General features: G+C 40.8%; 1 protein-coding gene and 3 long non-coding RNA genes across 7 annotated transcripts; 2 read left to right on the forward strand and 2 right to left on the reverse strand.

Moving 5' to 3' along the window:
- The first annotated feature begins 7,073 nt into the window (after window positions 1-7,073).
- Window positions 7,074-15,374, forward strand: LOC124878765. Its single transcript, XR_007040853.1, has 3 exons — window positions 7,074-7,294; window positions 15,109-15,185; window positions 15,270-15,374. It is a non-coding gene; the product is annotated as an uncharacterized LOC124878765 (long non-coding RNA).
- Window positions 15,375-59,946: 44,572 nt separating this feature from the next.
- On the reverse strand, window positions 59,947-72,683 carry LOC124879451. The gene is made up of 3 exons (XR_007041036.1): window positions 71,738-72,683; window positions 62,452-62,530; window positions 59,947-60,761 (listed from the first exon to the last, which is right to left on the reverse strand). It is a non-coding gene; the product is annotated as an uncharacterized LOC124879451 (long non-coding RNA).
- On the forward strand, window positions 71,522-98,501 carry ska1 (spindle and kinetochore associated complex subunit 1). 4 transcript variants are annotated; one of them, XM_047384014.1, is made up of 7 exons: window positions 71,522-71,613; window positions 89,562-89,655; window positions 89,752-89,867; window positions 89,999-90,093; window positions 92,246-92,383; window positions 97,637-97,806; window positions 98,069-98,501. In XM_047384014.1, the coding sequence occupies exons 2-7, from the start codon at window positions 89,574-89,576 to the stop codon at window positions 98,215-98,217; spliced, it is 750 nt and encodes a 249-aa protein (XP_047239970.1). In that variant the 5' UTR covers window positions 71,522-71,613; window positions 89,562-89,573; the 3' UTR covers window positions 98,218-98,501. The 4 variants fall into 4 exon arrangements, with proteins under 4 accessions (XP_047239970.1, XP_047239979.1, XP_047239999.1 ...); XM_047384023.1 differs by having other exon boundaries at window positions 71,595-71,641; XM_047384043.1 differs by having other exon boundaries at window positions 71,595-71,613; window positions 89,570-89,655.
- Window positions 98,502-107,199: 8,698 nt separating this feature from the next.
- Window positions 107,200-108,316, reverse strand: LOC124860906. The gene is made up of 3 exons (XR_007036492.1): window positions 108,205-108,316; window positions 108,060-108,129; window positions 107,200-107,501 (listed from the first exon to the last, which is right to left on the reverse strand). It is a non-coding gene; the product is annotated as an uncharacterized LOC124860906 (long non-coding RNA).
- Window positions 108,317-144,179: the final 35,863 nt, after the last annotated feature.

Consider the following 144,179-nt stretch of genomic DNA (forward strand, 5'->3'; position numbering starts at 1 on the left):
AAACATGGACCACACTAAGTGAAACATTACACTTCCTGTTCTCAGGGGGCGGGGCTTCGAAGATGTCAGCATTTGACCATTGAATATTGATCACGGTGTCATATGGATCAATCCCAGCATGTTTCATGTCTCTGTGACTTTCCTTGTACAAACTATAATAATTGTATGTTTCATGGCGAAAAGTCAGATTTTGAGGCTTAGCCATGTCCACATACTTTCATTTAGCAAAAAGCTTTTGATAACTTTTAATCCCCAATGCCTTAAAACTATACTCATTGATTTCGAAGTCTGTATGTTAAAAGCTGTAGGAGGAGTTCGCTCAGATATGCAGGCTAGAAAGGGCAAATCCGGGGTCAAAATAACAAATTCAATCCAAAATGGCTGACTTTCTGTGGGGTTTCGACCAATGCTCCAAGAGACTTTTTTGTAGGTCCTGAGAAGTTATATATGTGTCCCAAATTTCAGATTCCTCGGTCAAAGAATGGCTTAGGGCTGATTTTTAAAAATATTCTAGGGGGCGCTGTGGACGAGTTAGCCCATGCGCACCAAATATGTCATGAGGTCTCTGTTGGGGACTGGACAAGGATCAATTACATTGAATTTGGTGCAGATCAGATGATGTATGTGGAAATTAAAGCCAAACGTATGGCCATGGCGTGATGTCACACTTCGCCGCGCCACCACAGCCACGCCCTTTTATGAAAAGTTACTGTGCTTTAAATGACGTTAGACCCACTAGTTATCTGTCTTCTGACACAATTTCAAGTTGTTTGGGTCAAGAGGGTCAGAGAGGCACCTTTCTAAGTGAAAAAAGGGACTTCCTGTTGTCAGGGGGCGTGGCTTCGATGATGTCATCATTTGCCCAGATAGGATTGTTGGTGACCTAAGAGGGAACAATAATACCAGGTTTGTTGTATTTCAGCCAATTTATGTGAAAGTTATTGCTGTTCGAAATTTGCGGTGAGAAGGCTAACGTTGAGGCCTGGACCCGCCCCTTCAACAAGTTAAAAAACTCACAATTTTCTTAACTTTTAATCCCCAATGCCTTAACTACATACTGACCAAATATGAAGAGGGTAGCTCAAAATCCCTAGGAGTATGAAAAGTGAAAAACGTCCAAAATTGACCCTTTGACCCAAAATGGCTGACTTCCTGTTGGTTTTAGGGCATACCCCCAAGAGACTTTTTTTCATGATTTGGAGAGATCTAGCTATGTACCAAATTTCAACTCCCTAACTCTCAACTGGATTCACCAGTTGGCCTATCTCACTTTAGGGGGCGCTGTAGAGCAGTTTGGCCACGCCCATTTTCAATCCCATTAAAAACCTTAAATTTCACTAGGGGGACAATTTTGGGTAAAGTTTGGTGAGTTTTTGAATATGTTTAGGCACCCAAAAAGGCAATTCATTTGCTTAGCTAATCAGGCCTAAGTAAAGCTGCAAGCAGCATTGGTCACAGCTCAGTGCCGCTCGGCCTCTGTTGTGACCGCTGGAGCATGGCTTTGCCTACCCATGCCACTGACGATCCTGCCGCTAACTTCCGCATTTCACCACCAGGCGACAGGCTTACATACAATCTTCAGTCAAGGCAAATACTGCTCTGGTGAGAAGCATTAAAAATTTGGCCGAAATCTGAACTTTGAGATGAAGGCTGCACTCACCTGTTTGTCAGTAGGCGGGGCTAAAGTGTTGTCATCCGACGAAAATGTTCAGCATTGATCCACAATCATGCATCCTAAATTCAATTCAATTAAGTTTATTTATATAGTGCCAATTCGCAACACATGTTTTCTCAAGGCACTTCGCAAAAGTCAGGTACATACCTTCCAATTAATCCTAACCATTGAACAGTGCAGTCAGATTCAGTTATTTATTCACATTGGATAAAAAGTTTTTATATCTAAGGAAACCCAGCAGATTGCATCCAGTCACTCCTCCTGGATGAGCATGTAGAGACAGTGGACAGTCACTGGCGTTGACTTTGCAGCAATCCCTCATACTGAGCATGCATGTAGCAACAGTGGAGAGGAAAAACTCCCTTTTAACAGGAAGAAACCTCCAGCAGAACCAGGCTCAGTGTGAGTGGCCATCTGCCACGACCGACTGGGGGTTTTCGAGAACAGAGCAGAGACACACAAAGAATACAGAAGCACTGATCCAGGAGTACTTTCTATGGGAAGGAAAAGTAAATGTTAGTGGATGTAGCTCCTTTAGTCGTTTCATCTAGAAAGAAAGAACAGATAAACTTTGTGCCAGTTTTCAAGGATAGAGTCTGAAAGAGAGCACATATAATTAGTTACAGTAAAAGGTCAATCAATTGCTATAACTAAGAGAGAGAAAGGGTCAGACACTGAAAGACAGGGCCAAGTGGATCATCTGTAGTAGGTGAGCATTAAGTTGTTGCCAGAGGAAGCTTTGACAATGCCCCTCTCCAGAAAGGTGTCACAGGTAGACACAGAGTCAGGCCAGGTGTAGCTTCTAGGAAGAGAATAGAGAGAGAACATAAAGTTAAAAGCTGAAATAACAGCAAATAATGCAAAATTGGAGAGTCGTGTGAGAATGTAGCAAAGAGGGTGAAAGTGGTCATTATGTCCTCCAGCAGCCTAAGCCTATAGCAGCATAACTACAGAAATAGTTTCAGTTTCAGTTTATTTATTTATAAAGCACTTATTTACAACAATGTCGTCTCTAGGCACCCCACAAAGGGTCCGGAATGGCGAGGGGCCACCGGGGAGGCCAGACCAAACCACCGAGTGCCAGAGCCCAGCCATCCCACAACGGGCCACGTGTAGGGGCACAAAGTAAAATAATAAACTTATAAAGTTTGTCCATCTAGAGCCCACTGATGGCCATTGTTATACTAAAAACCACAAGGATCGGGATGCCTCTCTCTGTCAGACTGATTACAACCATTGGAAAAGAGAATGGGTCATACAGGTAGCAGAAATGGAGTGTGTGTTTGCACCTCAACCATAACTGAGCCGGTTTAGGCTAAACCTGACTCCCCCTTACTCCATCCAACAGGGAGCGAGAAAGGGGGAGGTAAAAAATAAGGAAGATAGCTCAGGATAACCTAAGCCACTCTAACTATAAGCTTTATCAAAAAGGAAAGTTTTAAGCCTAGCCTTCAAAGTAGATAGGTTGTCTGCCTCACGGATTAAAACATGGAGCTGGTTCCACAGGAGAGGAGCCTGATAACTAAAGGATCTGCCTCCCATTCTACTTCTAGAGACTCTAGGAACCACCAGTAAACCTGCAGTCTGAGAACGAAGTGCTCTGTTAGGAACATATGGATCAATCAGATCTCTGATGTATGATGGAGCTAGATCATTAAGGGCTTTATATGTGAGGAGGAGAATTTTAAATTCTATTCTGGATTTAACAGGGAGCCAATGAAAGGAAGCTAAAATAGGACAACTATGATATGATATTTTAATTTTCATCAGAACTCTTGCTGCAGCATTTTGAAACAGGTGGATCCAAAGATGTATGAGGGAGATAGAGCACTTGAAGTGTCCTAGGGGGCGCTGTTGACTTTCGGTGTTCAGACTGCCTCTGCTGGACAGGTGTGGTAAAGCGTATTCATCACTTGCACTCGGTGGATTGTTTGGTGTGTGAAGGCTCTCTCATTTGATCTGATTTATCTTACCTGTGATACCTCTTACTTGTTCTAATACATAAGCACGTTAAAACACATACTTTCTGTTGCTGCTTTTAACGTTTGGGGACTCTCCGTGTTTTACACGGTTTTTTCTTGTAGTGGTAAGGGGTCGCTAGCTTAGCGTTACCTTTAACTTCACCATGACTACCCGTTCTGCTGTTTCTCTCTGTGAGTCACCTCCTCTCTCCTGCTCTCTGTGTCAGATGTTCAGTTACTCCTCTGCCTCCTTTAGTGATAATGGTACATGTAAAAATGTAGCATTTTTGTATCTTTGGAGGCAAGGGTGTCGGAATTGGAGGCCCAGCTCTGCACTGTTGAAAAACCAGCAGATAGCCGAGGCCCCTTAGCCAGCGCAGAGCCACCGAGGGTAGCTCCCCGTAGCAGTCCTTCAGCAGAGCCCACACAGCCGGGGCCTCAAACTGGTTGGGTGACGTTACGTAGAAAGCATAGTCCTAGATCCCAGCCTACAGGTCACCACCAACCCGTCTGCATTTCTAATAGATTTTCCCCGCTCAGCGACACACCCGCTGAGAAGCCAGCTCTGGTAATTGGCAGCTCCATAGTCAGAAACGTGGCACTAGAGACTCCAGCGACCATAATCAAATGTCTGCCAGGGTGTAGAACGGGTGACTTCAGATCCTACCCGAAACTGCTGGCTAAGGATAAGCGTAAATACAGTAAGATTGTAATTCACGCTGGCGGTAATGACACCCGGTTATGTCAATCGGAGGTCACCAAAGTTAGTGTTGCTTCGGTGTGTAAGTTTGCCAAAACAATGTCAGACTCCGTAATTTTCTCTGGTCCCCTCCCCGATCTGACCAGTGACGACATGTTTAGCCGCATGCTGTCATTCAACCGCTGGCTGTCTAGGTGGTGTCCAGAAAACAATGTGGGCTACATCGATAATTGCCGGACCAGAGTGCACAACCAGGGGAGCAGGCGGAGAACGGCGACGAAGAGGACCTGTCCCCGGAACTGGAATCGCCAACCTGGATCCATCATAAGCCGACTGCGGCACTGACAGCCCCGCAGAACAGCGCAACGACTTCTCCGCCTCCCGAGACAGGAATGTAAAGAGGTCAATGGAGCTAGCCTGATGCTCCTCCGTGAGGTCCGTTGTTGGCGGAGACATTCTGTCAGAGTTTACTTGATATAGGACCCCAGAATGCAGATGAGCAGGCAGCGTGATGGTAAGTAAAAAAAAAAAAGGTTTAATAACAAAAACTCACACTCAGCAGGAGGCAGGAACAAAACAAATGGGCAGGCAAGACAGGCATGGCATGATCAAAAAAACAAGACTTGGTTAGAGAACAAGACATGAGCATGAGAAATGTCTCCGCGATGACTAACAGAACAGTTGTGAATATATGGCGTGAAAACCAGGTGGAGAAAGGAGACAGATTAACTTGAAGCAGGTGAACTGAATAAACGTAATTAACAGAACAAAACGTGACTGGAGCAAAACAGAGACTCTTGAACACAAACTAGAAAAAAATGAAGCAAAAGCATAACCAGATCCGAAAACCAAACTTGACAAAACATGAACAAGACGACAAAACAAAAGCATGACCAGGAAAATAAACAGAAACATGATTCAAAACTTGAACAGTGAAAAACATAAGGAAAAAAACCAAAACCAAACAACCCCAAATCATGGCACCAGTGGTAACTATCAGAAATGAGCATGTCCAGAAAAAACCTGGGCCCCTAATAGGAGATAGTTGTAAAATCTCTGTACTTATACGTGACAGAAAGAACAAAGCCAAAAGGATAAGAGACAATAATAAACAATCAACAAAAGCCACAAACTGTCAGGTACAACCAGACACAGAGTTAATATCAGCAACTAAGTCATATAAACTGGCTTTATTGAACATTAGATCTCTGTCAGGAAAATAATTTTTAATCAATGACTTCATTACTGACCATGATCTTGATGTTAAGTTTTTAACAGAAACATGGTTACATGAATTTAATGAAGCTCACATTCTGATAGAGTCGACACCTCCGAACTACAATTTTCTTTGTGAGAGCACACAGCAAAGAAAAGGTGGAGGGGTGGCCACTTTGTTTAAAGATTTACTAAAGTGTAAAAATGTATTTCTGGGCAAATTTTACTCTTTTGAATATTTGGCTCTCCAGATAAAGAGCCCAGTCCGAACCATGTTCTTGAATATTTACAGGCCTCCTAAGTCCAAAACAAACTTTATCAGTGATTTTAATGAGCTTTTATCTGTGATATGTGTTGATTATGACTGTTTAATTATTGTGGGAGACTTCAACATTCACATGGACAATCCTGAAGACAGAAGTGCAATAGATCTATGTGACACTCTTAGAAATTTGGTTTGACTCAACATGTTAAACAGCAAACGCACAAACAGGGACATATTTTGGACTTGATCATCACTAAGGGTCTAAACATTTCCAAGGTGTCTGTAACTGATGTTGTCCTATCTGACCACTTTTCTGTTATTTTTGAAAGCATCATCTGCAATAACTCAGTTTGCCAAAGAGACATGATAAGAAAACGCATATTTAAGGACAGTGCTGCTGAAACCTTTAACCAGATTTACTCTTCTACCTCAACTTTGCCCTGTAACACTGTAGATGAGCTGGTAGATAACTTTCATTCTAAAATCTCAGACATCATTGATTCAATTGCTCCAATTAAAGTGAAAGTCGTTTCTGGGAAGAAAATGTCTCCATGGAGAAGTGCTCCACCAATTAGAAGTGAAAAAAAGGAGTGTCGAAAAGCTGAACGTAGGTGGCGAAAGACTGGACTCCAAGTTCACTATATTATCTATAAAGAGAGACTTTACAGATATAACCTACAACTGAAAAATGCAAGGGAATCTTTCTTTTCTGAGATCATCAGCAAAAACATTAACAATGCTCGTGCATTATTTGCCATGGTCGACAGGTTAACAAACCCTCCTGTAACTTTAGTATCTGAACTTGTTGAGGCTTAAAGCTTAAAGTGTTATTATTGTTTTTATCATCACAAGATGTGAAGAATTGTTCACTCTGAGTAAACATACAAACTGATTACATTAGGGAAACGTCTTGGCGAGAGGAAAAGACTAATGGGCTTGTTAGTGCAGTTCAGCCAGGAAATCTCATGACTACAGCCAGGTCATTGTGACATTGGAATTCAGCATCCAGATAAGTCATGAGAATGTTATTATAAAATGTCACGTAGCCCAATCTGATGTTTTCCAGATGTTTGGCTGAATGTGTATTCCAGGAAAAGTAGAGAAAGCAATGTTGTGGATGCCAGAAGTATTACATAAATGAATGATTTCAATTGGTCAAGAGGGCCCAAATACACACTAATGCTTTGTATCTATAAAAACCACCTCGTAAAGACTGAAAGGGAGGGAGACTTCTGGAATTTTTGATGAAGATGATTCTGTGCGCTCTTTGAAGAATAAAAGTTCCCTCCCGTGAGGGCTGTTAGATGAGAGATGTCTCTGAGTTATGTTTTCATTATATTAGCTCAGTGATCAGACCGCCCGCTCCTAAATATTGGTGGCCCGTACGGGAAGTTCAATCTACTGGGAGAGGGTTTCGGTCACACCCTCTCAAGAGCCGGGCCTGGCGGGCTGTGGTTCGGGGCCCACAACGGGAGAGGGTGAGTTCTTGTCTCCTTTCTTGTTGAAAGAATTTCAGTTGGTTGGGCCCTTCAACTGGAGGGGTGTAGATAGAGAATTTGATCTCTCTCTTTTTCTCTCTTCTCACAGTCTTCACGGATTCCTGCATGCAGGAAGACTGTCAAAAAACATAAAGTTGGAATTGGCTAAGGCAGTCTTAAAAAGAGTAGTGCGCACCCCCGGCTGGGTCGTGGTTACCAGGGCAGGCATAAGTCTATTATTTAGAATCTGGCGTTAATACTGATTTTCTCTGAGAATTAATCCTTCTTGTTTAAGAGACAGCTAATTCATATATATAAAAAACTTGTTAGAAAAGATACGTAGGAGAGTTGAAGTAAGATAATTGTGCCTCCGTGTGATGTCCGGAGGGCAAAAAAGCTCTGGAAAAGGCCACAGCTGTTGAAATTTTACATGTACATGATTCGGAGGTTGCAGTGTTTTCTTTTTTGTTTGAGATCTCTATGGTGAGCAGTGGTGATCTGTGTTCTGTAGAAGTAGTAATGTGATCTTGTTAAAAAGACCAAAGTGAGTTAAGCAAACAATTAACTCGTGAGCTTACATAAAGTAAGAGAATTGATAAATTGGGACATCAATAATACTATAAATTAGGTTAAAACTCCCCGGGGAAGAACATCAGGTGTGAGTATTAGAGTGTGAAGAACGTATGAAGTTGGAGTGGGTTATGAATGGCTTTGACCAGCGCTGATTGAGTGAAAGGTAGTGTGTCGACTGGTATTTTGTGTGTAATACATGTAAAGCGTATGAAAATGTGCATGTGTTGGCCATACTGAGTGTGTATTGCTTTCGGGGTTCCATTGTTCTGCTCAGAATGATAACTTTGAGTATCTAAATTAAATCTGTTTTCCTCTTCTCTTCGCTCTGCTTGGTGATTTCTAGATGTTTCAGTTGCACTTTTGAATCCAGGCGTTACAACTTGGTTTGATCACAAGTTTTGCCAAAGTGTTATTGAATACAAAAATAAAAGACAGAAGGAAAGGAGATTTTCCTGCCTGGAAAGCACACACACACACACACACACACACACACACACACACACACACACAGTCCCAATCCTCCTCCCCCCCCCTCCCTCTCTCTCTTTCCTCCTCTTTCTCCTCCCCATCTGCCCCTCCCGTGGAGTACCACACGAACACGATCTGCGATTGTGCCGTTTTCTTTTTTTCAGCCTTCCTGTGTGGTTCAATTTAACGTATTTGTCTTAGGCTAAAGTTGCAATTTCCAAAGTCAACTTAAAAAAGTGTGTCATTTAACAACTTTTACAGTTGCCTTCGTCAGTGGACTGGTCTCTGGAGTTGGATTGTTTAAGCTTAAAAGATACTGAGCTAAGGCCTTTACAATTACTTCATAGAAGGCAGATGAGATTTTGTACAGGTCCTTCTCAAAAAATTAGCATATTGTGATAAAGTTCATTATTTTCCATAATGTAATGATGAAAATTTAACATTCATATATTTTAGATTCATTGCACACTAACGGAAATATTTCAGGTCTTTTATTGTCTTAATACGGATGATTTTGGCATACAGCTCATAAAAACCCAAAATTCCTATCTCACAAAATTAGCATATCATTAAAACGGTCTCTAAACGAGCTATGAACCTAATCATCTGAATCAACAAGTTAACTCTAAACACCTGCAAAAGATTCCTGAGGCATTTAAAACTCCCAGCCTGGTTCATCACTCAAAACCCCAATCATGGGTAAGACTGCCGACCTGACTGCTGTCCAGAAGGCCACTATTGACACCCTCAAGCAAGAGGGTAAGACACAGAAAGAAATTTCTGAACAAATAGGCTGTTCCCAGAGTGCTGTATCAAGGCACCTCAGTGGGAAGTCTGTGGGAAGGAAAAAGTGTGACAGAAAACGCTGCACAACGATAAGAGGTGACCGGACCCTGAGGAAGATTGTGGAGAAGGGCCGATTCCAGACCTTGGGGGACCTGCAGAAGCAGTGGACTGAGTCTGGAGTAGAAACATCCAGAGCCACCGTGCACAGGCATGTGCAGGAAATGGGCTACAGGTGCCGCATTCCCCAGGTCAAGCCACTTTTGAACCAGAAACAGCGGCAGAAGCGCCTGACCTGGGCTACAGAGAAGCAGCACTGGACTGTTGCTCAGTGGTCCAAAGTACTTTTTTCGGATGAAAGCAAATTCTGCATGTCATTCGGAAATCAAGGTGCCAGAGTCTGGAGGAAGACTGGGGAGAAGGAAATGCCAAAATGCCAGAAGTCCAGTGTCAAGTACCCACAGTTAGCGATGGTCTGGGGTGCCGTGTCAGCTGCTGGTGTTGGTCCACTGTGTTTTATCAAGGGCAGGGTCAATGCAGCTAGCTATCAGGAGATTTTGGAGCACTTCATGCTTCCATCTGCTGAAAAGCTTTATGGAGATGAAGATTTCATTTTTCAGCACGACCTGGCACCTGCTCACAGTGCCAAAACCACTGGTAAATGGTTTACTGACCATGGTATCACTGTGCTCAATTGGCCTGCCAACTCTCCTGACCTGAACCCCATAGAGAATCTGTGGGATATTGTGAAGAGAACGTTGAGAGACTCAAGACCCAACACTCTGGATGAGCTAAAGGCCGCTATCGAAGCATCCTGGGCCTCCATAAGACCTCAGCAGTGCCACAGGCTGATTGCCTCCATGCCACGCCACATTGAAGCAGTCATTTCTGCAAAAGGATTCCCAACCAAGTATTGAGTGGATAACTGTACATGATTATTTGAAGGTTGACGTTTTTTGTATTAAAAACACTTTTCTTTTATTGGTCGGATGAAATATGCAAATTTTGTGAGATAGGAATTTTGGGTTTTCATGATCTGTATGCCACAATCATCCGTATTAAGACAATAAAAGACTTGAAATATTTCAGTTAGTGTGCAATGAATCTAAAATATATGAATGTTAAATTTTCATCATGACATTATGGAAAATAATGAACTTTATCACAATATGCTAATATTTTGAGAAGGACCAGTACATATCTTTGTTGATAGGGCGAGGTAGAATGGAACTAAGCATGCTTCCAGGGGAAAGGTGCTTGCTTGAACTATCCGTGCTAACTTCTGTTTCTTTCTTTTGCATGAAAACCCTGAGCGAATATAATTGATTATGACTGCTAAAAAGAGCAGTTCAAATCTTTCTATCAATAGCCTTTTACAGGTGATGAGAGGGAACCAAATTGACCTACAGAATGTTACCCTTCGTTGTTGTGGAGGCTGGACCTGGGTTGTCGTTTAGAGAGCTTGTAGAAGAAAGTTCTTTCTGAATGGAAAATGGTTTGACCATTTATTTTAGAACTTTATGTATTTTATATTTGCTGCAGCACAATTTTACTCTAAAAAGTTTAACTTGGTTTCAATTTTAATTTGGTTTCAAAGTTTCATTTCTGCTCATAATTATTTTGCTTTCTATGTACTCGGGGGCTGGAGTTGAGCACTGCTGTGAAAGTCATCACACCCCTGTTCATGTCATCATCGCATTGGACTATGATAAAGGAGGACGTTGAGGAAATACAGGAAAAAGGACACTAAGGAAATACAGAAAAGGTTATGCTACTGTAGTGGAATTTCCTTATCAAAGTGTGAGAAAAGTTGACTCACAACAAGAGAAAATCCAGACTTTGTCTTTATAAGTTTTATTCAAAGGCATTTCAGCGTTTGAAGACCCTGTCACCGAGGTTAGTCAGTGGAACAGAGCCCCGATCAACATTTACACACAGTATTTAAAGAGTATGTGGGTGTTACCTCAACTTCAAAGAGTCTGTGCTTTATGGCCCTAGACCCTCCTCAGATCAGAGGTAACAAAGTTATCTATGAGCAGACCCATCTGTTCTTCCTGAGACACAACCCTAAAGCATGGGTTTTAATCATTAAACCTCTGATAATGGTTTTACAGCTTCCTCCTCTAACACAGATGTTCTGAGGAGTGAGGTAACCTAAAGGTCATACACTTTGGAACATTTAATAAAAGAATTTCCATTACAACTCCTTTATTCTGATTACAAGATAATCACAACTAAAGGAAAATTCGTCAAAACCATCACCCCTCTCAGCTAACAGATAATCCAAAGCCATTCTACTTTGCAAACTCATCGTTCTAAGAGGTTGCTGCTCCTTGGTCAGAACAGTGAAACCTTCCTCTCTAATAATGGGCTGATTGAATTATAAGTTGTGACTGTAGGTAGTAAGTGAGCTAGATAACATACTCCAAACCAATTAGCAGGCAGATACAGATATGATCTATTTCCACACATCCAAACCATGTTCTTAGGACATGAGTACCCATCTCTACTAGGAAAAGTAACAAGAACCCTGGTTAATTTACCTGTCTGGCCATACAACTTACTTCCATTCGGTACGGCTATAAGATTAAGAGTTAACACAAAGGGATCTGGGACCAAAGATCCTGAAATAGTAGAAGGATCAGTTCTGATAGGACATGACTCAAATTTATGTCTGTTGATTAAAGCACATGAAACAGATATAAAAGTTTTGCAACCTTCCGTCTTTCCAAGGAAATAAGGTGTGGGTCACTGCTCCTTCTCCACCATGTATTTCAGACCTGCACTTGCTGACTTACTAAAGACATTCAATGCAGGCCCCACCTTCATTTTGTCAAAATGACTGGGCTGAAGAGTTTTTTGTGAAAGATTTGGAGCAATTTTCAAAAGCATTTGTTCCTGAAAATCTACCAAATCTTTCAAAGGACCCAGTGAAACCTCATTGTGTGGCAGACTCTCTTTTTGTACAATTTCTGGTGGAATTGTGAAGGTCTGACCACTAACCGGGGCACTCTTCAAATTCTTCACCAGATGAGGGACATCTGGCATGAAGTACAGCCTTTTGTCTGGTCTTACTGGGTGTTGGACAAATGTTTTCTTGTGGCCCACTCCAAAAGCCCGCCACATCGCTCAGTTAGCACTGCCCATGTCAGTCGTGATGTTTACCACAACAAGACCTATGGAAGCTGCTCTCTCAATGATGTCTAGGATGACTGGCTTGTAACTAGCTCCATTAGTGGAATTGCCACTAAAATGGTAACCCACTACTTGCTTCCATCTTGTTGTACTTCCTGCCAACATAAAAACACATGCATGTGTTGCAGCTCCTGTGTGACCAGGCAGTGTCACATCCCCAAACAGCTTCCCTGTTCCTAGGTGCAGCTCCACACTAGGGGTGATTGCCATTTCTCAAAATATTAGCATATTGTGATAATGTTCATTATTTTCCATAATGTCATGATGAAAATTTAACATTCATATATTTTAGATTCATTGCACACTAACTGAAATATTTCAGGTCTTTCATTGTCTTAATACGGATGATTTTGGCATACAGCTCATGAAAACCCAAAATTTCTATCTCACAAAATTAGCATATCATTAAAAGGGTCTCTAAATGAGCTATGAATCTAATCATCTGAATCAACAAGTTAACTCTAAACACCTGCAAAAGATTCCTGAGGCCTTTAAAACTCCCAGCCTGGTTCATCACTCAAAACCCCAATCATGGGTAAGACTGCCGACCTGACCGCTGTCCAGAAGGCCACCATTGACACCCTCAAGCAAGAGGGTAAGACACAGAAATAAATTTCTGAACGAATAGGCTGTTCCCAGAGTGCTGTATCAAGGCACCTCAGTGGGAAGTCTGTGGGAAGGAAAAAGTGTGGCAGAAAACGCTGCACAACGAGAAGAGGTGACCGGACCCTGAGGAAGATTGTGGAGAAGGGCCGATTCCAGACCTTGGGGGACCTGCGGAAGCAGTGGACTGAGTCTGGAGTAGAAACATCCAGAGCCACCGTGCACAGGCGTGTGCAGGAAATGGGCTACAGGTGCCGCATTCCCCAGACCTGGGCTACAGAGAAGCAGCACTGGACAGTTGCTCAGTGGTCCAAAGTACTTTTTTCGGATGAAAGCAAATTCTGCATGTCATTCGGAAATCAAGGTGCCAGAGTCTGGAGGAAGACTGGGGAGAAGGAAATGCCAAAATGCCAGAAGTCCAGTGTCAAGTACCCACAGTCAGTGATGGTCCGGGGTGCCGTGTCAGCTGCTGGTGCTGGTCCACTGTGTTTTATGAAGGGCAGGGTCAATGCAGCTAGCTATCAGGAGATTTTGGAGCACGTCATGCTTCCATCTGCTGAAAAGCTTTATGCAGATGAAGATTTCATTTTTCAGCACGACCTGGCACCTGCTCACAGTGCCAAAACCACTGGTAAATGGTTTACTGACCATGGTATCACTGTGCTCAATTGGCCTGCCAACTCTCCTGACCTGGACCCCATAGATAATCTGTGGGATATTGTGAAGAGAACGTTGAGAGACTCAAGACCCAACACTCTGGATGAGCTAAAGGCCGCTTTCGAAGCATCCTGGGCCTCCATAAGACCTCAGCAGTGCCACAGGCTGATTGCCTCCATGCCACGCCGCATTGAAGCAGTCATTACTGCCAAAAGGATTCCCGACCAAGTATTGAGTGCATAACTGTACATGATTATTTGAAGGTTGACGTTTTTTGTATTCAAAACACTTTTCTTTTATTGGTCGGATGAAATATGCTAATTTTGTGAGATAGGAATTTTGGGTTTTCATGAGCTGTATGCCAAAATCATCCATATTAAGACATTAAAAGACCTGAAATATTTCAGTGAGTGTGCAATGAATCTAAAATATATGAATGTTAAATTTTCATCATGACATTATGGAAAATAATTAACTTTATCACAATATGCTAATATTTTGAGAATGACCTGTACATTCTCTTTCCATCTCTGTTAAACTGTCAACATTTAGTTGGAGCATGTTGAAAACTTCTCCTAGCACACCTGGTTCCAGCTTAATGTGTTGCAATCTTCTTTGCTGGGTTCTGATGTCAGGGAGAGGGAGACTCATGTCCTGAAGAAGCCTGTAGCCTGCTGAGCCCACAGAAAAGTGAAGTTGTATGGCTTTTTTTAATGTGTTTTTGCTCCATCTAATGCCTCTCTTACTCTTCACACCAATAGCTTTCATTTGATCTTTTGTGAAAATGCTGCCAAAGTTCTTTTCCATTGTTAATTTTTTCTTTCGTAGGACTGCATTAATTTTCTTCTGTCTGTGAAGTTCTCCTTCTATTGTTCTTATGTGAATTTTTTGGTTTTCTAATTCCTCCCTCAGCTTTTTCACCTCGGTTTCCTGATTGTATTCCCTGTTGATGCATACTTCTTGCCCTGTTGACCCTGGCGCATCAGTTCCTGGCATGTCCCTGTCCTCTGAGGCTACAATTTCATCTTCTTTTTCCCGTTCACTTTCCCTCATCTCACTTGCTTCATTTCTGTTTCTTCCTTCCTTCATCTCTGAAATTATAATGGCACTGTTAGCATAAAGATTAGGTAAAACATTTTAAATGTATTATTTAACATGGTTCGTACCAAAGTTTACTTTAGAACAATATGTGTGATCACTAGTCAGTGGATCAACATGCAGTGGAAGTTCTGCTGGACTTCTCATTGCAGGATCCTTCCTCCTCTTTGGTTCTGGGCAATGAAGAAAAAGGGTTGGAACAGCATCAGCCCTCAGTCTCACTTGGCCTGACTGTGCCCTCACAAACTGTCCTTTTTCAAAGTGTGCCTGTAAAGTGATTTATTTATTTATTTTCTTGCACATTTCATTAGGCCCTTGTGCATTTTCCAGTGCAGTGTGCAGATTGAACTTACTCACATAGTTTCCTGTTGTTGTGACTTCTGGTGATGGTGAGGTTGCTTCTACTGACTTGAACCAACCATTTTTTCCTTTTTCAGGATCTTTTGGGAAGCCATACATATGGATTCCTTTCTCTGACCGATTGGTGCATCCAAATGCAGCACACCCAACCATGGTAACCTGCTGAACCTACAGAGGAACACATTTACTTTTGTTTGCCTTCTAGCTATGATATTGATTGTTTCTGTATTGTTTTCAGGGAGGTCAGCAGATGTGATGACTGACTTCAAAAGGAGCTGCTGCCAATGATGCCAAGGAGGATGAACCCTCATTCGGACTTGGGCACATTTCTACCTTGTCCAGATTTGATCAGATACAGTTTATTGGTGCAGATGTAATTAATAAACTGTATAAATGGTAGTGCAAGTACTTATTTATTAAAGATAGTTTTGCATTTTACATATCTTACAATAAATTGTTTGGTCATTTATTTTTGCATAATTCAGTTGTTTTGTCATCTAATACGATTTTAACTACATTTTGAATTAAATGAACATTTTAGTCAATTAATTACAATTTTACAACAGTTGTCAGACTAAGGTCACAATCAAGTCTGTTATAGATACAAGTACTCAGTTCACATGACAGCAAAAAATAGTATAATTATGTTTTCTACAAAAATTAAGAATTCATCCCAGGTCTTCAGTCATATTTTCATACAGCTACATATTTTCCTCATTCATTTAAAAATTATAATATTTTTAAATAAAATTTTAATTCTGCTCATTTTCCATCTGTAATATTTGGATTTTTTTTTTAAATACATAGGCAATAGATCTTTCCACGTAGTATAGGATGTAGATCCGAAGGTAAGTTTGATCAGAGCTCTTAACCGCTGGCACAGAATACAGTTATAGCATCCCTGCTAGCATGTGCTAGCATGCGGAGGAGATCAGAAAGAGCATTTATATTAGGTATTGTTACTTCTGTTTGGATTTTCAAATTATGATTTAGTAGCCAGTAATCAGTTCATTATTATTTAATTACCAAAAGTCACAGGAAAGAGTGAAAAAATTTGCTTTTTGCGTTATGTCGCGCCTGAAGCCGTTCAACCTGACTGACACAGCTGAGATGTTTGGAACTATTGAGAGCTACATGAAACACGTGACCGCCTATCGGCGAGTTCAAAGAGTGTCGTAACTCTCTCTTTCTACGGCGCTGAACCGGATATCATCATTAACCAGATATCATCATTAACCGGATGTCGTCATTAACCGGATATTGTCATTAGCCGGATATCGTCATTAACCGGATGTTGTCATTAGCCAGACGTTGTCATTACAAGGAAGCGAATCTTTCTAATTGTATGTTTTTAGATGTTTTTTACATCTAAAAATAAAACATGTAGTTTATCCAGTTTAAAAGGTCACTCAGGTTAATGCAGGCACATCACACAAAATTCTGATAAAAAGAGAGAACCTGACAGAATTGTAAATTCATTTTGTTTTAACGCAGGGGTTATTTAGATGCTATTTAGAAAAGAAGGATGAATTGGCTTCTGTTGTAGAGATGAACTGAAAAAAAAAAAAAACATGTAGTTTATCCACTTTAAAAGGTCACTCAGGTTAATGCAGGCACATCACACGAAATTCTGATAAAAAGAGAGAACCTGACAGAATTGTAAATTCATTTTGTTTTAACACAGGGGTTATTTAGATGGATGTTTTTACATCTAAAAAACAAGGAGACAAAAAGTAGATACAGAACCTTTCTTCCTCTGTTCAAATGTTTGAGCAATCTAATCTGCACCAGTAACTTGTAGAGATGATCTAAAACAGAGAAATAAATGAACTAAAAAAATAAAAAAATAAAGGTTATAAAATCCTCAGTCACTGTTTATTGAATTAAGGCATCCACAGCTGTTTCTTGTGTATTGTCTCAGTCAATACACATCCACTGTTTAATGAATAGGTGACCAGACCTCAGACATCCGCAGCTGTTTCTTGCGTATTGTCTCAGACAGTCTTCACACCAACTGTAGTCAAAGTAATTAAGACGACCGTGCTCCTTCCTGGCCCAAAGTGTTGAGCATTGTCTGACAATTCCCATTCCCTGTTTATTGAATTAACACGTCTGTGCTGTTGCTGAGATGTCTCGGGGGGGTGTGGCCAAGGGGCGTAACTATGTGCGCTGAAGGTAGCATAGTCAGTCATCCTGGTTCTATCGAGAGATATAACGCAATCTTTACTGGGAGATCGGCTTCAAATCTGGTAGCTAAAAGTTTATTTTTAACCGATTACACTGAAATATTTTTTAGAACACTTGTAAGGAGAAGCAGAAAAAAAATGTCGGAAAATATTTCAGGAAACTAAGAAGGTGGTGAACATTCTGCTTCTATCGAAAGATACAACGCAATCTTCAGTAGTAAGTATTCATCTTTAAGAATTCTTTAAGTGCTTGTGAATGCTCGTTGGATAATAATAATATTTAACTTATATTCTTTAGAACCCACGAGTGACGAGCTGGATGGTATCGTTTTTACACAGTCTGACTATGGTAATTATTAACTGCAACAACATCTGGTTTAACAACTGGTGAATGCTATTTTGTGATTTAAAAAATAGATGAAATAAATTCTACTTACAGACGTATTCCTGAACGTTGGAGAGGTCAGCGTTTGTAACCGTCTGCCTCCGAAAAAATCAAAGTTGAGACGGAAACTTGTCTTTAAAAAAGACAATCCGATCCCAGCTAAACATGAAATAGAGCGCGAAGCCATTCATGCGCCACAGTCCCCTGACCGTGCGCCGGAAAAATTAACAGCTCCGGAAGAGGAGAGTAAGTAAAAAAAAAAAAAATAATAAAAAATATATATATATATATATATATATATATATTTCTAAGCATATGTTTTCACAGGTCTATGCGATATTGCAGGCTTGTTTTAACCCCTGATAAAATATTTTACAGATATATCGAATGATTTAATCCAGAGCCCAAGCCTGCATAACATTCAGCAGAACTGTACCAGTTCAGTGCAGGAAGAGTTGGAACCGCCCGGAACCGTTCAAATACCCCGTGTACGGAGTAAGTTATAGTTATATTCAAATTCTGTTCTATCCAAATCTTCACAGAAGCAAGATTTTTTTTTTTCAAAAAGACCTGCATTGTAAGGTAACTTTATTTTGTTTCAGAGAATATCTTAAATTGAGGAAAAGACGGCGACTCTGTGCTCTGTATAACAGGGCGAGGCTTGTTAGAGGTTTATTGAATGGTAAGTTTAATTCTTCTTATACTCATTTACCTATTGAATTAATTCGCATATTTCATTAATTTATTTTTTTCTTTATCTTTCCAGAGGCAACGTTGATGGTGGAGCAGATTTCATCGAGACCTGGACAGCAACAGCGCAGACAGAGAGTTCCCCTATCCTTACGTGACCGTTGTAATAAAGCATCAAGTTTAACGCTTCTGGCTGCACGTCAGACATTGTTACTGAAACATTGCGCTGATATCAAGGTAATTTAAACTGATCCCTGGGTCTTCTTCTTCTTCTGATACTCATGTTAATATGGATAGCCAGATCACACATGCGCTGAATGAGATAAGGAATGTTGCTCAACTTAATGAAATTGCTGTTAATGCTGATGTAGCAGATAACATCGGGTTAAATGCATCTCCTGCTAACAGTGAAAATGTAATAAATCAAAATCTGTACGGTGACTTTTTAAGCTCATTAGAACAGGCTGTTGAAGATTTAAATAGAACACCATCTCCATCCAGCATTCAGCAAAATGAATCGGCTTACTTACAAATTCCTTCAACCTCACACGCCGCTGATCATACTGGGCAGCATGGCGGCAATTTCAATCCAGAGGTTGCACTCAAACCTGATCAGATTGAGGGAGATCATCCTGCGACTGTTGAAGATTTAAATAGAACACCGTCTCCATCCAGCATTCAGCAAAATTAATCAGCTGACTTACAAATTCCTTCAACGTCACACGCCGCTGATCATACTGGGCAGCATGGCGGCAATTTCAATCCAGAGGTTGCACTCAACCCTGATCAAATTGAGGGAGATCATCCTGCGACTGTTGAACGTGAACGTTTTAATAACATTGAAATAAGGAGACCTTTTACCATCCCGCCTCCCTGCCCTGGGAATGTCCCTGATCTCGCTGCAATCTATATAAACATCATGCGTATTCTCAGTGAATTAGCCGATACTGCAAGATCTTTAGCCAGACGTAACGATGTTGTGCAGCTAGAATTAGTCAGGGAAAATCTGAACTATAACGTCACGTTTACCATTAACGATGATGGGAATATGATTCTGCCTGCTTTTGAGGATTTTCTGGATGAGTTAGTACAGTCCAATGCTGAAATGCCTGCAGATAATAACCTGGAATTTGTTCTACAGATAGTTAATGACCCTGCAGGAGGGTCAAAACGTAAGGTTAAAGGAACGTTAGACTGTGAACTGATTAATAAGAAAAAGCATCACCTGTATATAGTAGATAATACCGGTAATCAGTTATGCTTTGCCATAAGTCTTGCACACGTCTCTGACTCTAACCTTACTGATAATCAGGCTTTAGAGCTGGGGAGGGAGTGGCAACACAGGGCTGGTTTAGATGATCAGACAGCAGTAACTTTCAGCGACATTGGTAAATTTGAAACATTCTAAAGAGAAAAATTGTAGTGTTTCACAGAACCGTTACAGGCTCTGCAGCTCTGTGTAAATTTGAGACCAGTTTCCCTGATTGATCAAACCCTCTCTTTCTGCTGTTATTTCAAGGTCACTACTATGGGATAAAAAATCTCAAGGGTTTTATAGGATTGAGATACATCTGTGCATATTGTTACAGGAGCTATGAAAAGCCAGACACACACCATTGTGAAGGCTATTGTCCGGTGTGTCACTCATACCAGTGTATGCGTGAAATTAATTAACCTGTCGCCTGTGGAGGTTGTCACAGAATCTGTCGTAACTCGTCTTGTTTCAGTAGACACAGGGAACCCCGCAAAAGACCTAGTGCTGACAGGCCTATGAGTGACTGTGAGTTGGTAAAACTGTGCAAGGTGTGCAAAAGGATATACGTTATTCCAATCAGCAAGCAGGATAAACCACACGTGTGTAATGTAAAATGCCGTATTTGCGGTGAGAATATACCTCCTGATTTAGATGTGACGTGCGATGGTCATCTGTGTTACATTCAAACCGCCCAAGCCTGTAATCAGTTAGATGATAAACTGTTTTTTTATGATTTTGAATGCTTCATTGACGAGAACGGTGTGCACATCCCCTATCTGGTCTGTGTTAAAACACTGAAAGGTGAGGAATGGCATGCTTATGAATTGAATTGCACCCAAAAATTACTTCTCCATTTCAGGAGACCGATGTACAGAGGCTTTAACATAATAGCTCATAACGCGCGTGGATATGACAGCTACCTGATTCTCACAGCTATGCTGCAGTTAGGCATTAAACCTCATCTCATCATGCAGGGAAGTAAAGTTCTCTGTTTAACCGACCCTGATTACAGGTTAAAATACATTGATAGCCTGTCCTTCATGTGTATAAAGCTTAGTGCGATGCCGAAAGCATTAGGTTTTAGTGATAAGACCAAAGGTTTTTTCCCTCACCTATTCTCGTCTGAGCAACATCTCCAGTATGTGGGTTCTTTTCCTCCTCCATCCTCTTACGCTGTAGAACGCATGAGCCTTCAAGAACAACAGGCGTTTAACAGCTGGTACAGAGAAGCGAGCAAAGGGGTCTTTGACTTTGAGAAGGAAGCTCTTCGTTATTGTAAAAATGATGTGGACATTCTATTTCAAGGTTGTGTTAAATTCAGGGATGAGTTCTTTAAGGAGACAAGTGTGGATCCGCTTAAATGCGTCACGATAGTCTCAGCCTGCATGAAGGTTTTTGTAACCAATTTCCTTCCTCCTAAAACCTTGGCCATCCCCTCACCTCTGGACTACAGGCGTAGTAGTAAGACGTTTTCCGGCATGTCCATTCAATGGCTTGGCTGGATTTCAGACAGCAGAAAAATTGACATCGAACATGCATTAAACATGGGGGAAAAGAAAATTGGTCCATATTCTGTGGATGGGTATGCAGAGATTAATGGTGTCAAAGTTGCGTTTGAATTTTACGGCTGTTTTTTCCATGGCTGTAAAAAGTGTTACATGCCTCATGACAAATGTCCGTTGAGAGGGGTCGCATTTGAACAGTTTTATGCAGTCACTGTTGAGAGAAGCAAGGTACTCCAAACTGTGAACAGCCTTCGTCTCGAGGTCATCTGGGAGCATGAGTGGACTGAAATAAAAAAATCAGACCCAAGGGTGATCAGCTTTCTTGAGAAAGTTAATGCACCCGAACCGCTATCACCCGGAGATGCTCTGTATGGTGGACGCACCTGCCCTATGAGGTTGAGGTACACAGCGGGGCCAGGTGAAACTGTACACTATGTGGATTACACATCTCTGTACCCTTATGTAAATGCTAGCTGCGTCTTTCCCCTCGGGCACCCCACCATCATTTACAAATATTTTGATGACCCGAGCAGCTACTTTGGCCTCGTCAGAGCTGTGGTCTACCCCCCACGAGGTCTCTTTTTCCCTGTTTTGCCTTACAGAACATCCCAAGGTAAACTTGTGTTTACTCTTTGCGGCACATGTGCTGAAATAAATAAGCAGTCAGGTACCTGCAGGCATAATGATGAGGACAGAGCTCTGACAGGTGTGTGGGTGAGTGTAGAGTTTTGTAAAGTGCTGCAGTGTGGTTATCGCCTTGCTAAAATCACTGAAGTTTGGCATTTTGAGAAGACCAGTGACACAATCTTTAAAGGTTACATTCACTGCTTTTTAAAGGGTAAGCAGGAGGCTTCAGGCTACCCTTCTGAAGCGGTGGATGAGGAGAGCAGGTAAAAGTATGTAGCAGACTACAAACTCCACCAGGGTATCCAATTAGAGGCAGACAAAATCGAGGTGAACCCTGCCAAAAGACAGGTAGCGAAACTGTGCTTAAACAGCTTTTGGGGAAAGTTTGCGCAGCGAAGTGATCTGTCTCAGACCACAGTCATCACTAACCCTGATGAGTTTTTCAGCTTCATGTTCTCGAGTAAATACAGGGTTAACTACTTCCATTTCTTCAACCCTGAAATGTGTGTAGTGCAGTGGAACTACAGCAAACGTGTCATCTCTCCCCCAAGCAAGGTAAACAATGTGTTTATTGCTGCATTCACCAGCGCTTATGCGCGTTTAAAACTTCTCAGCAGCATGGAGCAATTACAGGACAGATTGATTTATATTGACACGGACAGTTTGATTTACGTGACAAAAAGTGGTGAAATTCCTCTGGAGTTGGGGAATTATCTGGGTGATCTTACTGACGAGCTCGTGGGAAACAGCCTTTCGGAGTTTGCATCAACAGGACCCAAGAGTTATGCATATCAAACCAAAAACCAGAAAAAGCTAGTGATACGTGCTAAAGGTATCACTCAGACGCATGAATGCAGCGAGAGGATCAATTTTGACAGCATCAAAGGGCTGGTCGAGGGCTACTTACAGGGGTCAGGTGAGAGTGTCATTGAAATCCCTCAGCACACAATCAGGAGGGATAAAAAGAGATTCCTCTTAAGAAATGCTGCATTTGTTAAAAGGTTTCGGTTGGTGTATGACAAGAGATGCCTTTTTTCTGACAACTCTGCCTTTTGGTTATTAGAGCATAAGAAGAAGAAGAAGAAGAAAGATAAAATAAAAAATAAAAATGTTGCAATCTGTCGATTTACAGGAGGTTGATTTTGATCCTAGATTTAGAGCGGCTTTCTCATGTATGATAATAGGACCCAGTGGTTGTGGAAAAACCTTTTTTGTAAAAAGTGTTTTGCAGAACTGTAACCATGTCATGGATGTTGTTCCAGAAAATATTGTGTGGATTTACATCTTTTCAGCCGATGTATGCAGAATTGCAGAAGATGAATAAAAATATAAAATTTGTGGAAGGATTGCCTCATTCTTTTGAAGATGAAAACCTGTTTCCTCCTGATCAGAATCATCTGATCATTCTAGACGATGTTATTGCTCAAGCCTCAGATGATGAAAACGTGATGAAGGTCTTTACCCAGTTTCGTCACCATCGTAATATGAGCGTCATGATGTTGACTCAGAATGTTTTTCACCAGGGAAAGTTCAGTCGCACTATTAGTTTGAACTGTAATTATATGGTGTTGTTTAAAAACCCGAGAGATAAACTGCAGTTGAATATACTAGCGCGCCAAATGTTTCCATCGCAAAAGGGTGTCTTCCTGGAGAGTTTTGAAGACGCAACGAGAGAAGCTCATGGTTATTTAATCATCGATTTCAAGACTACCTGCCCAGAACATTTCAGACTGAGAACAGGCATACTGCCTTACCAGTGGCCTGCTGTGTACGTGCCCAAAACAAAGGAATTCATCATGTCTGCACGTATAAAAAGGAATGTTCCATTATTCAGAGCTTTGTACCAGGCCTGTCCACAGAAACGTAAGGATATTCTCGCACACTGCTCACCCGACTTTCTTCAGGCTCTGTGTGAGATTGCTCTGAATATTTTAAAAGGTAACATTAAATTATCACCCTCTCAACATCGGAAATTGAAGAAGCAAAGAAAAATCATCAGATTGTTGGCTGATAAAAGAACTGGTATCAAGCGGAAACAGCTGGCACTCAAAAGTCAAAGAGGTGGTTTTATTCTCCCCATCTTAACGGCTCTTGCTCCCTTGATCGGTGATCTAGTGGGTGGTATAATCAGGAGATAATGTCTCTCAGAACATCGCAGAAGATGCTTCTCATTTCCCCTCATCAATTCAAGCATCTGACCCAGTCAGACACGTCCATCAGACAGACGGCAGAGGAGAATTTGGATGCTGAAATGAGAGCGATAATAAACAAGCCCGGTTTGACTTCTTATGAAAAAATCAAGAAATACGATGCGCTTTTGCAGAGGTATCTGACTCTACTCAAGCAAGGTGTGAAATAACAACAGCGGGTGAGTTTGACGCTGCAGCGTGACACAGAGGTTCCTGAGCATGAGCAGTCCCAAGAAAAACAAGGCCCGGGGCAGTACGAGGCCCCTAAGGATCAGGTTGTTACGGATGTACTGAAAAGCCTACCGAAGCATAACCGTAAAAATGCTGAGTAAATTTTGATGAAATTATCTGAAAGAAGTGAGAGTTGGACTTCGCGAGGTGAATTTGTATATAAAGGGAATGTTGTAAAGGGGTCCCACATGATTGACTTGTTGAAAAATCTCATAATTCTGTTTAAAAAATCTGGAGCATGGCTACCCCAAGGGTGGTAGCCATGCTACCACCCTTTCTACATACCTTGTCAGAGGTAAACATCATTAACCCTTATGCTCGTGATGAATATAGACGGTTCAAAACAGAGGGTACATCTATTGAAAATGGGGGTACACCACCCAGCGTTAAGCAGAGAAGAACAAGAAGAAGAAGGCAGATAACTCATTCTCCCCATTGGTCGAGATCCGAGCTGGAAGATCCAAAAAATGCTGATGGGAAGTCAAAAAAGTCTCTTCGTAAGACGACATTACCACCCCGATGGATTACATTTTCACTATAAACCGTTATAAGAAAATGAAACATGTAGCCTATTTCTTTTATTCAATACAATATTTATTGATTATATTTTCAAGTCTAGCTTCGTTCTCTACTTCACACACTAACATATGATGTCATTACAGAAATATTAAATCATAAGAAAAAACAAACAATGGAAAGAAAAAAAAAAAAAAGACAATTTAAATTCTATAACAATCCAGAAACATCTCCAAAGAGCATGTTCCGTGAGTATAAAATGTACAACTTTGATTAATGACACATTTCTGATATTTTTTCACAAAGTTAGATACCATTAAATCATTCTTAATCCCATCTCCGGTGTATTTTGACAACACTTGCTGCAGTGATAATCCGCACGCTCTATGACATAGATAAAAAATGCAATGGTGACCGCACACAGTGGACAGAGTGTTTTGAAGCTGATTATTATGATACAATATTTTTGAGGATCTGTCTTCTAAAAATGTTACGATGCTTGACGGGTAGAACTCGAAATCCGGAGAGAATCCATAAGAGTCAAAAAAGCTGGATTGACCGTTCTCATCCAAAGTCAGAGCTAACCAGTGTTCTCCTGGCATGTGTGAAGGATGTGTGTTCACAATAAAGTAGGCCGGCCTTGGGAATTTGTCAGCTAGCACGGCCACACACCACAAAACAAATCTCCCAGCAGATGATGCAGCAGGTTCTCAATTTCATGATTATTCATGTCTGATTAGATTAATAATAATCCACCAGCACACGCCTCTTTGAATCAATCTCTAAAACGAGTCATAACAGGCGTAGATGATCAGCGTGGTGGTATGAGGCAACGGGTTTCTGAAACGCATTTCCAGTCTTAAATTCCCACTGGAAACTGGAGATAGAGCATCTGTGTCCTCACCTGGGTTAAGATTAAATGTGAATAGAGAGTATCCTTGATTAAATTCCTGACGAGTTATACTCAGCGGAAGATCTTTTAGATGTCGTCCTGTAGCCGTAAACAAGTTGTAATACTCTCTCACTGAACTACCTTGGTTAAAATTGGGCTGGAAGGCCTTAGCTGAAATTTGTCTGCCATCCTTACACAAAGCTAAATATTCCATATCAAAATGATTAAAGTCAAACGGATTGAGATCGCATGTTCCTGTAAAAGCGTCATGATCCAGTAATGCAATCACCACATAGATACCTAAGAAAAGATTCTCTTGGTTGCATACCCTTGAATTTTCAGGGATGGAATATGTTTTTACATTCACACGTGAAAGTGGATAGAGAGCATTTGCTTTCATTAAAGCTGTAGTGTGACCCAGTCGTACAGCTGGAAAGACGGTAACTTTTTTGATGAAAAGAGATGCTCCTAATATCCTGAGTTTGAAAGTAGAGTCTCTTGCGGCCATGAGACAAAAAGAATCGTTGGCTCTTGTAAGTTTAATTTTGAGGTCAATAGAGTTTAAAAGAAGTCTCTCGCAGAAAAATATGTCTGCATGCAGGGGGCCTAGGAGATGTACCTCCCTGGAATTTTCCGTAAAGCCTGCTCTGCTGTTAAGACCTTGGTTAGGGCCGTTAGTTGTAACAATAGAGTTCAGAGCCCCTGCAGTGTCTTTATAAAAAAGACCAGAGCTAAACTGGCTTTTTAAAGAATCCTCAGAAAAGTTTAACAATGTCTCAATCATGGCTCTATATGGATGTGTAGCGCTGGATTGTGAAATCAATCGATCTCCGAGAGTGATGTCACACTGACTGAAGATGGTGTTTAACGGGTAGTTGATGAGCTCTACAGGTGCATCATCTGGCAGGTTTGTTCCATCCTCGTTAGTAATTTTCACTCTGAGATGCAACAGCGTATCGTTGAGATCTAGATACTTTTCTCCATCTCCCGGAATGAAAAACTCGATCGGGCCTCCATCGGTGATTGCTGATAAAGGCTGGATCTCGGTGTAAATTTTATCTTCAATCGATAGCTGCGTCATCGGGGCAGAAAATAAGTCCAACTCTGCCAGCGTGCACTTTGATGATTTGTTATGTAAAAGAGCCATTATTTAAATATATCAAAACTTGCAGATGACTTCCTTCCTCTTCGTTTGTCAGCTCCAACTGATCTCCTTTTTCGCGTTTTTGTTGTTTTTTAACCGTCCTTAAACAATCACCAGGGGGTCTTGTTCTGCGTCTTTTGGATAAAACCATAATTCCTGAACCTTCTTGACCTTCGGTGCGTGTAGAACCACTCATTTTACTCACGGCTCTACTGATGACATCCGAAGCAATATTTGATGCAGCCGTTTTAAGATGGGGTTTTGCGATTGCAAATCCTTTTTTAACCAGAGGGGATACGAAGCGGAATAATTTTGAAAATAATGATCCAATTCCGCGTCCGTACATGACCAGGGCCCCATAAAACCCTGGCAGATTACCGCCTGATTGACTTACATAGTAATTTACAAAGCGATTTGGATCACGTCTCAGACTTAGATGTGCCATGTTCTCTCTTGCCTGCTTGATGCAGTGTTGAAGGACCAGGCTAATATGAATGATAATCAATCAGTCTTAGAGGTTATATATATATCTCTGTTTATACAAATAAAATTTATCTCAGGCTACGTTATGATATCACCGGTTTGAAGTGTAGTTTTACGATGGTCTTACCATAAACCAAATTTACAGGAACATTTTGGTCCGATTTAATTTCTATATGGATATTTTCAATATGTCTTCTGGAAATTGGAAGGTAGTGGGCGGGGTTAAACGTCAGAGTAACCATATCACTGAAGTCGCCTTGTACTTTGACGGTCCGCAGTAAAGGCGCAAAAATGTCGCCTACTATTTGCGGGCTGACCACGTTGCTGTAACAGTATAGGTGATAGAAACCAGCCTTTATACCTGCCGGAAAAGGAGCCAGTTTTGGTTCAGATACATGAATCCATTCCCCTGGTTTCACGCCCATCATATAAGCTAGAGTGTTGAAGAAGCGTATTTCATACGGACCGCTTGCTTGAAATGCAAATCTCTTTTGAACTTTGCTGAATTTAATGCGGATACCCGAGTTCATTTTTTTGAAAAACAGTTCCATCTCTGTCTCGAGTTGAATAACGCTGTTATAGTAGCCACTTCTGATCCTTTGCGTATTGATCTCCACATCGCCAACTTTCCTCCATTCAAAGTAGGCATCATGATCCGGTAAATTATGCCATGTATGGGGGTATGAAATCTCTGCTAATGCAACCATCCATTGGCCTTCTAAATCAATATGTTGAGCTAAATTTACACGGAAACTCGAACTAGTATTATTTTTAAACACTTCCATGCTAGTGTTAGAGGGAAAGGTAATGTAAAAACCGTCATCCTCTGCCTTGCTGTCCATGATGCTGTATGAATCGTTAGGTTTTAGTACACACCTATTTTATACGTTTTGTAGTTCATCAAACTTGATCCAACTGTTGAATTTCTCAGGCCAATTTTTCCAGCGTACAAAAACCTGTTTGACACCCTTGACGGTGCGTTGATTTAATATTTTCTCCACTTGACACATCTTGTCCTTAAATATTTTTACTTTTTGAAGTTCCTCAGCGTAAAAAGAACCCTCAATAGGTTCTCCATCCAAATCTTTGAGTTTGTATACAGGAGGAGATTGGGGTATCCGCTCATACACTGTAAACACTTCATCTGTAAAACTCTGTTTGTATTTTTTGTCAAACACTCCACGTACCTTGGATATTCTGACAAGATCCCCCTGTTTAAACATTGTCACTGAGGCCCTGCAATATCTGTTGGAGGTAACATCGTACAGATTCTGAAACACTTGAAAGGCATTTTCTGAGGTCACTTCCATTGGGCTCATCTTAATGCTGGTGTGGTAGGTATGGTTGTAGGTTCTAGTTAAATTTTGCAGGATGTCACTGTACCGCCGGGTGTTGTTAGCAGTAAAATATCTCCACATCCTTGTTTTTAACGTACGGTTAAACCTCTCAACAACAGAGGCTTTTGCTTCACTTGCTGTGGCATAATGTTCAATACCGTGTTTCTCCATTAGAAGCTTAAATTTCTTGTTAAACATTTTTTTCCCTGCATCAGTCTGAAGTTTTTTTGGGACCTGACTTTAGAGAATTTAAGTGCACCCTTTCATCAAACATTTTGACAGGTGGGCGGGACTTCCGGTGAGGGCGGGACTTCCGGTGGGGGCCATGTGGGCGCCATGTGGTTGCCATGTGGGCAGGGGGGTGTGTCCAAGGGGCGTAACAGTGGATGTTGATTGGTTGTCGTCATTAGGGGCGATACCTTAAATGAGTCAATTAAAACACAGGGGTGTGTTTAAGGGTGTTACGGGGAAGGCCTTAAATGAGCCAATTAAAACACACAGGGGTGTGTTTAAGGGTGTTATTAATAATCTGTATGTTTTTTCAGGCGTTAATACATCTAAAAAACAAAACAAACAAAAAAAAGACATGCATCCTTTTATATTTTTAAAGGTATAATCAACTTAATGTTGACCTATCACATGAAATCCTAATAAAGGAACTGTGTAACCTGACAGAATTTTAAGTTAATTTTGCTTTACAGCAGGACCTATTTGTTGAATATATGAGCCAGTCTAAATCCGTTCAAAATAGAAAAGACCTAAAAAAGTAAATAAATAAAAAAAATTGTGCTTCACTACATCGATGGAACGAGAAAAACCTTCAGCTTCTGCGTCAACATACTGGAAAAGCAGCTGAAAATAGGTAAGACGAATATCAGATTAACAGAAAAAAAAAAAGAACATCAGTATACTGTTTCCAAGTTACAAATTGACTAGCAATGATGTGTTTGTTTTTGAATCATGAGAGACTCCATTTTAGGAAAAAGGAATGATAATTTTAGTTACATTTAGCTTTTCTAAAACATTTTACTTTTTCATCTTAGAGTTACAGGGTTACAGTTATTCTATATCCAACTGTTAGGGGCGATGTCAGGAAGGGGCAGTTACGTCTGTTTCTTAGATAACATATCACCTTTGAACTCAAGAAGGGTTTTGGTCTTAAAAACATAGTCTTTGCAGTTGAGATAACACTGTCATGTTCTGGTATAAATACTGTGTGTAAATGTTGGGGCTCTGTTTCATTGGTTAACCTCAGTGTCAGGGTCTTCAAATGCTGAATGTCTTTGAACCATAACACTTGTTACATTGAAAAAATACCAGTACTGACAAGAAAAAATGTCGGTAAATATTTCAGGAAACCCGGAAATTGTGGCTTCTTCTTCTGATAATTCACAAAAGCACAATGACATCTTAAAACGTAAGTAAGTAAGTAAGTATCATTAAATGCATGTGAATGTTCTCAAATTTTGTTTATATATATTGTTTATATATATATATATATATATATATATATATATTTGTTTCTTTGTCATAGAACCCACCGCTGATGACCTTGATGATTTCATCTTGACACAATCAGATTATGGTAAGTAAATGTTAAATGCAATAAAATATATATATATATATATATATATATATATATATATATATTATAGTTAACCCTTGACAATGTTTCAATTTATAGATTTGATGAGAGAGGTAAACCCGAATGATCAAGTTGGAGGGTTCAGCGGCTGGAATCCACACTCCAAATTAAGAAGGCGAATTATTTCCAAACAAGAAAAACTCCCAACTACATCTGAACTTTCTTCTAACACAGAAATTACGACAGATTCTTTGAATACTCCTCCGCCAATTATCATCATTTCCCCTGAAGACACACCGGATAAGTTACCGGCACCTCCAGAAAGTAAGTCCTAAGAACTAACTGTTTTTCTTTGAGAGTGAATGTATTTTATTTATGTGTTATTAGAGACTTTTGTTTTAAACCTCAGATAAAACTGTTTACAGATTCGACTGAGAGCTCTGTGGAAGACATAGTTGTCGAGCAGGAGCAAGGTAAGGAAATAAAAATTAAATAAAAACAATATATATATATATATGTATTTTAAGCATAGTTCAATAAAAATGTCATATAAACCTGTTTACAGATACATCCAAAGATGCCACATTAAATCCGCCCACCAGAAGGTCGCTTTTCAAAGATCAAGACAGCTTTCAGCAGAACGGCACAGTTTCAGTCCAACAAGAAGTGAAATCTGGAGGTTTTACCGCAAAGAATCGGAGTAAGATTTAAAAAAAAACTTGTGTATTTTAAAAACTATTTTCGTTTTATTTATGAACGCTGTGCTGCGCAGCGTAAGATAACTTTTATTGTCTTCTGTTTTTACAGAATATTTAACCCCGGCCAAAAGACAGCGACTCTTTGCGCTACAAACCAGAGCAACGCTAGTGAGTGGTTTAATGAACGGTACGTTTTAATTCATACATACATACTGAATTAATTTTAATTCCCCTTTTTTTTTTTTTTTTTTTTTTTTTTTTCAGCTTTAATGTGATTATTTCAATATATATATATATATATTTATTATCTATTTATTTATTTTTTGTTCATTCTCCTTACAGAGGTAACGTTGATGGTAGGACAGATTGGTCACAGAAACGGACAGCGCAGGAAGACAGTCTCTACAGCCTCACGGAATCTTCGTAATAAGGCCTCATCGTTAACGCTTCTGGCAGCATGTCAGATTCTGTTAAAGAAGCATTTTGGTGACATCAAGGTGATTTTAAACTGAACTGATCACTGTGTTTTTGTTTTTTGTTTTTTCTGTAGGTTAGTTTTATTTTTATTTTTGTTTCTTATGTTCATAGAAAATGGATAACCGAATCAGACTTGCCCTGGATGAAATAAGAAATTTAGTTAATGAACTTAACGAAATTCCCGTTAATGCAGAAGAAAATAGCACACCGTCTCCACACAGCATTGAGCAAAATTATCATAATCCCTCTACGACACACTCCGCAGATCATCACGGGGGTCATTTCAATACGGGAGTAGCGGTTAGTTCTGATCAAGTAATCAGACTTGCCCTGGATGAAATAAGAAATTTAGTAAATGAACTTAACGAAATCCCCGTTAATGCATCTCCTGCTAACAGTGAAAATTTAATAAATGAACATCAGCACGGTGACGTTTTAAACGTAATCAATCAGGCTCTTTCCGATTTGAACAGCGAACCGTCTCCACACAGCAGCATTGAGGAAAATGATCCACCTGACACTCATCAGAATCCTTCTACGTCACACTCCGCAGATCATCACGGGGGTAATTTCAATACGGGAGTAGCGGTTAGTTCTGATCAAATAGAGCGAGATCCTCCAGCTGTGGTTGAACGTGAACATTTTAATAACCATGAAATAAGGAGACCTTTTACCATACCGCCGCCCTGTCCAAGTAACGTTCCAGATTTAGCAGCATTCTATACAGACATCATGCGTATTATAATTGAATTAGCCGACGCTGCGAGATCGTTAACCAGACGTAACGACGTTGTGCAGCTGGAATTAGTGGGTGAAAATCTCAATCGTCACATCACATTTACTGTTACAGATGATGGAAATATGATCCTGCCTGCTTTCGAAAACTTCCTCGACGATTTAGTACAATCGAATGCAAATATACCTGTAGATAATAACATGGAATTTGTTCTTCAGGTTGTTAATGACCCAGCAGGAGGTTCTAAGCGTAAAGCTGCAGGAACGTTAGACTGTGAACTGTTTAATAAGAAAATGCGTCATTTGTATATTATAAACAATACCGGTAATCAGTTATGTTTTGCAATCAGCCTCGCACACGTCTCTGATCCTGAGCTCACGGATCACCGTGCTGTAGAACTGGGGAGGAGATGGCAGCATCAGGCAGGCCTTGACGAGCAAACAGCAGTTACTTTTAGTGATATTGGTACATTTGAAACCATTCTGAAGAGAAAAATTGTAGTGTTTCACAGAACCACGGGCTCTACTGCTCTGTGTAAATTTGAGACCAGTTTCCCCGATCGTTCAAACCCTCTGTTTTTGCTGTTATTTCAAGGTCATTACTATGGGATAAAAAATCTCAAAGGTTTTATGGGGTGCAGATATATTTGTAATTACTGTTACGCCAGCTATCAGAATGCCAATACACACCATTGTGAAGGTTATTGTCCAGTGTGTCGAACATATAAATGTATGCAAGAGATTAGCAATCCTGTAAGCTGTGCAGGCTGTCAAAGAATCTGTCGTAATTCTTCATGTTTCAGCAGACACAGGGAACCGCGCATCAGAAATAGTGCTGAAAGGCCTATGAGTGACTGTGAGTTGGTAAAACTGTGTAAAGTATGCAAACGGATATACGTTATTCCAATCAGTAAACCGAATAAACCACACGTGTGTAATGTAAAATGCAGTATTTGCGGTGAAAATGTACCCCCCAGCCTAGACATTACATGCGATGATCATAAGTGTTACATTCTGCCTTGCAGTGCAATTAATCAGCTTGATGATAAACTGATTTTTTATGATTTCGAATGCCTCGTCAATGAGAGCGGCGTGCATACCCCCTTTCTGGTCTGTGCTAAAACGTTGAAAGGTGATGAATGGTACGCTTATGGACTGAATTGCACCCAAAAATTTCTCCTGCATTTCAGGAGGCCAATGTACAAAGGTTACACCTTAATAGCGCACAATGCGCGGGGGTACGATGGTTACCTGATTCTCACAGCAATGCTGCAGTTAGGCATTAAACCACATATCGTCATGGTAGGGAGTAAAGTTCTCTGTTTAACCGACCCTGATTACAGGTTAAAATACATTGATAGCCTGTCCTTCATGTGCATGAAGCTTAGTGCCATGCCGAAAGCGTTAGGCTTTACCGATCAAAGCAAGGGTTTTTTTCCCCACCTATTTTCCTCTGAACAACATCTCCAGTATGTAGGGGCTTTTCCTCCTCCATCCTGCTACGCTGTAGAACGCATGAGTCTTCAAGAACAACAGGTGTTTAGCAGCTGGTACAGAGAAGCGAGCAAAGAGGTCTTTGACTTTAAGAAAGAAGCAATTCGTTATTGTAAAAATGACGTTGAAATTCTTTTTCAAGGATGCTTAAAATTCAGAGACGAGTTCTTTAAGGAGACAAGTGTGGATCCGTTTAAAAGTATCACAATAGCATCAGCCTGCATGAAGGTTTTTGTAACCAATTTCCTTCCTCCTCAAACCTTAGCCATTCCATCACCTCTGGACTACAGACGTAGCAGTAAAACGTTCTCCAGCGCGTCCATTCAATGGCTCGGCTGGATTGCAGACAGCAGAGCCATATTTATCGAGCATGCATTAAATAGGGGTGAAAAGAAAATCGGGCCATATTCAGTGGATGGGTATGCAGAGATTAACGGTGTCAAAGTTGCGTTTGAATTTTATGGCTGTTTTTTCCACGGCTGTAAAAAGTGTTACATGCCTCATGACAAGTGTCCGTTGAGAGGGGTCGCATTTGAACAGTTTTACGCAGCCACTGTTGAGAGAAGCAAGGTGTTACAAACTGTGTACGGCCTTCGTCTCGAAGTCATATGGGAGCATGAGTGGATTGAAATGAAAAAATCAGACCCAGGGGTGATCAGCTTTCTTGAGAAAGTTAATGCACCCGAACCGCTATCCCCCCGGGATGCGCTGTATGGTGGACGCACCTGTCCTATGAAGTTGAGGTACACAGCGGAACCGGATGAAACTGTACACTATGTGGATTACACATCTCTGTACCCTTATGTAAACGCCAACTGCGTTTTTCCCCTCGGACACCCCACCATCATTTACAAAGATTTTGATGACCCCAGCAGCTACTTCGGTATAATCAAAGCTGTGGTCTACCCACCACGTAACCTGTTGTTCCCTGTTTTACCTTACAGAACATCCCAAGGTAAACTTGTGTTCACTCTCTGCCGCTCATGCGCTGAATTAAATAACCAGTCAGGTCCCTGCATGCATAATGATCAAGAAAGAGCTCTGACGGGAGTTTGGGTGACTGTAGAATTCTGTAAAGCTTTGGAGTGTAGTTATCGTCTTGCTAAAATCACAGAGGTGTGGCATTTTGAAAAGAGAAGTGATACAATCTTTAAAGGTTACATTCATTGCTTTTTAAAGGGTAAGCAGGAGGCTTCAGGCTATCCATCTGAAGCAGTGGATCAGGAGAGTAAGTCAAAGTATATAAGCGACTACAAACTGCATCAGGGCATCCAATTAGACCCTGAGAAAATCGAGATGAATCCTGCCAAAAGGCAGGTTGCAAAATTGTGTTTAAACAGTTTTTGGGGGAAATTTGCGCAAAGAAGTGATCTGTCTCAGACCACAGTCATCACTAATCCTGAAGACTTTTTCAGCTTCATGTTCTCGAGTAAATACAGGGTTAACTATTTTCATTTTTTCAACCCTGAAATGTGTGTAGTGCAGTGGAACTACAGCAAACGTGTCATATATCCACCAAGTAAGACAAATAATGTGTTTATAGCAGCATTCACCACCGCTTATGCACGTTTAAAACTTCTCAGCAGCATGGAGAAGTTACAGGACAGATTGATTTATATTGACACGGACAGTTTGATTTATGTGACAAAAAGTGGTGAAACTCCTCTGGAATTGGGGAATTATCTGGGTGATCTTACTGACGAGTTAGATGGTGACAGCATTTCGGAGTTTGCATCGACAGGACCCAAGAGTTATGCATACCAGACCAAAAACCGTAAAAATGTAATGATACGTGCTAAAGGCATCACTCAGACGCATGAATGCAGCGAGAGGGTCAATTTTGACAGCATCAAAGGGCTGGTCGAGGGCTACTTTCAGGGGTCAAGTGAGGGTGTCATTGAAATCCCTCAGCACACGATCAGGAGGGATAAAAAGAGATTCCGTTTGACAAACGCGACATTTCTTAAAAAGTTTCGACTGGTGTATGATAAGAGACGTCTTTTTTCTGACGGGACAACTCTGCCTTTCGGTTATTAGAGTTGAAGAAGAAATAAAATAAAAAGTCACATGGATTTACAGGAGATTGATTTTGATCCTAGATTTAGAGCCCCTTTCTCATGTATGATAGTTGGACCCAGCGGCTGCGGGAAAACCTTCTTTGTAAAAAGTATTTTACAAAACTGTAATCATGTCATGGATATTGTTCCAGAAAATATTGTATGGATTTACACATCTTTTCAACCCATGTATGCTGAATTGCAGAAGATGAATAAAAATATTACCTTTGTGGAAGGATTGCCTCATTCTTTTGAAGATGAAAACCTGTTTCCTCCTGATCAGAATCATTTGATCATTCTAGACGATGTTATTGCTCAAGCCTCAGATGATGAAAACGTGATGAAAGTCTTTACCCAGTTTCGTCACCATCGTAATATGAGTGTTATGATGTTGACTCAGAATGTATTTCATCAGGGAAAGTTCAGTCGCACTATTAGTTTGAACTGTAATTATATGGTGTTGTTTAAGAACCCGAGAGATAAGCTGCAGCTGAACATATTGGCCCGCCAAATGTTTCCATCTCAAAAGGGTCTCTTCTTGGAGAGTTTTGAAGACGCAACGAGAGAAGCTCATGGATATTTAATCATCGATTTTACGCCTACCTGCCCAGAACATTTCAGACTGAGAACGGGGATACTTCCTCAGCAGTGGCCTGCTGTGTACGTACCCAGAACAAAGTAAGTCATCATGTCAGCGCGTATAAAAAGGAATTTACCATTATTCAGAGCTTTGTACCAGGCCTGTCCACAGAAACGTAAAGATATTCTCGCACACTGCTCTCCCGACTTTATTCAGGCTCTGTGCGAGATTGCACTGAATATCCTAAAAGGTAACATTAAACTATCACCCTCTCAACACCGACAATTGAAGAAACAAAGAAATATCATCAGATTGTTGGGTGATAAAAGAACCGGGATAAAAACTAAACAGTTGGCTCTCAAAAAGCAACGAGGTGGTTTTATTCTGCCCATCTTAACGGCTCTTGCACCCTTGATCGGTGATCTAGTGGGTGGAATCATCAGGAGATAATGTCTCTCAGAACATCGCAGAAGATGTTTCTCATTTCCCCTCATCAATTCAAGCGTCTGACCCAGTCAGACACGTCCATCAGACAGACGGCGGAGGAGAATTTGGATGCTGAAATGAGAGCGATATTAAACGAGCCGGGTTTGACTTCTTATGAAAAAATCAAGAGATACGATGCTCTTCTCCAGAGGTATCTGACTTTACTTAAGCAAGGTGTCAAAGAAGAAAAACAGCGGGTCAGTTTAACGCTGCAGCGTGACACAGAGGTTCCTGAACATGAGCGGTCCCAAGAAAAACAAGGCCCGGGGCAGGACGAGGCCCCTAAGGATCAGGTTCTTACGGAAGTACTGAAAAGCCTTCCTAAACACAATCGTAAAAATGCCGAGTACATTTTGAAGAAATGAGAGTTGGACTTCGCGAGGTGAATTTGTATTTAACGGAAATATTATAAAGGGGTCCCACATGATTGATTTGTTGAAAAATCTCATGCTTCCGTTTAAAAAATCTGGAGCATCACAAACCCGAGGATGGTCTGACTTTCTACACACCTTGTCAGAGGTAAACATACCTATATCTTCAGTCATTAACCCTTATGCTCGTGAAGAATATAGACGTTTCAAAACAGAGGGTACATCGATTGAAAATGGGGGTACACCACCCAGCGTTAAGCAGAGAAGAAAAAGAAGAAGAAGGCAGATAACTCATTCTCCCCACTGGTCGAGATCTGAGCTGGAAGATCCAAAAAATGCTGATGGGAGATCAAAAAAGTCTCTTCGTAAGACGACACTACCACCCCGATGGATTACATTTTCACCATAAACCGTTATAAGAAAATGAAACATGTAGCCTATTTCTTTTATTCAATAAAATATTTATTGATTATATTTTTCAAGTCTAACTTCGTTCTCTACTTCACACACTAACATATGATATCATTACACAAATATTAAATCATAAGAAGAAAAAAAAAACAAACAATGAAAAAAAAAATTTAAAAAAGACATTTTAAATTCCATAACAATCCAGAAACATCTCCAAAGAGCATGTTCCGTGAGTATAAAATGTACAACTTTGATTAATGACACATTTCTGATATTTTTTCACAAAGTTAGATACCATTAAATCATTCTTAATCACATCTCCGGTGTATTTCGACAACACTTGCTGCATTGATAATCCGCACGCTCTATGACATAGATAAAAAATGCAATGGTGACCGCACACAGTGGACAGAGTGTTTTGAAGCTGATTATTATGATACAATATTTTTGAGGATCTGTCTTCTAAAAATGTTACGATGCTTGACGGGTAGAACTCGAAATCCGGAAAGAATCCATAAGAGTCAAAAAAGCTGGATTGACCATTCTCATCCAATGTCAGAGCTAGCCAGTGTTCCCCCGGCATGTGTGAAGGATGTGTATTCACGATAAAGTAGGCCGGCCCTGGGAATTTGTCAGCTAGCAGCGGCAGCTGGTCGCACGGCCACACACCGCAAAACAAATCTCCCAGCAGATGACGCATCAGGCTCTCAATTTCATGATTATTCATGCCTGATTAGATTAATAATAATCCACCAGCACACGCCTCTTTGAATCAATCTCTAAAATAGAATCATAACAAGCGTAGATGATCAGCGTGGTGGTATATGGCAACGGGTTTCTGAAGCGCATTTCCAATCTTAAATTCCCACTGGAAACTGGAGATAGAGCATCTGTGTCCTCACCCGGGTTAAGATTAAATGTGAATAGAGAGTATCCTTGATTAAATTCCTGACGTGATATACTCAGTGGAAGATCTTTTAGATGTCGTCCTGTAGCCGTAAACAAGTTGTAATACTCTCTCACTGAATGACCTTGGTTAAAATTTGGCTGGAAGGCTTTAGCAGGAATTTGTCTGCCATCCTTACACAAAGTTAAATATTCCATATCAAAATGATTAAAGTCAAACGGATTGAGATTGCATGTTCCTGTAAAAGCGTCATGATCCAGTAACGCAATCACCACATACTTGGGAAAGATGCCTAAGAAAAGATTTTCTTGGTTGCATACCCTTGAATTTTCAGGGATGGAATATGTTTTTACATTCACACGTGAAAGTGGATACAGAGCATTTGCTTTCATTAAAGCTGAAGCGTGCCCCAGTCGTACAGCTGGAGAGACAGTAACTTTTTTGATAAAAAGAGATGCTCCTAATATCCTGAGTTTGTAAGTGGAGTCTCTTGCGGCCATGAGACAAAAGGCATCGTTGGCTCTTGTAAGTTTAATTTTAAGGTCAACAGAGTTTAAAAGAAGTCTCTCGCAGAAAAATATGTCGGCATGCAGGGGGCCTAGGAGATGTACCTCCCTGGAATTTGCCGTAAAGCCTGCTCTGCTGTTAAGACCTTGGTTAGGGCCGTTAGTTGTAACAATAGAGTTCAGAGCACCTGCAGTGTCTTTATAAAAAAGACCAGAGCTAAACTGGGTTTTTAAAGAATCCTCAGAAAAGTTTAACAATGTCTCAATCATGGCTCTATATGGATGTGTAGCGCTGGATTGTGAAATCATTCGATCTCCGAGAGTGACGTCACACTGACTGAAGATGGTGTTTAACGGGTAGTTGATGAGCCCTACAGGTGCATCATCTGGCAGGTTTGTTCCATTCTCGTTAGTAATTTTCACTCTGAGATGCAACAGCGTATCGTTGAGATCCAGATACTTTTCTCCGTCTCCCGGAATGAAAAACTCGATCGGCCCTCCATCGGTGATTGCTGATAAAGGCTGGATCTCGGTGTAAATTTTATCTTCGATCGATAGCTGCGTCATCGGGGCAGAAAATAAGTCCAACTCTGCCAGCGTGCACTCTGATGATTTGTTATGTAAAAGAGCCATTATTTAAATATATCAAAACTTGCGGATGACTTCCTTCCTCTTCGTTTGTCAGCTGCGACTGATCTCCTTTTTCGCGTTTGTCGTTGTTTTTTAACCGTCCTTAAACGATCACCAGGGGGTCTTGTTCTGGGTCTTTTGGATAAAACCATAATTCCTGAACCTTCTTGACCGTCGATGTGTGCAGAACCACTCATTTTACTCACGGCTCTACCGATGACATCCGAAGCGATATTTGATGCAGCCGTTTTAAGATGGGGTTTTGCAATTGCAAATCCTTTTTTAACCAGAGGGGATACGAAGCGGAATAATTTTGAAAATAATGATCCAATTCCGCGTCCGTACATGACCGGGGCCCCATAAAACCCTGGCAGATTACCGCCTGATTGACTTACATAGTAATTTACAAAGCGATTTGGATCACGTCTCAGACTTAGATGTGCCATGATCTCTCTTGCCTGCTTGATGCAGTGTTGAATGACCAGCGTAATATGAATGATAACCAATCAATCTTAGAGGTTATATACATATCTCTGGAATAGTTTATACAAATAAAATTTATCTCAGGCTACGTTGTGATATCACCGGTCTGAAGTGTAGTCTTATGACGGTCTTTCATAGACGAAATTTACAGGAACGTTTTGGTCCGATTTAATTTCTATATTGATATTTTCAATATGTCTTCTGGAGACTGGAAGGTAGTGGGCGGGGTTAAACGTCTGAGTAATCATATCACTGAATGTGCCTTGTACTTTGACGGTCCGCAGTAAAGGTGCAAAAGTGTCGTCTACTATTTGTGGGCTGACCACGCCGCTGTAACAGTATAGGTGATAGAAACCAGCCTTTATATCCGCCGGAAAAGGAGCCAGTTTTGGTTCAGAAACATGAATCCATTCCCCTGGTTTCACGCCCATCATATAAGCTAGAGTGCTGAAGAAGCGTATTTCATACGGACTGTTTGCTTGAAATGCAAATCTCTTTTGAACTTTGCTGAATTTAATGCGTAAACCCGATTTCAATTTTTTGAAAAACATTTCCATCTCTGTCTCGAGTTGAACAACGCTGTTATAGTAGCCACTTCTGATCCTTTGCGTATTGATCTCCACATCACCAACCTTCCTCCATTCAAAGTAGGCATCATAATCCGGTAAATTATGCCATGTATGAGGGTATGAAATCTCGGCTAATGCAACCATCCATTGGCCTTCTAAATCAATATGTTGAGCTAAATTTACACGGAAACTTGAACTGGTATTATTTTTAAACACTTCCATGCTAGCATTAGATGGAAGAGTAACGTAAAAGCCATCATCCTCTACCTGACGGTTCATGATGCTGTGTCAACTGTGAGGTTTAGTGCAAACCTTTTTTATACGTTTCGAAGTTCATCAAACTTGATCCAACTGTTGAATTTCTCAGGCCAGTTTTTCCAGCTTACAAAAACCTGTTTGACTCCCTTGACCGTACGTCGTTTTAATATTTTTTCCACTTGATACATCTTGTCGTTAAATATTTTTACTTTTTGAAGTTCCTCAGCGTAAAAGGAACCCTCGATAGGTTCTCCATCCAAATCTTTGAGTTTGTATACAGGAGGAGAACGGGGTATCCGGTCATAGACTGTAAACACTTCATCCGTAAAACTCTGTTCGTATTTTTTGTCAAACACTCCACGGACCTTGGATATTCTGACAAGATCCCCTTGTTTAAACGTTGTCACTGAGTCCTTGCAATATCTGTTGGACTTGACATCATACAGATTCTGAAACACTTGAAAGGCATTTTCTGGGGTCACTTCCATAGGGCTCATTTTAATGCTGGAGTGGTAGGAATGGTTGTAGCTTCTAGCTAGGTTTTGCAGTACATCGACGTACCGCCGGGTATTGTTAGCTGTAAAATATCTCCACATCCTTGTTTTTAATGTGCGGTTAAATCTCTCGACCACTGAAGCTTTTGCTTCACTCGCTGTGGCAAAATGTTCAATACCGTGTTTCTCCATTAAAACTTTAAATTTCTTGTTAAAAAATTCTTTACCGGCATCAGTCTGAAGTTTTTTGGGGATCTGACTTTCTGTAAAAACTGATTCAAATGCCTTTACCACCTCAGCGGCTGTTTTCCTCTTCAAAACTCGTACATACGCCCTTTTTGAAAAGATGTCAATGACTGTTAATAAATAATTATAACCATCATTTTCCATGGCCAGAGCTTGCATGTCACAGAGATCAGCCTGGAACTGCCTCAATGGTCTGGTGACAAAAACTCTGTTTCTCGGGAACTTTATTCTTGCAGGTTTATGTAGAGTATAGGTATCTTCTCCTGATAAAAAATCTTTAACTTTTTCAACCGCAACCTTCTTTCCCGTTTCATCTTGCATAACCCTCCTCAGCCTATCTACACCCCCAAAACTTCCCGGATTTGAAGGGCTATAATATACTTTCTTCATCAGCCGTCTTCCTGCCATCTCTGCCGATTACTTGTTAAATAATGAGAAAAAACACACAGGAGGGTAGATTTATCCTTATTTTTGTTTTATTTTATTTTTTTTTATTTAATATAAACAAAAAACAACCAGAAAACAAAATCAGATAAAATGCAGATGAATTCAAACACTACTAGCTTTTTAAACAACACTTTTTGGGAAAGGTTACTATGTTCCTACTTTAATTGTATTTAATAGTAAAAAAGAAAAAAGAAGAAAAATCATATAATGCAGATTAACTAAAGTACTGGAATACTAAAAAAAAAAAAATGATACAACAACAAGTCATCAAACATGTGAGATCAGTTTGTCAGTCCATAGCACTCTGAAACAGAGTTAAGTTGTTTGAGATGTTTCTCATCGACCATGCGATCATAAACGTGCGCTATTGCACTGTGGATGCCTTGTACCGATTTCAGTTCATATAAAACCGTCTTGGCAATCGTCTTCACTCTGAAGTCATCCGCTTGTATGCTTCGAAGTACCAGAAGATTCTGAATAGCAGGAATGAGTTTGGGGGTTACGAGTCGTCGTACGATGCGTTGAAAGTTGACTTGGTAATAATCCTCCCCCAGTACCTCCAGGCAATGGTGTTGACGCTGGCTTGGGTGGTTCGTTATACATCCATAGCAGGTTTCTCTGAGATAGTTCAAAGAGATTATGTTGAATAAATGAAGTATCGCTGTTTTCACCGTATTGATGAGGGTGGTTGAGAACCAACCGTCAATTTCGTCCTCCTGGTTACTCTCATCCTCTGCTGAAGGCTGAGGGTCCTCCATCGGTTCCAGGGTTTGTGTAGGGGCTTCGGTAGAGGGTGAGTAGCCGGTGGCTACCTCCTCCTCCACGACCACCTTCATGTCTTCAGGCAGGACATTCGCGTCTACAGACTCAGCCATGAATAGCGGTGATGGTGAGCAGAGGTCTGGAGAAAGCGGTAGATATTTCATGTTGTATCCTGTAGGTGATGCAGGACTGTAGTGGTTTTCTGAGAATGAGGATGTTGAGGTGGATGGTGAGAAGAGGTCAGGGGAAGGCGGATGATATGGTCCAATGTTGAAGCTTTCATCGTGCTCAGGAGAGAAGTGGATCTCTGCTCGGTGGTTGTAGAGATCCCTGTATGGTGTCGGTCCACTCATTCTCATGATACGATTCTCAGTGTCTGTGAGCTTGCAGTTATCCCCCCGTATATATATCATAGGAAGGGGCGTGTCCTCAGAAGAGGGTTCGTTCTAAACGTAAAACAGGAAACGTCAGCGTTTTTTTCACTGACATGACATCGATCCAACTTCGTGACTTTTGGAAAAGGTCGGAAAGACGATGTCCAATTTCACTCATCTTCTCTGCCCAAGCTTCAAATGGCAGAGCCAGCATTGTCTTGAATACGCCGCAGTCCTGATTGAAAGCCTCCAACACAAACAGATCTGAGGGACTCGTCCGGTTGTTCCTGCGTCTGCTTGCCCGAAAAGACCAGCGGCCATTTGCTGTGGTTTTTGACCCCCACACTGCGCTAAAGAGAGGTTCTCTCTCAGCTATTTCAACATCGGATGGTATATGAAACATTCTCGCCCGTTTTACAGGTCGAGGAGACAGTTCATTTTCTTCTTCTTCTTCTTTCTCCCTCTCCTGCCTTGAGACTGTTTCAGGGCTATCATTAAGGTGCGGGATTGCAAGCTTTAACACAGCCCAGTCGCTGTGGGTGAGTGTACACAGAGCCAGTGATCCATTAAATACCTCGTCTTGATCCAATTGATACAGGCAAAGCTCTCCTATTTCATACATGAAAATATAACCCCAGCTGCCAACCAGGCCATATGGCTCCAAAGACCATTCTTCCTGCAGAGTCTTGAACGGGGGTCTTGGTACCCTGCAGATGTAGTATGTTGATTTCTTAGGAGCATTCAATTCACGGGATGAATACTGGTAGACGGTCACTGGGGTTTCGCACAGAACTGACATACCTCTTGGCCGAACCGAGGTCTGATTTTCAACCATGGTTGTTGAAGTTGATTTTGGATCCTCATCATCGGTAGAGTATGTCACGACGGGAATTCCGATAGGTATCTCCGTTGAGGAAGTATATGATGCAGTTGCTTGTTCATCATCATCATCTTGGCACGCGTTGCGTTTCTCCTCCGCTTGACGATAAACTCTCTTAACTCTAGCCATTGTTGAACGGGTGTTCTTTTTTTTTCCAACGAATGCTGCATGTAAAGTGCAGAGTTTTATCTCTGTATTTAAAGTAAACACTAAGGCACGCCCTATTGTTTTCATTGGGTTATTCAAGGTTTAACGATGCTTACAAACACACCCCCTCTATTTTTAATTGGTGCTGATGCCAAACAGTTTCCGATAATACCATATTTGTCTTGTTCTATTTATAACAAACACACCCCTGTGTTTTAATTGACTCATTTAAGGTATTGCCCCTAATGACGACAACCAATCAGCATCCACTGTTACGCCCCCCTTGGACACACCACCTGCTTGACCACATGACCTCCTGCCCACGTGGCAACCACATGGCGCCCATATGACCCCCACCGGAAATCCCGCCCTCACCGGAAGTCCCAACCACCTGTCAAAAAGTTTGATGAAAGGGTGTACTTAAATTCTTTGACTTTCTTTAAAAACTGATTCAAAAGCCTTTAGCACCTCTGCAGCAGTTTTCCTCTTCAAAACACGTACATATGCCCTCTTTGAAAAGATGTCAATGACTGTTAATAAATAATTGTAACCGTCATTTTCCTTGGCCAGAGCTTGCATGTCACAGAGATCGGCTTGGAACTGTCTCAATGGTCTGGTGACAAAAACTCTGTTTCTCGGGAACGTTATTCTTGCAGTTTTATGTAGAGTATAGGTATCTTCTCCCGATAAAAAATCTTTAACTTTTTCAACCGCTACCTTCTTCCCCATTTAATCTTGTATAACCCTCCTCAACCTTTCTAAACCCCCTAAACTTCCTGGTTTTGATGGGTTGTAATATACATTTTTCATGATCCTTCTTTCAGACATCCCAGTCTTATGCTCACTCTGACGACTACTTGTTAAATAATGAAAAAAACAAACACCTGAGGGTATATTTATACTTATTTTTTATTTTTTATTTTGTACCCGTATTTAATAGAGAAACAGAAAAAAATAATAACACATTCAGATAATAAAGATCAATTCAAACACTGCAATCTTTAAAAAAACAAAACTGTTATATATATGTGTACCAGTAGAAACCCGAAAGAGAATACAGAAAAGACAAAACAAGTCATCAATCATCTGAGATCGGATCGTAGCACTCTGAAACAGACTTAAGCTGCTTGAGTCATTACCGCTCATCTTCTCGTACATATCAGTGATTGTACTATGGAAGCCTTGTACCGATTTCAGTTCATATAAAACCGTCTCTGCAATCGTTTTCACTCTGAAGTCATCTGCTTGTATGCGTCGAAGTGTCAGAAGTTTCCGAATAGCAGGAAGGAGCTTGGGGTTTACAAGTCGTCGCACGATGCGTTGAAAGTTGACTTGGTAATACTCCTCCTCCAATATCTCCAGACACTGATGCTGTCGTTGGCTCGGGTGGTTCGTTATGCACCCGTAACAGGTTTCTTTGACATAGTTCAAACAGGTTATGTTGAATAAATGAAGTATTGCTGTTTTCACCATATTGATGAGAGTGCTTGAGATCCAGCCGTCAATTTCATCACCCTGATTACTCTCCTTCTCCTCTGGTGAAGGCTGAGGGGCAGGTATCGGGTCTGGAGTTTGTGGGCAGGGTGAGTAGCTGATGGTTGCCTCGTCCTCCACGATCACCCTCTTGTCTTCAGGTTGGATATCTGTGTGTACAGACTCAGCCACGCATAGCGGTGAATAGAGGTCGGGTGAAGGCGGATGATACGACCTGAGGTTGTATCCTGTCCGTGTCCCTGGACTGAATAGGGACTCAAAGAGTTGCGACGATGAGGTGGCTGGTGAGTAGAGGTCTGGAGAAGGTGGATGATACGGCCCGGTGTTGAAGCTTTCATCATCATGATCAGGAGAGAAGACGGTCTCTTCTTGCTGGTTGTAGAGGTCCCAGTATGGTGTTTTCCCGTACGCTCCATACATTCTCAAGGTCTGCCGCCCACCGCTATGAAGAAGAAGAGTCTGTGAGCTCGCAGTTAGACCCTGATATATAGCGCAGGAAGGTGGGAGGGTCCTCAAGAAGGGGAGTGGGTCCTCAAAAGAGGGTGGGTCCTCAAAAGAGGGTGGGCTTTAGATCCACAACAGGGAACGTCAGGATTCTTTTCACTGACATAACATCAATCCAGCAGCGTGAGTTTTCGAATAGGTTGGAAAGACGCTGACCAATTTCATTCATCTTCTCAACCCAAGCATCATACGGTAGAGCCAGCCCAGTCTTGAATACACCGCAGTTCTGATTGAATGCCTCCAACACAAACAGATCTGAGGGGGTCGTCTGGTTATTCTTGCGTTTGCTAGCCCGAAAAGACCAGCGGCCATTTGCTGTGGTTTTTGACCCCCACACTGCACTAAAGAGAGGTTCTCTCGCAGCCATTTCAACATCGGAAGGACACATTCTCATCCTTTTTGCTGGTTGAGGAGAGCTTTCATCTTCATCCTCCCTTTCGTACACTGAGACTGATTCAGGGTTATCGTTAAGGTGTGGGATTGCCAACCGTAACACAGCCCAGTCGTTGTGGGTGAGAGTACACAGAGCCAATGATCCATTAAATACCTCGTCTTGATCCAATTGATACCCAGGCAGAGCTCTCCTATTTCGTACATGAAAATATACCCCCAGCTACCGCTCAGTCCATATGGTTCCAAAGACCACTTTTCCTGCAGAGTGTCGAACGGAGGCCTTTGTACCTTGCATAGGTAATATGTTGATTTCTTCGGGGCATCCAATTCACGGCGCATATGCCTGTAGACGGTTACTGAGGTTTCACACAGAAGAGACGTACGTCTTAGCTGACCTGAGGCCTGTTTTTCATCCATTGTTGTTGGTGAAGTTGAATCATCATCTGCAGAGTATGTTACGATAGGAATTCCGATAGGTATCTCAGACGAGGAAATAGATGATGTAGATGGTTGTTCATCATCTTGGCACACCTATCTTTTCTCCCCGGTTTGATGAAAAACTCTCTTAACTCTAACCATTGTTCAACAAGCGTTCTTTCCCAGCGAATGCTGCAGGTAAATTGTTGCGTTTTCTGCTAGTATTTAAAACAAACACTGAAGAACACCCCTCTGTTTTTTTTAATTCGTTGATTCTAGATTCGCCCCCTAATGACGAAATCCTATCAGCGCACATAGTTACGCCCCTTGGCCACACCCCCCCGAGACACCTCAGCAACAGCACAGACGTGTTGATTCAATAAACAGGGAATGGGAATTGTCAGACAATGCTCGACACTTTGGGCCAGGAAGGAGCACGGTCGTCTTAATTACTTTGACTACAGTTGGTGTGAAGACTGTCTGAGACAATTCGCAAGAAACAGCTGCGGATGTCTGAGGTCTGGTCACCTATTCATTAAACAGTGGATGTGTATTGACTGAAACAATACACAAGAAACAGCTGTGGATGCCTTAATTCAATAAACAGTGACTGAGGATTTTATAACCTTTATTTTTAATTTTTTCAGTTCATTTATTTCTCTGTTTTAGATCATCTCTACAAGTTACTGGTGCAGATTAGATTGCTCAAACATTTGAACAGAGGAAGAAAGGTTCTGTATCTACTTTTTGTCTCCTTGTTTTTTAGATGTAAAAACATCCATCTAAATAACCCCTGTGTTAAAACAAAATGAATTTACAATTCTGTCAGGTTCTCTCTTTTTATCAGAATTTCGTGTGATGTGCCTGCATTAACCTGAGTGACCTTTTAAACTGGATAAACTACATGTTTTGTTTTTAGATGTAAAAAACATCTAAAAACATACACTTAGAAAGATTCGCTTCCTTGTAATGACATCTGGCTAATGACAACATCCGGTTAATGACGATATCCGGCTAATGACGATATCTGGTTAATGACGACATCCGGTTAATGATGATATCCGGTTAATGATGATATCCGGTTAAGTCACAGGAAGGCCCACCACCGGAAGTCCCGCCCTAGGATGTCCCAGCCACCGGAAGTCCCGCTCACCTGTCAAAAGTTTCACACCTCGTACGTTTAGTCTCTCTCCCTTGTAAGAACAGTGTTCTTCAACCACCTCTTCAATCACTCGCCAGTGATCAGCTTATAGTGCTTTGTTTTGTGGTGGTCCGCTGTCCTCACACTTTTCAGGCCGTGGATGATCCAATTGGAAGATGACTTGTGTCCTGGAAGCCAGATGAAGCTGGAGGAGCTGGAGCTTTCCTCCAGCTTTCCTGGGTGTCTAGTAGGATCTGATATGGGCCATTCCAGCGCCTGGACTTCCTGTGTTTTCTCCTAGATTCTCTGACCAGAATCCAGTCGCCAGGAATAAAGGACTGGAGGGTGGAAGTGGCTGTTTCTGGTAATGCAGCCTTCACCCTCTGTGAAACTTGAGAAAACACAGTGGACAGGTTTTGACAGTAAAACAACATCCTATCTTCACACAAAGATGTTGAAGAAAATGATCTTGGCAATATCCCCATGCCCAAATTAGGAGACCTGCCACACAGCACTTCAAAAGGACTGAGATTTGCCTGTGTCCTTTGTCTCAATCTCATATAAGTGAGAACAATAGGCAGAGCCTTCACAACGCTTGGCTAATTTTCAATTCAAAGTCCCATTCTCAAGCCTAGGTGCTTAACTACATAAACTTCATCAAAACATCCAACAAAATCAAAGAGAATTAATCTTCTGACTCCACCTAGTATACTAGCAGTGACCATCAGCTAAATATTCTGAATATCAAAAGGGTGACATGATGTTTGTGGAAGGTCTGATTACAGGTCAATATTTCCATAGTTTCAGAATACCCAAAGATAATTTCAAAAATGGTCTAATCGGTGGAGATGTAAAATTTCACAAAATAATCAACATCATACCTTCAGACAGGTTTTCAGAATGTGGTCTTAGGGAGTTATGCCCCATTTATATAAACAAAGTACAACGTCTCTCTCGCATTGTCACTAAGTCCTCACTGGAGGTATGAGCAACCCTTTTTCCCATGAATGCTAAAACTTTTGGAACCCCATGTTACTTTATTCTGACATTCCCCTCTTCTGGCGCAGGGTCCAACCCATGACATAACTATGTGTCACTATGAATTTAACGAAAGCAACATAAAGAAAATCCAGATGTTTTTAACTGCAATTCAGTTCCATTAACAACAAAACACAAACTTTCGTTATTCAGTTCATCAATGTCTCACTTAGAAATTAGTCACATATAATCCTGATTTGTCTTGTATGAAGATGAGTATTAGATTAATGGACATCTAATGTAATTTGGATGCATAAACCCTACAAATTGAATCTAATAAATAATTCCCACCAAGTATAAAGTCATGACTCAGATTCTTTATCAAAAATATATTCCTTACTTTTGGCATATCTTGAACTGTCAGCTAGCTTAATGGCACCAGGGAAGGGTTAGACTATTTCATTAACCTTTTAATTGTAAAACACATAAATCTAAAAGTCATGCTACATCCAAAAAAAAAAACATGTTTTTAAGGCAACAATCACTACAAGCATTTTGATTCTATTGTCTTTTGAACAGTGTTAAAACTCAGGAAGGGAGGTGCTGAGCGTTACCATGAAAGCAAAGGCATGAACCAACCTGGTAGGTGGGCAGAGTCAGGCAGCACTAACCTCTGATGGGACGCCTATGGACGGAACCCACAGGTTCTTCATTGAAACCCATCTTAGTGTACCTTAAACTGCAAAACTGTTAACATGCACCTACCTCAGAAACAAGCTGCTTCTTAACTCTCCTGAAAACTCAAAGTTTTAATCAATCTGGGATTTAGAAACATTATTCTAAACATGGATTATTTTGTCATGCAACACATAAACAAACATTCATGCCAACAAAACAAAGACAAAACATCAAAGACAGACAAATTACCAAATTTGAAGCTTCAAGAATTAAAATAAATTCTCAACAATCTCTTTTCAGAATATGTTTTCTCAGCCATATCTTTTAATGCTATAATTGATCAATTTCATTATGACAATCGTCAGGATCCTTTTTAAGATGAGTGCACATTGTCGAAAAAGATCTCAAACTATTTAGAAGCACAGCAACAGTTTTCATTAACATGAATCCAAATTTACTGAGGCTGAAACCTTTTGCCAATTCTTTGTACTGTAACTCTAATAATAATAACTACAATCCTGAGAGTTATTGTTATAATTGTTTTTTTGTTTGGCTCAATTTGATCGCAGCTGCATTCAAGAATTTCTCTGCTCAGGTTAAATGCAAAGAAGTATTTTAAGCCGGCGTTGACATTTTTATGGTATACCTAAACAAAACAAAAACGGCAGTGTTTGACTTGATCAGAAATTAAGATAAGAAGCTTGACTCCAAACTGGACTTTTTTCCACATAGTGTTTCAAAGGGAGGACACATATAATTTTCCTTAATTTGGCTATTTAAATTTTGAGAGTTGGGGAGAAACTTATTACTAGAACCTCTCTTTAATAATCCAAATGCTGATAAATGTTCCAATATTTTATGATTTAGTAATCTGAAATTACCCTGTGTACCTTTGTACTCCTAGTTATTCTTTTAATCTTTAAACCCTAAGAAATCAAACAAGGAGACTGGAGTTTGAGCCGACCATCCTCTTACTGTTAAGAAGGCCTTTATTTCTTTTGTCTTGTTTTTTCTTTCTTTTCCTAAAATAAAGGATTTTACTTATTCCGTTATAAAAATCCTAACCTCTTCAACCCCAATCTGTGTTCCCCAGAGTAGAAATTTTGAGTATTATTGCATTTCAAAGCCACCAAATTACTGGAACTCATCATTGGCTTAGATCTATTTTAATAGGTAATCGGTCTACTTTTAATTAAGTATTATAATTTTATGGACCCAAAATCTATGGCTTACAGGCTTCAGGAGTCCAAGAACCACAGGTTGAATACTGCTGCATTGAACAATGATGTTAACTTTCTGCAGATTGAAGAGAGGATTGGCTAAATATCCCCAGACCTGTTAGTTTATCATTTCTGCTTGGACAATAATCAGATTTAAAAATCACTAGTTCACAGCCCCTAATTTACCTCATATTTGCTCCTAACCCAGTTCATAAGAAGCTTCAGACAAACATTATGCTAAAAAGCCAAAAACAAAACAAAAACACAGATCTATTTTAAAATAAAGAAAAAGCATGCTTAAGAAATTTGGTACTGTGGCGGGAAATAATTCCACAGTTCTGAAAGCCTTTTCTATGCAGAGTCTTTTAGGGAACATGAGATTAGTTAAATTTTGTGTGGTACCACTGTCCAATCAGATTTTTTCCTACCTTCAAAAATCTCCCAATTTTTCTCAATAAAGGTTTGTTTTGCCCAAAAAAATGTGTTTAACAAAACCAGTTATTCTCAAAAGTTTTAAAAGTTTTATCTGGTGATATCTTAGAAAACAACAAGTGTTTTAATATTCCTGTGCAACACAGAAGTGATTAGGTTTCCTTTCCTTCCCCAAAGGGAGAAAAAAGGAAACTGCAGAACCAAGCCTTTCATAGTTTTTTGTCAGGACCTGATATAAGGTACAGTGTAAATCAACACGCTGCATGAATCAGAAGAGGGAAAAAAAAAACTAATATAACCTCTTCCCAGCAGCTGCTGTGAAAAACAATAAATTTGTACCTTCCACAAGCGTCGGTTAGCACTTGCGGACAAAAACTGCACCCCACTGTAAGTATTGTGTCAGAGACTGTATGAGGACCATCTGCAGTAAAACTAAGCCTGTTTTAATGAAGTTTCTACCCATTAGTGCAACACTTTAGAGGAACAGAAAAACTTTCCCTAACTGTTTCACCTGAAGCAGAGACAGAATGAACATATCGACCACTCAGTTTTGGCTGTTCTTTGATACAATTAGCTGATAAAACAGAGTGTGTCGCTCCTGAATCTACAACAAAATAAATTTCTTCACCCATCACCATCATAGAAAACATAGGCATTCTTTTAAAAGCAGGGTTCTGTGTATGGAGATACGTGCCTTGTAAAACTACGGAGGCACTTTCTAAGTGTAATATGGCCTCTGTAAGCAACCTATGTGAATCAGTATCATCATGCAACTGTGTGTGTGTTTGTGAAACCTCACGCTCCTTAAGAGACCCCTCCTCAATGCGAGTGACAGCCAGATCCAGGGTTCTGTCCTCCCCTCGTTAGTTACTGCTGTCAGGCCGCTGCAGTTTCTCTGGACCATTCATTCCTCCAGTGTTCCAACTTTCCACAGTTATGGCAAGCATCAGAGCGGGACCACTGTCCCCTTCCCCAACCTCTGCCCCGGCGTCCCCGGCCTCGTCTTCTTTGAAAAGAACCACGTTGATCCCTAAAAGTCCTGCCAGGTCAATTTGACCTAAGAGTTTGCATCCTGATAAAGTCATGAGTGTTATTATAAAATGTCACGTACGCCAATCTGATGTTTTCCAGATGTTTGGCTAAATATGTATTCTCGGAAAAATAGAGAAAGCAATGTTGTGGATGCCAGATGTATTACGTAAATGAATATGATGTATTTCAATTGGTCAAGAGAATCCAAATACACACCAATGCTTTGTATCTGTACAAATACCGCCCCGTAAAGACTGGAGGCAGGGAGACTTCTGGAATTGTTGTGAAGATGTTGTTTGTGCGCTTTGAATAAAGTCCCCTCTCGTGAAGGCTGTTTGATGAGAGAATATTTCTGAGTACTGTTTTAATTATTTTGGCTCAGAGATCAGACCGCTCGCTCCCAAAATAGCTAATAGTCTTCCTGCCTAAACAGATCAGATGACAGTTTTTCTTTGCTTATGTTTTTGCTATTTCTACTAATTCATCAGATTTCAGCAGATTTTCTGTTGTCAATTTCAGCTTGTTTCTGCCAGCTTTCAGCCAAAAAATCCAGCTTACAGCATTCACACCGCATTGTCGCAGGAAATCCAAGTTTTTCTAGTTCATATTCATGTCACGAAATCTGTCATTTTCCAATCACAGAAAGATGGATCAATGATTTGGAAAACAATTATAGAAATATTTTAATAAATAATTCAAATTCTAAAATAAGAAAAGAAAATAGTTATTGCAAATGCTTTTATGGGATTATTTATTGCAGAGGTCCAAAATGATTTCTGGTTGTGTTCAGTGAGACTCTTCATTAACAATAAGTCTGAGTTGTGCAGGCTGAAGAAAATGGTGAAAGTCTCCTCTGGTACTGCAGTGCTTGTAACCACCCTCTTTGACATACAATCCCTCTGTCACACAAACTGCTATCAGTCAGTCAGTGAATAATTCAGGAGGTTTTGGTAGAATTCATCTGTATCTTTTGGAGCTTCTCCCATGGCAGTGCAGGCTAAATGGTGTTCATAAAACATGATACTCACATTGCTGCCTGCTTTGCATGGATAGGAGTGGTGACATGTTCCACTCTGGATAAAAATGGAACCACGAACAGGAATGTCATTTTGTTTTAGTAGTGGGGCTGCTTTATTCTTTGGCGGGGGTTTGTGTGTGTGTGTATGTGTGTGTGTGTGTGTGTGTGTGTGTGTGTGTGTGTGTGTGTGTGTGTGTGTGTGTGTGTGTGTGTGTGATGGGGGCACAGAGATAAGATGCAAAACGAATGGACTTAGTGAATTGATTCATTTAAATATAGGTATTTGATTTAAAAATGGAGCTTACAATTCAAATTAGCTTTTTAATGTTATCTAATCAATTTGCAATAAATAACATTTATAGATGTAAAAAATATTTTTGTTTTACAAAGCTCAGAACACAGACATTTTAAAGAAATATAATCTATTAAGAATGATATATTATTTATTTATTTAATAGTTCTGTATCCTATCTGTCATTATGTGAATGTTCTTTTGGTCCAATTACATTTCCCCAAATATAGGCAAAGGGGAAGGTAAAAGTAGAGCCGGAGATGTTAAAATCCATCAACCCCAATTCCAATGAAGTTGGGGCGTTGTGTAAAACACAAATAAAACAGAGTACAATGACTTGCAAATCCTATTCAGCCTATGTGCAACCGAATACACTACAAAGACAAGATATTTAATGTTCAAACCAATAAACTTTATTATTTTTTCGCAGATATTCACTGATTATGAATTTGATGCTTTCCTTTTAATAATAATCAATAAGCATTTAGGAACTGATGACACTAATTGTTAAAGTTTTGTAGGTGAAATTCATTCTCATTCTTGCTTGAACAACTTCAGTTGCTTAACAGTCGGGGGTCTCCGCTGTCGTATTTTGCCTTTCATAATGCACCACACATTTTCAATGAGAGACAGATCTGGACTGCAGGTAGGCCAGTTTAGTACCCACACTCTTTTAGTCTGGAAGCCATGCTGTTGTAACACGTGCAAAATGTGGCTTGGCATTGCCTTGCTGAAATAAGTTTGTACGTCCCCCCTATCATCACAGAACCTGACTTTTGAACTTTGCGCTGATAATGATTAGTCCTTTTCCTCTTTGACCTGGAGAACACAATGTCCATGATTCCCAAAAACAATTTGAAATGTGGACTCATCAAACTATAGAGACAGAATTTGCTGAAAGGTTTGCTTATCTAAATGTTTCTCAGTTAATCCAGAAGGTTTCAGTGAGTGTGAAATTCCAATGGTGACTGTTATTAAAAAAACTTTAAACATACACACATGTAAGCCTAATATAGCAAATAGATACATCAGTACTGTAAGGAATTTATTTTAATCAACTCTACATTCCTTACTGTGTCGTTTCTAACTCCAAAGTCCAAAATTGGAGGTTTCTCTACATTTTCAAAATCCAATGGTTGCTACAATTATAAAGAATTAAGAAAGTTGGGTTATAAAATATTTGGTTCCTGATTGTTCGTGTTATAGTATGTATCTCGTTATAAATAACAGAAATAGCATTGAGTAACATTAATGTACTTCATTTTGATATCTGTGTCTCATAGGGTCTTTTGATGCTTTCCATTTAAAAGGCGACTGTGGCTCAGTAGGCAGAGTAGTTGTCTTGCAATCAGAAGGTTGTGGGCTCAATTCCAGCTTCCTCCTGCCATATGTCAATGTGCCCCTGGGCAAGGCACTTAACCTCAAGTTGCCTACTGATCTGTGTATTGGTGTATGAATGTGTTAGTGAGTGCAACTGGGTGAATGTGGCTCTAGTGTAAAAGTGCTTTAAATGGTCTGTATGACTGGAAAAGCGCTATATCGGTTCAATCCATTTACCATTTGCAACTGTCAGAATTTCAGCATTTGATGTAAGAAAAATTACAGCTACACCACACACCGAAGTCAGCATTCTCAGTAAAACACTGCAGGTCCATCTGCAAGGAGAGCCTCAAAATATAAAAAAGGCTAACCCAGAGTGAAGATGAAAGAAATAAACATTTTTTATTTGCATTTGGGATCTTTTCTAGCTCATTAAATAATTGGTCCTTATTGTACAGCATGTGTTTGAAAGAATGTTCCTTCAATGCATAAAATGATGAGAAACATGTTTTCATTGGCTGACCTATAGTTAGTGCTTAATTAGGCTGGTCCCTGAACACAAATGGGTAATTCTGCTGGTTTTGTGTTGCAGTTGACACATGGTTAGGTTGGTGTGGTGTCTTTACTGAAGCGAGTTCTGACACAAATGGAGTGCAGCATTAACACTCCCATAGTGTTTTGGAGTGCTTGGATTAGATGCTGCCAACCAGTTTAATTAAAGTAATGGTTTATGCATCTTAAACCCACTAAATGAAGTAGTGAAATGCGGCTTTGTCATAAAAAGGTGCCCCTCATAAATGACATGTAATCATGGCCCAAATCATACACTACTGCATCATATAACCAACCAGTGTTCCTGTTAACATAAGATGATATGTGCCATAAAAATTACTTCATACAGCTCGTTGTGTCAGTGTCTGTCACTAGGTTAGCTAGCATTCTATTTACATGACTCACAATTCCCCTTGGTCTTTAAGAAGCTTTCAGACTACTAAATAATTCAGTCTTCACAAATCATAGAGCAGATTTTAGAGCAAATGCTCAAGTTTCATATTTGTTTTGTAAAAACCTGATATAGGTTATATCCAACCTCAGAGGAATCTCCTTCTCATCTATCCTGCCCTTACTTCCTTATCACTATCTCCCTGTAGACACGTTTCCAATGGATCGGGATGCCTAGAGCATATTTCTCTGTGGATTTTGTTCACCAATGCTACTCCAAAGTGTTTTCCTAATTCAATGCAGTGGTCTGACTGCTTATTTGACGTGCCATAAGAGCCCTGTCTAACTTTGAAATAATTGGTCTTGTATAAACATTATAATTCAGTATCTCTATTTTATTATCAGCATTTTAAGTTTTTATTTTGGAATCATTTATGACAGAATCAGCTTTACTGCCAAGTTTGTACAGATAAACAAGGAATTTGAGTCTAGTATCCTTTGCTCTCAATGAAGACTTTTTTTTGTTTAACAATGGAAATAAAAATATCTTTTTAAATATACATATATACACAATTGAGTTTACAACACAGAAAACAAGAGCTCTAAGGCTGCCATCAGCGACGCCATATTTCCTCAGACAGTGTGTTTCTAACTATCAGGGTTGTTTTTGCATTTTTGCTCCACATTCTCACTTGTTTCTTTTTTGTTATTGCATTATTTTGTATTGTTTTGCCTTAAAGGACGGGATTTTTGTTTGAGCACCTTCAGTATGTGTCTGCAGACCAATTTCTTAATCTCTACAGATATTGGTATGACCCTAATCCCCTGATGTGTTCTCTGTTCATGTTCCTGCACAGCATTTTCTCATTATGTTTTAAATAGACATGTTTTAAAAATATATTTATGATCTGTTTTCAAATTCAGACAAGACAGAGTTGTCATCTTTGGACCATGAGAGCTTAATAAAAAATTACTTAGTCACTTACTCTGGGTAACATTATTTGGCCTCCAGTATTATTATAAAGACTGTTATCTTTGACCAGGGTGTGTCTTTTAACAAACAGGTTTCTAGGACATCCATTATTAACATGCACACACTGCCTAAATGAGAAATATGCTGTCCCAAAGTAATACAGAAAAATGTGTCCATGCATTTGTTATTTCTCATGTAATCTATTGTTATCAGGAAGCACAAAAACTCAGTCAAAACCTTTCAGCTTATACAAAACGCTGCAATGGAGGTTCTAACGAAAATTCAAAGTACAGATTATATTTATCCAATTTATTTTATCTTTATTCTCTCCATGTTAAATCCAAAATAGAATTTCTTTATACATAAAAAGCTCTGAGTGGGTGAGCTCATGGTTATACTAAACATGGATTGTTCCACAAGTTGTCAACAAAGAACTTCAACAAAGAGCTACCATAGTGCAGGTTTACTGATGGTTCCTAGAGCTTCTAAAAGTATAAATGGAGGCAAGCTTCCAGATTTTGTCCATGAGTCAAACACCTGGTCTATTTAAGACACACTTTTCTGACCTATCTCTACTTTTTATCTGTTACAGTCTCAGTATGCTTTTACATCAGGATAGCTTGGGGGACTCCATTTAATTGGGCAGTAAATGCCAAGAAATGTACACCTGGACTGGAACTAGCTTGGTGATTGGGCCTGTGGGACACTTAAATCAGCGTTTAACTGAGCCAATCAGAATCAGAATCAGAATCAGAAAAGCTTTATTGCCAAGTACGTTTTTGGACATACAAGGAATTTGTTTTGGCGTAGTCGGTGCAATACAATACAAATTAAACAGTACAAACATATCTACAATATAATATAAATATAAGTGCACAGTTTTAAGTGAGTGAGAGTAAATATAGAGCAGTATAAGATGCAAGAGCAATACAACAGTGCAGGTGATCATTGTGCAAGTAAAGCAGGAGTCCAAGCTGAGCGTTAATGTAACGCATAGAGTTACAGGTTACAGGTGTCCTGTCAGCAAAAAAAGGGGGGGTGTGGGGGAAAGGGACAGTGTCAGTGTGGTTTCCGGGCTTTGTTAACCAGGCTGGTGGCAGATGGGAAAAAACTGTTCTTGTGGCGTGAGGTTTTGGTCCGGATGGACCGCAGTCTCCTGCCAGAGGGGAGAGTCTCAAAGAGTCTGTGACCGGGGTGGGAGGGATCAGCCAGAATCTTCCCTGCCCGCTTCAGGGTCCTGGAGGTGTACAGTTCCTGGAGCGACAGTAGACTGCAGCCAATCACCTTCTCAGCAGACCGAATGACACGCTGCAGCCTGCCCTTATCCTTGGCTGTAGCAGCGGCGTACCAGATGGTGATGGAGGAGGTGAGGATGGACTCAATGATGGCTGTGTAGAAGTGCACCATCATAGTCTTTGGCAGGTTGAATTTCTTCAGCTGCCGCAGGAAGAACATCCTCTGCTGGGCTTTCTTGATGAGGGAGCTGATGTTTGGCTCCCACTTGAGATCCTGGGAGATGATGGTTCCCAGGAAGCGGAAAGATTCCACAGTGTCAATTGTGGAGTCACAGAGGGTGATGGGGGCAGGTGGGGCTGGGTTCTGCCTGAAGTCCACAACCATCTCCACTGTCTTTAGAGCGTTGAGCTCAAGGTTGTTCTGGCTGCACCAGTCCAACAGATGGTCCACCTCCCATCTGTATGCGGACTCGTCACCATCAGAGATGAGTCCGATCAGGGTGGTGTCGTCCGCAAACTTCAGAAGCTTGACAGACTGGTGACTGGAGGTGCAGCTGTTGGTGTACAGGGAGAAGAGCAGAGGAGAGAGAACACAGCCTTGGGGGGAACCGGTGCTGATGGTCAGGGAGTCAGAGACGTGCTTCCCCAGCCTCACGCGCTGCTTCCTGTCAGACAGGAAGTCAGTGATCCACCTGCAGGTGGAGTCGGGCACACTCAGCTGGGAGAGCTTCTCCTGTAGCAGAACTGGGACGATGGTGTTGAAGGCAGAGCTGAAATCCACAAACAGGATCCTGGCATAGGTTCCTGTGGAGTCCAGGTGCCGGAGGATGAAGTGAAGGGCTAGGTTGACTGCATCATCTACAGACCTGTTGGCTCTGTAGGCAAACTGCAGGGGGTCCAGGAGGGGGTCGGTGATGTCTTTTAGGTGTGAGAGCACAAGGCGCTCAAAGGACTTCATCACCACAGAGGTCAGGGCGACGGGTCTGAAGTCATTAAGCCCTGTGGTCCTTGGCTTCTTGGGAACAGGGACGATGGTGGAGGACTTGAAGCAGGCTGGCACATGACATGTCTCCAGTGAGGTGTTAAAAATGTCTGTGAAGACTGGAGACAGCTGATCAGCGCAGTGCTTCAGGCTGGCTGGTGAGACAGAATCCGGACCAGCAGCTTTCCGGGGGTTCTGTCTCCTGAAGAGTTTGTTGACGTCCCTCTCCTGGATGGAAAGAGCCGTCCTCGGCGTGGGTAGGGGGCTGGTGGGGGGGAACTTCAGGGTGGGGATTGGAGGTGCCAAGGCCCCTCTTGAGGTTGGGGAGGTGGGGGTGGTGGATTGTGGCTGCAGCTGTTGGGGGGCGTCGTGGGAGATGGTTGCAGGACTGTCCCTTTGTCTTTCAAAGCGGCAGTAGAGCTTCCTCCTGACAAACCTCATTAACTGCTGCTGCAACAAGAGAGCTAACACACTCTGGACATGTTTACACTGACGCACAGACTCTGGGTGTGAGGAGACTGATGGCTTGTATTACTTTTGGTTACCTCATATGAGTACAAAGCTCTTTTGAATTATACTGCTGCTCTGCACACTGTAACGTGCAAATCTATTTAATTCATGTATCACTATTGATAGATATTAACAAAGTGTGCTATATATTGTGTAAAGGTGATAAAAAATACACGACATTAGAACCAGAATCAACTTAATTGGCCATGTTTGTGTGCACAAAAAGGAATTTGACTTTGGTTTACATGGTATATCAACATCAGTACAAACAACAACCACAATGTGTTAAAACAAATGTCATGAAACAGTGTGTACAAGTGTGTGCACTTTTTCTGTATTTTTTTTTTTTTGTATAAAGATGCAAGGCAGGTTGTGATAGTGCAAATATGCTTATTGGTTTCCTGCAGAGTAGCTGACTACTCTGGTTGTGAGGTGTTCATTGTGTTCAACAGAGAGACAGCCTGGTGGAAGAAACCTGTCTCTGTGGTGGCTGGTTTTTGTAATTAGCGCTCTGTAGTGCCGACCTGAAGATAAAAGTCTAAACAGATTGTGTTCAGGATGTGTGGGGTCTGCAGTGATGTTAGCTGCCCTTTTCCTGACCTGTACAAGTCCTGGATCAAAGGAAGGTCAGCCCTGATGATCTTCTCTGCAGCCTGAACCTGTCCTGTTTTGTAGATGAGTTAAACGACACATTGAAGGTTTAGCACAAAACAGACTGAATGATGGCAGTGTAAAAGATGACCAGCAGCTCTTGTGAGAGGTTGTACTTCTCGATTGGTGCAACAGTGGTGACAGTGGAAAAGGCCCATCCTGTAGCCAGTTGGCCAGCCGGTTTGAACCCCCGCTCTGTCTGTCTCAGTCATTATGTCCTTGAGCAAAGACACTTTACCCTCCTTGCCTGCTGATTGTGGTCAGATGGTTCCATGGCAATGATTGTATGGCACCCTCAATTCTGTCAGTCTGCCCCAGGCAGCTGTGGCTACAATGTAGCTTACCACTGTCAGTGTATGAATGCGTGGATGACTGAATGTAGTATTAACCCTTTTATGGTCTCTTGGGACTTGATAAAGCACAATACAAGTACAGACCATTTCTTTGGTTGTTGTAGGAAGTATAATCTCTGCTGAGCATTCTTCCAAACATGTAAAAACAAACAAACAAAAAAGAATTATTTTTAGAACTAACCTTTATACAGTACACCACATGCAATAATAAATATTATGATTTTATGTGCATTTTGATGGTTATGATCTGAAATTGAAATTAAGACCTATAAAGAAAAGATTTAGCTACAAGTTCTAATCAAAGGAACAAAAATAAGGGACTCTATATTTATCACTCTGTGTGTAATGAAATAATATAAGATGAGTTACCTTTTTTAATTGAATTAATATAATAAAAACACTTTTGAACATGTTCTAATTGATTAAGGTGGAAGTAGACATTATACTTTCACAAAATATTAAAACCTCTCTAAGCTCTCAAATGCCTTAAATACAGGTCCTTCTCAAAATATTAGCATATTGTGATAAAGTTCATTATTTTCCATAATGTCATGATGAAAATTTAACATTCATATATTTTAGATTCATTGCACACTAACTGAAATATTTCAGGTCTTTTATTGTCTTAATACGGATGATTGTGGCATACAGCTCATGAAAACCCAAAATTCCTATCTCACAAAATTAGCATATTTCATCCGACCAATAAAAGAAAAGTGTTTTTAATACAAAAAACATCAACCTTCAAATAATCATGTACAGTTATGCACTCAATACTTGGTCGGGAATCCTTTGGCAGAAGTGACTGCTTCAATGCGGCGTGGCATGGAGGCAATCAGCCTGTGGCACTGCTGAGGTCTTATGGAGGCCCAGGATGCTTCGATAGCGGCCTTTAGCTCATCCAGAGTGTTGGGTCTTGAGTCTCTCTGGCACCTTGATTTCCGAATGACATGCAGAATTTGCTTTCATCCGAAAAAAGTACTTTGGACCACAGAGCAACAGTCCAGTGCTGCTTCTCTGTAGCCCAGGTCAGGCACTTCTGCCGCTGTTTCTGGTTCAAAAGTGGCTTGACCTGGGGAATGCGGCACCTGTAGCCCATTTCCTGCACATGCCTGTGCACGGTGGCTCTGGATGTTTCTACTCCAGACTCAGTCCACTGCTTCCGCAGGTCCCCCAAGGTCTGGAATCGGCCCTTCTCCAAAATCTTCCTCAGGGTCCGGTCACCTCTTATCGTTGTGCAGCGTTTTCTGCCACACTTTTTCCTTCCCACAGACTTCCCACTGAGGTGCCTTGATACAGCACTCTGGGAACAGCCTATTCGTTCAGAAATTTCTTTCTGTGTCTTACCCTCTTGCTTGAGGGTGTCAATAGGGGCCTCCTGGACAGCAGTCAGGTCGGCAGTCTTACCCATGATTGGGGTTTTGAGTGATGAACCAGGCTGGGAGTTTTAAAGGCCTCAGGAATCTTTTGCAGGTGTTTAGAGTTAACTCGTTGATTCAGATGATTAGGTTCATAGCTCGTTTAGAGACCCTTTTAATGATATGCTAATTTTGTGAGATAGGAATTTTGGGTTTTCATGAGCTGTATGCCAACATCATCCGTATTAAGACAATAAAAGACCTAAAAAATTTAAGTTAGTGTACAATGAATCTAAAATATATGAATGTTAAATTTTCATCATTACTTTATGGAAAATAATGAACTTTATCACAATATGCTAATATTTTGAGAAGGACCTGTATTGTATGATTGCAACACACCTGACAAAACCTCCATCAGTGTGGAGAAGGTTATGACATTGCTACTGTTAGTATTCACCAAATAGATTTTTTCCTGCCGTTTTCTACATCCTGGAGATGCTCATCTGCACCATCACCACACTCAGCAGTGTCGAATCCTACAAAAAAAGTGATATTATGTTACATGGCAGAAGATCATGACATGCAAGCACAATGCCATGGTTCAAATTCCCAACAAGTCACAGATCATGAGTCATAGATACACTCCCATCACTGGTCACCTTAACATCCCCTCACTGACTCATCTATGCTCCGGCCAGAAATGTAGTATATTACAGCACTGAAGGATTTTTAAGAGGCAGCACACAAGGACTCGTGGGAGGCAACATAGAAGGAGTTTGTTCAGTGCCAGAGGGGCAAAGGAAACTTTGCGAGGGGGTTGTTGGCACAGAGCGGTGACCCTCAACCTTCTGCTGCTGTGAGATTTTGCAACTCTGGTGATTCTTGTGCTAAAGCAGCTGAGACTGAAGTGAGAAGGTCTACCGCAGAAAGCGATGCAACTGCTGCTGGTGAAGAAGAAGCTGCTGCTGGAGACCAGGTAGTTGCAGTTGATGGTGACGTGGATGCCATTGCTGCTGGTGATGAGGCTGCATATTGATGAAACTCTCTGGAGGAGGCGCTAGGGATCTAGGTGCTGGGAATGCAAGAGATGGTGCCTGTGTTCTGGAGCATTGCATACTGTTCATATGCAGACGCCTTTTTAAACAGTGCAGCAATGCCATCAAGTGTCAACATGTGATAACCAATAACTTTTGATTGGCTAATTGAACTTAGCCTCCAGGAATCCGTTTTTCTTTTGGTATTAAATTCAAGCTTAAGCATTCTCAAGTAACATCCATCAGATTTTGCCACTGAATATGACACACATGCTTAGATGGCAATGTGTTTCTCCGCCACATTTGAAACACAAAGCTGCTTCTGTTTTCTTGTTATTTTTCCACGTGTTTAATTTGTTCTAACTTTTACATGTCTCACAGTTTCATTTATGTCACCACTTGGTGGCGCTGGATCATTGTTTTAACAGTGCTGTTTGAGGCTTTTCAAACTACTGCACCAAAGGAACTACACACATTAGACTTAACAGCGCTGGAAATAAAAAAAGAAAGCAAAGGTAATCTTAATTATATTACCTTCAGATAGATATATCTAAGCTTATCAGCCCCTTTTCTCAAAAAAGCCACAGTCAGCGGTGTGATTTGGTTGACATTAAGGGAGAATTTGTTGTGCTGGCCCCTTGTCAAACCACTCCACCTCTGTTATGATCGCATACATTTGTTCTCAGTGTTGTTGGACATTTATGTCCATGGGAGCCAGGCTGTGGTATAGGCAAAGTTGTCCAAAAAATTTAATATTGTTATAGACAGGGATAGATTGATGCGATTTCTATTCGTTGTTTTGTACATTTTTGCTCATGGCTCACTTCCTGTATTAGAGCCTCCTTCACTGAATGTCTTGTAAGGTCCCGACAGTGTCTCAGGGTTTCAACATAGACATTTTGATGTTTGGTTTTTTTTCTTTTTTTTTGCTTATAGTTTTGAGAAATATAATCCACATTTTGTAAAACCCGTAAAAGGAGTCGGTATACAAGAAAAAAAATCTGCTGTCACAGAACGTTTAAATTTGATTTATTTATTTTTTTTATTGTGAGAACATGCCATCAGTTTTAACTCAAAAATGGAGTTAAAAATAAATCAACATTTTTTTTTATTATTCCATGTATTGAATATTAATACATAAAAATAAAGGTTTTGCCTTCTTATCTGAAACATTTTTGATGTTTTTGTTTTTCCAATAACTTTTATCACTTTTGTTTTATGTTAGAATGTTAATCACACCTGTCAACAGGTCAGCCACTGTAGCACGTTTTCTGTAGGGTTACTGTTAAAAAATATTTGGCATTTGCAGTTTTTGTACGCTCTATTGAACCCTGAACGGTGTTCCGACATCGCCGCCATATTTGTGGAGTCAAGTCGGAGTGCCAAAATACCTCTTACGTGTGCAGAATGGAATTGTTTGAACCGTTTAGGTGTCCAAACCAAATCATGACGACCTGCCGTTTTTTAAGCGTTGTCATAGAAATTCTGACTTTATGTTTTTAATGAAAAAAAAATTATCTTAGCCTGGCCCCAATTCTCCGCCGTAGCTACGAACATAAGTGTGTGTGTGAGTAAATAAGGTGAGGCATTAACGTAAACCTCTGAGCAAAAAGGGTTCATGAAATAAAGCCCCTTTATTTGTATTGGTTCACGTCGCAGCCTTGCCTCCAGCAATATGGCGGACACACGGTTATGTCTCAACAGCGGGCCAACCCAGAGGCGTCTACGTATTAATGTTCATGGTTTTTACCCAGTCTTTGAACGCAACGGTACCACAGCGCATGCGCTAAACTATGACATATCAGCTCGCGTTTCAAACAAGCCGGGAAAGGGTGGATCTGTGTCAGCAGCGCACGAAGATTGGTAATTTCCCCGGAACTTACCCACGGAAGGTAAATTTGTCTCAATATTATTCAATCAAACAAAAAACTAATCTCAATCAAAAAAAACCTAATCTCAATCATAAACATAAATCGTGGTCAAAACTTTTGGAATATTCAATCAAAAAAAATTATCTCAAACAAAAAATATTAAGTTGTGATGAAAACTTTCAGAGTTGTAACAATTTTTTTTTTTTATTGAATATTTTATTTTGGGGAGAAAAAGAAATTGTTTGAAAAACCTTTTTTTGATTAAAATGACAAATTTTTTCTCACGAAGAGAAAAAAGTTATTTGCAAAACATAAACTTTTATTTGCGCATGTCAGAAATCTTTGGTTATGACTTTCGTTCTTTTGGTTTTGACGCTCTCTGTTTTTGGTTGAACTCAAAGAATTTTGAGTGCTGGAAACATGAACATCCTGGGCGGGGCCTAAAGACGAACGCTGTAAGACGTTTCCCTATTGGTTAGCACTGACTAAAGCGGCCGCTCAAACTGCAGGGCTTGCAGGGTCGCTTCAGTGAGGAGACATCAACTGTACAGAAGAAAACTGTGGTCAAGGGAGCCGACAGTCAGAAATTAGTGGTCACGCCAGCCAACACCAGCTCTCTCTTAAAGATTAGCGTCGTGCATACAAGGCGCATTACGGTAATGGAGCAGAAAGGACGCCGATCCTGGCAACGGTTGAGAAAATAAGAGGAAAACAGAAAAGTAACCTACAGAAAAGTTATATTAATTACATTTTTACAACTTTCACATTCATGTTTTATGTATTTCCTCAGCTGCTTACAGATGTCTACAGGGCCACGGTGGAAAGCACTCTGTGTCTCAGCAGGACAGTGTGGTGTGGGAACTGCACAGGAGAGGAAAGAAGTATCACGGGTGGTGAGGACAGCACACAGGATTATGGGTGCCGTCTGCCCGACATGGATTCTGTTTTATACTACACTTGGGGTAGTTGTGTATTTCTCCAAACCTTTACAGTAAAATTATGAAATATTAATTCTGGTCCTTGTATGCGTAACGCTAATCTTTAAGAGAGAACTAGTGTCGGCTGGCGTGACCGCGTATTTCTGACTGTCGGCTCCCTTGCTCACAGTTTTCTTCTGTACAGTTGATGTCTCCTCACTGAAGCAACGCTGCAAGCCCTGCAGTTCGAGCGGCTGCTTTAGTCAGTGCTAACCAATAGGGAAACGTCTTACAGCGTTCGTCTTTAGGCCCCGCCCAGGATGTTCATGTTTCCAGCACTCAAAATTATTTGAGTTCAACCAAAGACAGAGCGTCAAAACCAAAAGAGCGAGAGTCGTAACCAAAGATTTTTGACATGCGCAAATAAAAGTTTATGTTTTGCAAATAACTTTTTTCTCTTCGTGAGAAAAAATTTGTCATTTTAATCAAAAAAAGGTTTTTCAAACAATTTCTTTTTCTCCCCAAAATAAAATATTCCATTAAAAAAGAAAATTGTTACAACTCTGAAAGTTTTCATCACAACTTAATATTTTTTGATTGAGATTGGGGTTTTTTTATTGAATATTCCAAAAGTTTTGACCACAATTAATTTTTTTGATTGAGATTAGTTTTTTGTTTGATTGAATAATATTGAGACAAATTTACCTCCATAAGGCTGTGGCTACTGCTCGGAGGAAACTTGACAAGCTCGATCCCGCTTTCTTTTGACTTACTGGATAAACTTGCTTTCATATTGGAACGGCGGAATAAGGCATAAACTGATATATGAATGGTTCGGATGGAAGAACAGGCAGGAGAAGGGGAAGATACAGATTTTGAGGGATGGACACCGGTAGGTATGGGGAGAGGAAGAGGACGTGGGAAAAAGGAGGAAGGAGTAATGTTTGAAAGTCAAGGTAACAAGCGAGAGTTGGAAGGAAGCAGCTCGGATGAAGAGAGAATAGTTAGAAGGAAAATACTGAAGGAAGAATTTAAAATAGTAATAAAATTAAGGAATGAGGAGGAACACAATAACCTAAGCCCGATAGTGATTTCTAGAGAAATAAAAAAGAAAATAGGAGATGTAGAAATGGTGAAAGTATTAAGAGACAGAAACTTATTAGTGACGTGTAAAAATGAAGAACAAAAAATGAAGGCTCTACATGTAGAAAGAATTGGGAAAAAAATGGTCGTAGAGAGAAAGATCTTAGGAGAAAATAAATCAATCCGGGGGGTGATTTTTGGTGCAAAAGTGAACTCGCTGAAAAGATTATCAAAAACTGTTAACGGAGAAGGAGTAGGAAGTCTGTCAGTGATGATTAAATTTGCAGAAACAATCTTGCCAGAAAACATAAAAATAGGATTCTTGAGCTTCCAAGTAAGACCATACATCCCTCCACCACTTAGATGTTACAAATGCCAGAGATATGGACACATAGCAGCAGTTTGCAAAGGAAAGCAGAGGTGTGCAAAGTGTGGAGAAGATCACAAGATAGAAGACTGTAAAAAAGTTCAAGAAAATGTTGTAACTGTGGAGGTCAACATAGGGTTACATATGGAGGATGTGAGGTGATAAAAACAGCAAAGGAAATCCAACATGTTAAGGTGAGCAAAAACACAAGTTCTGCAGAAGCAGTCAAAAGTGTGAAAGGACAAAAGATGAGAGAGGTGGAACAAAAAGAGAGACAAATTCCTCAAAAACTGCAAACAGAGGAGAATATTGAGTTATCGGTAGAAAAATTTATACTATTCATTGCTTACGTCATCAATTGCACTGACCAGGCCAAACATAAAACTGAAAAAATTAAAATAATTGTGAGAGGAGCAGAAAATTTTCTAGGTTTCAAAGAGGGATCTTGGGAAAACATCAATAAGAGGTTGGAAACAGAGGGGAGACCAGGAACCTCAGCTGATAACATATGAGAATACTACAGTGGAATGCTAGAAGTCTTATAGCTAATGGGCAGGAACTGAAAGGATATATTAATAAACTTGAAGAGAAACCAGAGGTGATTTGTGTACAGGAGACATGGTTAATACCAACATTAGATTTTGTTATTAAAGGGTATGGTAGTATAAGAAGGGATCGACCAGAAGGAAATGGAGAAGGGTGTGCAATATTTATAAAGGAAGGAGTACAATATCAAATATTAGGAAAAGGTAAAGATTTAGAGTATATAGTTGTTGAAATTTGGGAAAAAGGAAATTGTAAGATAACTTTTATAATCCATGTAAAACATTATCAATGGAGTGGATGGAGGAGATGTTGGAATATCTGGAGGAGAAAGTAATATGGTGTGGGGACTTTAATGCTAATAGCACAATATGGGGAAAATGTAATGATAAAAATGGACAAGTTATAGAAGAAGTAATAGAAACAAAAAATTTAGTATGTCTTAATGATGGAAAGGGTACAAGAATTAATGTAAGAACAGGAACAGAGTCAGCAATTGATTTAACTTTGGTATCAAATTTGTTAGCTGGTATATGTGAGTGGGATATTGATAAAAATACAGCAATAGATAGTGATCATTATCCCATTAAGATCAAAACAGAACTAACATTAAACATTAAGAATGTAAAAATAAATAAATGGAATATTAATATGGCAGACTGGATTAAATTTCAATATCTCAGTGAAACAAATCTAGGAAAAATAGATATGAAAATGGATGTAAATAATATAAATGAATGTGTTTGTAAGATAATTATAGAAGCTGCAGAAAATTCAATAAAGAAAGGAGGAAGACAATGTGATAAGAAAATGGTACCATGTGAATGTAGAGAAGTAATAAAATTAAGAAATAAAGCATTTATTAAGCAATAAAGCATTAAAAGAAATCCAGTATTTCAGAATCTCATTGAATATAAAAGAAAACAAGCAATGGTAAGGAAAATTATTAGAAATGCAAAAAGAGAATATTGGAGGAATTTTTGTAGTACAATAGGGAGAGAAACAAAAATTTATAAAATATGGAAAACAATTAAAAGAATGAATGGTATTAAGAAAGAATATGGATATCCAATATTAAAAGTAGAAAATACAAATATAATAAAAGATAAAGAAAAAGAAAAAGCTGAAATACTAGCTAAAACATTCAATAAAATTCATAGTTCAAGTAACATTAGTGATGAGGGAAGGAAAGGGAGGGAAGCCACAAAACTGAAATACAAATATTTACTACAGAACACTGAAGAAACACATAACTTAATGAATGAACCATTTACAAAAGCAGAACTGAACTCTGTGCTTAGAAAAATTAAGAATACGGCACCTGGTAAAGATCTGATTTGTTACACAATGATACAACATCTCAGTGAATCATCCAAAGATGTCATATTAGAGCTTTATAATAAAGTCTGGGAGGAGGGGGAGCTGTCTCAGAGCTGGAAGGAGTCAATCATCATACCAATAGCTAAACCAGGAAAAGATAATACAAAACCAGAGAATTATAGACCTATTGCTTTAACATCAAATGTATGCAAAATAATGGAAAGAATGATTAATAATAGATTAACATTATTTGAATAGCAACGGGTACATTACTAAAGTGCAAAGTGGTTTTAGAAAAGGGAGAAATACTAATGATCCAATGTTGTGTTTAGAACATGAAATCAGAAGAGCGCAAGTTAATAAAGAAAGTGTAGTAGCTGTATTTTTTGACATAGAGAAGACTTATGATATGATGTGGGATTAATGACTAAATTAAATTAAATGAAAATTACTGGGAAAATGTTTAACTGGGTTCAAAATTTTTTAACAAATAGAACTCTTCAAGTTAAAATAGATCAAGAAATATCAAGAAAATATGCTGTAGACAATGGAACACCACAAGGTAGTATTATAAGTCCCAATATTGTTCACTATAATGATAAACGACGTATTTACAGAAATTGGAAAAGAAATAGGATGTTCACCTTTTGCAGATGATGGAGCCATATGGAAAAGGGGGAAAAATGTAAAGATAACTGGAAAGAAAATACAGGCGGAGATAAGAAGGGCTTTTCAATGGGGATTCATGTTCTCAGTAGAGAAAACAAAAGTTATTGTATTTACACGGAAAAAAAAACAAGAGAGGAAATAAAATTAAAATTATATAATCAAGAATTAGAACAAGTTAAATGTATAAAATTTTTAAGGAATATGGTTTGATGAGAAAATCCTATGGAATATACATATTCAGAAAATAATAGATAAATGTAAGAAAGTATTAAATATTATGAGATGTTTGGCTGGCAGTGACTGGGGAGCAGACAGGGAAGCATTAAAACAAATTTACGCAGGATTGATCAGATCAAATATAGATTATGGAAGTATTATATATGGTTCAGCAGCAAAGACGCACCTGGAAAAATTAGACATTATTCAACATGAAGCATTAAGACTTTGTACAGGAGCTTTCAAAACAACCCCAACAGCAGCACTCGAAGTAGAAATGGGAGAAATGCCGTTAGATTTGAGGAGAGCACAATTAATAATAAATTACTGGATACATTTACATGGCAATAACCCGGGTCATCCAACATGAGAGATATTGAAGCCATGCTGGGAAAAAATTAAAAAAGAGACAAGAGGTTTTGGATGGATCATTAAAAAAATATCAGAAGAGTTTCATATACAAAATATAGTAATAAGTCCGATACTGCAGATAGCTGTTGTACCATCTTGGATCTTACCAGAAGCACAGGTAGATATGTCTTTAATGGAAAAAAAGAAAATAACATGTATATTAGAGTTAAATATAGTACAGGAATATGTTAATAATTATTATCAACATCTTCAGATTTGTACAGATGCATCGAAAATAAATGACAAAATAGGAATAGCATTCATAGTACTGGAATTTCAAATAAGAGTAGGAAAACGAATCACAAATGGTGTATCAGTATACACAGGAGAAATATTAGCAATATGTTTAGCAGTACAGTGGGTGGAAGACATAAAGCCTTTAAAAACAAAAATTTGTTCAGATTCAAGTTCAGTATTATTGAGTTTAAAATATAACCATTCAGACAGCAGGCCAGATATTCTACTAGAAATACAGCATACTTTATTCAGACTACAAATGATGGGTTTATCAATAGTATTCTTATGGGTTCCAGCACATATTGGGGTTAAAGGAAGTGAGATGGCAGATAAGATGGCTAAGAAGGCAACGCAAAATCATATCAATTTTACAGTACATTCAAGTAAATCAGAAGCAAAAAGCATCATCAAACAAAAATTGAAGGAAGAATGGCAGAAAAGGTGGGATGGAGAAAGAAAAGGAAGATGGTTTTATAGGATCAAAAAGACAGTCGGTGAAAAAAGAACTGGAAGAAGGAAGAAAGGAGGAAAGGGTAATAACAAGACTAAGATTAGGACATATAGGACTTAACTATACACTTTTTAAAATACATAAACATGATACAGGACAATGTAACTACTTCGGGATGGATGAAACAATGGAACATATTTTTATAGAGTGTCAGAAATATGAGCTGGAAAGAAGAATTATGAAGAGAGAATTTGAAAGGATTAAAGAAAAGTTTAGCATAATAGATTCATTACAAAATACAATAGGGAGCAAACATATACAAATTATTTTAAGATTCCTAAAAAGAACAAAATTATTTAATAGAATTTGAGTATATAAGATATTAATCCATGTTGAACCACACTGCATACCAGTGGTGGCGGTAATGCACACCTACAGATTCATGCCAACCGCCATTAAACACCAGAAGAAGAAGAAGCCGGGAAAGTTTAAAAAGAAAGGTAGGTGTGGCCCTGTCTGACTGTCTGTGTAAGTACGCCTTTTTTCAATTCTTTTTACGTTTACAAACATCAAAATTAACACGTAAAGGAAATCTTATCATTCTATCGTAATACATTTGCTTACTTAAGGTTCCGTTTAGAGTAGACAAATCAATTAGTTTTCCTGCTAAAAGGCAACATGCTTGCTTTTCAGTGTCAGGCTTCTTCAGCTAGGCAGTGTTTGAATGAAAATAGGGTGAGACCGGTGAGAGTCCGGTGTCTGACTAAATTCTGTTCCCACACCACCGGGGTGGCACTGACGTTACGCCATGGGAGCGCCACATGCATTTCACCCTCTAGTGTTTCCAATGCGCTTCCTGACCGCGTTGTGTCCTGGCCGCGTTGTTGGATATTGGATATTCGTGCTACGTCCTCGTTCTGTTTAAACCGATGCTGGCTGGCAGTTTGATTATGGGCAGCAGGTCTCTGCCTGCTCCCTCCAGTGTTGCCTGGTGAGAAATGTAGGATTATCGTACTAGAGACGTAAAATTATCGTATTTTGAGGTAAACTATCGTACACTCGTCATAACCAAAATAACAAGTCTGTTGATGTGTTGAATAGCGTCTAACAGGCACTCGCAGCTTTGTGGGGTCAGTACGGAATTGATTTATTTTTTATGGGTCAGGAAACAAGCCTTAATCACTTTTTGGCAGTTGAAATACCTAGATATTGTCCATGCTGGGCTTTTCTTTAGTGTGGGATAAATTGTGTTCAGCAAAATTGATAAAAATAATCCCTCTGAATGGAATAAAGTTATTTTAGGCATAAATAACATTTCAAGGGTCAGAAAACAAGCCTTGATCAATTTTTGGCAAACAAAATAGTGCAATATTTTTCATGGTATGGTAAAATTATCGTACATTTGGCCTTTTTTAGGAATATTGACCGTACATCGTACAGAGACCAAAATTATCGTACAAATACGATAATTATCGTACACCTGGCAACTCTGGCTCCCTCCTTCCACACGCGGTCGTTTGCTTAGGAACCGTCAATAAATTTCCGAACCAAACACTTTTGATAGATATATATGAATAACTCTTAGGTCCCATGAGCTAGTGACACAAAACTAATGTTAAATCATTCTGCTAGACTGAATATATGAGACACATTGTGTTTTATCTGATTTTAATACACTTTCTGTTTAGTAAGAAATTAAAAAATGAAATTTCATGATTTTTTTTTTCTCCATAGCTTTCAAGTGACATGTCATTTACAAAATGAATGCAAAATTATTCTACTAAATATGACAGATGAGATACAGTCTCAAAGCAATCTAGCAGATATACAGTTCAATTACCAACATATCATTTATAAAAAAAAATCTAACATTATTGGACACACTTTGCACTTTTACTTGCATGATGGACATTTATTTATTATATTTATTCATTTATTGACCAAGACAGTGCATATCCAAAACAGTACACCTGTAACACTAATTTGTTATATAATTTTGATGCGTTTTCCATTTCTTATGAATTTTTAAAATCAAAATTCATGACTTTTGTTTAATAGCTTATAGGTCACATGACCCAGTAGCAGAAAACTAATGTTAAATCATTTTACTAGACTGAATATATTTGACACACTCATGTTTAGCTGATTTTAATGCATTTTCTATTTTTGTTAAGAACTTTTGTAATCACAATTGATCATTTTGATTAAACATAGGATTATAATACATACTGTGATCAGTTGTAGGTTCATTCTCAAAGCTTACAAGCTATAGTCATATGCAAAACATCTCTGTGTAGCTCATTATGTAGGTTTCTTCAACAACATTTAATTTCCCTTTGGGATTAATAAAGTGTTTTTGAATTGAATTTGGCAGATTACACTTGGTGTTTTGAAACTGTCCAACTTTACTTTATAAGTCTTTAATGCCTGAACAAGTTTCTTGATTTATCTGATTGAGAGTTAGCCTTACTTTGGAAAAAGAGGGACAAAGATGTTCTAGCAGTTGTCCCTTCACAATGGTCAAAGCATGTTTGTCTATCATTCAGAGATATGCTTCTTTCATCCACATCAGCAGCTGACAGAGTTAGTGTGTGTTTTTTTATTTTTACTCTCATCTGTGGCCCCCTCAAGATCTCTCTCAGCAAAGTCCAAACTCAAACTAATTAAAACGTATCAATATTTTACTTTAATGTAGGCTGTCTGTATAAGGCAGAATTAGAATCACTTGACAATGTAGAATATATATATATAAATATATTTCAATTGTTAAAGAAGTACCATGTTTGAAACAATGATAAACCATTTTCTGATGCATAACTTTTCATCTTCAGTTTCTGTCTTTTCTTTTGAACAAATAAGTTATTGTTCTCTGCATTGTGGTCAAGTTTTGATTTCATTTAAATTAAAAATTTGACAGTTCGGTTGTTTTCGCAGTTTTTATTTAAAAGTCTGTAGATGGGAAGTGATTTGTTGTTTGTCCTGTACTAATGCAAGCGGCGTTTTTTATGTCTGTGCACCACCTGTGTAAAATCTCCCAGTCCATTAAATCGAACGCACCGATCTCCTTGGCAACCGCTCTGTTTTGGAGGTAAGCGCGCATGCGCTCTCGTGTAGTATATGTGAAATCTCTGGTTGTATGTGGTGTTTTCGAGCTGTACTGTGTTGTAATTCAGCAAAATAACATGAAACACAAATAGTTACTCTCCGTTTGCTTTTAACTGGGCTATTTAGCAGCGAGCAGACAGACATTAAACGTAGCGGTGCTCGTTTTAAAGGCTGGCCTTTCACAAAAACCTCGAGCTCCGGGGGGAGAGAATCAAAGCAAGAGAATTGAGGCTCCAGCAAAGCAGAACAGTTCAGAAACAATGTTGAATGAGGGGAAAAAGCTACATTTATAAACAGATTAAGTCGTGTTTTAGACGGTCTATGGGTAGCGGATCTGATCTTTGTGTGCTCGTGAATTTATATTGCCGTAACTGGTTCTGGATGACGGCTTCATAGCAGACAGCCATTCTTCCCTCTTCCCGGTACTGCGTACCGGCGCAGAATCTTTTAGTAGTACGCAGTACCGGCTCACTTTCACCCCTGCACTACACTGAGTTAAACATGACTGGGAATCAACAAATCTGCCTTATAAACTAGTAATCCATTACTTAAGATTTTTAATTAAATGTCTTTGTCAGACGTTGTACTTGTCAGTAAAATAACTTGCATTCAGTGCATCTGGAAAGTATTCACAGCGCTGCACTTTTTAGTTGTGTTACAGCCTTGATATGATATCAAATTAATCTTTTTCCTCTAAATTCTACACATAATACCGCATTATGACAATGTGAAAGAAGTTTATTTGAGATTGTTGCAAATTTATAAAGAATAGAACACTAAGAAATTACTTTTACATAAGTATTCACAGCCTGTGCCTGATACTTTGTTGATCCACCTTTTGCAGCAATTACAGCCTCAAGTCGTTTTGAATAAGATGTCAAAAGCTAAGCACATCTACAGGTCCTTCTCAAAATATTAGCATATTGTGATGAAGTTCATTATTTTCCATAATGTCATGATGAAAATTTAACATTCATATATTTTAGATTCATTGCACACTAACTGAAATATTTCAGGTCTTTTATTGTCTTAAGACGGATGATTTTGGCATACAGCTCATGAAAACCCAAAATTCCTATCTCACAAAATTAGCATATTTAATCCGACCAATAAAAGAAAAGTGTTTTTAATACAAAAAACGTCAACCTTCAAATAATCATGTACAGTTATGCACTCAATACTTGGTCGGGAATCCTTTTGCAGAAATGACTGCTTCAATGCAGCGTGGCATGGAGGCAATCAGCCTGTGGCACTGCTGAGGTCTTGTGGAGGCCCAGGATGCTTCGATAGCGGCCTTTAGCTCATCCAGAGTGTTGGGTCTTGAGTCTCTCAACGTTCTCTTCACAATATCCCACAGATTCTCTATGGGGTTCAGGTCAGGAGAGTTGGCAGGCCAATTGAGCACAGTGATACCATGGTCAGTAAACCATTTACCAGTGGTTTTGGCACTGTGAGCACGTGCCAGGTCGTGCTGAAAAATGAAATCTTCATCTCCATAAAGCTTTTCAGCAGATGGAAGCATGAAGTGCTCCAAAATCTCCTGATAGCTAGCTGCATTGACCCTGCCCTTGATAAAACACAGTGGACCAACACCAGCAGCTGACACGGCACCCCACACCATCACTGACTGTGAGTACTTGACACTGGACTTCTGGCATTTTGGCATTTCCTTCTCCCCAGTCTTCCTCCAGACTCTGGCACCTTGATTTCCGAATGACATGCAGAATTTGCTTTCATCCGAAAAAAGTACTTTGGACCACTGAGCAACAGTCCAGTGCTGCTTCTCTGTAGCCCAGGTCAGGCGCTTCTTCCGCTGTTTCTGGTTCAAAAGTGGCTTGACCTGGGGAATGCGGCACCTGTAGCCCATTTCCTGCACACGCCTGTGCACGGTGGCTCTGGATGTTTCTACTCCAGACTCAGTCCACTGCTTCCGCAGGTCCCCCAAGGTCTGGAATCGGCCCTTCTCCAAAATCTTCCTCAGGGTCCGGTCACCTCTTCTCGTTGTGCAGCGTTTTCTGGCACACGTTTTCCTTCCCACAGACTTCACACTGAGGTGCCTTGATACAGCACTCTGGGAACAGCCTATTCGTTCAGAAATTTCTTTCTGTGTCTTACCCTCTTGCTTGAGGGTGTCAATAGTGGCCTCCTGGACAGCAGTCAGGTCGGCAGTCTTACCCATGATTGGGGTTTTGAGTGATGAACCAGGCTGGGAGTTTTAAAGGCCTCAGGAATCTTTTGCAGGTGTTTAGAGTTAACTCGTTGATTCAGATGATTAGGTTCATAGCTCGTTTAGAGACCCTTTTAATGATATGCTAATTTTGTGAGATAGGAATTTTGGGTTTTCATGAGCTGTATGCCAACATCATCCGTATTAAGACAATAAAAGACCTGAAATATTTTAGTTAGTGTGCAATGAATCTAAAATATATGAATGTTAAATTTTCATCATGACATTATGGAAAATAATGAACTTTATCACAATATGCTAATATTTTGAGAAGGACCTGTATCTACAGGCAATTTCGGCCATTCTTCTTTGCAGAACATCTCAAGCTGCATTAGATTGGATGGGAGTCATCTGTGCACAGCCATTTTCAGATCTCCCCAGATGTTTAATTGGGTTCATGTCTGTACTTGGCCACTCCAAAACATTCACGGAGTGGTTCTGAAGTTACTTCTTTGAGATTGCTGTCGAGCGCTCTGGGGCAGGTTTTCATCTAGGATGTGTCTGTACATTCCTCTATTAATCTTTCCCTCTATCCTGACTAGTCTGCCAGTTCATGCTGTTGAAAAACATCCGCCCATAGCAAAATGCTGCCAACACCATGCCTTAATTTAAGGATTGTATTGGTCTGGTGATAAACAGTGCCTGATTTCCTCCAAACATGACGAATCTTTGTCTCCTCAGACTTTAGAATTTTGTTTCTCATGGTCTGAGAGTCCTTGAGGAGCCTTTTGGGTAAATCCAGACAGGCTGCCATATGCCTTTTTATTATCAAGGAGTGGCTTTAATCTGGCTACTCCACCATACAGGCCAGATTGGTGGCTTGCTGCAGAAATAGTTGTCCTTGTGGAAGGTTCTCCTCCCTCCACAGAGGAATGCTGGAGCTGTGACAGAGTGACCATGGGGTTCATAGCTTTGAGTATGTTATATTTGCTCAAACAAATCTTATGGATTGTCCAAAAAAAGGCGTGTCCTTTCTAAAACATGAATATGGTTTGATATGAACCCTGGATCACCAGTGACCTGAAGGACCTGCTTAACAAGAAAAAGAGCCTTCAGAGAGGGAGATAAGGAATTAAGGAGTATACAGAAGCAACTTAAAGTCAAGGAAAGACACAGCAAGGAGGTGTACAGGAAGAAGCTGGAGAGCAAGCTCCTGCAAAGCAATATCAGAGATATGTGGTCAGTTATGAAGAAGATCACAGGCTTTAAGCAGAAGGACAATCAGACCGATGGATGTCTGGACAGAGCCAATGAACTAAATACATTCTTCAATAGATTCAATTCAGAAACAAGCTCAGAATCCTTATCTCCTGTCCTAGAGCCCTATTTAGAGCAGCTCTTTGGGATTCTGAAGCACCTCTTCAACCTTAGCCTCCGGTACCAAAGAAAATTCACCCATCAGTCCACAATGACTATAGACCTGTTGCCCTAACATCCCACATCACAAAGGTCCTAGAAAAACTCCTATTGGCCTACCTGAGTAAGCAAACAATTAACTATCAGGACCTCCTTCAGTTTGCTTATTACAGCGATTGGAGTTGCCATCATACACCTGCTTCAACAAACCCACTGTCATCTGGACAAAGCCAGCAGCACTGTGAGGATCCTGTTCTTTGTTTTCCCCAGTGAATTTTATACAATTCAACCTGATTTGCTTTGTCAGAAACGTAGGTGGAGGCCACAACAATTTCCTGGATCAGAGACTACCTGACAAACAAACCAGTTTGTGAGACTGAGGGCTTGTGTCTCTAACTAGGTAGTCAGCAGCACAGGAGCACCCTTGGGGACTGTACTTTCACCATTCCTTTTCACCTTGTACACATGATACTTCCAGTACAAGATAGAGTCCTGTGCAAAAACACTTAGATGATTCTGCAGATGTCAGATGTATCAGAAATGGACAAAAACTGGAGTACAGGTGGACTACTTTGTGGCATGATGTAGAAACAATGATCTCATCTTGAACATGAATAAAACAAAGGAGATTATTTTAGATTTTAAGAGAAACAGGAATAGGTCAAACACTATTTCCATAATTGGAGAGGAAGTGGAGGTGGTAGAGGAGTATAAATACCTCTTTGTTCACTTGGATAACAGACAGACTGAACTGGAGTCGTCTACAAGAAGGGACAGAGCAGACTGTACCTCTTGAAGAAGCTTGGGTCCTTCTGTGTTTTCAGCAAGATGCTGCATATTGGGCCACAAGACCCAGTGTTACAACATTAACGTAAGGTTATTCTACTAGATTACACAAATAAGACACTTTGATTTTAATGCATTTTAAATTTGTTTGAATTTTCGTAATGAAATTTCATGATTTATTTTTGATAGCTTTCAGGTCACATGACCCAGTGGTTAATAAAAAAAGTGAAATCATTCTACTACACAGAATGGATGAGACACACTTCCTTTTATCTGATTTTAATGCATTTTTATTTTTTACAATTTTAAAAATCTCATTTCATGACTGGCTCTGTTCTGGGGAATCCTCTAGAACCTCTGGAGATCACTGTGCAAAGAAGGATTCTTCATAAAATGAAGAACTTTATGGAGAACCCTGAGCATCCTCTTCATGAGACTGTTGTACAACAGTGTCTTCAGTCAGAGGCATTTTCAGATCTGCTGTAAGACAGAATGCTACAGGAGAGCCTTTCTGTCCACAGTCATTAGAATCTACAACGGTATTAATAGATCCAATGTGATGACTGTGATGGATGGCTCCATGCCCAGTGCCTCAACACAAGCGGCACAGAATATAAAAATGTAAAGAAAGGCAGCTGTAAATTTCACAAGTTCACAGATTTGTGAACAAATTAAAGATCACTTACAGTAATTAACAGCTCTTCATCTTCATCCACTTTAATGTGGATTTCGACCTACAACACAATGATCAAAGTGACAAACTGGTTGAATCAATGTTGTTTACAACTCTGTGTGTCTAAAAGTGTAGGCATTTTTTTTTTCACTAAATCACATAAAGTAACGAAAGATGCAAATATCATAGTGTCAGGAGAAAAAATAAATCTCGTCCAACAGTACAAATACCTGGGCATTCATTTGTACTCCAAACTCACTTTTAGGTCACATGTAAAGCAAACTTGCAAAAAGTTTAATTTAATTTAGCCAAATTCTGATTTATTAGAAACTCACTGTCTGTTCAAGCCACTAAAACCTTAATGCACTCAATAATTTTCTCCCATTTCGGTTATTGCTTAGTCCCAGACTAACTCTACACACAAAGTATTCAATAGGAAATGAAAGCAATTTCATCACTGTTAGATTTTATCAGAATACTATCTTCTAAATTGGGATTACCTCATCATGTTTACAAATGCCTGTCAGATATACAAAATCCTAAATGAGATGGCTCCCCCACCTCTTAGTGATTTTTGGCAGTCGCATAACATCCATACACAGAACCAACCGAGGAGTGTCCAGAGGTGACTGTATTATCTCACTAAGAAAAAGTACAATGCTCAAAAAAATAAAGGGAACACTACAATAACATATCCTAGATCTAAATGAATGAAATATTCTCATTGTATACTTTGTTCTGTACAAAGTTGAATGTACTGACAACAAAATCACACAAAAATCATCAATGGAAATCAAATTTATTAACCAATTGAGGCCTGGATTTGGAGTCACATGCAAAATTAGATTGGAAAAACACACTACAGGCTGATCCAACTTTGATGTAATGTCCTTAAAACAAGTCAAAATGAGGCTCAGTATTGTGTGTGGCCTCCACGTGCCTGTATGACCTCCCTACAACGCCTGGGCATGCTTCTGATGAGACAACCGATGGTCTCCTGAGGGATCTTCTCCCAGACCTGGACTAAAGCATCTGCCAACTCCTGGACAGTCTGTGCTGTAACCTGACGTTGGTGGATGGAGCGAGACAATATCTCCTAGGTGTGCTCAGTCGGATTCAGGTCTGGGGAACGGGCGGGACAGTCCATAGCTTCATTGAATTCATGTTGCAGAAACTGCAACATAAATTTGATGACCTAAGATGGCGCCGCAGACGGTCGCCTCGGCGTGTTGGTGCGCATTGTTTTGTTTTGTTTTTTGCTTTAAAACAGTCTTCTGTGATGGTACCCGGAGCTCTCTCACCAGAGAAGAACTCATGAACATCAGGGCTACTACACCAGAGGAGTTATTTCCCACTTTTCTGCCTACTGCTCTGGAATTTTTGGACATCCTGGTCAAAGGTGCGCTCACCTTTGCTCACGCTGTGAAATGCCGGAAAAGAGGGAAACGGGCTGGGGTGCTGGTACGTCTTCGCCAGCGTTACCTGGAATATTTCTTTCTAACGTGCGCTCACTTCCCAACAAAATTGAGGAACTACAACTGCTGTTGGGGAAAAACGGACTTTTATTCATCGGCAGTTTTGTACTTCACGGAGACATGTCATGTGCCAGCCTGCTTCAAGTCCACCACCATCGTCCCTGTTCCCAAGAAGCCAAGGACCACAGGGCTTAATGACTTCAGACCCGTCGCCCTGACCTCTGTGGTGATGAAGTCCTTTGAGCGCCTTGTGCTCTCACACCTAAATGACATCACCGACCCCCTGCAGTTTGCCTACAGAGCCAACAGGTCTGTAGACGATGCAGTCAACATAGCCCTTCACTTCATCCTCCGGCACCTGGACTCCACAGGAACCTACGCCAGGATCCTGTTTGTGGATTTCAGCTCTGCCTTCAACGCCATCGTCCCAGCTCTGCTCCAGGAGAAGCTCTCCCAGCTGAGTGTGCCCGACTCCACCTGCAGGTGGATCACTGACTTCCTGTCTGAAAGGAAACAGCACGTGAGGCTGGGGAAGCACGTCTCTGACTCCCTGACCATCAGCACCGGTTCCCCCCAAGGTTGTGTTCTTTCTGCTCTGCTCTTCTACCTGTACAACAACAGCTGCACCTTCAGTCACCAGTCTGTCAAGCTTCTGAAGTTTGCGGACGACACCACTCTGATCGGACTCATCTCTGATGGTGACGAGTCCACGTACAGATGGGAGGTGGACCATCTGTTGGACTGGTGCAACCCGAACAACCTTGAGCTCAACGTTCTAAAGACAGTGGAGATGGTTGTGGACTTCAGGCAGAACCCAGCCCCACCTGCCCCCATCACCCTCTGTGACTCCACAATTGACACTGTGGAATCTTTCCGCTTCCTGGGAACCATCATCTCCCAGGATCTCAAGTGGGAGCCAAACATCAGGTCCCTCATCAAGAAAGCCCAGCAAAGGATGTTCTTCCTGCAGCAGCTGAAGACATTCAACCTGCCAAAGACTATGATGGTGCACTTCTACACAGCCATCATTGAGTCCATCCTCACCTCCTCCATCACCATCTGGTACGCCGCTGCTACAGCCAAGGATAAGGGCAGGCTGCACCATGTCATTTGGTCTGCTGAGAAGGTGACTGACTGCAGTCTACTGTCGCTCCAGGAACTGTACACCTCCAGGACCCTGAAGCGGGCAGGGAAGATTCTGGCTGATCCCTCCCACCCCGGTCACAGACTCTTTGAAACTCTCCCCTCTGGCAGGAGGCCGCGGTCCATCCGGACCAAAACCTCACGCCACAAGAATAGTTTTTTCCCATCTGCCACCAGCCCGGAAACCACCCTGACACTCTCCCTGTAAGTACTGTGTCAGAGACTGTATGAAGACCATCTACAGTAGAACTAAGCCTGTTTTAATGAGGTCTCTACCCATTAGATTTATGGGATACAAACTCTGACAACAGAAAATAATGGCTGAAAGAGAAACCCATCAGGCGTTACACATGCAGTGGGTTTTGAAAATGCTCCTTCATGAGATCTGTCCTGAGAATGACTTAGAAACACATGGTTACTGCTGAGTTTTGGAGATGTAACTTCCTCTGCTTTTTAATAACTTTTAATAACTATAATAATTGACCCTGAATATTCCACGACGAAAGAGAACTTGTTTCTCTAAAAGAATTAAATGGAAAGTATCAAATGAGTTATCACCCTTTTGAAGATACTTTTCTAACCCTAAAATAATATTTTAACCCGCTATATCTGTCAACGTCAAGCAAGCGTGTCACATGAGCAGCGGTTAATAAGCGTTCTTCGTTGCAGAAAATAGGAAAAGATTTATGGAAATGTGTGTGTGTTTGTACGTTACCCCCATCAGTTTCTTAATCGCTCCAGAGTCAGACTGTCATGGCACACAGTCCTCTATCAGTCCAAAAACAACCCAGGCCCTTCCCAGGTGTGTTGGTGAGACATTCAATCCTTCTTTGTCCACTTTAACTTCTCCAGGAGGGAGAAAGAACTTTGCTCCGGCCTGTTTCTCTTCTGCCCGCAAAAGATGTGCTTTCAATATATATCCAGTGTATCGCTCTTCTGGCTCTGGCAAACAGCATGGATCGTTGTCCATCTCAGTGGGTTTGGGGCCAGACTTTTTCTGAGTTTCGTTCTGGTGGAAACTCGCACTGTGATTTGCAGCAGGCAGGCAGACCCTCTCTCTTTCAGGTCATGCTGAAGAAGCGTCTCTGGCGGAGTAGCCATGGGAAGGGCAGGTTTCTAAAGTCCACACTCAAAAACGCAGATGTTGCACTCAAATCCCATTAATGTGTGTATGTGTGTGTGTGAGAGGCAGATGAAAAAGTTCAGTATAGGTTCAGATTTTGCACACAGAAATATTATCAGTCAGTCAGTCAGTTGTCCACCATAACATGCACTATACTCTTTTCTTTTCCGACTGATCGCAATATTTAAGACAAACGAAACTTCCTGCAGGACAGTTTGAACTCTTTAACACCTTAATTGATGCACTCTGTGCTTTTTAATCTTTTTCTTATGTTTTTTATTTTTCTCATCTCCATCCATCAACTTTTTTACTTGAAACTATTTAAATTATTTACACTCAAACTTCCACTCTGTGAAAAACCAAACTTATCTTCCCAAGTTAAAGCACATTTAACACAATCATCCCCACCTTTTCCTTTCATTTTTTAGGAGAGGATGGTTAATGTGTAATAAAAATAAATCCAAAAATGCTTAGTCCTCCAAACACACACAACAGGATATATTTAGCTTGCGCGCGCGGAGGGCCTTTAACCCTTCCACTCAGCGGGACTTTTTCCATCTTTCCTGGTCCAACCGCTATGATGCCAAACCCGGTTTGACACCTAGGAATCAACCCTCCGTTGACTCCCTGGAATTCCTTTTACTTAATCTTATTATTACAGTTTCACCATTTAAGTATCTCAACTGTCTTCCCTCACCTGCCAGTTCAGGGTCTCGGGGTCCTATCCCTGGCCACTTTGAGGCGTCCTCAGTCCCTCGGGGAGGCTCTTACTAACCCCAGCCTAAACACCCCAGTCCTCGTCAGGACTGAGTTTGGATTGCCAAATCCGGAACTTATTTACGTCAACACCGTCACCATTTAAGTATCTTCGGTGAAAAGTATGTTACAGCCTCAACATTCAAGTATCTCGGCTAAAATTTATCTTGTGTCAATCAACAAATATTTTTACGCAATATATCATTTCTTTACCGTAATACATTATTTCAACCAACAAATATTTTACCCAGAACTGATCAAGACTGTAAATTTAAGAGAAAACAGATATCTATTCCACAACACCACCTACACTATTAGCAGGCAAAAGGAGAATAAATATAGATCTCCTTACCTTTTGTTTTGGGTCGACCCTGTGGTGTTGTAGAACGAAGTCCGCCTCGTAGTCAGTTAATTATCCTTTAATTAGTGCCAAATCCCGGGTTTCGGCACCAATTGTCGAGGTAGGAAAACTTTACTGGCCGTCAGTTAACTCTTACATTACTCCTCACTTCTCATCAACTCTTTTTGTTTTGGCACCCCAAAGGACAATCCTCAGTCAGAGATCAGTTGTACGTTTCCACAAGTTTATTAAAACCAATCTGAATTCAGAGAGGGGACATCACACTTACAGGGGTACCTGGAAACGTCTGTGTGTTGTCTCTTTTGCAGGTGCCACAATACCTTTATATACCCCACGCTGCTATGCAGTACACATACACTTTATCAGTTGAAACTGTCTGTTTTCATATCCGGAGCTGTCTGGCACTCGACATTCAGCTTACTTTTCAGCGCTTCCTGTTTTTCCACTTTTGACCTTTATCTACAGACATATGCAGAAATCTTGCAGAGACACATACAGAAATATCTTCTGTTGTAAGGCAGATTGCAGATGAATCACACATACACATAGCAAGGGCCTGTTAAGCAGGCCTTCAAGTTACACAGTACATTTTTAATACAAACCACATAAGCATAGCATAAAAATAATCATATGTCAACACTACCTCTGGCGAGCACATGGAGAGCCATGCGGCCCTCCAAAGAAATGCCACCCCACACCATTACTGACCCACTGCCAAACCGGTCATGCTGAAGGATGTTGCAGCTGTGGTCCCCACCTGCAGAACCACTCCTTTATTGAGTGTGTCTTGCTAATCGCCAAAGATTTCCCCCTGTTGCCTATTCCATTTGCACAACAGCATGTGAAATTGATTGTCAGTGTTGCTTCCTAAGTGGACAGTTTGATTTCACAGAAGTTTGATTTACTTGGAGTTATATTGTGTTGTTTAAGTGTTCCCTTTTATTTTTTGAGCAGTGTATTTTTAGTCAGTCAGCTTTTCTGTTAGATATTCTCAGGAATGGAACATTATTCCAACCACAATTAGAGACATCAACACATATAGCCTATTTTGTAAATGTCTAAAATGCTGGCTAATTAGTAACCAGACCTGTCAATACTGATCTCCTGCTGCTGCCATCATGTGTTTCAGTTATGTCCAATTCTTTTATGGCCTTTTCTGTAATTGTAATTACTGCATGACTTATAATCCTGTTGGTAACAATATTGTTGTTTTTTTTGCTATTATGCTTTCACTAAACCATTTGCTACTGATTCTTGTGTTTACAAAATAACTATGCTACAGCCATGCTACAGCCATTAGTTAATTCTGGCATTTTACAGGTGCACTGTCATATGAATAAATAAAATAAAATAAATGTCCATTGTGCAAGTAAAGTGCAACGTGTGAGCTGTGTCCAATAACAGAAATCATTATAAATTATATGTTGGAAATAAACTATATCTGTTAGATTGCTTTAAGACTGTATCTCACCTGTCATATTTAGTAGAATAATTTAGCATTTGTGTGAAAGGTATGTATTGAACCTGAAATGTATTGAAAAAATAGAAAATGCATTAAAATCACATAAAAATGAGTATCATCTGTTCTGTCTTGTAGAATGATTTTACAACAATTTTGTGTCACTGGGTCATGTGACCTAAAAGTTATTAATTTTTGTTTCTCAAGAGCGTTTGGTTCGGAAATTTATTGACCGCCCCTAAGACAAGCATCGTGTGTGGAAGGAGGGAGCAGGCAGAGACCTGCTGCCCGTAATCACCCCGGAGCGTCCTGTGGGGTTAAGGTTAGTGGATTGCAGACTGGTGAGGAAAATCTGCTTGTGAGGCAAACACGCGGTGTGGTCACAATAGGCGAACAGAATTTTGGTGCGAGAGCCTGCTGTTTCCAAACATAGGAGACTGTATAGATTGCCTGTCGAAAACGCCACAAAAACCAGCAAAATATAATTTCTTCACACCGTTGTTCTGCTTGTCATTATTGATCGTATGAGTTTGAATGGAGGTCGCTGTAAGTAAAAATAATTTATTTTGATAATTCACTTCTCAAAGTAAAAGTCAGAGATTTAACACGGAAAATACATTTCAAAATGAGTACAGCTAATGGAAACCTAAAATGTTCTTTTACAGAAAAATTTATATTGTATTTGACTATTAAAAATTCATTTCTCCTACAAAAATGTGAGGTAAGTGGAAGTACGGCTGTGTACAGTAGGCTATATGCATCTAATACTTTGAATGCTTCAGTTGAGGCTCCTTTTGTATTCATTACTGCAGTGTTTCTCAACCCTGTCCTCAGGGTCCAAGCCAGAGTACCGGGAATGCAGTGTTTTGTGTTTTACTGAGACATGGCTGCAGGATCATATCCCAGACTCCAACATCTCTCTGCTGGGCTTTTTAACCATATGAACGGACAGAGATTTAAAGAGCAGCGGCAAACGTAAAAGAGGTGGACTGGCAGTACTTGTGAACAACAAATGGTGTAATCCAGAACATGTTACAGAGAAGTGTTGACTCTGCAGTCAAGATATCGAACTGTTAGCAGTAAGTTTTTGTCAATATTATTTGCCCAGAGAGTTCACCAGTGTTATTTTGGCAACAGTATATGTTCCACCTTCCGCTGTTGCCGACACTGCATGTGATGCCATCAGCTCAGTTGTTGCTAGGCTACTGACACAAAACCCCAATACGTTTGTGGCAATGTCTGGTGATTTTAACCTTGCTTCACTCTCTGCTACACTTCCAATGTTTCAACAGTTTGTCAGTTGCTCTACCAGAGAAAACAAAACGTTGGATTTGTTTTATCCAAATGTCAAGGACTTGTACATCTCTACAGCAAGACTTCCTCTAGGCAAATCAGATCACAATCCTGTTTTTCTCTGCTCGAAATATAAGCCCCTTGTTGAGAGACAACCTGTAATAAAGAGGACTGTGAGAAAATGGTCACAGGAAGCTGAAGAAGCTCTGCAAGGTTGCTTTGAGCCTATAGACGCACTGTGCCAGCCACATGGAGAGGACCTCAATGCCATGACTGAGTGTAACTGACTATATAAACTTCTGTGTGGATAACATCATCCCCACCAGAACCATGAGATGCTCCTCTCCTGCTCACAGCCAAACAGACATCCCACCCTCCTTTGACCCGCACGACCCACAGCTGTCTGGTAACACCTCAAATGTTTTATCTTCTGCCTCAGCCATAGACCTTTCTGCTTCTACATGTTTACCTTCAACCATATCAGAAGATGCTGATGCTCCCTTTGCCTCCCCCTTCCACCTGTGTGTCTCAAGAAGTCAGGTGAAGATGCAACTGGAGAGACTGAATCGGAATAAGGCTGAAGGTCCAGATTGTGTCAGCCCTTAAGTCCTGAAGGGCTGTGCAGAGCAGCTCTGTGGGACAGACTCCTGTCACCAGCAAAAATACTCTGATTCTACAGTTGTGGGGTGGATCAGAGATGGACAAGAAGATGAGTACAGAAGGGTGGTGGACCGCTTTTTGGCATGGTGTGGAAACAATCATCTCATCTTGAATGTGAATAAAAAAGAAGGAGATGATTGTAGCTTTTAAGAGAAACAGGAATAAGTCAAAAACTATTTCCATCATGGGAGAAGAGGTGGAGGTGGTAGAGGAGTATAAATACCTCGGTGTTCACCTGGACAACAGACTGGAGTGGAGATGCAACTCTGAAGCCATCTACAAAAAGGGACAGAGCAGACTGTACTTCTTGAGGAAGCTTAGGTGATCTCTTCTGCCATCATCTGCTGGGGAAGCAGCATCAGAGCCAGGGACCTAAAAAAGCTCAACAAGCTGATAAAGAAGGCTGGCTCTGTTCTGGGGACTCCTCTGGAACCTCTGGAGATCATTGTGCAAAGATGGATTCTTCATAAAATGAAGAATGTTATGGAGAACCCTGAGCATCCTCTTCATGAGACTGTTGTACAACAGAGTGTCTTCAGTCAGAGGCTTCATCAGATCTGCTGTAAGACAGAGCGCTACTGGAGATCCTTCCTGTCCACAGCCATCAGCATCTACAACAGCTCTTTGAAGAAACCTGCATAATGAGCTACAACAACATTTAATTTCCCTTTGGGATTAATAAGAGTATTTTTTAATTTGAATTTGAATGGAGTTGAATTATATGTGTCTCTGCTCTAGCACACCGGATTCCATTGATTGCATCACCTCCATCATGGCCTCAAGTGCTACAGACCTCCTCAATCCCCCTTCATTGAGGAAGTCACGTGTGTGACAGACAGGACAAGGGTTGAGAACTAATGTTTCTGTGTAATGAACTTCCAGATCACTAGATGTCAAATGGCTTAAAGAACTATAAACAAATGGGGCTGACAGAAAGATCGTTGTTTTAAGGTGTTTTACTGGTTTTAGCAAACACACTACTGGAGGAGTGACTGAAGAAATGCTCCTAATGCAAGATGTCCATCTATATGTTTTATCCAACATATGAGTCCAATGATCCATAAGCCATGATGGACAATAACTTGGGTGCAAAGGCTAAATGAGCAGTGATGAGGAAAATGATCATTTTTACAAGTTAAACCTGTATGAATCCTTCTATTTAATTTGGATAGTTTTCAATTTCTAGCTGTCTGCATATGCTGCTTGCACCTCCATTAGAAGACATGCTAGCACAACAGTTATACAGACAACATACAAATCTACATTAAACACTACAAAGATGATGAAGGGCTACATTTTAAACTGAATCAGGTGCTGCATTCACGACAACCCACTTAGCTCTATTGGATGTAATTAATAGCTAACTTTGGATTATTTTCCATGTTCAGTAATGGTGGAGCCAACTGGTTTGACTTGACCCATCCTCTGTCTACTTGTTGGTACTAAATAAAATCTGTCCGTTTTGTCCATTTGTCCGGACACCGAATAGAGTTCTCAACATTTGGCTCAGGGGCTTTTCTGCAGCCATACAAAATACCAGTAAACACCACTGCAGAATAAATGTGAATTATAAACCCAAACAGTAGTACTTTAAGCACATTAGCCATGGTTAGCAATACTTTGTTCTGTCAAATAACACCTACTACGGGCTTGAAATGACATGTTCAGTTGTTCAAGCCCCACCCACTCCACAGGTTTTAACTAACTCAAGACTTTTATGAAGATAAACTCTATTTCTATAACTTCTATAAACATCCATGTCTGTGATTTAGCTTTTGAGTTTATGAGATTTGTTATTTGGGAAGTAGAGATTGCTTATTGGGCAATTAAATATGACCCTATGTATCTTATAGTGTAAAGTGCTTAAAGTGGTGAAGAACTGCTAAAGATGTTCAGTTATCATTTATGAAAAGAAAATGTCTGTTATGTCTATTTCTGGCTTTTTTCTGGTTTTTGTTCTTGTACAGCTTAATACTTACTTGGTCTTGATCTCAAACCGGACTTTCAATGTGAATAATTTGACCATGTCAGTGTTGTAGGACAATGGGTGACTTGGAAGAAATCATCCAACACTTTCAGGATAAACTCTCATCCTTACAACGCATGCTGGATCTGTCAGCTACTGGTATGATGGTGTGATTTGGTTGGCACATATAACAAACTGACCCACCATGTAAAACTATGTTCTAAACAATGACTGGACTTTCTTCTCCACATTTAGACTTACCAAAGCAGAAGATAAAGAAACTGGGACAAGAAATATTGGAGCTTGATAGGATTCTGGAGGAGTTTGAAAAATGTGTTGATCATCAGAAAGAGCATCTAAAGCAGCTGAAGGTAATGTTTCTGCTACAGCTGTTGGTGTAAGAGCAGTGCTGGTTATCCAGAATTTACAGGGAAGTCAGCCATTTCCCGGCCTGTTTCTACTACTTTGTTGTAATTAGGAAGATTCTTTTTATGGCTTTCAGGAACTTGAGAAGTTATTTCAAAATGATCTGGAGACTGTTCAGCACATGAAGGACAACATTGCTGCACACATTCCTAGGAAGAAATGTGCAGTCAAGTAAGAAAATGTTCCTTCTTGTTTATACAAAGAGCTGTAAATATATTGTTTATTTATCATTATATGCGGAATTATTGTTATTATTATGACCACCTATACAGTACTGTGCAAAAGTTGTTGCTAGATGTGAAAAAATGCTGTAAACAAAGAATTCTTTCACAAATTTAAATGATTGTTTATGTTTATAAATTTACAAAATGCTAAGTGAGCGAACCCAACATACAGCCAATGTGATTAAGAACTATCTTCAGCGTAAAGAAGTAACACTCATCGAGTGTGTCTGGGATTACATGAAGAGACAGAACGATGTAAGAAAGCCTACATCCACAGAAGATCTGTGGTTAGTTCTCTTAAGATGTTTGGAGCAACCTACTAGCTGAGTTCCTTCAAAAACTGTGCAAGTGAACCTAGAAGAATTTATGCTGGTTTGAAGGCAAAGGGTGGTCCCACCAAATATAGATTTGATTTAGATTTCTATTTTGTTCATTCACTGTATTTTATTGATTGAAGAATATAAATGATTAACACATTTTTGAAAGCATTCGTTTGCAGCATTTTTTCACACCTGCCTAAAACATTTGCACTGTACTGTATATCTATATATTAAATTATTTGTTATCTGACAATAATAAAATCATATGTTGTATGTTCAATCTAAAAAAACTAAAATATTTTAGAAACCTTCAGATTTTTCTAAACTACTTACAGTGATCTGACATCAGAGACTAGTAATAAAAATGGATTCTGCTCAGTCATACTGTACATATTGGGATTGCATCATTTTCACTTCTGTCAAGAAAAACACTTTATTATATCCACCTCAAAAATGACCAGAATATACTGTACTTGATCATATATTTGTGCAGTTGTAGAGTTGAAATGGTAGAGTTGCTGTCTATTCCCCCTTTTCCACTTGCTCCACTGACCCCAGCTCTGCTCCACTCGGCCCACACAGCGAGCGTTTCCATTACAATTTGCTTCCGTACCAGGATCTACATTTGTGGTCCGTGCTCCTGAGCAAATACGGCTGGAACTGATAGGGACTACATAGGACGGGAACAGACTGCTGTTCACTGATTTACCATGGGACAAAGAGAAATGAGAAAGATATGAGGAGGTGAAGGGAAGAAGGTAATAAAACTCAACAGGTCAAACCGAAATGTAATTTTACTATTTACAAATTCTAAACCATGGCTGAAGGCTGAAATGTCAACTTTCTGAATTACACACAGCCAGGGCACTATTTAATAACATCCTAATTCAGCTGATGACATAAAATTAGCAGTTCAGATGCTCATACATTTCCCCCAAGACACAAAAAATAATACCACAATGAAATGGCGTGTTTGGTTTGGAAATGTATTGATGGTCCTTAAGAGAACCAGCATCTGCAGGAGGAGGGAGCCGGCAGAGAGCAGCTGTCCACAATAAGTCTGCCTGCATGGAATCAAACAGGAGGAAGACCCCTCTGAATCCAAAGCAGGAATATCCAATCTAAAACTAGTTCACTGCAACCAAAGTCTGCAGTTTTGTGCTTTAAAGTCCTTGTCCTTGTTATTGCCATGGCTGAGACAAAAAGCTCCTCATACAGCACAAAACTGTAACATCTCCACTTCTCTTGACACTCACCCTTACATCAGAACCCCTGAGCCTCTGGCTGGGCTGTGGTCCAGTTAATCATCCCAGTGTATCATTTTATACATGAAAAACAACATAAACTAAATATTAGTATTTAGTTTATGTTTTAATTTTCTATTTATTTATTTTAATTATTTCACACAGATTACTTTAATGAGACAATGTCACACAGGAACGTTAATATCAGCACAGCGCACTACACTGATGGGTGGAGGCGGGCTTAAAGCCAGAACTCCAGCAGTCAGTGAGTCAGTGGAAACACAAAAGGTATTGTACAGAGAAGAGAGAGACTGGGTGGATCAGAGCCATGAAACCTATCTAGAGCCAGTGAAAAAGGGGCATTAGATGCTGTGTTATTTCCTTTTCAGAAATGTAGTTATTTTTTATTCTAGTTTATTGTAGAATAAAATAAACAGAAAATGTAGATTTTCCAAGCAAGTAGTATCTAAAAGATCTGTTGTGGTTAGAAGCTTGCAGATTTGAATGGCTGAGAATTAAGTTTTTTGATTTACAGGGAAGACAGACCAGCATTGAACCAGAATACAGCAGCAGATGTTCAGCCAACCCAGGCAGAAAATGTTAAAAAGACCAGCAGGAGCTTTGTCAAAGAGATGGAGTGTATCACTTTACAAGAATATGAGAGCATCCCTCAGTAAGTTTTCTTCTAAATGCTAGTTCTGTATAACAGACCATGTAATTATATAATTATGGTATAGTATTACAGTATTTCAACAAAATGGATTTGAAAAAATTACATGGGAACTTCTGGTTATACATGAATAAAAAAATAATACTTTATTAATCTCAAAGGGATTAAAATAAGACAGTGCTCCATTATGTGTACAGTGCTGTGTAGAAAATGTAGCTTATTTTGATTTTGACACACACACGCGCACACACACATACATACATACATACATATGTAGCACTTGTGCTGTATTCTACTAAAGATTTGCGCTACTAAGACCTAGGTTCTGAGGAGTAAGAAGGAGTATAATTGGTACTACAACCGACCGATTTATTGCAGCAAAACAGCGCACAACAACAAAACAAAATATAAAAAAATATATAGCTTATCACAATTACAGCGACAGGAAATAAACCGAATTAAAATAGAGCTCTTTCCTTCAAAAATAAAAAAAATAATATTTACAGTGCACTACAAGAACAGGGATTAAATCGTTTCCAAACCCCAGTCTCTTTATGCAGTGCTTCTTATACTAGTAAGAATTCTCTGTTTCCTGTAATGTCCTTTGTCTACCATGTACACTACCCGGGTAGGTATAAATGTGTGTGCATTTCCTTAGCCGGGAAATCCTGATTTGTTCCCACTCCTCCTGGTTGGGAAATCCCGATTTGACGTCTCAAAACAATAAAGGGAACACTTAAACAATACAATATAACTTCAAGTAAATCAAACATCTGTGGAATCAAACTGTCCACTTAGGAAGCAACACTGACAATCAATTTCACATGCTGTTGTGCAAATGGAATAGGCAACAGCGGGAAATCTTTGGCGATTAGCAAGACACACTCAATAAAGGAGTGGTTCTGCAGGTGGGGACCACAGACCACTTCTCAGTACCTATGCTTTCTGGCTGATGTTTTGGTCACTTTTGAATGTTGGTGGTGCTTTCACACTTGCGATAGCATGAGACGGACTCTACAACCCACACAAGTGGCTCAGGTAGTGCAGCTCATCCAGGATGGCACATCAAGCTATGGCAAGAAGGTTTGCTGTGTCTGTCAGCGTAGTGTCCGGTGCCTGGAGGCGCTACCAGGAGACAGGCCAGTACACCAGGAGACGTGGAGGCCGTAGGAGGGCAACAACCTAGCAGCAGGATCACTACCTCAGCCTTTGAGCACTGCCAGAGCCCTGCAAAAGGACCTCCAGCAGGCCTCAAATGTGCATGTGTCTGCACAAACGGTTAGAAACCGACCCCATGAGGATGGTATGAGGGCCCGACATCCACAAATGGGGGTTGTGCTCACAGCCCAACACTGTGCAGGACGCTTGGGATTTGCCAGAGAACACCAGGAATGGCAAATTCGCCACTGGAACCCTGTGCTCTTCACAGATGAAAGGTTCACACTGAGCACATGTGACAGAGTCTGGAGACACCGGGGAGAGCGATCTGCTGCCTAGCACTTCCTGCAAGATGAAGACATTGAAGCTATGGACTGGCCCGCCCGTTCCCCAGACCTGAGTCAGATTGAGCACATCTGGGACATTATGTCGATATATGTAGTATCTATATCAGTATATATATATAGATATATAGATGGATAGACTGGCCACTTTATTAGGCACACCTTGCTAGTACCGGGTTGGACCCCCTTTTGCCTCCAGAACCGCCTTAATCCTTTGTGGCATAGATTCAACAAGGTACTGAACACATTCTTCAGAGAATTTGGTCCATATTGACAATATAGCATCACACAGATGCTGCAGATTTGTCGGCTGCACGTCCATGATACGAATCTCCCATTCCACCACATCCCAAATGTTCTCTATTGGATTGAGATCTGGTGACTGTGGAGGCCATTTGAGTCCAGTGAACTCATTGTCATGTTCAAGAAACCAGTCTGGGATGATTCGTGCTTTATAACATGGTGTGTTATCCTGCTGGAAGTAACCATCAGAAGATGGGTACATACAGTGTGGTCATAAAAGGGATGGACATGGTCAGCAACAATACTTGGGTAGGCTGTAGCGTTGACACGATGCTCAGTTGGTACTAAGGGACCCAAAGTGTGCCAAGAAAATATCCCCCGCACCATTACACCAACAGCACTAGCCTGAACCGTTGATACAAGGCAGGATGGATCCATGCTTTTCATGCTGTTGACACCAAATTCTGACCCTACCATCCAAATGTCGCAGCAGAAATCGAGACTCATCAGACCGGGCAACGTTTTTCCAAACTTCTATTGTCTAATTTTGGTGAGCCTGTGTGAATTGTAGTCTCAGTTTCCCGTTCTTAGCAGACAGAAGTGGCACCCGGTGTGGTCTTCTGCTGCTGTAGCCCATCCACCTCAAGGTTCGACGTGTTATGCGTTCGGGGATGCTCTTCTGCATGCCTTGGTTGTAACGAGTGGTTATTTGAGTTACTGTTGCCTTTCTATCAGCTCGAACCAGTCTGGCCATTCTTCTTTGACCCCTGACATCGACAAGGCATTTGCGCCCACAGAACTGCCACTCACTGGATACTTTCTCTTTTTCGGACCATTCTATTGTAAACCCTATAGAGATGGTAGAGCGTGAAAATCCCAGTAGATCAGCAGTTTCTGAAATACTCAGACCAGCCCGTCTGGCACCAACAACCATGCCATGTTCAAAGTCACTTAAATCACCTTTCTTCCCCATTCTGATGCTCGGTTTGAGCTGCAACAGATCGTCTTGACCATGTCTACATGCCTACATGCATTGAGTTGCTGCCATTTGATTGGCTGATTAGAAATTTGCGTTAACGAGCAGTCGGACAGGTGTACCTAATGAAGTGGCCAGTGAGTGTAGATATACATCTATACAAATATAGATATATACATATATCGGTAGGTGGCTATAGATATATGAATATATAGATATGTATGTCTGTGTGTATATATACACACATATACAGGGGTTGGACAATGAAACTGAAACACCTGTCATTTTAGTGTGGGAGGTTTCATGGCTAAATTGGACCAGCCTGGTAGCCAGTCTTCATTGATAGCACATTGCACCAGTAAGAGCAGAGTGTGAAGGTTCAATTAGCAGGGTAAGAGCACAGTTTTGCTCAAAATATTGAAATGCACACAACATTATGGGTGACATACCAGAGTTCAAAAGAGGGCAAATTGTTGGTGCATGTCTTGCTGGCGCATCTGTGACCAAGACAGCAAGTCTTTGTGATGTATCAAGAGCCACGGTATCCAAGGTAATGTCAGCATACCACCAAGAAGGACGAACCACATCCAATAGGATTAACTGTGGACGTAAGAGGAAGCTGTCTGAAAGGGATGTTCGGGTGCTAACCCGGATTGTATCCAAAAAACAGAAAACCACGGCTGCCCAAATCACGGCAGAATTAAATGTGCACCTCAACTCTCCTGTTTCCACCAGAACTGTCCGTCGGGAGCTCCACAGGGTCAATATACACGGCCGGGCTGCTATAGCCAAACCTTTGGTCACTCATGCTAATGCCAAACGTCGGTTTCAATGGTGCAAGGAGCGCAAATCTTGGGCTGTGGACAATGTGAAATATGTATTGTTCTCTGATGAGTCCTCCGTTACTGTTTTCCCCACATCCGGGAGAGTTACAGTGTGGAGAAGCCCCAAAGAAGCGTACCACCCAGACTGTTGCATGCCCAAAGTGAAACATGGGGGTGGATCAGTGATGGTTTGGGCTGCCATATCATGGCATTCCCTTGGCCCAATACTTGTGCTAGATGGGCGCGTCACTGCCAAGGACTACCGAACCATTCTTGAGGACCATGTGCATCCAATGGTTCAAACATTGTATCCTGAAGGCGGTGCCGTGTATCAGGATGACAATGCACCAATACACACAGCAAGACTGGTGAAAGATTGGTTTGATGAACATGAAAGTGAAGTTGAACATCTCCCATGGCCTGCACAGTCACCAGATCTAAATATTATTGAGCCACTTTGGGGTGTTTTGGAGGCGCGAGTCAGGAAACGTTTTCCTCCACCAGTATCACGTAGTGACCTGGCCACTATCCTGCAAGAAGAATGGCTTAAAATCCCTCTGACCACTGTGCAGGACTTGTATATATCATTCCCAAAACAAATTGAAGCTGTATTGGCTGCAAAAGGAGGCCCTACACCATACTAATAAGTTATTGTGGTCTAAAACCAGGTGTTTCAGTTTCATTGCCCAACCCCTGTCTGTGTTTGTGTGTGTGTGTGTGTGTGTTCCTGTCTTGGCATCACAGTGAGAACCATTTTCCCGATTTCACCATCAAATTGAGGACCGTTTGTACCAAAGTGAGGACATTTTGCTGGTCCTCACGACCTATTTTGCTAACGGTAAGGTTTAGGACTAAGATGTGAATTGAGTTTAGGTTAAGGTTAGGGTTAGGCATGCACTGGTAATGGTTAGGTTTAGGGTTATTGTCAGGGTTAGGGCATAGAAAGGGTTGAAAATGACTGAAAATCAATGGAAGTCAATGGGAGTCACTACATATAGCAAAACAAGTGTGTGTGTGTGTGTGTGTGTCCAATGTCTCAGTAAATTTTGCCCAACTTCTTCACAACTTGCTGTTCTCTAAAAAGGAGCTGAGCAGCAAAATTCACAACAGGTGTTTGAAACATGAATCAACTAATACATTTCCTGGTTTTATTAGAACTGGCATTTCAACAGTCCTCATCAGACTGTTCACATTTTGAAATCATGAGACTGACACCTACCAATTGATCAACACTATCTTGCTATTGTGAGGCTTCAAACAGGATGTTCTTAGACGGAAGGGACCACTGAGCTTAGAGGGTCACAGAGTGTCATCAGCAGGTTGCAACAGAGATGCAGAGAGACTGGAAGAGTCACAGAAAGGCATAGATGTGGACGTCCTTTGGTCACATCCCACATTGATGATCGCCTCATGGTAAACGGTGCCCTCTGGAACCAGATTATGAATGCCACTCAGCTCCAGGCACATTTAAGGGAGGTTAGAGGCCGCCCATGTCACGTCTGGCCATTAGAAACCATTGACATCAGCGTGGTCTGCATGCTAGACGACCTGACCATTTCACTCGAAGACCAAATATCTTTAACCTTTTGTGAGTGGTGTTGCTATTTTAGTTTGAACATGTTTTATATGAACAAAAGGCTTTTGAGTCTATTGTTGAGAATTGGTACTTTGGTCTTTTTCTTTTGCGCAACTGTGCATGTCTGTTTTTCAGGTACATGAAAGGACGTGTATCATATGAGCAGCTCAATGCTGTGGTGGAAGGCATTAACACTGCTGTAAAAGCCAAGTACAGGATCCTCACTCAGCCAGTGAAGGCTCTTAATAATCATGCACGCAAGTTACAGCAGCGCTTCAAGGACCAGGAAACCAAAGATACAAAAGGTATCCTGCATGCAGAACGTCCTCTAAAAAGCTAATGTTGATTGTTTGCACAACTCGCAGAATATCTGCATGCATCTTATTTAAGGAATTATACACGCCCCTCAGTGGATCAAATGAGACTGAATTGTTTAGTCTGTGTTGTTTTCAAGGGAACTCTCCAAATAAAGCTCCATATTACTCTGATTTGGTGAAAATCTTATTTTATGAAACGTGAGTACAAAGAAAACTGAGTATTTTGCCTTTTTTATTTTCTATCCTGCAGGACAGTTTTTTGTAGTGGAGGATGACATCCGTGAATTCACCCAGATGAAAGTGGACAAACGCTTTCAGGGGATCCTGAACATGCTTCGACACTCTCAGCGCCTTCGCGAGATCAGAGGTGGTGGATTCGTCCGCTATATGCTGATGTGAAAAAAGATTGGTTCGGCCCTACCTGACTTAAACACCGTGACGATACTGGCTTGGAGTTGTAGTTTTGTATGACAGTGCCAGGCAACTGACTGTACATTTAGTAGACTGTTGGGTCTGTTGAACCACAGTGTAGCTGTCATTATTTGTCAGACGACTTATATTAATAATACCAACCTTGTCCTGTTTATTTTTGACTGAATTTTACCTAACATGTTAATAAATTGGAGCAGTTTTATACTGACTCATCCATTAAATACAAATAAAGCTTTGTCCGAGCTACTGCACCCTGTTGGCGGTTAGATGCCTTGAGCCTCCCTGTGTTTACAACATTTCTCTTTAAGGATTTACTCCTAAACTGTACTATTTGCCTTTTAATCTAAATAAGGCAGAGGAATGGTTAGAGATCAGCGCTGAGGCTCCTGTCCTGGATCTGCTCAGTGATCAAAGTGACGACGCAGCCTCAAAAGAAGGTCACCTGTAGTTTTATCTGGTACTCCCATGCAAGGGATGTACACCTCCTTGGTGTTTATCGGAAGACTATGTGTCACCATTCTGGTGTCTATCTGATACTGTGTAATAGCAGGTGTCCAATCCTTAATCTAAGTGTTGCTGCAGCATTCTAACAAACTTGATTACAGAGTGTTGCACAATAAAACCCAATGTATTAAACTTTGTGATAAACTGTAGGTCATTTGTCCTTATAGTGTACCTCAGTGACGATTCTTATCCATATCCTTCAACAAAAGTAAAAACATTAGCATTTATACTATCATTTTGGTGTGTGTATGAAACCTCTTTTACAAATAATAGGAAACATTATTCCTGACAGCTTTAATTTTACTCCCCTAGGGTCAGTACAGTTTAGTCTCTTTATGCTGTAGATAAATTGTAACTGAATGTGGGACACAAAAAGAGAGGCCATAAAATGAATTAGAACAGAAAAAAGGCAAACTGCAACAAAATTTTAAGAGCAGAAATTTAAAATAGTCTGGAATGTCATGTCAGTCATAATAGGCTCTCAGAACTTATGGAATTCACATATCTGATTAAAAGGGTTTAATTTAGACAAGGAACTCACAGATAATTTATCTCAGGTTAGTAAGGATTTTAAAGATATTACCCAGCTGAAATAGGAGATGTCTACTTTTTTATAGTCTTTCAGATTTTGATTATCAGGATGTTAGAAGCTAGACTTGTCCAGACAATATTTCCGGGAACCTCCCCAAGCATCTTCGTTGTTTTCAATTACATTTTTAAGCTGTCTGTAGAGCAACAAAGAGTTCCTGCTCTGTGGAAAAACATTCATCAAAATTGTTCCTGTCCCGAAAAGCAAGTCCCCCAACGACTGAAGTGATTTTAAACCTGTGGCTCTAACCTTTCTACTCATAAAAGGCTCTGAAAAACTGATCAAGAGGAAGTAGGTCAAGTGCGTAGAAGACAAATTAGATCCTCTTCAATTTGCCTACAGGTGCAAAAGAGGGGTTGAAGATGCAGTTGTAACACTTCTTAATTTAATTCTTAAACTCACCAATAACCTTGGTTCTCATGCGCACTTGTTTTCACATTTTTCTTTTAATACCATCCTGCCACATATTTTAGTTAGGAATTTATGGACTTATTTTAACCTGTGTCAAATCTTGCGAAATCTGGAAATTAGTTCAAGTTAGTCTTGGAACTTAGCCAATAATTGGTATACCTTCAAACAACTATTCACAATGCAAGATCCGATAAAACATTTTAATAAAATAAAATTTTAAAGAATGATTTGCTGAATAAAACCAACCTGCATGACTAATTCTCAATGGTGTTTAATTAGCTGCCTTTTTTGAACAATAATATTTAAGGAAATATTAAAATAATAGGAACCAAACTTTTCTGGATAAATGAGTCTTAATGGTGTTTAATTAGCTATCTCATTTAGAAAAACAATATTTAGGGAAATATTATTTTCTTAGATTGGAAATTAACAAGTCATGTGTTTTCTTAGCCGTTAGCAGTTTCACATAAAAAAAAAGGAGTTTATACCTGTGGAGGGTTCAGAGTGCCAAATTAAAATAAATAAGTCATGAAATAATTATTTAAATGTGTCATTAATAAAATGGAAACAAAATACACTATTAATTTATTAAATACATAATTATATGTGCTAAAAAGCATAAGTAATTATTTCATGTTCCTGTGCTGAAGAACATCATGAATTAATTTAAACTGTCACACAGCCATTGAAGTCAGAGGGGCAGAGTTTAGGCCAATCAAGGAAGGATATTTGCTCTGGTCTGAAGTTGAAACATGGCGGCGCCCGATGAGGAGGAATTGAGTGAAGTTTCTAATGATTTTCAAGAGATATTTTGAACCTCGCTTGACAATTAGAAGCGGGTGACGTTTTTCCAGATTCTGTCGCAGGAAGAATTGAAGAAATTATAGATGCCCTTGGAGTTATTTCTGCTCTTTTTGACCAAGATTTTGAACAGAGAGTAATTGCCATTTATGAAGAGGCTCTCCAACTTGTTTCTGGTAACAGCCCCCCCGCAACACACACCTGGTCCAGGACAGCTAGCTATTTTCCATCTGTTGTTCTGGAGGATTATGTGCTCTCTGGACTTCGGCCTCCTGAAATAGGTTTGGTGTTTCAACGAGGACCATCAGGCGTCGACTGAGGGAAGTCGGGCTGAGAGATTTTTAATTCACTGCTCTTTATTAGTTGGCCTCAATTGAAACTTATTCCAATTAAACTTATTTTTATTAGTAAAGTTTATATAATGTTTTTGTTATGTCCCCATAGAAATGCAGATCTTTATTCAAGTTTATCTGATTAGGAGTTTGACCGAAGGTCACTGAAGTCCACAGAAGTCATCCAAACCGCGGTGTTGTGCGAAATTCTGTTCCCCTGAAATAATCTGTTCCCCCTGTGTCGGGATCACGCACTGCAGCCAGAGAGGCGGATCCGACCGTCTTCACAGCTTTTCTGATCGATTTGTCAGTAAAACGATGAAACGTATTCATGTCAAGGTTGTTACTTTATTTTTTTAATCAACAGCTCCTAGAAAAAAAAAGTATAAATACATAATGAACCTGGTCTTGTGAGGTTTTTTTTTTTTTTTTTGCACAGCTTCATGTTGTTTTGCCGAAAGAATCCATGTGTTTTCCAACTTGTGTCATGTTCACCATAACCTGTCGCACATCAGCCAGCCACCAAATACTGTTTTCCAGCACGTCATGTTTATTTATACTTTTTTTATTACTGATATAAAACAATGGATGCTCACTCTGCTGGAAACAAAAAGTCAGGCTTCCTAAAGAGATGAGAATGTAGCTTATTATTCTGGTAAATCGTGTTCTAATGTAAAATATGACAAAACACTGGCTTCATGAAAGATATTTCTAGTAGCTAATTTTTGATCCGCAGTGTCTGATGTTTTGTCTAAAATAATCAACTCTAGCAGATGTTGTAGAGGCATAAAGCTGTGTTTGAATAGATTAAAAGTGTTATTATTGTGTTTACCATTATAAGATGAATTCTGTGAATTCTTTCTTCTGTGCATAAGGAAACAGGCCTGTCTGGAAACAGATTACATTAGGGAAAAGGCGACTGTGGCTCAGTAGGAAGAGTAGTTGTCTTGCAATCAGAAGGTTGTAGGTTCGATTCCAGCTTCCTCCTGCCATATGTCGATGTGCCCCAGGGCAAGGCACTTTACCTCAAGTTGCCTACCGATCTGCGTATCGGTGTATGATTGTGTGAGCGTTAGTGAGTGTGAATGTGGCTCTAGTGTAAATTGCTTAGAGCGGTCTGTATGACTGGAAAAGCGCTATATAAGTTCAGTCCATTTACCATTTAAAAGTTCTTGGCGAGAGGTAAAGACGAATGAGCTTGTTTGTGCAGGCAGTCCAGTTGACCACAGGAATAAGGAATGATAAGAGCTTTCAGCTGGGAAAGTTTTGATATCCCTAAAAGTCCTGCCAGGTCAATTTGACCTGAGAGTTTGCATCCTGATAAAGTCATGAGAGTGTTGTTATAAAATGTCACGTACGCCAATCTGATGTTTTCCAGATGTTTGGCTAAATGTGTATTCCTGGAAAAATAGAGAAAGCAATGTTGTGGATGCCAGATGTATTACGTAAATGAATATGATGTATTTCAATTGGTCAAGAGAATCCAAATACACACCAATGCTTTGTATCTGTATAAAAACTGCCTCGTAAAGACTGGAGGCAGGGTGACTTCTGGAATTTTTGATGAAAATGATTCTGTGCACATTTTGAAGAATAAAGTACCCTCTCGTGAAGATTGTTCTCAAGGGAGAATATTTCTGAGTACTGTTTTAATTATTTTGGCTCAGAGATCCGACCGCTCGCTCCCAAAATGTATTATTTAAGTACTTTACATATTCCTATATCAAACATACTGTCTCTGTCGTATGAGAACATATTTCCTCTCTTTTAAAAAGAGGGAAAAAAAATTTATAGGAACATCAAAGGAGAACAGAATATTCCAGGCTGACGCTCACACCTTGTGATGTTTTGTTACCCCATTGGACAGGAATTAACCAATCACCTTTTGTTTTGGGTTGATCATTCCTCACATCATACACAACTATTTTTGTGAATGTGGACACATTTGCTCTTTGTTTGCCAGAGTTACAGGGGGGAACAGAATATTTAAGCCATCTGAAATAATCAGTTCCCCCTCTATAACATGGGAACAAATTATTTTTCAACAAGTCCTTCACTGTGTTTATTCCTCTCATCATGGACAATAAGTAGTGTTAATTTGGACACATTTGCTCTTTATTTGCCAGAGTTACAGGGGCTGTGAAGCTTTTCTTAAAGCTTCATCAATCATATCCGCTGCTTCTCTCAGAAGCTCTGGACATGATTTTGAAACCTCGCTCACTGTGCCCAGGTGGGGTAACAGAAACAAATTTCTCCAAACACTTATGCGGGCAAGCTTTTGTTGTAGCGCTGTAACTGGCGCTATTTACCACGAATTAGTTCCTAATTCCTAATTCGTGGTAAATAGCGCCAGTTACAGAATTGGAGTGTATTAGCAGATTTTGTGTCAACCCATTTTCTGGCATCAATTACTCTGGTCTTGCTGTACAGTCTAACCAATGAAACGTTAGGGCGTGTTGAAGAGTAACAGTGACAGTTTAAATGAATTCATGATGTGCTTCCAACATAGGAACATGAAATAATTTATTAAATCATGAAATAATTACTTATGCTTTTTAAAGTGAAAGCAATATATTTATTTAAGGCACATATAATTAATTCTATATTTAATAAATTATTAGTGTATTTTGTTTCCGGTTTTATTAAATTAATGACACATTTAAATAATTATTTTGTGACTTATTTATTTATTGTAATTTGGCACTCTAAACCCTCCATATCGAGCTTGTTACCAGTCCTTTAAAATCAAACATGTACCTTTTAAAATATGTGAAAATATAAATGCCTTATTATTAGTAGCTAAGACTAAGCTATTTTTGAGACTCTGCTGCTTATAGATTGATTCTAATTAGGAGTTTTAGTTATGCTATTGATAGTTCGGAAAAACCTTAAAATTAGCCTCTAGTATCATAACAATGAGTGTGCATTATTCAAGGTTAAGGCTTGCAGGTGTTTTCTGTCTGTATCACGAGGAGCCAGGAGTAGTATGGGGGGAGGTATGCTACTCCTCTCTGTGCTGGTTAGGAACTTCTGATAACTATTCCACCCCGGAACTTCCTGAAGATATGTGCAAAACAATTCTTTCATTAAATGATGAAATGCATCTTTTTTTATGTTGATGTTGGGGAGACATCTACAGATAGAATGACTGTGTATGCAACTGAAAAAAAAGGTGCTGCACAGCAATGTGGGACATAAAATGTAATGGAACACAGCTCCAGTCAGACAACACACAGAGGTTTCCAGGTAGCCATGTAAGTGTGATGTCTCCCTCTCTGAATTAAGATTGGTTTTAATAGACTTGTGGAAACTACAACTGATCTCTGACTGAGGATTGTCCTTTGGGGTGCCAAATAAAAGAATTGATGACAGGTGAGGAGTAATGTAACAATTAACAGATGGTCAGTGAAGTTTTCCTACTTCGACAATTTGGTGCCTTGACCTGGATTTGGCACTAACTAAAGGATGATTAATTGACTGCGAGGTGGACGTTGTTCTACAACACCACAGGGTCGACCCAAAACTAAAGGTAAGGAGATCTATATATATTCTCCTTTTGCCTGCTAATAGTGTAGGTGGTGTTGTGGAATAGATATCTGTTCTCTCTAAAATATATCAGTTTTGGGTAAAAATATTTGTTGGTTGAAATAATGTATTAAGGTAAAGAAATGATATACTGAGTAAAAATATTAGTAGACTGAAACAATGTAAAAGTGATAAGACCCCGAGACGGTGATTGCAGGTGTTAGCTTAGATATCTGTCTACAGCAGGGGTTATATAAATTGACTAAAAATAAACCAATTTTCTTTCAATGTAGACATAACAAATACAGGTTTTAGCAGTTACATTTATTTTCATGGAATAAGTGATAATTAATTTTTGCTTTTTGTCTCTGAAATTAATGCAATATTTTTCCATTCCATTCATTTAATTGAATTTCCGCAACATAGTGACAGTAAAATCTACAGGAACAGACGTTGAAAACCTACAATATAACAAGCTGTTGTCAGAAGACAGGTTGCCTTGTAGCTGCTTTGGACACGAAGCTAGTTACATTAACTGAAACCTTTGTTTTAAAAAGCCAAAACCCACTAAGCCCAGACTGCGTGCCAACAATATTTCCCCATCTAGGTTCAAAAGCGAAAGAGGATTTATCAAATGGCCAGGTTTGAACACACTTAGGCTCTTTTAACAGGAAAAGAGCAGTGATCTGTACTGACAAAGGAGAGAACAGAAAAGTAGTAGAGGACAGAAAGGAGGTGGATGACAATGACCAGCAGGATGGAGAAGACAGACAGGAGGTGGATGACAGAGAGGAGGTTGGATTGGAGATGGATAGTTCCTGTACCAATGCTTGTTGGCAAGTCAATTAAAAGATTCAATGAAGAATGTGTGAGATTAATGACTGAAATCTGTAAACTCAAGGGTCAAGTAGCTTCATTCAAAGATGAGAAAGTCAATAAGTTAACTGGCCCTCCTTCTTACTATAAATTAATTGTATTCTTTTTTTATATAACCATTACTTAATGTTAAGTCATGTTTGATACTTTTTCAGCAGTATTTACCGACACTAATGCGTTTGAGAATAAATTTACCATTCTTTTCCCAGGTCATTGTTTTCATACATCAACATCAACACACTGAATTGTTATGTATTTCCAGCTGTGTAATATTATAAGGTGGCCAAGCAGAGATCAGATTTTAATTAGTCTTCCCATGTGTTACAGAAATAAATTCAAAAATTGTACTAGTATAATTGACTGCTTTGAAATATCAATTGAAAGACCTAAAGTGATGAGAGCACGTGCACAAACCTATTCACAATATAAACATCATAATACAGTTAAGTATCTCATTTCCATAATACCATAATGGGTCATTAACTTTGTTTCAAAAGGTTTGGGCATTAGGACAAGTGATAAGAATGTGACAGAGCATAGTAGATATATTGACCTGTTGTCCCCCGGGGATGTGGTTCTTGCTCACAGAGGGTTTAATGTAGCAGATTCCTTAGGACTTGTCAAGGCATAACTCAAGATGCCTGTCTTTACTCAAGGAAAAGCACAACTCACCTAGAAGAAATCGAGTTGTCGAGAGGACTGGCAGCTGTGCGCATCTATGTGGAGAGAATTATAGGACTTGAAAGGAATAAGTACTCAATTTAGCAAGGAACCTTACCCATGTCACTTTGTTATTCAGCCTCAGATGGACTCACGCCACTAGACAAAATGGTGAAGGTGTGTTGTGCCCTCTGTAATCTTGTTCCTAATATTGTTCCACCAGAGTGATGACATGCAGAATTAACCATCCCAATCCACAAAGTATTTCATTTTGAAATAAATCTGACTTTTGTTGATGAAACTATATACTTGTTTTATTATTACAATATTTATTGTTTTAAAAGGTTTACTACTGAAGAGAAACCATTTTTCCAATTGTGATTTTAAAAACGGACAAAATTAAGACAAGATAAAAAGTTAAGAAAATCATCCCACACACTCCTCTTCCTCACACAATGTAGATTTAATTTGCAGTAGTTCTACTTGAAATTAAATATACACTGAAAGAAGAGATGAAAAGAGGATCACGAGGAGGAAAAGAAAGAAGGGAAGGAGCGAGGCAGGGGGAGAGGTGGAATATTCTAATTGCAATTCTCTTGTTACAGTACATCAGAATAACAGAATTGGAATTAGAATATCCCTCCTCTCCCCCTGCCTCTCTTCTTCCCTCCCTTCCTCTCCTCCTCATCTATGGTTGTCCCTCTCTCCTCAGTGTAGATTTTTTTTGAAGTAGGGACAGTATATCATTAGAATAAAAACAACAGGGAATAAAAAATTAAAAACCAAACTTTCAAAGATGACAAGAGAATTGCAGTACCTTAATATTAAGATATTTCAACTTAGTTGGAAAATAACACGAAGTAGGATTACTGGAATGACACGTTTAGAAGTGTAAAACTGGCATCAGAATATAAAGAAACAAAACCTTAGGATAAATATTACTCAATATCATTGTTTTATGTTAGTTTTATACAATATATGTTGCGTAACAGTGTAGTTCCTTAGTTTTGTTTCATCTTCCTGCATTTATAACATTTCCACACTTTTGGAACCCTTGTCATTTGCAAGCAAGTGTAACCCACTAGAAGGGTTACTTTAAATAAACCTGATAATAATAGATGGCAGGTAAATCAATTTACTTTGATAACTAATACCAACACTACACAAGTATAGAGAAAACTGGGCCTGATCAGAAGATTTCTAAATTCACGGGAGCCAGGTGTGAGTGACAACAGAGGAGAACACACAATGTTTATGAAAAAGAGTAGGGTTTAATATAGTGAACATTTGTGGACTCACATTTACAAATAAACAAAACTTGCGCGCTTTGTTTTAAAAAAGAAAACCCAAAATAAAATAAAATAAATAACCCAGTCTTTTCGATACGTGTCAAATATTCATTCAATGTCTCAGAGCTAGTGACCAGTCGGGTCACAATGTACCAGTTCACTCGGTCCTCTGGGCTGGTGCTTGCCATCCAAGTTCAGGAGAGGATGATCTGGTGGTCTCGGGGCACCACATGCCAAAAGTGCACTATAACCAAAAAACCTGACCTGGAACAAGGCCAAAGTAAAGCATCATAAAATACAGGATGCCAATATCAAAAAAGCTTAAGCAACAATTCAAAGAGATCTTTCATAATTTCTCAAGTTTTTTCCATGTTGTACAACAATATTCAAGTTATCAGAGTTCAATATTACCAACATATCAGTAAACTAAAGAAATTAGCTTATATGTGGTAAAAAAATATATATATTTCAATCTAAAAGTGCCAATGAGGTACATCTATAACACTATATTTAACATCAGAATGTGAATTTGAAGCTCACATTAGCTCTGACTTACTCAGAACAGAAAGTTCCCAAGCAATTCCAACAGAAAAGCACATTACAGCACCATGAACCATGAATTAGCACCATTGAAATATTAGAACGTGTGCTAATAGAAATATAAGTGTAACTGCATAGAAAAAAATACAACATACACAATAATAATAATACAAAAACTTACAATACAATTTTATTTTTATTAAATTTGATCAGTTACTAAGTATTTTTGACAATTTTCAGCAAATTTACTGAGCCAACTGCCGAGCGTGTGCGATCACTCACCGATGCTTCGATGCTATACGACTCTACGTGGGAATTTTTCCGGGCTTCAGCCGTTCCCAAGGGAAGCTTTCTGAGATTTAATAAAACGGATTTACTATTATGAATTACATATTTTGCTAAACTATTTTAACATTGTTTTTCTTACCGATCTCCAAGATTCTTCATCGAATTTGACAAGATCTTCCAGGCTATTAGGGGAAACATCCGTCAGCTCTGAGCTCTCAAGCATGTCTAATGCAATCTGAGCAAAATCTCAGCACAGCAGTTAAAGGGGTGGGACAATCAACCTTATTGGCTGATGTGAAATCAGACTGTGCCAGCAATTGGTTGTTTAATCCGTCAATAAAAGCAATCACTAAAGGCATATTTGACAGGCATATTTGAAATCAGACTGTGCCAGCAATTGGTTGTTTAATCCGTCAATAAAAGCAATCACTAAAGGCATATTTGACAGTTTTTAAAGATTTTTAGCATTTCTTATCTATACTTATGAACATATTTATTAACTTATTTTTAACTTTATTACTTTTCAACTCTTATTGTAGAATAAGACATGAAATCAATTTATACTTTTTAATCTTGTAGAAGAAAACATTAAATCAACATCATTCATTTTTTCTTGTGTTTTTAACACTGGGTTACACTGTCATACATTTTGGTTACTTACACCTTCATTATGTAGGTTAGGTTCACTTTCACAATCATTATCATGGGTCAGACGTTCAGTACTTGCTATTGATTCAAACTTCTCTTCAGAAGGAACTACCGGGTCACTGCCAGGAATGTCATCACAATCGGGTATATTGTTCAATTCAGGTAGGTTTTCACATTCAGGTGTGTTGTCACTTTCAGGTAAGTTGTCACATCCAGGTAAGTTTTTAGGGTATATCTGTTTTGGAATCTCATAAATTCGCGTGAATTTGATTGGCTCTGGGGCAGGTTGTTCTCTAAGCCAATAGAACTCCTCATTTTCAGGTTCAGGAAGATTGCAGTCTTCAGTTAGCTCAGGGGACTGGCGTATTTTAGGCTTACAGATGCGATTTGGCGGAGCTGGATTCTCTTCTGTGGGAGCAAGGAACCCGCAAGGTAGAAGAAGGTCACGGTGGACTGTGCGCACTGACCTATCTTTAGTTTCAGGCTTAATGGTGTAGACTGGTAGATCACCAGCTTGTTCCACCACTACATAAATGCCTGTCTCCCACCTATCAGCTAGTTTATGCTTACCCCTGAGACGAACGGCTCGCACCAAAACTCGGTCTCTGGGTTCTAGTTTGGATGGTTTTACACGCATGTCAAATCTCGCTTTATTTCTGTCGGCCATTTTTTTAGCATTTTGGGTCGCTAGTTTATAGCTTTCTTGGAGAGTTGTTCTCGGTTTTTCCACATATTGCGAGTAGGACTTAAAACCTTTGTTTTGGAGCGGTAGGTTGAATGCAAGGTCAACAGGTAATCATGGTTGATGACCAAACATTAATTCATAAGGTGCAAATCCGGTTGTGTCATTTTTTGTACAATTGTACGCAAGAACCAATGGCTTTACAAAGTTGCGCCACTGCGTTTTGTCTTTTTGTTCTGGGGTCCCAAGCATACTTAACAAGGTGCGGTTAAAGCGTTCCACAGGATTTCCCCTAGGATGATAAGGAGTGGTTCGAATCTTGTGAATGCCCATAATCTTGCAAAGTTCTTTTATTATGTGTGACTCAAAATCTGGCCCTTGATCACTATGTAATCGTTCAGGGATGCCATAATGAACTATAAAGTGATCCCAAAGACATATTGCCACAGTTTGGGCTTTTTGGTTAGGAGTTGGAATGGCTATGGCGTACTTAGTAAAGTGATCAGTTAGTAAGAGCACCATTTAGATCCAGTCAGAGTAGAGAATGTTTCCTCCAAGTTCGGGAGCACGTAAGCGTCTTTTACAGTTTGCAAATTGAGTTTTCTGTAATCTATACAGAGGCGGATGTTGCCATTTTCTTTCGCACAACAATTGGCGAAGAGAATGGTGAAGTGGATTCTCGAATTACGCCTGCTTGTTGCAACTCCTGTAAATGTTTATGGATGGCTTCTAGGTCGTATGGGGCGTGCTTTGTGTTTGAATGGAGCTTCATCTGACAGTTTAATGGTGTGCTTGACTTGATCAGTCCGACCGAAATCAAGGTCATTTTGGGCAAAGATCTCTAGCATGCTATTGAGTTTATGCAGGATGTGCTCTTTCCATTCAGTACTGATAGGAGAGTGTCATGGAGTGACATTTTGGACTTTGTGGGTTCTTTGATGGTTTATTTTGTAATTTAGATTTTCCTTATGGCTCTTTGTTTATTTCTTAGGTTATTGTTTCTATGTTCCCCTCTAGTTTCTCTGTTTACTTTAGTTCATAGTTATTCTAGTTCTTTATTTCCTCCTCTGATTTATTCTCTTGCTTAGTTTGTGTTTTCTGTCCTTTCACTCTTCCTCAGCCTTTGTATTTGTTTCACCTGTTCCTGCTCCTTCCCTGCCACCTTGTCGCACCTGTTCCCTGTTCCGTTGATTATCTGCTTTTGTTATTTCCCCAGTATATTAGTTGGTTTGGTGTCTCTGTTCTGGGCTGGTTCCTTCTGTTATTCTGTTGATTACCCCTTTCCCTACCATGACTATGTTTTGTTTTTGCTTTGCTTATGCTTTGCTTATGCTACATTTTGCCACAGTACCTGCAGTGTTTTGAAAGTTTTGGATTTTGTCTCTGGATTCATACCTGCAGTGTTTTTGTTACGTTTCAACCTTTTTTAAGAATAAACTATGATGCAGCTACCAAGCTCTTGTCAGCGCTTTGGTCTGACCCAAGATCCTTCTTCGACAGAGAGGACTCAAAGTCAAAAGCCAGGTTGTTTTTTTGACTGACCTCAAACTTGGAAGATCCCACTGAATGTTTGTGAGAGCGGACTCTCTGGAACGCATGGATTTCTCCAATCACATCATGTTCAGTCTCATTGGTGAGAACAACTGGTATCAGGTAGGGTGCTCGCTCAGGTAAGCTGATGAGACTTGGCTTTACTAGGACACCCCCAGGTAAGGTTGAAAATGATGGGTGCTCTAGCAGCACAGATCTCTCTGTGGTATTAGTTGACACAGCTACCGAGCCTTCTAGAACAACTGTTTGGCCTGCTGGAACTAGCTGAGGGCCTTTGTTGTACATGGTTGATAGACCAAGGCTACTGTCTTTGGTCTGTTTGTGTCTTAACTGTAGCATTGTCTTATAACCATCTGAAGTGAGAGGCTGCAGTCCAAAACATGCTTCATTATACAACTCATAAAGCACATCTAAGGAGTTAGTCCCAATTAACACCAAGGACTGGGAAGCAGCTCGAATGTTGGGCACAACTAAGGCAAATGTTGACACATCGGCTTCAATGCCAAGAAATTATTTTGGAAAAGTGACGTTCCTTTAAATGTACCCTAAGTAAGGCACTGATTGGCCGTTTGCTCCTTCGACTTCAAGCAGGTCAAAAAGTGGCTTAATCTCATGACCGGACAGATGTTGTTTATAATTTGATTGTGGAACCGTGGTCACCTGGGAGCCAGAATCGAGTAAATAGTTTACAGCATTGCCGTTAATCTTTACTTGGGCTGTACTTTTAGTTTTAGAATGCAACTTTAAAATGGCACGTTTTTTAGTCTGCACATTTTGCTTGACTTCAAGGGGACGGTTTGACTCTTGGTAGCCTCTGTTTGTCCCACAACAGAGGCAGACTTCAGTTTAAAGAAGCAGAGCCACTGTGTTGTCTTTCCCATATTTGTCTTTTTGCTTTTAGTTCTTTTCGTTTCGTTCTACAAGTGCAGGGTTCGGCTCAGATTCACAGTTGGCAACAATATGTCCGTCCTCCCAGCAGCGAACGCAGTACCAAGGCTTGGGCTGGGAACTAGGGCGGCTGTGTGAAGGTAAGTTGGGTTCAGGGTGTGCATGGTCAGGTTTTGTTGTTTGGTTCTTCTTAGGTACTGTTTGTTTCTTGTGTTTCATAACTGCTGCTAACTGGCTTTTTAAATCAGCAACTTGTTTTTTCAGATCACTTAAAGTGTATGAAGTTGTTTCAGAAGAGTTCATTTTTGTTTCATTGACAGTTTGTTCATGTGACACCGCTTTTTGTTTTGTTGCACTAAAGTGTTTCCTCATTCTTGTGCTTTTAACTTCTTGTCTGTTTTCTGCAGTACGAAGAAGGAGTAATAGTTCTGCAAACGTGGGCAGATTATTTTTCTTTATTTCTAACTGCAGTTCTGTCAGCAGGTTATCATTCCAACAGCCCCTTTGAAATTGCTTAGGAAGCTGTCTGTCTCTTTATCTGGGGTCTACACCACCCCGGTTCACTGCAAGACTTAGCGCCACCTGCAAGCAATGTAAGTAAGCAGATTGTTTTTCTCCAGGATCCTGCAAAGTGTTCATGAATCGCACAAGTAGCTCCTCACCATCTTCAACAGTGCCTAAGATGGTCATCAGGGGATGCGTCAGGCCCTAGAGGCCGAATAACATCTGAAGCTGGAGTGAAAAGGCTCTCAAGAATTTTTCGGGTTTTTTCCAAGTTAGAAAGAGATGCATCTCCCATCATTAAGTGAACATGGGAACGCCATGTTTCATAGTCGGCTTCAGTATTTGGTCTCGGGTTCTTTCCAGAGAAAGCTCTCAACCTCAGGGTGGAATGAGTATTAGATGTCTTCTCTGTAGTATTGACAACATGTTCAACCACAATCCTCTGTACTTCAGATGAGATTAGATTGGCTTGGCTGAACATGTGAGGTTTCTGGTTAAGTTTCAAGGAACTTGGATCAGGGCTCTGAACAAGCTTAGGAGAGTGAGGGTTATCAATGTGGTGTGGGGGGAACCAGCACTTTGTGTAGGCTCTGTGTCAATATTTGGACATGGGCTTGTAGCTGCCTCAACATGTCCCATGGACTCTTCAAACTTTGACATCACCTCTCTTAAGACTTCTTCAAAATCCTTCCCACTTAACTTAGCTAAGGTCTTTAGTTCAGCGAGGAAGGTATCAGTAACACTGCCCCCTACAATTTTTGTGTAAACATCTGTTAGGGCGCGGATACAGTATTTAACATCTGGATTTTCAGCTGATGGATACAGTTAAGGCAATGCAGGTGTTAGCTCGTGAACAGCTAAACCAGAGCTAAACTCCACGACACAGTTCTGATAAAACTCAGATGAGCTATCATCGACTGTTAGTGTCCTATTTATTGTACCACATTGTCGCAAGTAGTCAAAAACATCATCATCCTTTTCAGATCCAGTTAAACCGCTAACAATGACTGCATTTGGTATCTTAATTCCTAATTTTGCAATGAAATCCTTTGTACCGATGTGTTAACAAACAATATTCAAATCATTCTTCCACTATTGTCACACAACTCTAGGCTCCTGGCTGGCTCACCACTTTGTAACCCACTAGAAGGGTTACTTTAAATAAACCTGATAATAGTAGATGGCAGGTAAATCAATTTACTTCGATAACTAATACCAACACTACACAAGTATAGAGACAACTGGGCCTGATCAGAAGATTTCTAAATTCACGGGAGCCTAGGTGTGAGTAACAACAGAGGAGAACACACAATGTTTATGAAAAAGAGTGGGGTTTAATATAGTGAACATTTGTGGACCCACATTTAGAAATAGACAAAACTATTTGTTTAAAAAAATAAATAAATAAAATAAAATAAATAACCCAGTCTTTTCAATACGTCTGTCAAATATTCATTCACTGTCTCACAGCTAGTGACCAGTCGGGTCACAATCTACCAGTTCACTCGGTCCTCTGGGCTGGGGCTCGCCATCTAAGTTCAGGAGAGGATGATCTGGTGGTCTCGGGGCACCACATGCCAAAAGTGCACTATAACCAAAAAACCTGACCTGGAACAAGGCCAAAGTAAAGCATCATAAAATACAGGATGCCAATATCAAAAAAGCTTAAGCAACAATTCAAAGAGATCTTTCATAATTTCTCAAGTTTTTTCCATGTTGTACAACAATATTCAAGTTATCAGAGTTCAATATTACCAACATATCAGTAAACTAAAGAAATTAGCTTATATGTGGTAAAAAAATATATATATTTCAATCTAAAAGTGCCAATGAGGTACATCTATAACACTATATTTAACATCAGAATGTGAATTTGAAGCTCACATTAGCTCTGACTTACTCAGAACAGAAAGTTCCCAAGCAATTCCAACAGAAAAGCACATTACAGCACCATGAACCATGAATTAGCACCATTGAAATATTAGAACATGTGCTAATAGAAAAATAAGTGTAACTGCATAGAAAAAATACAACATACACAATAATAATAATACAAAAACATACAATACAATTTTATTTTTTATTAAATTTGATCAGTTACTAAGTATTTTTGACAATTTTCAGCAAATTTACTGAGCCAACTGCCGAGCGTGTGCGATCACTCACCGATGCTTCGATGCTACACGACTACATGGGACTTTTTCCGGGCTTCAGCCGTTCCCAAGGGAAGCTTTCTGAGATTTAATAAAACGGATCTACTATTATGAATTACATATTTTGCTAAACTATTTTAACATTGTTTTTCTTAAATATCATCAGGAAAAGTCATTTTTTAAGAACCACAATTTATTTCTGTTTTAGGTTTTAAGACAAAAGAAAACATTCAAATTTTGCTAAAAAAGTTGGATGCGCCGTTCAAGCTGGCAGCAGGTTGGAGTAGCTCTGTTACTTTTCACTCTGATTGTCATGATGTAGGGTTGTTTGGTTTTTGGTTTCGGGGTTTTTCCTTATGTTTTTCACTGTTCAAGTTTTGAATCATGTTTCTGTTTATTTTCCTGGTCATGCTTTTGTTTTGTCGTCTTGCTCATGTTTTCTCAAGTTTGGTTTTCGGATGTGGTTTGTGTTCAAGAGTCTCTGTTTTGCTCCAATCACGTTTTGTTCTGTTAATTAAGTTTATTCAGTTCACCTGTTTCAAGTTAATCTATCTCCTTACTCCACCTGGTTTTCACGCCATATATTCACACCTGTTCTGTTAGTCTTGGCGGAAACATCTTTCATTCTCATGCTCATGTCTAGTTTGATGCTCAAGTCTTATTTTTTGATCATGCCATGCCTGTCTTGCCTGCCTGTTTGTTTTGTTCCTGCCTCCTGCTGTGAGTGAGTTTTTGTTATTAAACCTTTTTTTTCACTTACCATCACGCTGCCTGCTCGTCTGCATTCTGGGTCCAATTCCAAGTAAACCGTGACAGAACCGTGACACTGATTGATTCTTTTTTGGGAACTCAAATTCCTCTTGAGGTGGATACAGTTGATGTTTTTTTGGACGACTGTCCTTACCGGTGTCGGATGCTGTGCAGCTGGGAGAATTTTTTCCTTATACTTTTCTACTTTTGGACATTTGTTATGATGCATTGCCATGGCAACGGGGTTGTTTCTTACAACCAGTAGCAGCTGATTAATATCTCAAAAGCGCAAATAACACTTCAACTACAACCCTAAATCCCTAATGAGTTGAAAAGGAGATGCCGTGGATGCAGAGAGGGAGCAAAGAGAAGAGAGAGAAGAGGAAGTTCAAACCATCTCTTCTGTCGATTATCATGGGCAATGTGAGATCAATGGGAAACAAGTTGGATGAACTCCAAACCCTACAAAGGACCCAGCCAGAGTACCGGGAATGCAATATTATGTGTTTTACTGAGACATGGCTGGATCATGTCCCAGACTCCAGCGTCTCTCTTCCTGGTATTCTAATCATACGAGCAGACAGAGATTTAAAGAGAAGCGGCAAATGTAAAGGAGGTGGACTGACAGTACTTGTGAACAACAGATGGTGTAATCCAGGATATGTTACTGTGAAGTGTCATCTCTGCAGTCCAGATATTGAACTGTTAGCAGTAAGTTTTCGTCCATATTATTTACCCAAAGAGTTCACCAGTGTTATTTTGGCAACAGTATACATTCCACTGTTGCTGACACTGCATGTGATGCCATCAGCTCAGTTGGTGACTAAGCTACAGACACAACAGCCCAATGCGTTTGTGGCAGTGTCTGGTGATTTTAACCATGTGTTGTGGATTTTCTTATCAAAGTGAGAAAGAAGTCAACTCATTAACAAAAGAAAGACCGGACTTTGTCTTTATAAATTTATTCAAAGGCATTCAGCGTTTGAAGACCCTGTCACTGAGTTTAGTCAGTGAATCAGAACCCCGAATAGAATTTACAGACAGTATTTAAACAGTATGTGGGTGTTACCTCAACTAAAAAGAGTTTGGAAATATAGCCCCTAGACCCCACCCCGGGTCAGAGGTAACAAACTTATTTATGAGGGCACCCATCTACTATCCCTTGAGATATAACACTTCAGGGAGTTCAATTAAATTCAATTCAGTTTCATTTATATAGCGCCAATTCACAACACATGTTGTCTCAAGGCACTTCACAACAGTCAGGTACATACATTCCAATTAGTCCTAACCATTGAACAGTGCAATCAGAGTTAGTTATTTATTCAAATTGGATAAAACGTTTTTCTGTCTAAGGAAACCCAGCAGATTGAATCCAGTCAGTGACTTGCAGCATTCCCTCCTCCCGGATGAGTATGTAGAGACAGTGGACAGTCACTGGCGTTGACTTTACAGCAATCCCTCATACTGAGCATGCATGTAGCGACAGTGGAGAGGAAAAACTCCCCTTTAACAGGAAGAAACCTCCAGCAGAACCAGGCTCAGTGTGAGGGGCCATCTGCCACGACCGACTGGGGTTTGAGAGAATAAAGCAGACACACAAAGAGAACAAAGAAGCACTGATCCAGGAGTCCTTTCTATGGGAAGGAGAAGTAGATGTTAATGGATGTAGCTCCTTTAGAAAGAAAGAACAGATAAACTCTGAGCCAGTTTTCAAGGTTAGAGTCTGAAAAAGAGCACATATAATTAGTTACAGTAAAGCTCAGTCAATCGCCATGTCTAGGAGAGAGAAAAGGTTAAACACTAAAAGACAGGGCCATGTGGATCATTTGTAGAGGGTGAGCATTAAGTTGTTACCAGCAAAAGCTCGGACGATGCCCCTCTCCAGAAAGGTGTCATAGGTAGACACAGAGCCATGCCAGGTGTGGCTTCTAGGAAGAGAAAGGAGAGAACAAAGATAAAAGCTGAAATAACAGCAAATAATGCAAACTTGGAGAGTAGTGTGATAATGTACCAAAGAGGGTGAAAGTGGTCATTATGTTCTCCAACAGCCTAAGCCTATAGCAGCATAACAACACAGATAGTTTCAGTTCAGACTGTTTAGTTAAACGGCGCTTATTTACAACAATGTCGTCACAAAGCACTCCACAAAGGGTTCCACTGATGGTCATTGTTATACTAAAAACCACAAGGATTAGGATACCTCTCTCTGTCAGACTGATTATAACCACTGGAAAAGAGAGGGGGTCATACAGGTAGCAGAAATGGAGGGTGTGTTGCACCTCAACCATAACTGAGCCAGTTTAAGCTAAACCTGACTCCCCTTTACTCCATCCAACAGGAAGGGAGGAAGGCTCCCTCCCTGATAAACTAAGCCACTCTAACTATAAGCTTTATCAAAGAGGAAGGTTTTAAGCCTAGCCTTAAAAGTAGACAGGGTGTCTGCCTCACGGACTAAAATTGGGAGGTGGTTCCACAGGAGAGGAGCCTGATAACTAAAGGATCTGCCTCCCATTCTACTTCTAGAAACTGTAGGAACCACCAGTAAACCTGCAGTCTGAGAACGAAGTGCTCTATTAGGAACATATGGAACAATCAGATCTCTGATGTATGAGGGAGCTAGATCATTAAGGGCTTTATATGTGAGGATGAGAATTTTAAATTCTATTCTGGACTTAACAGGGACCCAATGAAGGGAAGCTAAAATAGGAGAAATATGATCTCTCTTTTTAATTTTCATCAGAAGTATCAGGAGTGTTAACCAATAAACTCTTGATAATGAATTTAGAGCCCATCTGCTCTTAAGTAACCAAAACACTGAGGTCAGAGAGGAGAGAGGTAAAAAGGAGGTTAGACCATTAAAAATAATTTTCCATTACACTCCTTTCTTCTGATTACAAGATAATCACACCTATAGGAAAATTCTACAAAACCATCACCCAAGATTATAATCAAAGTAAAATGAAGAAAAAAAATATACAACACTTTAAAAGAATAAATCTCCAAATCTCTATTTATACCACTAGAATGCTGAACATCAGTATTAACTCCCCAAACAGTTTAGAGTTATTACATCATTATAGCATCTTAAGTAATATAAAATCCATTGTTATCCATACCGTCTGTTATCTCAAATGCAGAATCATCATAGTCATTACAAACAGAAATTAAGTCTACATCCATATCAACTTTTAGCATGGAAACATTTATCAGTCTCATTAACATTCCTTTAACAATTGGAATAATGCAACATGAAAGAAACATCAAAATCAAAAATAAAAATAAAAGAATTACTCCAATCTTTATTAACCAGGATGTCCACCCACCAGTAATGAACCAGGACCAAGGATTCCAAGAGGAAACCATATTTTCTTTCTGTTGAGTCGTCAGCAACTCCTGTAGTTTATCATGGATACTTATCATGTTAGACACATCAGGAATAAAACTGCAACATTGTTCCCCAATTAAATGACAAACACAACCCCTCTCAATCCAAAACCATTCTATTTTGCAAACTCATAGATCTTATAGCCTGCTGCTTCTTGGTCAGAACAGTAAAACCTTCCTCAGTTAAAGCAGTAAGATTTTCTAACTCAACTGACAACTCATTAATCCTATGGGGTACATTAGCAGCACCATAACTAGGACTAATTGTACCCAAAATCCCTTTTCGATATGGAATCCTAGCTCTCTTTTGCCATTTGAGCATTGTCTTCCTCTCTAATAATGGGCTGATGGAATCATAAGTAGTGACTGTAGGTAGTAAATGAGCTAAATAACATACTCCAGACCAATTAGCAGGCAGATACAGATATTATCTATTTCCACACATCCAAACCATGTTCTTAGGACACGAGTACCCATCTTTACTAGGAAAAGTAACAAGAACCCTGGTTAATTTACCTGCTTGGCCATTCAATTTACTTCCATTCGGTAAGGCTGTAAGATTAAGAGTTAACACAAAGGCTCTGGGACCGAAGATCCTGAAATGGCATTAGGATCAGTTCTGATAGAATATGACTCAAATTTATGTCTGATGGTTAAAGCACATTAAACAGGTATAATAGTTTTGCAACCCTCTGTCTTTCCAAAGAAATAAGGTGTGTTTTCCTCCTGAGCTTTACAAATATCTGGATCCCTTATTGATTCCTATTACCCCAAAATCTATAAAGAGTTCCTGTAGTAGCACATATTAAATTAGTCTCACTAGAAAATCTACTAACATTTCTGCTTTTCCTTACAATGTAATTTCTCACCCAAGGAAAAATAACCTCCACCAGCCGGTTATCTGGAAAGAAAGTAGCTAGACTATCAATAGGAACAGGTACCAAAAATGGTTGATCATTAATAGCATGTGGAATCAAACAACAAACATAGCAACTGTCATTTCTTATCTTCCTCATAGTTTGATGCATCAGTTGCCACCAAACATTATCAGCATGATCATGGTAGTCAGAAAAGTGATGAATCTCTCTTCGAATCAGCTGATGAGTATTATTGACTTAATTACTCAGATTAGTCACAAATTGTGTTTGTTGTACCATTTCCCAAATAAACACAGGAGTAAAAAAACTTGCAATACCAATCATCAGCATCAGAACAGACCATCTTCCAAATAGCTGCATCATGACCTTGAAGTGGAATGTCCTTTCTTCTGGTACTGAAAGCAACATTTTTTTTTCTTTTTCTTTTTCAGAGAAAACAATTCGTAAACAAAATTTTAAAATCCTGCTGCCCCTCCTGAGTGGCTTCTGCACTTCAAGCAGCCCTGTTACCAATCTGGTACAGGTGGGCGGTCATTGGAAGCCCCTCTAGGCAGGGGATTCAGAACCAGGATGCTGCTCAGGTGGTGTTCCCATGAACATGTAGTGTAGCATACCATGCACACCATGTAGTGTAGCATAGAGCCAGGTAACATGCTCTGCTACCTTGACAGCGGTGTAGGATCTGATATGGGCCGTTCCAGCATCTGGACTTCAAATGTTTTCTCCTGGAACCAAGGAGTGGAGTTTGGAAATTGCTTTTTCCAGTAATGCAGCCTGCACAGTCTGTGAAACTTGAGAAAGCACAGTGGACAGGTTTTGACAGTAAAACAACATCCTCTCTTCACACAAAGATGTGGAAGGCAGTGATCTTGGCTAAATATTCTAAATATTAAAAATGTGACATATGATGTTTGAGGAAGGCCTGATTACAGGTCATTATTTCCATAGTTTCAGAATATCCAAAGGAAATTTAATAAATGGTCTAATCTGTGGAGATGTAAAATTTCACAAAAGAATCAACACCATACTTTCAGACAGGTTTTCAGAATGTGGTCTTAGGGAGCTATGCACCATTTATATAAACAAAGCACACCGTCTCTTTCGCATTGTCACTAAGTCCTCACTGGAGGTATGAGCTACCCTTTCTCCATGAGTGCTAAAACTTTTGTAATCTCATGTTACTTTATTCTTTATTCTAACATGCCCCTCTTCTGGCGCAGCGTCCAACCCATGCGACAATCCAGCAAAAAGTGTAAAAAAAAGTTCTAGGAACCAGGATCACATTACAAAAAACCAAAGAAATGAATTCTGACATACAGGGGTTGGACAATGAAATGGAAACACCTGTCAATTTAGTGTGGGAGGTTTTATGGCTAAATTGGACCAGCCTGGTAGCCAGTCTTCATTGATTGCACATTGCACCAGTAAGAGCAGAGTGTGAAGGTTCAATTAGCTGGGTAAGAGCACAGGTTTGCTCAAAATATTGAAATGCACACAATATTATGGGTGACATACCAGAGTTCAAAAGAGGACAAATTGTTGGTGCACGTCTTGCTGGCGCATCTGTGACCAAGACAGCAAGTCTATGTGATGTATCAAGAACCACGGTATCCAGGGTAATGTCAGCATACCACCAAGAAGGACGAACCCCATCCAACAAGATTAACTGTGGATGCAAGAGGAAGCTGTCTGAAAGGGATGTTCGGGTGCTAACCTGGATTGTATCCAAAAAACATAAAACCACGGCTGCCCAAATCATGGCAGAATTAAATGTGCACCTCAACTCTCCTGTTTCCACCAGAACTGTCCGTCGGGAGCTCCACAGGGTCAATATACACGGCCAGGCTGCTATAACCAAACCTTTGGTCACTCATGCCAATGCCAAACGTCGGTTTCAATGGTGCAAGGAGCGCAAATCTTGGGCTGTGGACAATGTGAAACATGTATTGTTCTCTGATGAGTCCACCTTTACTGTTTTCCCCACATCCGGGAGAGTTACGGTGTGGAGAAGCCCCAAAGAAGCGTACCACCCAGACTGTTGCATGCCTAGAGTGAAGAATGGGTTGGATCAGAGATGGTTTGGGCTGTCATATCATGGCATTCCCTTGGCCCAATGCTTGTGCTAGATGGGCGCGTCACTGCCAAGGACTACCGAATCATTCTTGAGGACCATGTGCATCCAATGGTTCAAATATTGTATCCTGAAGGCGGTGCCGTGTATCAGGATGACAATGCACCAATACACACAGCAAGACTGGTGAAAGATTGGTCTGATGAACATGAAAGAGATTGATTTAGCTCAATTTGATCGCAGCTGTATTCAAGAATTTCTCTGCTCAGGTTAAATGCAAATAAGTATTTTAAGTCGGCATTAACGTTTTTATGCAGTGTTAGACTTGACCAAAAATTAAGTTAAGAAGCTTGACTCCAAACTGGACTTTGTTCCTACATAGTGTTTCAAAAGGAGAACAGACATTATTTTCTCTAATTTGGGCTATTTAAATTTTGAGAGTTGGGGAGAAAATTATTACTAGAACTCCTCTTTTATAATCTAAATGTTGATAAATGTTCCAATATTTAATGTCTTAGTAATCTGAAATTACCTTGTGTACCTTTGTACTCTTAGGTATTCTTTTAAGCTTTAAAACCCTAAGAAATCAAACAAGGAGACTGGAGTTTGAGCCGACCATCCTCTTTAGTGTTGACACAGCCTTTATTTCTTTTCTTTTCCTAAAATAAAGGATTTTACTTGTCTTTATTCAGTTATAAAGAATCCTAGCCTTGGCTCCAAAACAAAACTCTTCAGCCCCAATCAATGTTCCCCAGAGTAGAAATTTTTAGTATTATTGCATTTCAAAGCCACCAAAATGACTGGAACTCATCATTGGCTTAGATCTGTTTTTAATCGTTAATCGGTCTACCTTCAATAAAGTATTATAATTTTATGGACCCAAAATCTATGGCTCATGGACTTCAGGAGTCCAGGAAACAGGTTGAGTACTGCTGCATTGAACAACGATGTTACCTTTCTGCAGAAATTGAAGGATTGGCTTGATATCCCCAGACCTATTGGTGTATTATTTCTGGCTTGGACAATAATCAGATTTAAATATTACTAGTTCACAGCTCCTAATGTAAACCACATCATATTTGCTCCTAACCCAGTTCATAAGAAGCTTCAGACAAACGTTATGCTAAAAAAAAAAAAAAGAACAAAACAAAAACACAGATCTGTTTTAAAATAAAGAAAAAGCATGCTTAAAAAATTTGGTACTGTGATGGGAAATAACTCCACAGTTCTGAAGGTCTTTTCTATGTAGAGTCTTTTAGAGAACACAATCATCCCCACCTTTTTCTTCATTATTTTATAAATCACAGAGTCTGGAGAAGGATGCACCCCTGATGCCTTTGAGGTTCCGGAAACCATTTTTTTACCCGTTCAGCGGCACGTCTGCCGTCTGGCTTTTTTCCTTTATAAGGTGTAGAAATTTGCAAAAAATCACCCGCAAACCCCTTTGTTTTGCTTTTTCTTATTGTTACCAATAAGAACTACTTGTATTCCTTACAGGGTAACCTGGCCCTCAGCCAATGTTCTCCCACTCCCAACTCCGGAACCTAATCAATTAGTTAGGAGATTATGGTTAATGTGTAATAAAAAATTATATATATTATATCATACAGAGCAACTCCTCACCTAGATATATTTGCAGATCTATGGTCCGGATCCAATCGGCCAGAAGCCGCAGGCAGGCATTAGGACTTCCCTCTGTTAAATGGAGCTGGACTGAGGACAACTTAGTCTCCAGGCTGGCCAGGCGTCCTTATCCCCTCCTGCGGATTCCTCTGGCCCCGCGGATCCTGTTCGTGATGCCAAATTGTTGTGGATTTCTTATCAAAGTGAGAGAGAAGTCAACTCATTAACAAGAGAAAGACGGGACTTTGTCTTTATACGTTTATTCAAAGGCATTCAGCGTTTGAAGACCCTGTCACTAAGTTTAGTCGGTGAAGCAGAGCCCTGAACAGAATTTACAGACAGTATTTAAACAGTATGTGGGTGTTACCTCAACTAAAAAGAGTTTGGAAATATAGCCCCAGAGGTAACGAAGTTATTTATGAGGGCACCCATCTACCATCCCTTGAGACATAACACTTCAGGGAGTGTTAACCATAAAACTCCTGATAATGAATTTAGAGCACATCTGCTCTTAAGTAACCAAAACACAGAGGTCAGAGAGGAGAGAGGTAAAAAGGAGGTCAGACCATTAAAAATAATTTTTCATTACACATGCTTCACTCTCTGCTACACTTCCAACACTTCAACAGTTTGTCAGTTGGTCTACCAAAGAAAACAAAGTGTTAGATTTGTTTTATGCAAATGTCAAGGACTTATGCATCTCTACAGCAAGACCACCTCTAGCCAAATCAGTTCACAATCTTGTTTTCCTCTGCTCGAAATATAAGCCCCTTGTTCCGAGACAACCTATAAAAAAGAGAACTGTGAGAAAATGGTCACAGGAAGCTGAAGAAGCCCTGTGAGGTTGCTTTGAGGCTACAGACTGGGACGCACTGTGCCAGCCACATGGAGAGGACATCAATGCCATGACTGAGTGTGTAACCGACTATGTAAACGTCTGTGTGGATAACACCATCTCCACCAGAACCATGAGATGCCTTCCCAATAACAAACCCTGGATCACCAGTGACCTGAAGGACCTGCTTAACAAGAACAAAAGAGCCTTCAGTGAGGGAGACAGGCAATTATTGTGTAGTACACAGAAGCAACTTCAAGTCAAGATAAGATACAGCAAGGAGGTGTACAAGAAGAAGCTGGAGACCAAGCTCCAGCAAAACAATATCAGAGCTTTGTGGTCAGGGATGAAGGAGATCCAAGCAGAAGGATGATCAAATTGATGAAGGTCTGGACAGAGCTAATGAACTGAACAAATTCGTCAATATGTTCAGTTGAGAAACAAGCTCAGCATCTTCCTCTCCTGCTCTCAGCCAAACAGACATTCCACCCTATTTTGACCTACAGCTTTTCTGTCATAATTCATATGTTTTATCTTCCACCTCAGCCATGGACGGTTCTATTTCTACGTGTTTGCCTTCAACCAAATCACAAGATGCTCCCTTTGCCTCCCCCTTCCACTTGTATGTCTCAAGAAGTCAGTTGAAGATGCAGCTGGAGAGACTGAATCGGAATAAGGCTGCAGGTCCAGATGCTGTCAGGCCTAGAGTCCTGAAGGGCTGTGCAGAGCAGCTCTGTGGGATTCTACAGCACCTTTCAATCTTAGCCTGGCCCACAGAAGAATGTTCCAGTGTTGTGGAAGACCTCCTGTCTTGTTCCGGTACCAAAGAAAACTCACCCATCGGTCCTCAATGACTATAGACCTGTTGCCCTGACATCCCACATTATAAAGGTCCTAGAGAGACTCCTGTTGGCCCACCTGACTAAGCAAACAACAAACTATCAGGACCCCCTTCGATTTGCATATCGCTGTGGAGTTGGAGTTGAAGATGCCATCATACATCTGCTTCAACAAACCCACTGTCATCTAGACAAAGCGAGCAGCACTGTGAGGATCATGTCCTTTAATTTCTCCAGTGCATTTAACACAATTCAACCTGATTTGCTTTGTTGGAAACTCCAGAAGACTCAGGTGGAGGCCTCAACAATCTCCTGGATCAAAGACTACCTGACAAACAGACCACAGTTTGTGAGACTGAAGGGTTATGTTTCTAACCAGGTAGTCAGCAGCACAGGAGCACCACAGGGGACTGACTGTACTTTCACCATTCCTTTTCACTCTGTACACCTCAGACTTCCAGTACAAGACAGACTCCTGTCACCGGCAAAAATACTCTGATGATTCTACAGTTGTGGGGTGCATCAGAGATGGACAAGAAGATGTGTACAGGAAGGTGGTGGACCGCTTTGTGGCATGGTGTTGAAACAATCATCTCATCTTGAACGGGACTAAAACAAATGAGATGATTGTAGATTTTAAGAGAAACGGGAATAAGTCAAAAACTCTTTCCATCATGGGAGAAGAGGTAGAGGTGGTAGAGCAGTATAAATACCTCGGTGTTCACCTGGACAACAGACTGGAATGAAGATGCAACTCTGAAGCCATCTACAAGAAGGGACAGAGCAGACTGTACTTCTTGAGGAAACTTAGGTGATCTCTTCTGCAATCATCTGCTGGGGTGGCAGCATCAGAGCCAGGGACCTAAACAAGCTCAACAAGCTGATAAAGAAAGCTGGCTCTGTTCTGGGGACTCATCTGGAACCTCTGGAGATCCTTGTGCAAAGATGGATTCTTCATAAAATGAAGAATGTTATGGAGAACCCTGAGCATCCTCTTCATGAGACTGTTGTACAACAGAGTGTCTTCAGTCAAAGGTTTCTTCAGATGTGCTGTAAGACAGACCGCTACAAGAAATCCTTCCTGCCCACAGCAATCAGCATCTACAATGACTCTTTGAAGAAACCTACATAATAAGCTACAACAACATTTAATTTCCCTTTGGGACTAATTAAGTATTTTTGAATTCAATTCAATTGAATGAAATCTGCTAAATTTAAAAACATTAGTTGGTTCTTTTTTATTCTTAGACAATGTTATTAAAGACCTACTGCAAAAGATCCAAAAAGCCACTTGTAGCTCTAGAGCCCTAGATTTTAGACCATTGTGTTAAGCAAAGTACAATTAGTATACTTAATCCAAGTAGTTAGCCAACATGCATTTATCAGAAGCTTTCACCAAAAGTGTAGAAATCTTAGTGAGTATACCAATATAAAAATAAGTGGATGCTTTACAATGTTAGTGAAGTATTAGACAGCCAATGTACATACTTCTTGCTCTCTTCGCTGAAGATCATCAAAGACATTTTTACTGTCTACTAGTAGTAATGATAAATCTTCTTGTAATCTTGCATTCGAGAAGAGACTTGTCAGAGGTTGTGGCAAGTTCCGTTGGACATTCTTTGGTATGCATTTGTCAGAGTGACCCACAATGACAGACTAAATAGACGTTCCGTTGGGATTTCTTGCCAGGACATTGCATTCATGAACCTGTTGGAAGAACCTTATGTATTCATCCTCTAAAGGGACAGAAAAGCTGAGCAGTGTGGTCATTGATTTTTTGCTCAGTGGGCCATTAGCACTGTCCCCTCTTTGACAACAACCCCGGGTTGCGTGGGTGTGGCATTTATGGCCTGAGAGTGATTCAGCTGAAGTGAAAGAATGTGATCTATTAGTAAAGTAGAACTGGAAAACACTTATCAGGATGAGTGTGAGACTTTAACTTCCTTGGGACAAAAACAATATTACACTCGGGTACTTGGCAACTTCGATAAACAATCCCCCACCCCCTTTCCCAACACAAACACAGACTTGTTGCAACACTCAAGAGCTTGATGTCCATTCATCCACCCCTTTAAATTTCAAAATAGTGTATATAGGACCTTAACATCACTCATCAGTCCTGCTCTATAATTCAGTGGATGATTTAAAAGACCCTAGCTTACCCCTTTGCAATGCTAACAGTGTTAGCCACTGTTTACATAAAGCATAAAGATCAGTAGAACACGACTCACCTTTGCTTTACATAAGAATATTTTCTTGTTCTTCACATACCATATTTTCAGGTCAATGACCCATCCGTGCTTTTACAAGCTTTCAGACTTTCTCTGGTGTTTGAAGATGGATTATATATAAAGATATACACTGCCTGGCCAAAAAGGTCACCACCTTGTTTGTTTGTGTATTTTGCGTGTTTATATGTTTTTGGATCCACAGTACTGTGGTCTCGGGCCACAATTCTGTGGTCTCATTCCGTAGAAAGGAACTTCTCAACATCAGAGAGTCCTCTCTTGGAATTTTTTCACCTTCTTTCATCGACCCGAGGTTCACTGAACTTCTGGCAAGCGGAGCTGCGGCACTCGGAAAGGGAAACGTGCTGGTGCGCTGATAAAACTCCGCAAAAGAGGACTGCGCACACCACTGCCTTCAATCCATCTGGCAAATGTCCGCTCTCTAAGAGACAAGATGGACGAGCTGCTTCTCCTCACCGGTAAAAACACGGACTTCCGCGGATCAGCGGTTCTCTGCTTCACCGAGACATGGCTGAGTGAAAACATCCCGGACCGCGCACTGCTGATGCCGGGCTTCCAGATGTTCAGAGCGGATTGCAGCACGGAGCTATCGGGGAAGAGGCGAGGAGGCGGAATCTGCTTTTATATAAACGAAGGTTGGTGCAGAGACATAAAAGTGCTGGGGAAAATATATAGTCCTGATCTGGAGGCATTTTATATGAACTGTAAACCGTTTTTTTCACTGAGGGAGTTTTCCTCGTTTATAATAATTGGCTCATATATTCCACCGCATGGCTGCACTTCTGCCGTTGAAAAACATCTCGCTGAGCTGATTACAGACATGGAGAAAAAACACACGGACTCTTTCATCATAATACTGGGAGATTTTAACAGTGCAAACCTCTCCAATGAACTCCCCAAATACAGACAGCATATTAAGTGTCTCACCAGAGACAAAAACACACTGGACCACTCTTACACAAATATAAAGGACTCATATCCTGCTGTTACCAGGGCTGCTCTGGGTTTTTCGGATCATTCTCTTATCCACCTCATCCCAACCTACAGACAGAGACTAAGAGCTTCCAAACCCACAGTTCACCCTGTTAAGAAGTGGGCTGAGGAATCAAAGCAGACGCTACAGGCCTGCTTTGAATGCACAGACTGGACTGTTTTTGAAACCTCAGCCACTGACTTAAACCAACTCACTGATGTGGTGACATCATACATCAGTTTCTGTGAGGACATGTGTGTGCAGACCAAGACATTCTGCACCTTTGGGAACAACAAGCCATGGTTTACTCCACATCTCAGGAATCTGGGCAAGGACAAGGAAGAAGCTCACAGCAGTGGAGATTGGGCGCGGTACAGGCAGGCCAGGAACAAACTAACAAAGGAGATCAAAGCAGCCAAGAGAAGCTACAGTGAGAAGCTGAAGAACAGCCTCTCTACTGGTGATACTTTGGCTGTATGGACTGGTCTGAGAAACCTGACTGCCTACAGGAGCCCCCCACCCATCCTGAACAGAATCCTCGCCTGGCCAACCGTCTGAATGGCTTCTACTGCAGACATGACAGGAAGCCGTTCATGCCTCAAATCATCCCCTCCACATCCCATTCAGGAACAAGTTCTTCCCACAAAGCTACCATCCCCCTACCTTCAGATCCTCTGCCTGCACTAAAGATCTCTGAGGAAGATGTAAATAGGCTCTTTCAGCACATGAAAACAAAGAAAGCTGGAGGACCTGATAACGTCTCCCCATCATGCCTGAGAGCCTGTGCAAATCAACTCGCTCCAATCTTCACTTGGATCTTCAACAAGTCACTGGAGACGTGTGAGGTCCCTTCCTGCCTCAAACAATCCACCATCATCCCAGTGCCCAAGAAACCCACCATCCTAGGATTAAATGACTATAGGCCTGTAGCCCTGACATCTGTGGTCATGAAATCCTTTGGGCGGCTGGTGTTGAAGCACCTGAAAGACGTCACACGCCCCCTGCTGGACCCCCTGCAGTTTGCTTAACGAGCAAACAGGTCGGCAGATGATGCTGTCAACTTAGGTCTACACTTCATCCTGCAACACTTTGACCGTCCAGGGATGTACGCCAGGATCTTGTTTGTAGACTTCAACTCAGCCTTCAACACCATCATACCAGACATCCTCCACCAGAAGCTCACCCAGCTCAACGTCCAAGCCTCCACCTGTCAGTGGATCAACAGCTTCCTGATGGACCGACAGCAGCAGGTGAGACTGAGGAGCATCTTCTCTCGCAGCAGATCAATAAGTACCTGTGCCCCCCAGTGGTGTGTTCTATCCCCACTCCTCTTCTCCCTCTATACAAATGACTACACCTCAGCGGACTCGCCCGTGAAACTCCTGAAGTTTGCAGATGACACCACTGTCATTGGACTGATCCAGGACGGTGATGAGTCTGCATACAGACAGCAGGTGGAATGGCTGATACACTGGTGTAGTCAGAACTACCTTGAACTCAACCCACTCAAGACTTTGGAAATGGTGGTGGACATTCGGAGAACACCACCCCGACACACCTCCCTCACCTTCCTCAACAACACTACGCCGGCTGTGGACCACTTCAGGTTCTTAGGAACCACCATCTCTGAGGACCTGCGATGGTCTTCACACATAGACACTGTTTGAAAGAAGGCCCAGCAGAGACTATACTTCCTGAGGCAACTCAAGAAGTAGAGCTCTCTCTTGAACATTTAATAGAGTACCCAACAACAGCATACAGATGTTGCGAATGCACCTTTTTATTTATATATGTGTATATTGTATATATGTATATTCTTTAATACAAAAAACCAAAACCAGAGAGCAAATGTACCGGAGTCAAATTCCTTGTTTGTATGTACGAACTTGGCAATAAAGCTGATTCTGACCTGTACTTAACTAAGCAAATTGGTAAGAGCCTACCATTGAATAATTACTGCATGGGCGATTATGTTTCCGCTGTTGACAAGTTATTTAACCCCAACTGGTGCAATGACTTGCTCCTCATTTCTTAAACATCCATGTCGAAAGACACATCCCGTGGTCGTGGAAAAGATGTCAGTCTGTTTCAGAAGGGTCGAATCACTGGCATGCATCAAGCAGAGAAAACATCTAAGGAGATTGAAGAAACTACCAAAATTGGGTTAAGAACTGTCCAACGCATTATCAAAAACTGGAAGGATAATGGGGACCCATCGTCTTCGAGTAAGAAATGTGGCCGTAAAAAATCCTGAATGATCGTGATCGGCGATCACTTAAACGTTTCACAAAATCAAGTTGAAGAAAAACAACATTAGAACTCTGGGCTATGTTTAATAGTGACATTAAGAGCATTTCCACACACAAGGTCTTAAGAAAACCACTAATCAGTGAGACTAACCAGAAAAAAAGGGCTTAAATGTGCTAGGGAGCATAAAGATTGGACTCTGGAGCAATGCAAAAAGGTCATATGGTCTGATGAGTCCAGATTTACCCTCTTCCAGAGTTATGGGCGCCCCAGGGTAAAAAGAGAAGCAGGTGAAGTGATCATGCTTAGTGCCTACTGTACAAGCCTGTGGGGACAGTGTTATGATCTGGGGTTGCTGCAGTTGGTCAGATCAGGGTTCAGCAACAGTATGTGTTCAAAAAATGAAGTCAGCTGACTACCTAAATACAAGGATTCATCAGGCCGGAATTTTGAAAGAGTGGTTCAGGGAGCATGATACATCATTCTCACACATGGATTGGCCACCACAGAGTCCAGACTGGTTTCGTTGTCTGATGAGCTAACCCCTCCCTCCTACTTCCCTATGTCTAAAGGGATTGCTCAAACCAGATCTCCATCCAATGGGTCCAGATTTCCCTAAACCTGAAAGACCTTACTAAGGAGGTTTACTGAAAGTTCTGTTTAAGCTGGTGTCGGGCAATGACTCGCCTAGCCTCTGACAGCCTTCATACAAAAGTCTCGCCCTTCTTCAACTGGTGGTCTGGACGGCTGAGTAGCCTATCGTAGTCATCCACACTTTCAACAGTCGCTTTTGTTCATGGCTGCTCATTCCCTAATTTTACAACTGGCTCTTGGTATATGGGCTAGGTTGATTTTAGTGGCTCAGCACAAGCCCAAAGGGCGCTGTTTTAACAAACTTGGCTAAGGCAACCTATAAAAACCTCCTAAAATATCTTGGAACCAGGCAACAAGACTTTTTACCACCAATGAAAAACCAGAAAATACGGTGACTCAAATAATTGAATGTCCACGATTTAACTAGAATTTTATATGCTTTCTTTAATTAGTAACACTTTTAGGGGTCAGTAACAGCTTAAATTCAGCAACATAAAATAATTTCAATAATAGAAATGAATCAATCAACTCAATCTGTCTTTCCCTGATGCTGAAACTAGTGAGTTTGGAGAGGCTTTGAAGACGGAGGCTCATCCATGCACCTGATGGAGAAGATTCTTCTGGTAACAATGAGTGGTTTCTTCAAGGGAATATGACTTAATCTTCAGTTTTCTTCCTTTAGGTGGCAGGCACTGATGCTCCAGGCTTTGATGGTTAAACACTGTGTGGTGGTCAATCCATGGACTTAATCCCATGCACTTAATCTCATTGACTTAATCCCATTGAGAGTCTTTGGGATGTGTTGGAGAAGGCTTTGCAAGGCGGTCAGACTCTGCCATCATCAATGCAAGATCTTGGGGAAAACGTTATGCAACACTGGATGGAAATAAATCTTGTGACATTGCAGAAGCTGATCAAAACATTGCTACAGCAAAGGTGTGCCGTAATCAAAGCTAAATGCAGTCCATCGAAACATTAGTGTTACCTTTTTTTTTTTTTTTTGGTGGTGACCTTTTTTTGGGCCAGGCAGTGTATGTATGGGTCATGGAAGGAAAAATCTGGAAGCCTGTCAGCTGATAAAAGGTGTTGAAAAAAGTCTCCAGGGATTTCGTACAGATCGCATCCAATAACAGCAATTTGTTCGTTGTATTGTTTAAGTTTGCAGGGATTTAAATGAAACTATCCATTCTGGTATAGAAGAAAGCGCCACGAAGCTTAGCTAAGCCTTCAGTACTCAACATTGCAGTAGCGTGCGTGATGACTTAACCCTCTTGAAACACATCTATACAACAAAGGCACATTCAGTGGCTGTGGTACGAGAGGGTAGCTCCCGCTACCTGGACGTGCATACAGGAAGGCGTGTGATGCTGCGGTCCTGATGCTTTGTTCTCTAGGCCATGGGAGATAATCTGCGTCAATTAGGACTGCTTCTGGAGGCCTCAAGAATAGTCAAGCCACACCCTTTTCATGAATGAATGCTGGGTACTGGATCAGCAAAATCATTACATAACTTTGATGCATACGAATGGTGTGATCATGGTCACTTTTGGATACAAAAGAGTTATGAAGAATTATGTCTGCTCGCCAGCAAGGAGACATTCACGTGATATGTCCCTTTTGTCCGGTCTCCTTGAGAACCGTGTCGTAGAGGCCACTATGTTGGAACACGGCGTTTTTGTTCAAACAGTGACATTACGGGGAGTCAGCTATTACTCCTCCTCTTCCTGGGCTGGGTTAGGCGCAAGTTAGTGTGACACTGAAAAGTGTAGAAGAGTTCATACTGGCCTCTGTTTATGTACAGTTCAGAGTCCATGTTCATCTATGTTGTAATACATGGCTGGGGTCCCAACAGAGGGAAACCAGGAGGAACCGTGGGTCACTGGTGCCAGTTCAAGTTTTCATTATGCTGTGGTCAGGTATTTACCAGTGAACCCTGAGCCGGGCCATGCGAGCCAGATGGGATGGCCTCATCTGTATGTTGCTCAGATATATAACATTCCCCTAAACTGTGGCTCTCATTTGCAGCCAGGAGCCGATTTCCGAAAGTAATCAGAGCTATGGACTACACTGAGACTGCTATAAGGGCCCCATCTGTACGTGAAGGCTTTTATGTGCAACCTATTTGTGATGCGCAAATATGTCTCGCAAATGCAGTGGCACAATGGCCTCCTCAACTCATGATTCTATAATCTAATAATAATAGTTGTGTTGGGAACAAACCTCTGTGCGCGATGGAGGCTTCTGGATAAGTTTCTGTTTTTAAGTTTATGTGACGTCCTGAATGGGTGTGTGTGGTGACTAATAGAAATATGGAAGGCATATTCACTTCATTATAATAAACAGCACTGTTTACAGGAACTGGTGCAAAGAGGATTGGGTGGCGGACGAAGGTGGAGACCTCAGCGGCCCGATCCCCGGATGCTTAGGCTGGCTCTAGGGACGTGGAATGTCACCTCGCTGGGGGGGAAGGAGCCTGAGCTTGTGCGGGAGGTCGAGAGATGTCGACTAGAAATAATCGGGCTCGCCTCCACGCACAGCGTGGGCTCTGGAACCCATCTCCTTGAGAGGGGTTGGACTCTCTTCTACTCTGGAGTGGCCCACGGGGAGAGGCGGCGGGCTGGTGTGGGTTTGCTTATTGCCCCCCAGCTCAGCCGTCTCGTGTTGGGGTTTACCCCAGTGGATGAGAGGGTCGTATCCCTGCGCCTTCGGGTTGGGGAGAGGTCTCTGACTATCATTTCAGCCTACGGGCCGAGTGGTAGTGCAGAGTATCCGGCCTTCTTGGCGTCCCTGTCTGGGGTGCTGGATAGTGCCCCTCCCGGGGACTCCATTATTCTGTTATTCTGCTGGGGGACTTCAACGCCCACGTGGGGAACGACAATGACACCTGGAGCGGCGTGATCGGGAGGAATGGCCTCCCCGATCTGAATCCGAGTTGTGTTTTGTTATTGGACTTCTGTGCTAGTCACGGATTGTCCATAATGAACACCATGTTCAAACATCAAGTGCACTGATGGACACCCCTATGTCCATCAGTGCCAAGTGCACTGATGGACATAGGGGTGTCCATCAGTGCACTTGGCACCAGGACACCCTAGGCAGGAGGTCGATGATCGACTTTGTTGTCGTATCATCAGACCTTCGGCCGCATGTTTTGGACACTCGGGTGAAGAGAGCTTCGACCAGATCCCGGGGGATGTTGGGTCCCATAGAGTCCCAAGTCTGACGTCACAGGACGCTATATAGGAAGGCGCCCATTTTGAACACTCGCCTTCAGCTGGAGACCGTGACGCTGTGACCACGCAACTGAAGCATCATCTGGAGAAGAGTCCCGAGTGGATTTCATTTATTCTCCTTCGTTGGCCAACGAAAAATTCATAACTGAGGTTTCTGGAATAAGAAGGCCAGAAATTTCACTTTGCCGATCGAAGACGTGAGTTTAACACGTAACTAAAAAACCACGGAGTTTCAAGGAGACGAATCGCCATCTTGTTTTTGTTCTAGTCGACTGTGATGGTCAGATCATATTTTTCCCTTTCGCCAAGGAGGCCAGAGGACGAAGATTGACCACTTTTCCTGAAGTTAACTGTGGACGCACATTAACTTCCAACTTCCACCCCACTCTCTCTCTCAACTCCGCTCAGAAGGAAGACAACGACAAGTAAAACCCATCCTTTATTTTTATTTATTTCTTAGAAAGTCTGGGCAGGGTACAGGAGGTTTTAGTGCGATTAGATTCACTATTTAATCTAATGTGTTCTGAATTATATATGCATGTAACCTTTTTATTGAAACTTTGATGTGCCGTGTTGGATGCCTGGAAGCCGCTGCGCTACCCAGCTTTGTGTGTGTTTTGCGGGGTTGTTGAGCACCTGAGAGCAAGCGCAGATGCGCTTGCACTGGACTGTTATAATAACCTTATGGTGAAATTCCCCATTTTCTTTGTCTTCAACCTTACTGCTTACTAGCTTGCCGCCAAAAGTTTTAGAACCCTTTGTCTGCTCACCTCGCCCAGCGTTGGGGGATGTTTTATGACTGAGTATAACTAAGTTACAGTTTGAGCTGTGCCCAACCTCCACTCACCAACACATCCCTTTGTCATATTATCATTTTTGCCATAATTGCTGGTTTGCTTTATTTTGTTTAGTTAGATATTTTACCCCTTTTGTGTAGAACTTTACGTTTTTGAGTAGGTGAAGATTATTAAATCGGAAGAACGGATTGTATTAGGGCTGTGATTTAATAAATGTTCACATAGATAAACAGAAGGCGTTTTGTGTTTATTTTGTGCAAGAGTGATTCGTCAGTCAAGATAAGGTTGAAGTTCCACACGTTTCGGCAGAAACGGTCGATTAAACAGTGACCTCTCTGGTAATAGTTATTAATTATTACTGAGTATTTAATGGTTGTAATTATCAAAGGCGTTGAGCCACAATTACAACACCAGAAGACATCTCTGGTCTCGATTCATAAATGAGGATTTTGGTTAAGAAATTCATTTTGTCAAATTATGATTTTTAATTATAATTATTGATAAAGATTAATTAATCAATAATCATAAATCTAACAATAGCTGCAGTATCATGTAACTTTTCAACATGTAGATTTATTCCATTTCCAATCTGTCTGGGTGGTGAAACCTAAAACCTAGCAACATTCTATTAAGACTATATTAGCTTAATAGTTAGTTCTCAGTGAGAAACTAGATTTTATGATGACTGTTTATGTTGCATGTTCTCCCCGTGCATGCGTGGGTTCTCACCGGGTACTCCGGCTTCCTCCCACAGTCCAAAGACATGCCAGTTAGGTTAATTGGTCACTCTAAATTGCCCTTAGGTGTATGAATGAGTGTGTGCAATGGTTGTATGTGTGTTGCCCTGCGATGGACTGGCGACCTGTCCAGGGTGTACCCCGCCTCTCGCCCATAGACTGCTGGAGATAGGCACCAGCTCCCCCGCGACCCACTATGGAATAAGCGGTAGAAAATGACTGACTGACTGACTGACTGTTTATGTCATGTTTTAACTAATGAGTCATGTATTAAGCCAACTGTATCTAGGTGTTGTTGAGAATTAAAATCATGTACTTTCATGCTATTAGTTCAGTTCGCATGTATAACCATAAAACTGAGATTTAACACGTGTGAGCCTTAGGGAGAGAAGTCACAGGGTCACAGCAGGGTTCAGGCTGGAGCAAGGGTCAACCTCAGGTCAGGATATTCTCCAGCAGCTGTAAGCAGTAAATGCCAGCTGTATGGGCAGTAAAGCAATAAATGTTGGTTGTTGGGCATGGTATAGATAATAAAGTACTCAAATTGGGGTTGGCTAATTTATAGCGCCGACTCAGACTTCGTAATAATTATTGGAGGGGAGGGTCAGTCAGTAAGCTTTGAAGCAAAAGGTATAAGAGGTTTTAACATGTATTGTAAGACAGAGCACCCGGGGATACGGCCTCGTTTTGCTGACCGAGTCTCTCCCAGAGGGCCCTTTGGTAAACTCTTTTTTTCTTTGTATCATTCTTTTGTATTCAATATGCATTGGGAATTATCGAACTTATTTACCAAATTAAATTTGTGTTAATCTTAATTTCCTGCTCTTCATCTGTTCTTTCTCACAACATCCGGACTGGGGTGTTAAGGCTATATTATGATATCTGGTGGAATCATTTTACCTCAACTGTGTGTAATTAATGCTTAATTGTAAGAAGAAAACAACCTGTAATTTTCAAGCAAAACAAACATTCTTACCTGTGAAAAAAAACTAACTTAACTGTTTTGATGTATGAGTGAGAAGCATTGGAGCGAGTGAATTTTAATTGTGCGAAAGATGGACGGAGAGTTTCAAAAGGAGATTGATGACTCAGGTTTGGGTGTAGAGGCACCAGTGTGGAAAACATTTAAGGAACAGGTATATGTTGTAAGACAGCTAGTGCAGCAGACTCAAGAGGAAAAACAGGCTGAGAAGTTGATTAAGAAAATGAACCAGAAAATACAAGAGGAAGTGGAGAAAGATGGTATAAAAACCAGAAAGAGTGTTGGCAGATGGTTTTGGCTGAACATGAAGAAAGCTAAAAAAGAAAAGTAGTTGGCAGAAGAGAAAAGCAAAGACAGTGGTTGATTTAAAGGCAAGTTTAAAGAGACAAGGGACAAGGCAGCAAAAAATGAGACATTCTGGTCTCAGATGGTTTTAATATGGCAGGGAGGAAAATATGCAATGTTTGATAAACCTGACACCACACATACAGAAGCACACACTGACAGGAATAAGGAAACAGCTGACAAACCACCGCCCTATGCGCCTCCCCCACCGTCTGCTCAGCCTCCTCCCCCTCCTACATCTCCTCCCACAGGGCTGTACCCTGTACTTGACATCAAAGAAGGGCATGTAACTGTTCGTGGGTTGTCCAGCCCACAGGCTGCTCTCACCTCTTGTCCCGCCCCTACAGCTCCACAAAAAAAACAAAAGGACTTAATTTCTTTCTTATCTGAATCACAAGACTCTCTGTCTGTAACTGACCCAGCTTGCTCTGAAGCACTCTCTGTTGGCTCTTATACTCCAGTAAAACCAGTTGAGTTTAAGCTAAGAAGATTGCGAGAAATCTTGGATGGTGTAACAATTCCCATCCCAACTTTAACTCCATCTCAGCACCATCCCTCACCCCGTTCACCCTGCACAGATTATTCACCCCAAAGCATGACCATGACAACACCTGCCCTATCTAAGCAAGTAGGCTCAATGACTGTTGCTGTGTGTGGTGACTGGCGGCCTGATGCCACACTTCCACCACAGACATCTACGCCTTGGGCTTCACCCACCCCTAGTGTAGAATGTGAAGCCCAGGAAAATGATGAAGCCATCTCAAACCTACATGAATCACCAGAAGACACACCTGAGCACAGTGCCCCCAACCAGAAACTCAAATCATGCAACCACGCCTCCTCCGCAAGGTGGGATCAAGAGGGGAGCCTGGGTTCTATAAAAACCAGATGCCCCTGTTCCATCAGCCTGGAACCGGGGGCCAGTGCAAATATAAGCCTTTTTCCCTGGGGGATCTTACCACACTCTGCGACAAGCTCCCACCCATAACTGAGGGGGCTTCTATTTGGTTACAAACTTTAGATTCCCTGACGGCAGGCAGCATTTTGGCTCTAGGTGACTACCGCACGATTGTAGCACGTTGCATGAAACCACACACCTGTAGAGAGGTTGAAACTACAACTCACACCACCTTCGCCCTAGACTCAGACCCTTTCACTCAATATTCCCAGTGGATAGGGGACGCGCTAAGGTACCTATACCCTGTAACCAGGGGGCGCACTATCCCTAAATTTGAATGGAATCCAAACACCAATCCAAAAGAATATTTGGATCAATGCAAATCCATGTGGCAAACACAAACAGGAACCAATCCAGCCAATGAGGGCTCACAGAGGGATTGGTTCAGAGACGCTGTGCTGAGAGGCTTACACACACAGGTCAAAACCAACATGGAAGACAATCCTGATTTGCCAGGGGCTGATCGTGGAACATGGGATCGCCATTTAATTCACCATCTATCTAAAATAAGAGAGGAACATAAAAAGGATGAGGAAGAACTTAAAGCATTGCAGACTCAGTTACTAAAAATGCAGTTAGCTGGATCTCCACTCTGGCACCCTATATTCCTCCCCCTGACCCGCCGCATGTCACCCTGTTTTATGACAGAAATAACTGTGAATGCTACCAGGAAAGCTTTGCTGATGAGCTGGAGGGTAAGACGTGGGACATTATCACCACTGACATTTATGTAGCTCCAGAAGGCGTTGTCGCCTCTTTACAGTTATCCAAAGAACAGGAAGGGTGGTTTGAAATGTGGGCTGATGGCGTTCCGCACGTTTCTTTATCCCTCCATCCAGGACATGAAGCACGTGAGTTAGGGGGGGTGTTAAAACGCTCCCTCTCCCTACAGGATTGGCACCTCTGTTCCACTCCTAACCTCTCCTATTCACCTTCAGGGAACACTTATCGCATTCTTAATCATTCCACAGATGTAGGCACCCTGGAACATGTACAGTTAGACAGACAACATGGTAGAGAAAAATCAGATCACCCACTGGCAGCTGCAGTTGTACAGAGCATGCCCTCCACACTCTGGGCAGAAGGTCCCACGGATGTGGGCCTCATACACTGTACTCCGATTACTTTTCAGCTTACTTCTGATCAACCAATCTGGAGGTCCCAATACCCTCATAAACCCGCTGCTGAACTGGGCATTAAGGACCCAATTGAGGGTCTGTGGAATGCCGGTGTATTAGAGTCGGCTGACTCCTCCCCATGGAATACACCTATTTTACCAGTTGAGAAAAAAGGAACAGGGAAATGGAGAAAGGCACACGATTTGAGGGCCGTTAATGCAGCACTGTCCACTCCTACTGTCCCCGTTCCAAATCCTTATGTTGCTCTCACTAATCTTAATCCTGAACATGCATGGTTTACATGCATTGACCTGGCAAATGCTTTCTTTTGCCTGCCTTTAGCTGAAGAATGCAGGGACATTTTTGCTTTCACCTATAGACCATATAGGTACCGATACACTTGCTTGCCACAGGGTTTTGCTCTCTCCCCAGGAATCTTTAACCAAGTTCTTAAAGACTCCTTACAGGACTGCTCACTCCCACCACATACTACACTCATCCAGTATGTTGATGACATTCTCTTGGCCACACCCACTGTCACTGAATGTTTGGAGGCTACTGCTGTAGTTCTTTCACATCTGGCCAAGACAGGCTACAAAGTCAGTAAGACCAAACTTCAAATCTGCAGAAGACACGTGGACTTCTTGGGCAGGGTGATCTCCCAGCCAGGGACCGGTATGTCCCCTGCACATCAATCTGCAATACTTTCTCATCCAAAACCACTCTTTGTGAAAGACATGTTGTCATTTCTGGGCCTTACAGGATACAGTAGATCACTTGTCCCCGGCTACACTGATCTCACAGCTCCCCTTAGAGACTTAGTGAAAAAACAGGGCATGAGAAATCTCACTGCCCCTTTGGAATGGACCACAGAAGCTGAAGAAGCTTTTATCACTCTTAAAACAAACTTATCTCAAGCTGCGCACTTGGCACACCCTGACTACACGCTGCCATTCTATTTGGATGTTTCTGTAACAGCACACACAGCAAATGGGGTGCTGTTCCAGAAAAAAGGGGGTACTAGAACTGTCCTTATGTACATAAGTGTTATACTTGACAACATGGAACAAAGGCATCACGAATGCACCAGACATGCAGCAGGGATGGCCAAAATAATCCAGAAAACAGCCCATGTTGTTTTGGGACACTTTCTCCACATTCTCACATCACATGGAGTAGTGGCTTTTGTGAACTCAAAGACATTCACACTTTCCCCACTGAGACAACAGAGACTGAGCAGGGTGCTGGAAGCTCCTAACATCACATACACACATGAGGGTATAAATATGGCAGACCGAATGACGTCAGGAGAACCACATGTCTGTGCAGAAAAAGTGGAGTTTAATGAAAAAATCAGACCAGAACTACAAAGGACATCTCTGACAGATGCTAGAAATCTGTATACAGATGATTGCTGTTTCAGACATGACACACAAGGACTTAAAGCAGCGTATGCAGTGGTGGAGGACTCAGGGTCGGACTTTATAACAGTGAAAGCGGAAAAGCTGACAGACACACAATCAGCACAGAGAGCAGAAGTTTTGGCAGTGATAGCGGTCCTAGAATTAGGAGAAGGACAGAAAATAAACATTTACACAGACTCAGCATATGCCACAGATGCAGTGCATGTTGAATTACAGCAATGGTTGAGAACAGGGTTTAGGACAGCAGGACAGAAACCCATTAAGCATGAACAGGAAATGAGAAGGTTGGCTGAAGCATTGCTATTACCACAGGAGGTGGCAGTTATCAAGTGCAAAGAACATGACAGCAGCAATACCAGAGTAGCACTGGGAAATCAGGCGGCAGATCAAGCAGTGAAGCAGTGTGCTGGGTATCAACCAAAAAATATATTGTTGTGTTCAGAGGTAGGGTGGACACCAGAGCCCACTCTGGAGGAAGTAGTGAAACTACAAAAGGAGGCGAGAGGAGGCAGTGAAGACCAAAATGGACTTTGGAGGAGTCCAGACGGACGTCCAATCCTGCCACCAGGGCTCACTACAGCAGCCCTGGAAGAAGCCCATGGCATGGGGCATGTAGGGACCACACAAATGATAAAAAATCTCGAACACTGGTGGATTCCTTATTTAAAACCAATGGCAGTGCATTGGATAAACTCATGTAAAATTTGCAGACAGTTCAATGCTAAACCTACCCTGAAGCCAGCGCCAGGGAAATCCCCAGTGAATCCTATTGCAGGGAAAGAAATCATCATTGACTATACAGATATGACTGAGAGAGTGAATGGGTTTAGATACCTGCTGGTGTGTGTGGATGCTTTCACAGGTTGGCCAGAAGCCTGGGCCACAAAGAAAGATGACAGCAAGTCTGTGGTAAAGTGTTTAATAAATCATTACATTCCCAGACATGGTTTTCCAGCCAAAATAAGATCAGACAATGGCACCCACTTCAAAAACGAGGAGCTCAGAGAAGTGGAGAAATGTTTGGGACTTAAACATTCCTTTGGGACAGTGTACCATCCACAGTCCCAGGGAAAGGTGGAAAGAATGAATCAGACCCTCAAAACCAAATTGGCTAAAATCTGTGCACAGACCAAAATGAATTGGGACACAGCCTTGCCGTTAGCCTTGATGTCTGTAAGAGGCATGGTCTGACTCCACATGAACTGCAGACAGGGGCACCATTTCCAGGTCCCCAAACCAGGCTAACTTTTCTAAATGAATGTGAACAGTCTATGTCTCACCGTGATTATTACAGATCTCTCCATAGTCTTGTTGCAGAGTTCTCTAAACAGGTCCCAGCAGAACCAGAGACCAGAAACGGCACCACCACCTCGGAAGCTCAGTGGGTCCTGCTGAAGGTGATCAAAAGGAAGTGGTCAGAACCCAGGTGGACCGGTCCATTCCAGGTCACAGAAAGAACCTCACATGCGGTGAGACTCAAGGGTAAAGGCGACACCTGGTACCACTGGAGTCAGTGTACAGCGACAGACGCTCCGCAGAGATCCCTCGCTGAGGTCCAGGAAAACTTAAGAGGAAACACCGGGAAAGAAGATCAGATTTCTCACCCCACTGAAGGGGCAGAATAATCCCCAGGGGTGAGAACGCAAGGCTCCAGGTCAGTCTACACCTGGGAGCTGAGGAGAAGAAAGAACATCAGGAGAAGAGTTTTCCCTCCCACTTGTAAAATACTGAATTTAAAAAAAAACTGAACTAAAACTTTTGTATCTTTATTAATTTATTTTTTTCAAAGATTATATTACTCACAAGTATTACCAGGAATAATCATGGGGACCCAAAGGGTAGGACCAAAACCCTCTAAGGGTTGGGTCATGGGATGTTTGTGTGTCATATCTTTTTGCATTATTACAGTGATTTTGGGTTTGTTTTGTGAACTTCCATTCCAGACATGCTCTGACAGCCACCAAACTAAGCAAATGTTCAAACGCGCAACCAATAAGGGAAAAGCGGACTGGTGTATGGCTAAAATCGAGGGGGTAGAGCTCAATTATGTTTGTGGGGCCACCACCACCTTTTCTTTTGACCTCTGTCTGGTAGTGAATTGCGGGAATGGTGGAGCCAGGTGGGAAGGTTATGCCATTTATTTATGCATGGACGAAAAATGGTCCAAGTACTATAAACAATGGAGGTACTCCTTGCCCAGGCCCCCACCATGTGGCTCTTGGAGTGGGGTGACTAGTTGGACGGGCTCTGGATGGACTCCTGATAAAAAGGCAGTACCCGGTAATTTGACAAATATCAGCATCCAGCGCGGCATGCTAGGTGGAGCCATTACCAACGGACGTAACCCCCTTATGCTCTCCATGCACATTGACTGCACTCAACCCTCTGTAGAGTATTTTACTCTTGCAGTATGGCAGTCAGGAACAGACACATGGGGACCATTAAAAGTTAAATTTCAAACACCGTCTGTGCACCAGGACAACACAATTACCGTCCCACCGACAGTTAGGCCAAAAAAACCCCAGGTGATGGAACTTGATTATTCCACATTGAAACCTATAGAGGTAATCCAAATGGCCACAGGATATACCGAAGATAACCTTTGGCTTCAGTGGATAACACAAACAGCAAAAGAACAAAGCAAAGCTGAGTGTGTGGCCTGTGCCTCAGCCCGACCACATCTTACCACCGATCCCGCCCCTCTGTATCCAGAGGACACGTGGGGTTACAATTGTATGATACAACTAACTAAGGAGGCCACACCAGCTAACTGCACCACACTAGCCAGCATTTTTCCTCCCATCCCCAATAACACCAAAACAGGACCATTTACCACTCAAAAAAAGAATGGCACTTATACTTGTTTTAATTTTACTGCTCAAAACCCTAAAATCAATGTGGGACAGATCCCCTTAGATTGGTGTAATAGGACCGCTTCAGGCGGGGGCATTTGACGTTGGGCAAGGTCAGGACTCTACTATTATTGCAGACACCATAGACTGCTCACTAATATCCCACAAAGACGGTAGGATTGTGTGCCATGGTTAGGCTACAGGCACCACTGGTCCTGATAGGACCTAATCTAACATCTGCTACGACCACTCATGATAAGACCAGGGCGTTAACACGTAGAAGAAGAAGGCACGTCATGAAAAGGAGCGCAGGAACCTTTGACCTGAGTCAGGGCTCCCCCACTTACATTGATGCCATAGGAGTACCTCGGGGAGTGCCAAATGAATATAAAATCGCAGATCAAGTCTCAGCAGGTTTTGAAAATATCCCCATAATTACAGCCTTTTTCCCGGTGACCCCAAATAAGAATGTTGACCGCATCAACTACATCGATTATAATGTTTTATGTCTAGCTAACCTAACAAGGGATGCAGTAGAAGGTCTGTCTGAACAATTGGCACCAACCTCTCTCATGGCTGTGCAAAACCGAATGGCATTAGATATGTTGTTAGCAGAGAAAGGGGGCGTCTGTGCGATGTTTGGAGATATGTGTTGCACTGTTATTCCTAACAACACTGCACCGGATGGTTCAGTGTCAAAGGCTTTAGAGGGACTTAAGACCCTCTCCGCAACCATGCATGAACATTCTGGAATTGATAATCCCTTTGAAGATTGGATGACGGGCATGTTTGGACA

The sequence above is a fragment of the Girardinichthys multiradiatus genome, chromosome 2 (assembly GCF_021462225.1).
Source record: "Girardinichthys multiradiatus isolate DD_20200921_A chromosome 2, DD_fGirMul_XY1, whole genome shotgun sequence".
Lineage (NCBI taxonomy): Eukaryota > Metazoa > Chordata > Actinopteri > Cyprinodontiformes > Goodeidae > Girardinichthys > Girardinichthys multiradiatus.

Excerpts from the sequence above, each read along its gene's own strand:
- ska1 (XM_047384014.1), top strand. The coding sequence starts at position 89,574 with ATGGGTGACTTGGAAGAAATCATCCAACACTTTCAGGATAAACTCTCA. Across the intron at positions 92,384-97,636 it reads GAATATGAGAGCATCCCTCA|GTACATGAAAGGACGTGTAT; the intron begins GTAAGTTTTCTT and ends TCTGTTTTTCAG. Across the intron at positions 97,807-98,068 it reads GGAAACCAAAGATACAAAAG|GACAGTTTTTTGTAGTGGAG; the intron begins GTATCCTGCATG and ends TCTATCCTGCAG.